The sequence below is a fragment of the Dermacentor variabilis genome, chromosome 3 (assembly GCF_050947875.1).
Source record: "Dermacentor variabilis isolate Ectoservices chromosome 3, ASM5094787v1, whole genome shotgun sequence".
Lineage (NCBI taxonomy): Eukaryota > Metazoa > Arthropoda > Arachnida > Ixodida > Ixodidae > Dermacentor > Dermacentor variabilis.
Window position 1 is genome coordinate 199,923,119 of NC_134570.1, and position 144,179 is coordinate 200,067,297.

The window sequence follows — 144,179 nt, forward strand, 5'->3', positions numbered from 1 at the left end:
CCCCGTGAAATCTGTGCGACAGTTTTCGACAATACGGCAAAACTACCGACAGCTGTTTTTATTGCATGTTCGAGCGAAAGCCAACCCCTCGCAAGACGCAAAGCAGACCCAGAAGGAGCGACAACTCCGTGCCCCCCAGTTATGAAAGAAAGCTGTGTCGTAGCTTTAATGGCGCAAGCATAGCGGCAATTCATAGACGCCGTGCGGCTGTCCAGTACGGGGACTAAGGAGCGGCTCACGGCAACATATGTTCGCACCTGGAAGCGCGACCTGCCTATGGCCACATCAAAATATTTCCTAATTGATGTCGTTCTTCGGCACTTACTGGTTCAGTGAGTTTACTACGTCAGTTGCATCTCGGAAAAATTGAGTAGCACGCGACTGGCCAAGAACAGTCGCTTCCTAGGCTACAGCTATCACTAGTAACCAGTCTCTTTGCGACCACCTTAGTTTGACAGTATTCATCGCCCGACGCAAGGGATACAGAAAGATGTGGCACGAGCCATATAGACATACCCGATGAAGACCCATCCGGACAGTCGATCTTTCATTATGTTAACCGGGAAGAATGCACTGTCAATTATACTACTCTGGAGGGCTTTGTTAAAACGCAACCTCCTTGGCCTATTCCCCGCCCGTTTCGAGCTATAGCAGCTGGCTCCCTAGCACAGCTGACCGGTTCCTGCTACAGTGCCGACCAGTACCGGATATTGTGCAAAGCGAGGGGACATAGGGTTGTCAGTGAAGGGCACAAGCATGGACGTTGGCTTCAGCTCAAACACAGCGTCGTCATACCATCGTCTTCCTTTCAGTGGCTTCATTCGACTGTCGTCAATCCTCAATTGTCTTACTGTCGTCATCCATGGTATCCGCACAATTTGCTTTTTTTTTATTGTCACTTGGATCTGCAAATTAGAGAAAACTATGTACTATATTACTATGTGATGCGTAGACTTGCTCTGATTGTTATTTATTGTCTCTTTGTAGACTGATATTACCCTAAGTGTTATAATTATTTGCGTTCACTTTCTTTCTTGTTGTTTTGTTATAATTATTTGCGTTCACTTTCTTTCTTGTTGTTTTCTTTCTGAAAATTATAGACTAGCAAGCCCTTGCATTAGCCAAACTTCAGATATTTCTCAGCGGACTAAGAAGAATAAGAAGAACGGTGGCTGGAACCGGAGAGTTATGCTAACTACATTATTCGCGGGGTCGGGTGGTAGGCCTCAGGACAGAAGTTCCTTTCTTAAATTGTTGTTACACATTTCACCGTAAGCTTCTCTAATGCCGGAAAGTGTTGCAATGCCGAACCATCGCGACCACCATCATCACTGTTGCTCCATGCCACACAAAAATACGATATGGTATTCAACGCTCTACAGTAAGTCTGTACAGGATCTCAATTCACACCCTAGGATAAACAAACAAATTCATCCGATGCGAAAAAAAAAATGGCAGCGCATATATCAATTGGAGACGATGGGCAATGGCAATGTGATTAGGCATATTTGTTATGATGGCTGTGTCTTTGGTAATGGATATGTTATATATATATATATATATATATATATATATATATATATATATATATATATATATATATATATATATATATATATATATATATATATATATTATTGTAAGTATGATGATGAATATTGTGACGCGTCTTAAGATTTTTTTAGATCACCCGCCGTGGTTCCTCATTGGCAATGGTGTTGGGTTGCTTAGCACGAGGTCGCGGGATCGAATCCCGGCCAGGGCGGCCGCATTTCGAAGGGGACGAAATGCAAAACACCCGTGTACTTAGATTTAGATTCAGGTTCAAGAACCCCAGTTAGTCAAAAGTGTTCCCTACTTCTCCACTACGTCGTGCCTCATAACCAGATCCTGGGTTTGGCACGTAAAACCCCATAATTAAAAAAATTAAATTGGGGAAATAGGAAACAGAGACAGTTTTGATTTGCACACGCGCGGAGTGTTTAATAAAGAGCCTGATGAGACGCATAATATGACAAGGCTCCTGTCTCCCACTTCCCTGTGGAGAAACTGCGCCATCGAGCATCGCCGCCATTAAGGCTGTGCTCAGCCCGTCTCCTGGCTACCGAGATTTCAACGTTGGCGCACTGGTGGGTATGAGCCACGTCCTGCCGCCGTGAAAGAGTTAATATAAACAACTCAAGAAGCAAAGCTCCTCATAGCGCCCACGCATTGAAATTAGCAACCGCAAGGGCACCGTCATGTTGCTGTCCTGCAGATGCGCGCAGGCGCTGTGGACGCGATGTGATTCAGGCGATACGCGCAATCAACGCGATCCCGAGCCTCCTTCAATATGGTGGCGCCACCTAGTTCTGTGGACTTCAAACGGACCTTTTTACGCCCCATAAACTTTACAAAAGTGTACAAATAACCATCTGATCTTCATGAAAAATATACGCAATGAACTTTCAGGATTGTTCTAGCGTACTTGCTAGGTGTAAATCTTAGTTTCGCATCATATATTTTGATGATATCTTGATCACAAAATTACAATAAAGATTAGAATGAGAAAATTAAAATCGTGGTATTTTTGCAGTTGCCACATTTTCACTCAACGTTTCCTCTAGATTCCGTTCAGTTGCTCAATCGCCACTGGGATCCTCTCTGAAGCTCCTGTCTTCACAAACTGGGTCATGTAGCACCGCCGCCGCGGTGAACTCTAGGCGGGGCTTCCAGTGAGCGAGTCTCGCCGGCGCTTGCGAACCCTGCCAATGGTTCCCCTCACTTGCGACGTCACCGGAAAAATTCTAAGAGATCGGTATAACGTCCGCATCCGAAATCCTTCACGCTTTCTTGGGTGACTAGGTATGGGGCATAGCTAGTGGCACATAGCCATCGACGAAGATATGGACGTATCGTATGGCCTTCCTACTTACGCAATGCCGGTGAATTTTTCAAACAATGCTGTCGCATTAAAGGTAGACTAGCGTCAGAAGAGACAACGATGTAGCTCGCACGAAAAGATGCCTTCAACAAAAATCTGCTGTCCTCAGACGGCCATGGGGCTGCGTTTGCATTCGGTTCGACGCCCCTGCTCTTCGCCTCCGGGGGCCTTAGTTAGCGCAATCGCTGATGATTTCCATTGACTCGTGTCCACCGTTTACTCTTTACATCGAACAACAACAACAAAAAAAGAGCACAGTGAAATTTTAGATTGCGCGCTTTCTCCTCATTGATTGCAGAGTTCTGCCAAATATTGCAACCACATCGGCGTCCCTACAACTGTGGCAACTGGCGCACTTGAGCCGCCCCCTTTGTTTTGGAAAGTATGATAAGCGCAGATGGCTACCTACTTTCAACCGTATGTCGCCAGGAGAAACGCCACCTGCGGCTTCACATTCCTCGCTTTCCTCACTTTAGAAACGTGTCGAGCGTAGAGTTGGAAACACTGAAAGCTGACTCTGAGACCGTAGCGTCGATAGCACAAGCTTCAGTTTAGAAAATGTGCCTTTTTTGTTTACATGAGCCCTGCGCTTGCGCGTGTAGAGAAATGTTCTGAGCCGAAGAGTTCTCACTTTGAGTATTATAATTTTTTACTTACGAGGACGACGACAATACAGGTTCTCTTTCAACTTGCGGTTTACTTACAAAATCAGATCTGCGATTTTTTGCATTGAAGGCATTTACAGTACCTAATTCTGCCAAGCCAAAATATTTTTTACTGTGAGTTAAGAAACTTCATTGCAGATCCGGCGAGGACGCGAACTCGTCGCGCACCCGGCTAGTCCCACGTCGAGACGGGCAGGTCTAGCCCACCGGCCCGCTCGCGGGCACGCCGAACAGCCATGATTTGCTTTTCTAGAGCGGAGCTACGCAGAAGCGAGTCCCACTCCTCCGTGATGAACGTGAGGTATGTTGACCCGCACTCCCAGAGCATGTGGAGGTCTGCCCGCAGCACGGCAGGCGTAGTCGCGATACACATCGGGGTAAGTGGAGAACGGACAGACATGGATATGTGCTGGCCTGTAGAACTCTAAGCGAAACTGCTTGCACCCTATTGAACTTGAGGTAAGGGGGTGGAAAGGCCCTTTTAGACATGTAGAAAAATTTAATAACCTCGTTGTGGGTAGCGGAAGCGTCCCTGTGACCGTAGAGAGGAGGGGAGCCAGCGCTCCGTATAGAGGAAGCGCGGTCGGTCAGGTCACGCGCAGCCTCGTGAGCAGACTCATTGAGGTTCGGGGGAGCACCCTCGACCGACCCTACGGGAGCGGGAAACCAGTGAATTGAATGACGTGTGAGAACACATGGACTCGAGCCGCTAAGAAGACGAGCAGCTTGCTTGGCGATGCAACCCTTCTGAAAATCCCTAACTGCAGTTTTGCAATCACTATAGATGTCGGACACACGACCATCTAGCAGGGCGAGGGCGATGGCGGCAGGCTCGGTGACTCCCAGGTCTGAAATGCGAACCGAGGCCGCTGGAATCTTGCCGCTGGAATCCACCACAACGACGGCATAGGTTTTCCCGTCGCTGTACTGCGCGGCGTCGACGAAGCTTGCTCTAATGTCGTGTTGTTTGATCTGTTTGAGGATGGCTGCTGCTCTGGCCTTGCGTCTGCCCTTGTTGTGGATGGGATGAACGTTTCGGGGCACAGGGACATATTTTTACTGTAACTCCTTCATCTTACTCGACTCACGCAAATTTTTGGCAAAATTATTCGTGGCGCTTAGTCGTGTGGAACAATTTCAGTGTTTATGCCATAGCTTTGCGTTTCAGCATAAAGCAATGTTTTGTTCAAGCATTGATTGTACTTGTCCCGCAATCGCACTGCACGTCGCAAAAAAAGTCACGGAACTAGATGCGGAAAAGTCAGGGAAGGATGTTTTTTGTTCGAATATAAATGTCACACGTATGATAATTATCTGCGGTGCACTGAAGTGCCTGCAACGCCAAGCGAAAGCAGTGGCCACACTGAATATCTTGTCTTTGTATCAGCCAGTAGCTTTTCCCACCTTGACATTCAACTCAAATCATAAACAACCCCATGTCATCTTGCAAAAGTTAGTCACACACTCAGACTCTATATCACAAGACATTGAGACGTACAAAGTTCTCCGCCCAGTGTATGAATATTCTTCGCTTGTTCCTTGTTTTCTACGCGTTTGTATTTGATGATGATGCAAAACCAGCTAGTACGCATTTCACCTCTAATGACAAAAGCCCACAGACGAGAGTTTGACTCAGCATTTCGCTTTTACCACTGAAAACTCTTGAAGTGTTACTTTGAAGCCTGACAGACTGAACGTTTGTCAATTAAAGTGATTGACCTTATCTCCATCAGAGAATGCACGCGATGAAAGCATGGAAGCTGGTCAGGAATTTAACTTAAATCTTTCTCCTTAGCTTTACAGTCTTAATGATGCTCCCATACCGGAAACAAGGCCCGCTTGGAAAGGAAGTGGGCTCTAGTACACACTGTGCTTAACGTGAGCTCGCTAAACGATAAGAACCGAAAGCGGATTTCCTCTGAGAGCCGGGGACATTATCGGTAATGTTCTGCACTGAAACTTGCTCATTATTTCTCCGATTTTGTAACGCGGCGTTGATACGCTCACACGAAGACCACTCGCATGCATTGTTACGAACTTTGATATTTTTGTGACAAGAGCTGAAGAAGTAAATTTGTGCCGGGAACGTTTTTTTGTTTCATTTTTATATCCGGGCGCTAGCTAAGCGTTTCCCTTCCGTTCCCTTGAGATTCGAGCTCAATTCCTGCGGGATGCTGTTGTTTTAGAGAGTATGTGTTGTCAAGAATTACTTTTTTAGCATTTAAGACAAACTCATATATGACGCTTCGACTTAACGACTGGCATGCAGCAAGGTAACTAGCAGACAGCGCTGCCACAATGCAAGGTCGGGTGCACATTTTGCTTTGTGCACTTTGAACTACTACCAAAATAAGCTGAACAAATTTTCTCTTATGATACATACACCACTTTTGCGTGAGGGGTACATTTTATTGCTTACACTTAAAAAAATTATACTTTCAATGGAATGGTTACAAAGCATGATTGTGCAAGTTGTACCGAAGAACGTCTGAGAGGTTTTCATTTAAGAAAGTTGCGGATATGAATAATAGCAGCTCTATGAATAATTAGCAAGCTTCTGAAACATTCACCTCTAGTAAAGTGATGTTTTCTTTGCCTAGAGTCGCATGGTTTTGCCGGGGTCGGCAGGTCGGTAGGCGGCACGATTTGAACATCGGCCCCACAGTGCAGAAGCTGCCTTCACCACTTCTCTCGTGCCAACACCAGCTAAGCTCAATGAGGCTGATGCCACGTGCTCATTAGGATGATGGATTTCATACTGTACCACATACCCACATCGCAGGATTGGCCAAGAGGCCTGATAGCACATATCATGATACGCTCTTAGTCTATACCGGCTTAAAACAACGCATATAACGTAGAAAGTAGATCAAAATTTTAACGCTTGGAAATGGCTCACTTCAAGCGGCCTACAACGCATGCGGCCTATTCTGTGCGGCTCTTGCATATTCAGCCCACATTTAAACGGCCCCATTCACTGCAGAGAAGGGCCGCTTGGGAAATGTAACGCATAACGCCAAGTCTGTATTTTCGATCAGACCTGTCCGGCTTACTAGGCGGCTCGGATTATGCGGCCCAACGAGAATTGTTCATGAAAGTATATGTTTTTTTTTTTATGGGCAGGTGCCGTACAGAGTCGCTTTGCACGAGGTTTCGTAGATATAGCTTAGAGCCACATCATAGAAAATTTCATCACACTATGTTCGAAGCACACATTACATAAACGTGGGCCCACTGGTAATGGAACCCGAGTACACCGCGTGACAACCGAGCGCTTCAACCGCCTCACCGCATCACTACGCTGACACGGAAGATTCGCATAGCTCTTTCTACATACACTTGTGCTTCTGAGGCTTCCGCTTTTTGTCAATTGGTCACCTTTCGCGATCGTGGGCGGCATACACATAATTCTTGTAACTATTGGCGATGCTTATGTGTCAGGATGCATTTAAGTATGTAGAAGTATAACGACTACCACTTTCAACATCAGTCCTTTGCGGGGGAAATGCTCAAAGGGGCAAGATTACGGAGCATGAGAGCTGCGCGAAAAAAAATGCTTCGCCTTAATCTTCAACGTTTTGTTTCTATTCGCTATGCTGCGGATTTTTCGCTGCAATCGCTGTTTAACCGGGTACTTGGTCATGTCTGAGAAACTTTCCACCTCGTTCACAAGGTTCAGTCAAATACGCCGCCATCATGTACATCTGCAAATGTAGGTAGCTGCACTTGCTTCGAAGCTGCACTGTCTCGACGATATAACGGCGATACAACTACACTATTCTGAGACGTCGAATAAGCAGGCGGTATTTTACCGGTCCGTCTGAATTTGTTTAACCTACGAAATAATTCTATTCGCTTCCGCTCGCCTCAACAAGGCTGCCCCATCTATAAGGATGACATACATCGCTTTTGTGAGTAGGAGAAAGATGTTCTCCAACCGTGCCTTTTATGCCGCTCCGTTGAAGCTATTGACTCAATGTATATTTTGAAGCAGCAGGGCGCGTCAGTATCTCCTTTTGTGAGTCTACCAAAGCTGTATTGCAAATATCAGAAGCTTCACTGCTTTGCATACGATAGCTTGTTTTCACGTACTTACCCGCCGGCCGCATGTGACGTGGCAACTAGCTGCCGTGGCCATAACCACAGTGTCGTCGATGTAAAAAGAAGGAAGGGAGGAAAAAAAATCAAGCCCTGGGTAGAAAGACATACAACCTCTCAGAACATGAATCGAGATAACCGCGCTGATCGTATGATGCCCTATCGTAGTAGCTAAAACAAGCCGTGCTTTTTTTATGAAACGTAGATTTAGATTTTTATTGCATCATTAAAAGTCACGAAAAATGACCTCTGGTGCCCCACCCCGCAGGAACATCAAGCTGCATAAGAGGTTCACTACCTGATATACTACTAGTGAGCGAGGTTCCTGGACTTTTTATTAGTATTGAAATGCAGTATATTTTTTATTACTATAAGTTTTTCCTTACTTACAGCGTGCAAATAAGCCTTCGTTTGTAGGGAGCAGAAAACTGGCGCTGCTTTCACCTTCGTTTTGGAGGAGTTGGCTTGGGTCAACTATCGACAGAACAAAGACGACGGGGGCCAGCCAGCCGTGCGTTTACTTAAGTAAATACACGGTAAAAATATAACAAATGTTTTTCCAAAAAAGTGAACTTATTGCACCAGGGATTTATGTTCAAAAGTGGTTGAAAAGGTCAAAACGTAGGTGGGTAGCAACAGTTACACTCACTCCTGTGAAAGAAAAAGGATTGCCGGCTTTCACAATTTGCGAGGCGCACTATCGCCATTCCTCTGACTGCTCAGGGTTGGTAGGGGAGGGACTCTTACTTTTTTAGAGGCTGCTCAGATAGAGAAATTCTGCTTTCTACATATCCACGCGCCATTGGAAGTAACAGTTGCAGAGGTAAACACTACCGAAGATGAGCTTTGCGTTGTGCAAAGACTGACAAAGAAGCTTAAGAACAAGTTAAGGACCACGCAAAAACCTATGAAAAAGAATGCTAGGCATAACGTTAAGAGAAGAAAGAGAGCGGTTTCCATCAGAGAGCAAACGGGTATAGCCGATATTGTAATTGACATTAGGAGAAAAAAAATGCTGCTGGGCCGTACATATAATCCGCAGGTTAGATAACCCATAGACCATTAAAGTTACATAGTGAATACCAAGAGAAGGGAAGCGTAGTCGAGGACGGCAGAAGAATGTGTGGGGCGGTGAAATTACTAAATTTGCGGGCGCTTGTTAAAATCGGTTGGCGCAGGATAGGGGTAGTTGGAGATCGCAGGGAGAGGCCTTCAGTCTGCAGTCGACATAAAATAGTATGATGATGATGACGACGATGGTGATGATGATAGTGATGATAAACCATGTCCATGAAAGTCACTTGTGAGTCCCTTTAAAGATTTGAACTTGTGGCACTGAAAATCCCGAAAGGTCTGTTGATTAGAGGGACGCAGTAATGGAGAGCTGCGGATTAATTGGGACCACCTGGGGTTAATCAAAGCGCACCAAAAGGGCGACACAAGCATTCTTGCATTTTCGTAGGAATTGCGAGGCCGAAGCGCCGGAGGCACCAGATTACCGCGGCAATAACTGCCGTCAATATAACGATTTATCTGTTTGAAAATTTATAAGGAGGCGCGATTTTGCCTACGTAACGAAGCTGACAACGGCTCCGTTCCTGGCCTTTCAAGTCGATGCCTCCAACGGAAACGGAACCTGGAATAAACACGATTTGCCCATTGTCGCGTGCTACGTTTGCATGATCAGCATCACCAGTGGACGCGCTGTAATAAGCGTGCACAACGCTATTGTGCTGTGTGTCATGCAAAGTAAAGTGTTCCAGGTAGTGGTGTCGTGGTGCAAGTCACAAGGACTGCATGGTTGCCTACTCAATTATCTCGAAGGAAAGATTGAATCAGGATTTAGCTATCGTGTACAATAGCTGAGTGCCTCTGCCTTCGTTATATTTGGTACATCAGCTGCACCTATGTACACAGGTATTAAAAGCATAAGTTTTTCTCTTGTGACCTGAGCTATGCTTTAAGAGAATGTCCACCTATCTGTATACGCAATCTGAAAGCATACTGTACATTGATGCAGACATGTTCATGCAGACTTAGACACAGAGCATATTTTTCAAAGGAGAATGATTTATTTACAATACCACAAAGTATTCAGCATAGTTTTACTGTAGGTTCCTAACGCACAAGCCTCTGACAGTAAAAAGTAAAAGACAAACTGCCAAACAAATACAAAAGCAGATAGGCAGTGTCCAAGCCTACACCTTGTAAAGTGTGAAGAAAGCATAACGCTTGAACTTGCACGAACTTGATGCGGGTATGACAAACAAAAGTTGGCCTCTCAGTTCGCCACTTTCTCGTTCATTGAAAAAAAGTTTTGTCTTGAACCAAACTCATGTAAAAAAGCATAGGTACAATCTCAGTAACAGACACCACTTACGTCCTGAACTTAGTGTCGGATCGCATTATCTGTAGATAGGGTAACTAATGAGAAACTTAGACATCGAATTGCTCGCAGCTAATGAAAAGATAGCTATTCATGATTAGCATGAGAAAAGAAAGAATGAAAGTGCTGCAAGAAAATGTACGTATGTGACGTGAACACTTGTGGAAGCCAATGAACATAATTTTTTTTTCGTCCTGCGGAGCACACCCTCTATATATGTCGCAGTGTTTGGATGATTGCAGGGAGATGCAAGTGAACTTCTTTATGTATACATAGTCAGTAGGAGAAATAAACCTCTTCATATATGTATGTCACATTGACAAAATTGATTCGTCATCCGAAACACGTCAGATATCTTTCGTATATGTTCAGAATTAGTTGTCCTGGTGACTTCTGGACATCTAGTCGATAGTCGCACCTGGAAGGAAAAAGAAATTCCACTCAACCTTACACAATTCCATAAAATGTTTCACATTGGCCCTGTTAGGGCTATGTTTTGTTCAATAGTTATTCATGGCCAATATAGTAGTGATCTTGCACTAAACATGTCTCAGTGTTAACCGTAAACATCTAAGGCTGCAAGATAACTATCTGAGAACGCTTATGTCACTGCCCTTATTGTGGTGTGGCTAGTAAACCAAACACGACTGTGCTTAATAGCACCTTGTTGGGGGAGAGAACAAGTGTTCAGACTGTGCTAAAAAACTTTGAGTTGCCCAGCTACTTGACATGCAGGCTGTTTCTAGAGTGCGCTGCATCGAATTGATGAGCGCACAACATTTTCATTTTGTTTTTAAATCTCGGCTCTCCTGTTTCCTTTCATTCCTTTATACCCTTTCCCCAGCACAGAGTAGGTCGCTTGTATTGATACTGGCCAACCTGCCTATCTTCCTATCTTTATTTCTCCTTCCTCCAAAAGCATGTGTCAGCATTATAAAACTGATCCCTTGGGATATGCGCGAAGATGACGATCGACAATCTAGTCAAGCCAGTCTAGTCAATCTATTCAAGCTAGCCAAACGCAACAAGGCTAACATGCGCCTGCGAAACGCTTTCAAGTCCGGCCCACACCAAGCTGCCGAGAGTTTTCTTAAGCAGATTGAAGACTAATAGAAGGAAGCTACCCACAACTTGTGCCAGTTTTCGTAGCAGAAAAAAATGCTAAAGAAGTTGTGAACTCGCCAACTCGCCCAGGTACCACCTCGCGAAAAAGAAAAGGTAGCCGTCATACCTCAAGTACACGCACCGAATGTCGCATAATTTGAATATTGTCGAGTGAGCTAATGTAGAGATTGTGTTTTCTGCCCCATGCAAGCTTTCAAGTATCTGCAGAATGACCAACCCTTTTTTATCGAGCCACCAGCCTAAACCCCAAATCACGAAAACAAATGCATCGATTGCCAGGGAGATGTCGCTTATGGAATTTTATTGTGATGGGGCAGAAAGTACGTGGGACGAACCTAGCAATGCGTGAATGATAGACCGAGGCAACATCGACACAATGTTAAGAATGGAAGAGAAGGCCACCTGGCAATTCACTGTAGAAATTGCAAGTGTAAGCGAAATTTTCACGGCTGCCATGAGCCATGACAAATGCGTTAGATTAGTAAGGGAAGTCAAAAGGATCATTGAGGCAAGTGCTTGGTGCCTGAGTGCTGAATGAATCTCATTATCGCAACGAGAAGTGCTTTACCTAAACGCGAAAGTACACAGATGATTTGTGATAGTGATAACTGTGATAAAATAGTCACGGTTTTCCCTGATTGAACATTGTTGGAAGTAAATAAGGAGCCCGGTGTGTGTATTTTTCAATTTGTTTGTCATCCTCGCGCTTTTCACATCAGATCATGCCCAACCAATGCGCTCGGCTTTTTTATCTTAACACTATAAAACTAGTTGGCGATGATTTACCCACAGAAAGCAGAGCATGCTGTATCACGCACTTCACTTGTGCACAACTCATAAGATATTGAAAACATCATGCGAATGGGGGTATCCAACCTTTCTAGTTACAGCACTGTGTTTGAAATTTTGTTGGCATTATTAGCACCAAGGTCCATCCCTACTTAATCTGAATACAATGAGTGCATGCTTAGTGTAAACAAGTATTCAAGCCATGGCAAGAGACGACACACATGCAATGCTCTGAGCAAGCAACTAAAGCGAGTAAATGGGCTCAGTTGGGTTCTCCACATTCTCCACAACACATTTCACGTATACTTGTCGTCTTCAAAATCAAATCAAGGTGCTTCGTCCTATGGTTATTTACAGTCATATTTCTTTACACATGAAGGTAATAATTAATTGGCCTACAATGTCCCCTGGCGCTCAGGGGCATTCATTTGTCCCTTAGACTTACTGACATTCAGTTGCGCTTCTCCGTTCATTTACACTCGCCTAAACTAAGTGACTTCTGAGTTTCTGCTTATTTCACTCTTGTGAAATCAGCAGAAATGAGTGAGAGGCACTTGAATTTGTGTCTATCTGTAATGATAAACGAGAAGAAAGGGGGTTAACTGAGGGGCCCGATTTTTATTAGTCATATCACAAGAAGCCAACAAACCCTGACACCAAGGACAACATAGGGGAAATTGGTTGTGCTTAATAAATGAAATAAGGAAACAATTAATTAATGGAAATGAAAGTGGAAGAAAAAAACAACTACCAGCAAGTGGGGAACGATACCACGACCTTTGCATTACGCGTGAGATGGCGACGGATGTGGAAAATTCTTTCTGCCGCAGGCATTGCGAGAACGTGACGCGCTAAGGCTTGTCAGTGCGGACGCTGGCTAACACTCTCAGGGTTCTACTAGGAAGCATAAATATCCAAGAAAGTGGATGGGGAAACGGCGCCGTGGTAGCTCAATTAGCATTGCACGCGTAATGCGAAGGTTGTGAGATCGTTCCCCACCTGCGGCAAGTTGTTTATTCATCCACTTTTATTTCCATTAATTTACCATTTCTTTATTTCATTTAGTAAGCTCAAGGAATTTCCTCTATGTTGTCCTTTGTGTCACTGTTTGTTGGCTTCTTATGATAGAGCTGTAATGATAGTACAGCGTGTGCAAGTGCTTGAATGCCATGCACATGCGAGCAATATTGCAAACACTTGTCTGTTTCTGCGTCCCACCCCACTTTTGTGCTTGCAAAATATCAGTTTTTTTCTTTGTGTGCTTCTTAATTAAGCATATGATATTTTCGCACTGCAATGAACAGAATTCTGGGCCTGAGTTTTGCTTACCGGTGCTGTGGCCCACTGTATAGTTGCACTGGAGAGCCGGCGGTTCGGCTTTCTTTAGTAGCGTTGCTATCAGTGTCGACTTCGCCAGCTTTAATCCTGTAAGCAAAAAATTTATTTAGGAGAGAATAAAAAAAATTGCTGAAATATAATCACCTGAAAAAGAAGGCTCATAAGAAGAGACTTATTAGGTCATATTTCGGGGCTAGTGGGTACCTTATAGCCAAAAATCAACACTACATAGCAATCACTAGACATAAGCAAAAAGTAAAACTTGTTTATATGTTTCTTTTTTGTTCTTTCATTGTTTTTTGCAATGCAGTGCTGCTTTCTGAAAACATTATGGAACGACGAAATTAAAGGAATCCATAGATTTTTCAGTGTGGAATTTAAGTTGAAACTGCTAGCTCGACGTGATATATCGCGCCGTTGAAATTTTGCCTGAGGCATACAACTCCGCCCCTTCTACAAGCAACGTGTCTACTACTCCTCTCCAAGAGATATATTGCGGAAAACTCCGCTTCTAGCGCAAACCGACACTTTTCCTATGCTGCTGCGTCGTCGGTGTTAAATGATGATTTTTGCGTCAAAGAAGCTACGGGCTAAATTGGGCTTTGAATTCCAGTGAACTCAATGCATTAAACAGGAAAGCCAGAAACCGACGCAAATCCACACATTACACCGAGGAAAGTGCGTAATACACCAGGAAACAGTTAAAAATAAAGCCGTCGTTCATCAAACTTAATTTACGAAACGAAAAGAATTCATTTCGCGATGTTAACAAAGGGGGTAAAAAAAGAGAAGTTTTCATGGTTATAAGGCTACATACGATTACTAGTACCACAATAAAACGTATGCCCTTGTGAAAATCGATGCATGAGATTTCCTTGAAAGGGCACCTGGCTACGCAAGCGAAAAATATTGCCAGCAATAATGCAATTTGAGGAAAACCAACCGGAACTGCGCCTGCAGTTAAAGGTAGTTCAAACGCCAAAACTTCAATGCGAGCGTCCGCATAGTACTAACGTTCTTAATCACTGAGATTCGTTATCAGTTCTCGCATAATAATAAAATGTAGAAATTAAGCATTTAGTATTATGGTAAGTAAAAATACACCGACCGAATCAACACTGGTTCGCAGCTTTGCAGCACACAGTCGAGGGCCCGGCGATCCAGCGCACATGAAACCTCACCGCTGCTGATTGTCACCCCGTGGTCGCACTCCCAAGAGTTGTCGAAGTTGCACTGGCTTTTGGAATGTCCGGTAACATCGGCGGAACTGGCGATCGCTGAGATTACCAAGAGCGTTCACCGATGCGGCCAGATGCTTTCACAACGCGAACACAGTCGCATAGCATCACCGGTACAAAGAGTGGAGGAAAACATCGCCTCGTCCGCCGGCTAACGCCATGTTTTTGCTCCCTCCCCGGTGGTGCAGTCTATCCTCCTCATCAACCATCAATGCTGCACACAGAGGCGACGACTTCTTTCTTAGTATATTCGCTCTCTCCTTTTGCCTATCGCTTTTATTTCTACCACACAGCTTCTCCCTCATCGCTCCTTGCACTTTTCTCTTTGTGACATGCCCTCAACACTTCCGCCCTTTATGGGCGCCAAATTTGCTGGGCGGCATATAAACGTTGCGTTTGCTCATTTCCGCATACAGCCGTCGTCAGCGGGTCGGCCGCGTTTTGTCACGCATGAGCTCTCTTGAAAGAAGGCTCATGTGCGGTGGTCTGGAATGAACCGAGAACGTACCGCTTATACGGAGTACGCTATGCACGACGTGGCTAAGGCTGTATCGACTACCTCTCTGACAGGATTGCTTCGTGTTACTCATGGTCATACTTTCCTCATTATGGTACATTTACACAACGAGTAATCGGTCGAAAAGCTTGTCCAAGTGTTGATATCGACATCATAATATCTGCCATACTGTGGCACCTATCCATAACAAGGCATCGGCGCGGAAACGGCTCGGCTCATCTAAAGTAAATAAGAACTGAATAAATACAAGCCAATGTAAGCATTTGTCGCACAAAAGCACACGTGCGCCTCAGTCTCCTTTAAGCCACAGGCGCAGGAATGAAATTGCCAAATTTATAGCATTTCGTTGGCCGCTTCACGAATTTTTTGTTCACATATATTGAAATATGCACAAATCACTTGCTTAGGATCCCCTCATTCACACTCGGGCTCATCAAAACTAAGTCAGCTGGACTCGCCCGTACCCACAATCACCGAACTTACACTCAAACAGGCTTCCGCTTAAACTGACTACTCGCACTCACTCGGACTCCATGAGATTCACGTGATTACGGATTGACGTGTAGTACCAGAATGATGGGCAAAGACTCCATCCGAACTATGAAATTACACACTTCATTCAAGCTCACGATAGTGTAGATCAGCCAATTCTCCTGCTTACTAACGCGATCACTGGGTTCAGAGCAAGTTCTGAGCTCCCTTGAAAATCACGTTCACACGAACTGCCGTGCGCTCAATTTCACGCTCGCCTGCTCACGTTCACATGTATTCGTAAAGAGACGTTGAAACTTACGGGCGTTTTATTGAACAGCACACATACAAACGTTCCCTTTCATCCTTGTGACACGCTTACATTATATAATATTTGGAGTTTTACGTGCCAAAACCACTTTCTGATTATGAGGCACGCCGTAGTGGAGGACTCCGGAAATTTTGACCACCTGGGGTTCTTTAACGTGCACCTAAATCTAAGCACATGGCTGTTTTCGCATTTCGCCCCCATCGAAATGCGGCCGCCGTGGCCGGGATTCGATCCCGCGACCTCGTACTCAGCAACGCTTACATTCTGGTGCACTCTTGCTCACTCCTACCGTCGCCTCAGACATTTTACACTTGAATATATATACCTACCATCAGCCTCAGACATTTTACACTTGAATATATATCGAAAGAATATGACTCCTCGGTGAGCATGTATACAGACGGATCGGTCTCGTCGTAGGCGTCTGGTGCGGCTTTCGTCGTGCCTGCGCATCAAGTCATTCGACGGTTTCGTCTGCATAACAAGACTACAACATCTACGGAACTAGTGACAATCAGAGCGGCCGTTGAATATATTTCGCGACAGCCTCCTCAAATATGGACAGTCTTCAGTGACGCAAAATCGGCTCTTCAACAACTTAGAGTGGTGTTGAAAGAAAGCGCTTACACAGTGTTGGCTCTTCAAACTGCCGAGCTCCACACTTTAGCGCAAGAAAACGGCCACCACATCACATTTCAGTGGATTCCCAGTCACTGTGGTATACAGGGCAACGAACTTGCCGACGCCGAAGTGAAGAAAGCACTCGAAGAACGAGAGTCACTGCTTTCAATTCCTTTTTCAAGGGCGGACGCCAACTGTCTCCTCTCCAGTGTCAACCGAAAATTGACATCAAAACACTGGGAGAATCCGGATAATCACCACAGACGACTCCAGAGATTGGACCCTACCATGGATTTTAGGCTACCACCGAAAATTCAACGAAAGTGTACCAGTCTTCTGCACAGACTAAGGCTGGGGGTAGCGTTTTCGCGCGGATACGCGCACCTCATGCGATGCACCGAGTCTCCACACTGTGAGGTGTGCAATGTGACTGAGACTATAGGTCATGTGCTTTGTGACTGCCCTAAGTACGTGGAAGAGCGTGAAAGGTTGGACAACGACCTTACGCGTCGCGACAGCGCACCGTTGTCGTAGGACGTTATTTTGGGCCCTTGGCCAGATGCTCAATCGAGTTTCAAGGCCATCCAGGCATTACTGAACTTTTTAAAAATTACGGGCCTGGATTGCAGACTTTGAGCATGCCAAATTGCTTGTCATATGTTCTACATCTTCCTTCTATCGTCATCGTCACCCATCATGCACCTCGATCATCCCTCTTGCTTTCCCTCTTCCCCTTCCCCCAATGCCGATTAGCTGGCTAGAGGAATGTACTTCAGGCCGACCTCTCAGCATTTCGTATCAATGAACTTCTCTCTCTCTCTCTCTCTCTGCTCACTCCTGTCCGAGGAAGTGCAGTCATGTGTACTTTCTCGGACCTACATCTTCCCTGTTCCATTGAACTTTAGTGAACCCCATTCACTCTATGTGTTTAGTCGCGTGTCAGCCTGAATGAGTCTAAGAGAGTACGAGTGGATGTGAAGCTAGTGATATCACATGAGTGGCGGCTTTTTCGAATCTGGGACTCTGAATGAGTTAGGGAGTCTGCGTCACATATGTTAACCTCTGTCTTTTCGTGTTTGCTAGAGGAATTTGAATCTGAATAGCAAGTGTTCGGCAATGAATCTCAGTGTGTATTCACGAGTGGTGTCCGTTAGATCTAGTAAGCTTGAACGAGAACGTATGAAGAATGGGATTATGTTCTTTCAACGAAAGTTTATAGATGTATACTGTCAGGTGGTCAATTCCGCAGCCAAGTTCTCGTGAAGGGTACATGAGCTACTAAACTGCTCTGTATACCATGGGCTCCCTACGCCTACGATGTGCAAGTCGTTCCTAGCGCACTTACAATGCGCGCGTCTCGTGCGCGCTTTCATTTACGTATTATTTTTTTGTCTAACGAAAGCCATCTCTAGTTATGCGAGCGCCAACCGTCCCCTCTCTCGTACACACGCACAGACGCAAGGATCTGTCCACACATCTCCAAATGCGTCGCGTTTAGACCGGTAATATGGCTTACCATCGACGATATTTGCTTTCAACTCTCTAGCGAAACTATTTGATTCATGTAAAGGGTGTCGAACAACAAAACAAGTACCTGTTCGGTTCTGTTTTGACGCACACCGACTTCTTCCTGTTCATTTCCAACTCGGCAACAGGTTAATGCGCTTTAAACTTTCACCTATCTCTCTCTCATCTTGCTACCCCCCCCCCCCCCCCCGTAGGACGATAAAACAAATAAAACTCACTGAGGCTAACTCAGAAAGCACATTTTTTTGCTTAGAGTTCAGTCGGACTCACACTCACAAATATTCTACTCAAATGTGATTATTCGGAATAAGACTCGCGAATTTGTTTGCATCTAACTGATTCGGAGTGAGTGGACTGATGAGTGAGTCTGCGGACGTGTGCTTGCCACATGTCTTCCGCTTTGACCACATGTCACATATAGGTAACATTATTGTATCAGAAAGAAATATATCCTTGTTTTTTACAGCTACAAGGCTGGCTGCAGAGAAATGGCTCCAAAAACGCTATATGTATATGGTGCACCAGTGCCATGGCCTATTTTAGAAGAAGCAGTACTTCGTTCGTAAGTCACTCAAACGTAGCTGGTGCATTCAAAAGACCAAATGGCGTGCCGCTGCATTATAAGAGTTAGTCTTGTGTGTTAACGCTGGCTTCTTAGCATCCGTAGAAGCCATTGGTACCTGTCAATACATATACAACAGTTCTAGCAGTTAAAAATCCAGATGTTCTTGACATGAGGATCGTATTGCGGCCATCAAAATTACTACAGTAAATAGCATGAGGCAGCAGACAGACATGTTTTAATAAATTAAGAATGATGTGATCGCATAAATTACGGCGTCGTCTTGTTCGCTAGCTTCTTCGTCTTTCAGTGAAGCACTCAATCATTCACAGAAGTGGTATTGTTTGTTGTGTTTAGGTACTCGTTGTAAACCGACGCGCTGAGCCCCATAGTACGACGTCTGTCATAGCTGAAGTCTTGCGATAAACGCCAACCGTCAATCGATCGCACTTTCAGAATCCACAGTAGAAACATCATGATGAAACAAAGAAGCAGGAAAGATGTACAGGAGTGGTCCAAAAGAAATTATCACTTTGCGGAAAATTTTAGGTTCCCCAAATGGCGACAATATTTCGCGCTTGTAGCTTACTGCAAGAAATGCATTGGTCGATTCGCATACGTCATGCCTCTATGCAGAAAGCCTTTACAGAATTATTGAGAGAGGAAGATACCCCTTACTGGACAGCTCTTGGTTTCGTACGTATTGCCCCCCTCTCCTAATCAACTATGTTGGAAGAATGTCTCTGTAAGTAAGGCCGAAGCGCTTCGCCATCGTCCAGGTAAACACAGTGCGAAAGGCAGGCAAATCGCAGCAGCGTTTAAATCATGTTTGGTCAACGTTTGCGACGCTTTTTTCAGATTAATTACAATGGTTCGCCAGGTTCTTAGGGTGCGCTTCGATATGCCATACATCGCACTTACACCTTTATCTGACCGTAGTTTCACTTTGCTTAAAGAATACAGAATGAATGCTAGTGTTCTCGTGACATGCCATCATAATGTTAGTTAATTTGGTAACGTGACGATTCGGGCACTATATGGAAGCTGCTTAGGAGAAACCAAATATTAGTGTAACCTATCAAGTCAAATTTATTGTTGGCGTTTCGGAACTCGCGGATTATAGGGAGTTTCTTTTTGCGAGCATTCCGAACAAAGGGCCCGTATGAGTTCTGAAACGTCAATAATAATTTCTCCGTCGTCACTTACCGAAACACTTCGTTCATGCAAAACATGTTACCAGACCAGATGTGCGTTCGTCAAACCCTTGACAATGTAAGCTACTGTCACTTGTGTTAAGAAGGATCACCATCCAAAGTTGTTCGACGCTCTTCTACGCGTGCAAAAGTGGCCCGGCTAAGTAATATTGCATGTTTGTCTTAAGAGAGCCCAGCGGCTAAGCAATCAGTGAAGTTTAACGCAAACGGTCTGGGCCTCTTGCTACTGCCGCCTTGAAAAGAACCGAGCTTTTGATTGGCAGTTGCAGTGTGTGCTGCCTCCCGAATGTGTAATAAAGAAATATATTGCGAGAAGGTTTACAGAGAGAGAGATGTGCGCCTGTCTTTACCTTCTGCAATCATCGTCTATCGAAACACAGTAAGCCCCGTCCCGCAATCCGTACTTGGGCGTGTGAACGCCACTGAGGCAAAAACTTTCTCACATGCTGGATCAAAAGTTCTGTAAACAAGGCAGAAGCATGTGTTGGCCAAGCACGGGACCAAGGATATTGCTTTTGTCACTCTTTCTTTCTGTATCTCGCAATTTCAGTGCTTACCACAACACAGATTTACCAAACAATTTGTATAAAAATACCTGCTGTTGAATGCATCCTTGGTTTCGAGCTTTTTTTCCCCATCAGATTGCTTTCACACGTGTCCACTTTCTCTCTATTTGAACGACAATCATTTCAGCATATTTTTTTGTACAATGGTAAGGTGCAGCATCTGTGAGAGGCAAACATTGAAGCGAACGTCTATCTGTTTGCTCTTTTTTTATTATGTTGTCTCCCTTATCGTTATATACGCCTTTTACAACACACCACGTACGTGTCCACACTTCCAGCCTTCTTTAAGAGATACGAATCACTCATTCGCGTATAGTTCGGTAAGTTGAGAATCAGTGAACATAACTTCTAGTATAATGGAATAGTATTATTGGTGACTGCAACTATTTCTCCGTTTCTTCGCACTGTCAGTCTGAATACAACAGTTATTCGTAAGTAGCATGCTTTGTTTATATTTGCTTCTGGGAAACTTTTTGAACATTTTCTGTTCGAACAGTTTTAACAAATACAAAGCTAATTGAGGGCGGCCCTAATTGTGGTAGCCTTGTGTTAGGAGCACAGTTTCAAAATGTAATAGCTCGTAAAATGCAGACGGATAAGCGTGTTTTTCACTGTCTTCATGCCTTCTCCTTTCGAAGTCTGTGTCATCGTGAGTGTGCCCAAGCGCGTTAGAAAGTATGAAATACAGGTAAGGGGGAAATGACAATGCATTTTTTCGCAAGTGCCCTATGTCATTGGCCTGCCGTGTTTAGCACAGTTGACTTCCATAAATGCAACGTTCACGCGACCAACGAAACTGCTTGCATTATTAGGCGTGTCAGATTAAACAACAGGCAGCCAAAATCCGCGAAAACACGCCATTGATTCACTTGGCTTTATTTGCCTGTAAATTAAAAGTCGGCACAATACAGTCTTACTATGCACCAAACTTTCTTAAAAGGGGAAAGGGGCCACTTTTACTCGAGATAGCTTGCCTCCCTAATGTGCACGCGCCCATGCCCTGTCTCTTGTCACAGTACGAGCGCGGAAACGCCTCATAAGTTAACTGGCAAGCCTTCAGGATTTTAGAAAGACCCACACCCCCTTGCTCCTTTCTTTCTTTTTTTTTTTTTTGCTTTAAACCTTGCCTCGAACTTATAGGTTTTTTCATGTAACCGCTTTCCTTTTCACTAGTTTTTCCAAAAATCATATGTTTTTTCTCTGCTTTTCGGTGCACGGCGCGTGCGCGCGCGTGTATAATTAAGGAACGCGCACTAGGCACCGTTATTATTCTCCTGTTGTAGACAAGCATGGCGGATGAAACGGTACGGCTCAGATTGCCACAGTAACGTAAGAAACACCTCTGAGAGGCAGCCGCTATGCTTATTAGGCGTCTACGTTTTCGTACTGTTAGAGGAAACGGCGCTCCGCGCCTGTATAATTATGAAACATGTGGGATGTCATTAGACAGTGGCCCTTTGCTTTGCTTGATATGTTTCACCGCAAAATTAAGGTATGCTTCTCTACAAAACAAAAGTGTCCTACAATAATGCTGACAAGTTCAAATTATCCGGCGAAGACCAATTTTCAGATCTAAGTAACTGAAGATGGGCCCCAAGGACGTACCTTCGGTCGGGATCAAACAACCCAGCTCCAGAATTGGTTATAACTTTTAGTAGTAACAATTGTGGCATCAGATCATTTCTCGAAGAAGGGTCTTTTCTCGAAGAGCAAATCTGTTTTATCAAGAACTATAGCAAAGTGAATAGTTCTCGGAAAATTTGCAAATAGGTACATCGCGCGAATCCACTTAATTTACCTTTGGATACGACGCATGTATCCGGTTGATTCACATATAGGAACGACAAACAGTAGCATCAACATTTCACAGTGTCACTGCGCGATGCTATCATCCACCTGCGGATGGGTATCGGTCCGGTTTAAATCGATCGGCGCTACTGCACTCCAAGAAAACTTTTATAACGCCACCCTTGCTAAGAGAACGATCAGCTATTTTACGAGCCAGTACGCTTTACGGGCGCTGCAAGCAGACCTCACAAAGTTTCATGAAATCAAGAAGAGAAAAGCTAGCACTCTTTGCATCTTCTGTTTGTGGCCTCCCGCTTGAAAAAAACCTGCTCGATGCCACTGCGCTGGAAAGTAAGCAAATAAATGCTGACATTGCAGGGAGCGCTCCTTGCTTTCAAGAAAACCAGGACCAATAAGAGTGCCAAAGCGGGCCGATCACGTGTCACACCATACTTTAGAGAGCGGCAAAGAAGGAAAATTGACAGTGTAGCATACGCTAAAGAGGATGAAGACGAAGATCTGCACACTGCCAAGACATTCGTTAACTTACTTGACACGCTCATTTGAGTACGTTGTTACTTCCTATGAGTTGTTTTCTCAAACCATAGGTCATGGGTACGAGGGCTGTAATTCACTCTTTCTTAGTTAACTGTGCCCTAATTAACTTCGCTTTAATTAACACCAATGGCCCTGAGTTTGATTACCAATGGTGGCACCACCAATTTTGGTCCCACCAAAGGCCGTGGGTTTGACTTCCTTAATTCCTTTGTACTAAAAACCCAAGGTAGTGGGCTGGGCTCCCAGGAATGGTTGTGCGTTCGACCATCAATGGTCCCAATATCAATTATCGTGACATTACAATTTTCTCAAACCAAAGTTCGAGGATTTGACTCCAGCCAAAGATCATGGGTTTGAGTGCGTTAATTATTTTTTCCCTAATTTAAAGAAAAGCTGGTGGGTTCGAGCGCAACCAAGGGCCGTGGGTTAGACCATCAATGGTGGCACCATGCATTTCGTTGCCATTGAAATTTGATCCTACCAAAGGTCATGGATTCGAGTGCCTTAATTAACCTTATAATAAGTTCGCTTTATCATGACAGGTCGTGTGTTCGACTCTCACCAATGGTCCTGGGTTTGACCAGTAATGGTGTCACCATCAATTTTGGCGCCATTTAATTTTGGTCCCACAAAAGGCCGACGATTCGACTCCAACCAAAAATCGTGGGTTAGACTCCCTCTAAAGGTCGCGGGTTCGAGTCCCGCTAATGGTCGTGGGTAGCTTCATTAATTTTGGTGTCACGGAATTTTGGTCCTACAACGACTGATGACGTAACGCCAGACATCAAATTTCTCGTCCGAGGAGCCGTCTAAGGCTGTCGCTTCGATAAACGGAAAGAAAAGTTGCAGCTCCAAGTAACTGTTCAGCTGGAGATGACACACCGAAAGTAAAAGAGCTTATCTTGCTGCCACGCTGTTTTTTTCTGGTATTAATATGAGCTGCAAGCTCTCCAGACTTGCACTGAGTAAATTTCGTAATTGCGTCGATTTGAAATACAATTTTTCTGCACTTTACAGCGCGTTTACTCCAACCCTCATATATGTATAACGTAAATACTGCATACAGGCACTTGATTTGGCTTCTTGCTTATGATAAAGTGAACTGTCAGCCAGCAATAGTTGCCATGGAAGCGAGTTTCTCCATCTAAAAATGCCTCACAGATGTTTCCACCGAACAGCGCAGAAAACGTTCATTGTTACGAGTCGACAAAGCAGCATGAAACATTGAGGGTGCGTAAACGTTACCGAGCGATAGATATGACGAAGTTCATTGGCACCTGTACTTATATATACTTTTTTCCGGGGACAGCTCTTCACCCGCCTACTTATGGCTCAATGCAAGACGTGCCTGCATAAGGTAGAACTCACTCGAATGTTATCGATCGTTCCATCCGCTGTCTGTTGTCACAGGACGTTGTGTATTCGGTTGCATGCCCGACGCGAATTGTGTAGTACCTTCTGGAAGGCATGCGGGTACCAGGGATGACGTTGGAAGTTTCGGCGAGTCATACACATTAGCAAACGCGCTTGAGCCGCAGTCAGCTTTTAGAAGATCGCCGACTGTGCTCACCGCTATCATTGTGCTTTGAGTGGAACCTGTCTTCCTGAGCACAGATTCACCCAATAAAGAGTCAATATCGTGATTCCCACTTTTGCCTACTGCGTTCTTCTACGTCACAACAACGTGACATATGGTGGAGGTGCACCGGCGTTAATGTACAAGAAGCCACCACAGAGCCGTGACCCAAGCCCAAACTGCGAAGACAACACCAACGTAGCTGCGGACCAGTGGCCTAGCCGCAAGCTACAAAACCTGTCCCCAGAGTACGGACATTTTCCTGAGAAGACCAGGAAGTGCATAGCCATGACAACGTTCACCATCACAGCTACAGCACCACCCGCACCCACTGTGTTGCCACAGCCCAAGGAGCCACCGACCTTCCGCTGGTCACCAGTCGAAGGTAGGAAAGCTGCCTGGAAATGTATGAAAGGCTCGCTACGTTTAATAACTGGTACTACGACGACAAACTACGCCATGTCTATTTTTGTTTGGAAGACGCCGCTCAAACGTAGTCTGAGAATCGAGAGACAACCCTGACGACATGGGGCCCTTCTCGCAGCACCTTCTTGAACACCTTCAAGAGCGTCGTCTGCAAAGAAAGAGCCAGAGCTTTTTTAGGAATACATGTCCTGGCTAACCTCCCTATCTTTGCGTCTATTGCTGCTTCCTCCTCTTCCTCCTCCTCTATGAAGAACTTCTCACTGAGAATATCGCTGTCCTCGTGGAAGAGATTATCCATCTTTTCAAGCACGACAGCCAAGACGGATAATCTCTTCGCGGAAGAGATTATCCGTCGTCCATCGCCCGACGCAGCCATGACCCGACACCACGACCTAATTGTCACGCAAGACAGAAAAGCACCAACCTGCGTATACTGCATAAGAAGGCCCTCAAAATCGTACAGCTGGAGGCCACCCGATAACACCGACTTGAATCTGAACGTGAAGAATTACCGTTCATAACTGAGATTATCCTGGGACCTTGGTTATCTCCCAACTGTGCTCGAAAAACATAGTTCTCGGCATGGGCTACCTCAATCAACACGACTTAACTGTCGACTTGAAGACCAAGTCTATAACGCTATTCGAAGGTGAAGGGATACCACCGTAGATACCTCGTAGTCGCAATGCCTTTAGCATTCTCGATCATGCCAACATCCCGCCTTGCTCCAGCATCATTATTTTAGTCAACACGCGCACACGTAGAAGGTGACGTCGAGGATGACCAACATCTATGCTCGACTGTGAAATTTGCTTCGCATGGGGAATCGTTGGATTGCACGGAGGAAAAGTTAATGTACTGCTGAAAAACTTCATTCAAGAGTCTACACACCTGAAGAAGGGCGCGAAGATTGCTTGTATGGAAGAAGTTAGGGCAGTAAGCGTTAGGTTGTCCCTCTCGAATTCAGTCGAACCTGCAAAAACAGGCTTCGATATTAATCAGAGTCTACCCAGCCATAAGCAACCAAAGCTCTACAGTCTCCTCCACCAATAACGAGGATGTTTTTCGTCGCCATAAATGATGTGACATACCCTAGTTGCTAAGCAAACATAATAACGAAGAATGCAATCGATCATTCCGCCAGAGCCCTTAACGAGTTGCGACGCATGGACGTGAAGCTACAAAGCAACAAGTCGACAAAGTGCTACGCGATGACATCATCCAGTCATCTGAAATACGGTGGGCATCTCCTGCAGTCTTGGAGAAGGAAAATTATGGAAATCTTCGCTTCTACATCAATCACCGTCGCGTAAACAAAATCACGCGGAACGACGTGTACCCCTCCACTGGATATACAAAGCGTTGAACCTGCTCTTTAACGCATAATATTTTTCGTCGATCGATCTCAAGACGGGCTACCGGCAAATCGAAGCTGATGAGAGGAGAAGAGTAAACCGGCTTTCTCATGCCAGATGGCCTCTATGAATTCAAGGAATGCCATTTGGTCTTTTCTCGGCACGCGCCATGCTAAAGCGTGTAATGGACATGGCATTGGCTCGCTTGAAGTGGCAGACCTGTTTAATCTACATTGATGACGTCGTCGCCTATGCCTCAAACATCAACGACCTCGTCAAGCGCCTTGTGTCAGTATGAGAGGCCATCCAGTAATCGGGACAGACGATGAAGTCGGAGAAATGCCGCTTCGCTTGCGAAAAACATCTCTTCCACGGCCACGCCACCAGCAAGTCAGGAGTTCTTCTTGATCTGCACAACAGATAAAACATTCGCAGCACCTCGACAAGAACACATAGAGTTTCCATAGAGTTTCCTACAACACATCGAGTTTTCCAACTTATTCAACTTATTTAGCAATTTGATAACTGAATGTAGCAGTACATATACTGAAAGTTCTTCCAATCAGCCTATCTGCCTATGGATGACCACGCAAATTTTGGACACACGTAAAACAAAAGAATACTGGTATAACAAATGGCGGCACAATAGGAGTAATGTTTACTGCTTAGGTGAGTACAGGAGATTTCGCAACAAAGCGGTGTCCATGATGAAGGACCGAAAGAAATATTTTAGTTCGCAACCTGTGAGGCAAGCGGCCGGTGGTTCGAAACAACTGTGGCGATTAGTAAATGAGGTTACGGGTACAAAGGTCAAAAGTGTGTTCATCCTCCCTCTGTCGATGCAGACACTGTTGAAGACTTCAACACGTATTTTACAACAGTAAGTACAGCAATAGCCGCTCAGATGCCACAGTTAAATAGTGATACTCTGCCGCTCCAAATGTAGTAAAGAAATTCATATATCCTATGTGAGATAGAACTCAACGATATCATTTCTAACATGTTAAATATACCTAACAATAAAGTGTCAGCGTCGGACGGCATTTCTGTAAGGTTGCTTAAGGAAAATATTGATATCCTAGGCTCAGCTTTGGGTCACCTGATCAATCATTCTCGAGACAAGCAAGATATCCAAATTGCCTAAATATTGGGAAAGTCATTCTAATGTATAATAAAGGTGATTCGTCTGACCCCTCAAATTTGAGGCCCAATTCTGTTTTAAGCATAATTAATACTGTTTTTGAAAATAATACATCGTATCAGATGAGAAAATTCCTTGATAAGTAGAATGTAACCTGTTATCCGCAACGCTGCTTTCTACCGCCTTTCTCAACAACGACTACAGCCAGCACGTTATCACAAAAGAAAAATACGGCTTTACAATGAAATAAACTAGTATCTAACATATTTTAGTAGCCGTCATTGCATATTATTAGGAAAAAATTAAAAAATAATAATTATGGTGGTTTTACCTGCCAGAACCACTTTTTGCTTACGAGGCATTTCGTAGTGGAGGACTGCGGAAATTTCGACCACCTGGGATCACCTAAATCAAAGTGCACGGATGTTTTCGCATTTCGCCCCCATGAAAATGCTGCCGCCATGTAGGTATTCAATCCCGCGGCCTTGGGCTAAGCAGCCCAATACCATAGCCACTGAGCAACCACGGCGGCTTATTATTGGAAAAACGAAAGCATTGTAGGTATCGAGGCAATGTTTTCAACTTCCTATCAAGTTATATGAATGATCTGTCTCAGGTAGTGAAAATCACTAACATAACTACTTCCAAAGAAAATATCGTTAATAGAGTCCCACAGAGCTCCTTATTACGTCCCCTTCTTTTTTCTTTGCACATAAATTACCTCCGACAAATAATTCACTCTGTAGAAATATTGGTATGCGCAGATGATTCATTATGAAAGAAAAGGTGAGGTGTGCAGACAGGACAAAAGAGAAGAGAAGTGAACTGAGTTGTGTCCTGTCTGCGTGCCTCACCTTTTCTTGCATAATGAATCCTTACCAACTAGCTGAGCTTTATCTCGTTCTACGCAGATGATACTTGCAATATAGTAACAGCTGATTATACTGCAAAACTTAGTCATAAGGTAAAGCAAGTGTTAAAGGGAATCTCGGACTAATTTTTAGGCAACAAATTAACAATTATTAGAAAGGAAACAAAATACATCGTTTTTCAACCACGCTTCAAAATAGTAGATGCTAAACCTTTAAACGTACATATAAATAACATTTTATTCGAACAGACAAGTTGTTATAAATACCTTTAGGTAAATTTTGATAAAAACCTGCAATGGAAAGTTCATGTAAACAGCGTCTGCTCTAGATAATGATCTGGTTACTACGGCATAACTCTAGCCCGCGAGCACTTTGACACCTCAGTATTACGACCAATCAATTTTGATTTCATTGATAGTCACTTAAGGTATTCCATTGACTCGTAGGGATGGGCGTATAAAACCATTTTAAACAGATTATGAAGCTCTAAAAAAGCGCAATTAAAATTATGGCTCATTCTAGTAATACAATCACACGACTCCATTATTCAACCAATGTCAAATATTAACATTCGATTACTTACGTCAGCGGAGCCTTTTACTGTTTGTCTATAGAGTTGTTATATTCAACCACCTATTCCACTCATTCGTATTTCACTCGTGATCCTGTTATGCAAGAAATGTAACTGCAGGTCATTTTAATCTCGCACCCTGTAGCAATGTATAAGGAGAGCGTGTTCTACAGCTCACAAGCATTAGAACCTGGAACAAAGTTCCAGCGGGAATAATTAATTCCTCGAACTTTGCGAACACCCTGAAACCATACTTTCTTTCTTTGTGAAAGACAGAGTAATTATGAATTCATTGATAGATCTGTACAAAGGAAAACAATTATATCTTATTGCCTAGTTGCTGCTTACTTTATGTAATTAGTGTGACGTGATTGTGTTGTTTATTATGTATTGCAATGTCATATTGCTCTGGTTTCGCTCATTATGTACGTATTGAAATTAAAAAATATACATATTTTATCAACCAGTTCACTGCTAATTGATAAGTGTTTCGCCTTTTTTCTGGGATACGTAAAAGATATTCATATCATAGTGCACAATGAATTTGAGATAACTATTCTCCTGTATTTGAATTGTGCCCCTTACATTCTTCTTGTGTACTTTGATATGTTTTACTTCTTGTTCTATTGATTTTCATTTTGTTGACTTGGGAGATTACAATCAAGAACCTTGTATATACAATTACTATTGCTCTTTCTTTATTCGTTGATGTGCTAGAATTTCGTTTTTATTTATTTATCGCGCCTTCAACTTGCCTTCGGCTACACGTCAGATAAGTGTTTGTTACTTGCGTTTGATAATATGGAAAGAAACAATTCATTCGTTCAAGACAGTGCGCAGTTTCTTGGTCTGTGTGTCTACTATAGACGCTTTTTTGGGGGCTTCTCTCGCATCGCCGCGCTTATGACTCTTCTCACGCAGTTATAATTTAAATGGTATTCACTTCAAGTCGAGGCATTTGCGGAATTCAAATAACGCCTGCAGTCATCCACAGTGCTCGCGTACTTTGGACGAAGACGGCTATAACGAAATCAGCGCTAACGCAAGCAGCCTAGGCTTCGGTACTGTCACAGTCCAGAGGGAACACGGACATAAAATGCAATATTAACACGTGTACTTCTTCATCTTTATTGGGTGACCACGCTTCACCGCCTAAATAATGTTATCGCAGAGCGCAGGACACGCTTGCATCTATCGGAAGTTTCTGGAAAGTTATCGACGGTCCTACCCGCTATCTATTGTCACTGAACCTTGTGTTATCTTATTTCATCGTGCGACGCGAATGATGTAGAACCTTCTGGAAGACACGCGGGTCCCAGCAATTACTCTGGAACCTTCAATGACTGATGTATAAAAGCCGACGCGCTTGATCCGCTGATCAGATTTTTGACGATTGCCGAGTGTGTTCGCCGCTATCGTTGTTCGTTGAATGTAGCCTGCATTGGAGGGCACAAGTTCTCCCAATGAAACGCTAGTGTCGTTAACCACAGTTTCCTATCTTCTTCACCGTCACTACATGAGAATATCTTATGCTCGCCGGTCGCTATAGACAGCGCAATCGAATTAAATAACAACGAAAAAAGAATGTTTTGCCATAATTCGGGGCACCATGAAATTCGCTCTTACCTACATAGAAGGGAGTTCAACGTCGTAAGCGACCATCACGCGATGGGCTGGCTAGTCAATTTAAAAGACCCTTCAGGATACCTAGCATGGTGTAGCCTCCGACTGCGAAAATTCGACATCGATGTGATATACAAGTACGGACAAAAACATTCTGATGTCGCCTGCCTCTCTCGCACTCCTATTGATCCGCCGCCACAAGACAACCAGGACGACGATTCTTTCCTAGGAAAAATAAGTTCCGTTGACTTCGCTGAACAGCAACGAGCCACCCCTGAGCTAAGATGCCTTGTGGTGTTCTTGGAAGGGAAGACTAACTTTGTCGTAAGGGTATTTAAGAGCTGGTTGTTCTTCTCGTAAAGAAAAAAAAATTTCGTCAGACAGCGCCAAATGCCTTGTGGTTTGCGTTCAGAACTGCGGCCAAAAGTTCTGTATGCCCTTCATGATGACCCAATAAGAGGCGATCTCGCGTTTTCCCGTACGCTCGCGAGGGTTCAGGAGAAGCATTACTGGCCACGCTTGAACGCCGATGTCGCCCATTATGTCAAGACGTACCGAAACTGTCAGCGACGCAAGGCTCCACCGTTAATGCCAGCGGGATTGCTACAGCCGAACGATCCTCCTTGCCGACCATTTCAGCAGATCCCTATCGACTTGCTGTGGTGCTTTCTGATGTCAAGATCCGGAAACAAGTGGGTTGTCGTGGGCACCGACTCCAATACTCGCTAAGTAGAGATGACAGCCCTGCCAAAAGGTAATGAGGTGGAATAGCAAATTCTTCGTCGAAAACATCCTGCTGCGACATGGTACGTCAGAAGTTCTCGTTAACGACAGAGGGATAACTTTTGACAGCATAGCTTATTCAAGCTATCCTACAATATAACGAGGCTAATCAACGCAAGATAACCGCCTAGCATCCGCAGATTAACGGAACGCCGACATGTTAGGGATGTATTTTGATGTCGAACACAAGATGTGGGATGCCGTCCTTCTGTATATACTGTACGTAACCGTCGCTTCCGACACGGCAGTGCGAGAGTCACGCAGCGCCGAAACCCGATACCCGGACTCGTGCGTGACTCGAGAAAATACCAACCTCGCCAATCATTTGGTGCTGTGCGGTGCCGTCGAGCGGGCGTCCGACCACGACCGACCACGCGTACAACACGTTGAATAGCAGCAATTTATATATAAAAGATACAGTGTCGCAATTTTCCGCATATCTCTCTGTGTTATCTCGCACTTTGTGGCACTGTGTGAAACTTCACTGCCTTCGTGATCGGGCCAGAGCGGGTGCACAGATAACCTGGGCGGCGTTGCATGCTGCGTTGAATCCCACTTTTGCAACAATGGTCTCGCAAAGCAGTGGGTTTGGCTATCGTAGTTGCGCTCTGCTGCGAGGTTCCGCCATAGAGAAAGAGAAGGTGAAACTTTATTGAGAGAAATGTATAGTCACGCACTACTCCGGGGAAAACGACGACGCTTCATCTGGAGACAGAAGAGATCACGGATAAGCACAGTATGGCTACTTTGACAACCTTTTTGTGTTTTTTCCGCAAGATAGCTGATTTCAGGGTAATTACGGGAATCGACACGGAGAACTTAATATCCTGCTTCGCCATATTTGCGTAGAAAGTTTGCCGAATGTCGTCGGAAAACTGAGAGTTCTAGTAAATTAGATATATAAATTTAAAAATTTTGCCCCCCGAAACAAGGATAGGATTATGAAGCACGCCATAAAAGAGGACTCGGGAATAATTCCGACTACCTCTGGTTCTTTAACGGGAACCGAATGGGCGGTAAAAAAAAGATTTGTTGCATTCAAGAACCCTCAAAATGCGATCGCCACGGCAGGTATGGAAGCTGTGATGTCATACGCCCTATCACAACGCCATCGCTACTGGGCTACTTCGGAGGGTCTGAAAGGGTCACCAACATTCATACATACTTATAGTGTTCACGCAAAATATAAAGCTTGTGGTACGCTTTCGCCCTCTCCCGTAACGCACACACGTCTTGTACCAGTCGTGAGCCCTATATAAGCGTAATACGGAAATTCTCGCGATGTGCTCGGCTAACTTACAGCGACACCATTCTAAGACTCGCAGAAAATGGCCGGCCCGTCAAAGGTAACATGCTGGAAACGTATAAAACTGCATAATTTACCGGCACCCAATAAAGTTTGAATAACGCTACTTTAAACACATGGTTTGGCAAGTAATAAGGCTGTAATTCTGCGAATTCGCACAAGTGTTTTCTTTTTTGCGTTGTCTGGCTGGGAAGGGCAGTATGGCAAACCTGTTCCTCCTCCAGCTTCGAACTGCTGTTTTGAATGCTGCAAAGTTCAGCTCGAGGAAGCTTTGTTTTTTTCCTTGTGAGGGGGGGGGGGGGGGGAGTTGAGGAAGGGAGGTAGTGCGTAAAAGAGTACTGCCCAGTAGATTAAAGAAAAAGTGGTCCCCCGCAGATGCTCCTCAGAAGCAAAGGCTCAGAGGCACAGGTCTACTTTGTATTAAGCTACCTCGCGTAAGATGAGAAAGAGCTTTGTAGGCTGATGCCAAAGTGCATAGCATTGACAGGTAGCGAGTGCTGTCATAGTTGAAGCCGCCCGACAAAACTCATTGTTTAAACACTTTTCTCTTAGCAGTAATGTAGTCGGGGGCTCGGATTAATTTTAACGCTTCCTTGGTGCTTCTATTAAGTTACTAAAAATTGCGGCCGGGTGCCTGCTTTTATTCAAAAGTCTTTCCATCATAAAACCACGTTCGCTCTAGTTGTGGCTGACCCCTGCTACTCGCAAGTTAGTAATAGTTAGTTAGATGACGGGGATGGTGTTGCAGTAGGCGGGGTTTGCCCCCTGGCGTGCTTGGGCTCTTTTCACTCTCTGAGAGCAACATCATTTACGCTGTTAGTACGGTTGTCTCACCTACTGCCAATAAATAACTTCAATATACACTCTAAGAAAAATCCCGGGGAAAACGGGAGTAACTGCGCCGTTAGTCCTAAAAAGGGCGCTTTCGTCCCTCAAAGGACTAACTGCATGAATGTGCGGGCCGTGTGCAAATTTCGGAGAGTAAGTGTTTAGTCCCTGCTCGGAAAGAGAGCAATGGGAGGACGAACGGCAACAGTTACTCCCCAGGCACTTCGCTGTTTTCGTCCGTGTCATGGAGCGATGCGGCGAAAATGGTATTGTCTATAAATCGTGAATGGTTCGAAGTTCGTGCATTGTCTATTGAACTACATGCAAAGCAGTACCTTGCCTCTTCGTGAGAAAATTACGTGAAACTTAAAACTGGAATGTGAAGAGGCATGCCCTTCGTGCGCACCCCATAAGTGAGCGATACACATTAAACGCGCAAGTCACTGATAGACGGCTAGATTTTCTTGGTCTATAGTACCTAAGTTCCTTCCGTTCCAAGGAGTTTGCGAACTGAAGCGATGTGTAGCTCAAACGGCACGCGCTAAGCGACAGAGAAATTGCCCTTCTCTGTCGTCTTCGGTGCCCCGTTTGAGCTCGCTACACGTATACATGGCGTAGTGCCTCAGTTTAAATCACCCTAAAAATACTCGGGCTGATTTCCTTTCGCAGTCGCTTATGGTTGCAAGTACACTCAACGTTAGACTCTGACTGCATAGCTTGCACAAAATACAGTCACTTTTATATTGCCGCACTTGCGTTCCCATGCTTAACCTTGTCGAAATAGCCCGTCTTGCCAAGCAAGCGGCGTGGTGAAGTGGTTAGAGTATCTGACTTGTGAGCGAGAGGACTTGAGTTCGAATCCTGCTGTCGGGCGCGTTTTTTTTTTTCAGCTCATTAATTTTTTTATTAGGGTATAAATGCCTAATTTAATTAATTACACCTTTGCGGAGCATCGGAACGAATTACAGTTACTCCCTTGAGGACCATCGGGCAGGGGCAACTGTTAGTCCCCGAAGGAGTAAGCGCATGGGGAGTAACAGTTCATCCCATGTCAGTTCGTCCCCAAAAGGACTAATGGTTGTGGCAAATCAGTTAGTCCCCAAAAGGACTAACCTCCCTACCCCTTTTAGTCCTTTTTTTCTTAGAGTGTAGAAGTTCATATATACTGAAGGCTACAGGGTTCGTGATAGTGGATTTTTTTATTGCGGGGGCAAATATCTTCGGCACAATTTCGCAAAAACTGCGGGTTTCCTGAACCAAACTTTTAGAAATTTTTATTGTAAGCACGTGGTAACAATGCCAGATAATTGAAATGCATTTTTACTCTATTTTGACATTGTAAAAATATCGTTATACATACATTTATATTTTTAGCTTCATTATGCGTTTTATTAGATTTTTTTTTTCTTAGAACAACGTGACATAGAATCGATGACAGCTGTAACGGTGCGATGCGATGAGACTCGATATATATATATATATATATATATATATATATATATATATATATATATATATATATATATATATATATATATATATATATATATATATATATATATATCACCGCCCGCATACGTTACGGAAGAGAGTAAATATGCAATGCAGTAACAAGACAATTCAGCTGCTTAACAGAAGAAAAAGCTCAGTGCCCTTCAACTCTCTGAAGAAGGATGACCAGCGAAACTGTGTATGTGGGCCCCTTAATAGCGAACTTCACCTCTGCCGCGGGTCGGCCCTCAATTGCAATCTTCGGGATCGGCCCACGTATGGGGAGTGCTTAACGCCTGATTCGCTTCAGCCGCGGGTCGGCCCGGTATTGGACTATCTTCGGTATCGGTCCACGTATGGGGAGCTTTTTCTTTACGACGCAAAAATCTCCTTAGACGGTAGAGGTATACAGGTACGCTGTAAAAATATTGTTTAACCACAGCCTAACTGCATCTATACCCGTCAGTTCGGCGATACAGGCCGGTCTAATGGAGGACGGTAAGTGCACTTTGGTTAGGTCAAGTTACGCTCAATACGGCTTATTGTGCTGCTGTGCAGCACAAAACAACACGGCCTGCAAAACAGATCCCTAGAAGTCCCCCCCCTCGTCTCGCGTTATGCGAAGGTTATTACTGATCCCCCACGCAATGTTACTGCTACTATTTTGTTACTTTCTACCTTCCCATTTCATGTCGTTGCTTTCGATGTTTAGGCGGCCACTCTTCTGCTATGGCCCCGACCCATAATTTGTACACGTCTGTCGTGGCAGCCGGCGACGCCGTCGAAGCCAATCCATAACGCAGCAACAATGAAGGGCGCGAAACTGGAGACTAACGTCGCGTTCGCCATTAGGCCCGGCCTGGACGCTGCCCTTTCGGAGGCATGCATGATATCGCGCCAAAAGGCACGAAATCCCAGCGCTTGCTCCCGTGTGGCGAGGAGGCGACAAACGACGTCAGCCTTTGGGGGCATCGGAAGCACGCCTCTATTGATCTGCCGCTTTGTTTTGAAAGCGCAGCCTTTGCATAGCCGCACGTTTTTATTATACTCAACTTGCAGTGATTATTTCTCATGCTTTGTCGCCACTTTTTACATCCTTCAGCGCCCGCCCTCCTTGTACACTGCTGGAGGAATACCGCTTTCTTGGTGCTTTTACTGAAACGCGACATGGGCCCACTTTGCTGCCCAGTTGAAGAATATGATTTTATTAAGCACTGTATGTTACAAGCACTACACAAATTTATACTGCAAGCACTGGTTGATATATGAGCAAATTTGGAAGCACAATAAAATGACAGTATTCATAAATAACAGTTGCTTCAAGTTCGCCCATATTTATTCTTATGCGCACAATATACTCTGTAATCCCTATTAAAATCGTACGCATTAGTATTCCATTACCGCTTGTATATGGATGTGTCAGTTAATTTTATTTGTATTTATTTCAGTGTACAGATAGAAAGTTACGCAAGATGGTATGGATCCCTCATTCTAGGCCTGATTGAGATCCCTCACAAACAAGAATATGCGACATGAAGACGGGCAATTCAATACTAAGATGATCTGCAAAAAATAGAGCGTAAAGGTATCGCTTCACTACGTAGAATTTAGATTCCGCGGTGTAGGGAAATGTGAAACGCAACCTAGGGTTTCGTTTGCTGCAATAATACAATGACAACTTAGCCCGCATGCAACTTAGCCGTTTAAAATTAAGTTCGCTCTTCGGCTCCATTCCTTCGTTATCACCCACCCCTCACCACCGTAAGACGCTTACAGGAACAACGTTTTATATTGGCTTCGTCAATTTTCTTTTTTTTTTTTGCTTTTGGCTTTGAAGACAGGGCGCAGAATGCGGTTGTTCTTGCGATGAGGGTTAGGACCCCCCCCCCCCCCCCCCCACCATTCCTCCGGACATCAGCCGTCACCCGCAGGGTGTAAGGATTGCTGGGAAAGCAAGCATCACGGTCATTAGGCCTCTCGGTTCATCTGACAGCTCTTCAACGGCGGTGAGCTCGAACAGGGACTGCACTGTTGTTTCATGGCATTTATAGATGTGGCTCCAGAGGACTTCAACAAGAAATTAGCCGATTCCAAGAAAAGAGCGAGGTCAAGCCAGATTTATAATTGCTTAGTGACCAACTATGTCAATGGCGAACCTGAATGCTATGAACAAGTAGTTTTACGGTGGAGCTGTTATACGCTAGCTCCTGGCGGTTTGTGTGAGTAGGCAAAAAGATGGCGGCCACCCCAGAGCTAAAAGAGCTAAAGCGTAAAGCAAAAGGCTATCATTGGATATGCACCAGCTGCGTTTAACCGGGAGAAGTGTCAAAACATATTGTTATAAAAAAATATCGTAATAAAAAAGTAAAAACGCAATAGACAGTTTAGTATGGATTGCGGTTTAACGCCACGGCCCCTATAGGCAAACCACGTAACCTTGTCTCAGGTCCCTTCCACCCGTGCAATGGGTAGGGTGCGTGCGGTGATGACTGCGGAAGAACAGTGCGCCTACGAAGAACAGCGTCGTGAACAGAAAAGGGAATGTGTGCAGCTACCACGGGCGGCGCGTAATACGGAACGAAGATTGTGCCGCAAACGCCAAGCGTATGTATCTTTGCTTGGATCACACCTACCAACTCCACTACCGTCGTAATAGTGCAGTATTTAAACATAGACTTGCCTCGGTCAGATGGAAAGTGGTTCTTGCCATTTCTCTTGGATAGCTTCGGCATTCAATGTTACACAAACGTCAGTGTGCCCACGACGCGTCATCGGTGAAGTATAAACCTCACATTGGTCAAGAATATTTCCAGTGTGTCGCCACAGAGCCACTGGCAATATATCATTGCTATCATAAAGCGATAGAAACCTTAGTTACCAAAAAAAAAAGTTTTTAAGATCAAAAAAGAGAAGGTTCAAAATCGAAAAGGCATTGAGTAGGCCTTTTAATAAAATAACAAATAATCTTTAAAAAAGGTAATTGTTGTATGCGTCTTTTATTTTTAATCAATATATTTATTACCAACATATTGCCATCTGCAGTAGTGGTGAGAGTGCAAAAGAAGAGACCGGAAGGCCAAGAAGGAAGTGCACGTGCTACACCTGCCCGCTCGATAGCCTGGTCCCGTCGGTGTTTTTCAGAAGCCAGCTGGGGGGGGGGGGGGTTCTCCATCCATTAAACGTCGCCAGTCCTTCTTGGAGCACGTGACAAAGTAGTGTAGGTGCGGGGTATTTCTCACTTATGCCGCAGACCTCTCCTAGGAGCAGAATCACCAGCGCAGTGCCAATAGAGACTCCCGTCGATCAGGCCAGCCGCAGGATCAGGGTGACTGCTTCCAGAAGACAACACAGCGATTCCAAACACCTCAATTGGTAGGGATAGCGCGATGATGACCCGGTACACACTGCAGCATCCACGAGTTCCAAAGTCGTTGCATGGCAACGTGTTCGAAGATGTCGAAGATTGGATGGCCGACTTTGAGCGCGTGGCCGAGTACAACGAATAGAACGGCACCACTAAACTCAGAAACGCCCACTCTTGCCTGGAGAACGGTGCGCGTACGTAGTTCCAAAACCGTGGAAAGCCACTGACACCATGGCCTTAGCGAAAAGCTGCTCAGCCGGTATTTTGGCCCATACAAAGGGCTGCACCGCATTAGTGACGTGAGCTATGAAGTTGTTCCGGACAGTTCCGCTCACAGACGGCGTAGAAAACAACCTAGTCCTGAGATCGTTCACGTCGTCAACATGAAGCCATATGTTGCTCAATCCTGATAAATTTTTCTTCATTTATTTATTTTTTATATTTGTGCTCAGTTTTGCCACTAATGCAGTCACCTCTGTTTCTTTAGACTCTGCACGTCACGCTTCACCTCTGTTGTACTTGTGTCTTTCCTGTGGCGGTCACTGTGTTCATTGCGCCAGCATCTGCCTCGACAGCGTTTTTGTTTCCTTTACACCGCTTCTTAGCCATCGAGAAAATCCTCTTTTCAAAGAAGGGGGGAAATGCCACCTGCAGTAATGGGGACAGTACAAAGAAGAGACAGGAAGGCCAAGATGGAAGAAGTGCGCGTGCTACCACAGCCGCTCGATAGCCTTGTATCGTCGCCGTTGTTTTTTAAAAGCCAGCTGTCCCCGTTAAACGTCGCCAGTCCTTCTTGGAGACACGTGACAATATTTATCACCGTATAGGCAGTTCCACTGGTAATCGACCTGCACAGAGGGGAATGGTTCTGATTTTTTCTCCCTGTGTGTTTTTAAGGCGTGGCGCGCGCGTGGATGCGTACAAGTGATCCGCATCAATGCTTGTAAAAAAGATGCTGACTGTTGATGCGAATTCCGAGGCCACAGTTGGAACTGGGAAAACTACCAGTATTCTTGGCAACATCCGTACTGCGTGCTTTCATGGCGCGTGGAAGCGCCACTACTGATCTGAGTCATTTCAGTCGTTGAAGTGATCTGCCGAAGCTGCGGACTTCAACAGTGCACATTCTTTATGTAGACCAATTCGGCGAGCCTCCATTCGACCAACCGGTTTACGAATCGGATTGTTTGCCTGCATACGTGATAGTTGGACACATAAGGCGTTCTGTTCCACTTTATGTGGCAGGACCTCTTGAGATCATCAGTTGATCGGAAACATGATTGCCGTGTTCAGAAATTAATTAACGTGCTAGCGATGTAGTGGTAACCACAAGCTTGAGATATCTTATGTAGAGGACTCGAAGCGCCATTCGCGCTGGAACACACGAGGCAACCTCTAAAGATTGCTCAATAACCGCAGAGCAAAGCCGCATTCTGAAGAAGATGGTGCGAAAGAGTGGTACTCACAAGGAGGCTGCCAAATTCGTTCGGGAAGGAAAGGTCATTGAATGATTGATATAAAACCAACGTGGCTGATCACGCAAACTGGGGAATTCTACATGAAAATCATTTCGTGCTATCTCTCACGAACTATTAAAGAGTGAATGAAGGGGCTGAGATTATCATCAGGTTATAGCCGACGTTGCTGCTGCTTTCATAGAAAGTTACGCTGCACTTGGAGTTTTGTCTATTTTGTCTTTCGAGAAGAATACCACTGGTCAGCAATGGGATTAGGTCACTCAACCAACTCATTTAATTACTGCCAATAATTCTTCCATTGAGGCTATGATTGTGTAATACATCCCTGATATTTCTCTAAACAACTAAGTTTAATAAATAGAGGGAAACATGCTTAAATAGTTACCAGCCGCGCGAGAGAATTCTGGGAGTCTTTGTCCTGAACGACACGGCACGTGGCTTAATGACACGTGGCTACAGAAGGCAGCAATACACCTGTGCAACCAGCTTGTAGAATTGCCTGTACTACGTACAGCTAAATAAGATGTCCAAAAAGCGCGCGTTCACTTTATTTTTCCTATTGCGATTGCAATGAGTGCATCTTGTGGGTTTGTACTCCATCGCAAACGATGAACAAGACTTAGAACAGTAAAGAGGCTGTCTGCGGATATATAATGCGTAATATTGATAACGGTGAATTAAGAATGGTAGAAACCACCCAGCGATGAATGCAAAAGTTAAGCGGGCGTTTCCCGGTAAATGTGCTGAAATATGTTGATGGGAGTTCCTATTGGTTAGCTTAGTCAGTAAATCGCGTGAAGCGCGTAGGTGTTTCTGCACAATACCACGGCGCAGTGAACTCACGTAGTAGTCCGCAGCCTGCATGCGACAAAGTGAAACACACGCTGATATCTCTCCCTGGACCAACTGCGCAAAAAAACTGAGGCAAGTATGGCGAGCGCACAATGATGTCGGCGGGCTGGCTACATGTTACTGTGATGTCCATAAATGAAAGAACGCACAGTATAAATGAGAGATCATCGTGCGATTAGGTGTAGGCGGTCCCTAATGTTCACGGCAAACAAAGAGTGAAAAAAAGAGATAGCGATAGAAGAGAGAAAAGGAAGGGATGCTAACAAAACGCAAGTGCGGTTTGCTATCCTATGTTGAGGAAAGGGGTTCGTGAGGCGAAAGAAAAGCGGGGAGAGAGAAAGAGCACTAGTTGTGCCCACATGTGAAGATACCCAACAAATCTACATACGCTTGCAGACTTATCGACTAGAAATTTTGCGGGAATGCTATGCCTTCCCGCGACAACCACACGATTCTTTGTTTACGAAAAACCATGATGCCAACTGAAGGACTGCAAGCATTGGATTCCGGTACTTGTAAGGCGCTCATGTGTGCAAGCTCCACCACTGGTACAGCTGGTGTCGCCGTCAGCGTGACGCGCTATGAGAGATCACGTGGACCCAGCGGGTGCTTGGGCTGCTTCAGAAGAGCCGAAGGGAGCTGAAATAAAACAATTAAAGTCGCACCAGCTCTTCCATTCTGATTAAGTGGGGAGATTTTCCCGCTTCGGGTGAAAATGAGTAGTGGCTGCCTTTTAAGGTGTTTAAAATGGTAGGCTGTTGGTCGGTGCGGCAGTGCCGGACGTACATAACGGATCCCGGTGTCAGCCTTCACACGTGCCTATAGGACTGGAAGCTACGTGAAGCTTGGATCACGAAGCTTAGAACCGACAAGCAGCCATCGACTTCAACTCGGGTGTGCTACAAGCACTTCCGCAAGTAAGGTTTCTGATATGGCGTCGGGGATGCGATGTTCGGTGAGCAGCAGAAGTGTGCACTGAGACTCTCGCCCACGCGCGCTGCCCGGCTAATGTCATGAAGCTTGTTGATGATGGATACGGGTAATTTCACCGGAATTGAAATCGAACGATAGAAAGCACTTTAAAAAAGGCATGGCGTGTACTCATAGTTGTCTAGCAACAAGCAAATTAACTTACTAGATTAAGAAAAAGAAGAAGCGGGTAATTACTCCCTGAGAAGACCGATAAAATTACACTGCGACGAAACTTGAGAAATACTGATATGGAGACGTCCAAGAGTTTGAAAAAAGGAACGATGACATGGAAACGTCCAAGACTTTGAAAAAAGAAAGATTGAATCGTCGCGACGCCACAAGTCGACCGTCATAGGCGTCGAAGTCCCTGTTATAACGAAATTATTTGCGAAGAGCTCTGATAGCGCCAAAGCAACAATGGTTGCTCGTGTACTTTCAAATGCTGATATGCTGCGGCCTAAAACGACACGACACTGTACGAAAATGTGCTGGCAGCGAAAGCGAAACATTGCGCGCGGACAGGCCTGCAGATGCAAAGTCGGTCACCGCGAACCGGTGCGATCACCACAGTGAGGCTTCATTTTTCTATGCTCCATTTGGGTCATACAAACAGCTCACTACAAGAACATATTTTACATATTTTGCTCACAGCAATTCCTAACCTTTAACACAAGAAGCCGGTTCGGGTGACTCCATCCATCGTGGCGACCGCGCGCGTAGGCGGTAATTGACTGTACGTATTTGCAGTGAGACCGTGTCTTTCAACCATCCTGTTATTCGTTTGCCCAAGATTATTATTTTGACAGTAAAACTTCCTTACTTTCGAGAGTACTTACAGAAATGTCCAGGGAGGCTCCCTCGTTATCTCTTTAATTATTGACGCCAGATAGCCGAACCTATGAGGAGCGCGCCGCGTTTCTTACGCCTCGTTTGAAACGCCCTGTACTACGCAAGCGAGCCGTTTCCGACAGATAGTGACTGCGTAAAGCGTCACCGCCAATAGCGAAGGGTGTCTGCCGCAAGCATGCGAAGAACATCAGGCACTATCTGCAGCATGATGGCGGCTAAAGGTGGACAACCTTGTGATGTTCCCACCTCATGAGGTAGACCTCAACCTCAATTTGACATTCACCTCACAAAGGGAGGGGAGGTAGAGGTGAGAATACTGGCTTGTAGAAGTTTAGTGAGGGAGGTAAACATTCCTGACCTCAACCCCAAGCGTGGGTTCGAAGTTTAGTGAAATCGGAAGTTCAGTGGGATATAGTTTTGAGGTGACTCTTCTTCCCAGCTGCTCATATCACGTCAGCTCCTCCTGAGCGAATGAGTCCGCGGTATTATTTCGACTTTCTCGTTATGTAAATTTTTGCAACATTAAAAATGTGGCTACATGTAAGTATCAGCCCCGAGATGTTTGAATGGCGTCCGATCACGTGTAATGTCAGATGGGCTACGCCACTGCCACTCAGCGCGCGTGCTCGCTACGTGAAGGACGCTCGACGCAGCTGCGGAACTCTCTTGCTCTACTTTTTTTTAACGCTCGTTTGTGAGTTTTCAAGTTTACCCTATTGAATATGGTGCACTTGAATACGCGATTCACCGGGAGATCAAGCAGCTGGAGTCGCCAGATGGAAAGCATTCCGGACCACGCTTAGGGTGTATCACTGCTCCAGTTCTGCGCCAGCCATCGGGCTGTAACAGGCGTGTATTGCGTGAATACCTTACAAACACTTTCCTCCTTGGTTTTAAAGGCCCTTATAAATAGGCTCGTGCGCCACCGATGGCGGCCCCGCGAAAAACTCTCCGGTGACGTCAGTCGGGGGACCCGCCTTTGTCTTCTGCTGCGCTCCTGCTTTGGAATAGCTTCATCTTGATCTGTTTTCTTCCTAAGCACGGGACTGTCCAACTTATGGTCTCTATTTTTCTCTTTAGTTTTGGCTGTCTAAATGACTGCCTTAGGAAGACAACGAACAATGTTTACTTTAGGTATCTTCTATGTTACCAGCCGCTGTAGTAGCCCATTGCCTGTTATGTCACGCTGCTAAGCGCGAGATCGCCAATTCTACCCCGGCCCCGGCGGCCGCAGTTTGATGGGAGAGGGCGGGGGGAATGCGAAAATGCTCGCTTATGCTCTAATTTAGGCGCACGGTAAAGAACCACAGACGGCTAAAATGAATCCGGAGTCCTTCATTACGGCGTGTCTCATATCAAACCATAGCTAGCGCATTTAAAATCAGAGAGCTTGAATTATTTTTAAATAAAAGAATTTAGTATCGCCACAGACCTCATGGGCAGCGACAAGATCCCGTGACTTGGTCATAAAACATCGCGCCGAGCGAGTAAATGGAACTCTGAGCAGCCTTTGATATAAAGCACGATTGCAGAACCCGTTCACAAAATTTCGCGTCGGCTAAGTGGCATTGCAGCCGAATGAAAATTGTACATTTCACTCACTATTTCAGTCTCTGGGTGTTTCATACTTGAAAATTTTTCTCACAAAAAACAACAACAAAATTTTCAGAGACAGGTGCTTTATCTCGAACATTAGCTGCACCAGGCTATATAACGTTTCGTAATCGTATAGCATGCTTTACACTATTTTCTTGCAAGTAATCTCCTTATCACATTCTAATGCAACGATATTGTTCCTCTAGGTTAGCATAAGACTATTTCTCTTCAGCGCAGTTTCGGACTACCGGAGACCACTCGGAAGACATCAGTTAATCGGCGTGGAAATAAAGATATTGTTAGGAAGAATCTAAACACTGGAACGCCTGTGAACATTTAATTATGCCTTTGTACGTCTAACTTGCCCCCCCTCCCCTCCCTCTTGTCTAGCTACTGTGTTTAGGCTCAATCTACTTATTCGGTTATCTGCCAGCCAGCCTGAACTTCCCAAGTTCTTTGTTTTAGTTTAAACACGTATGACGCGTTTACGGAACAAAGTATAAAAACGGTGATCCAAGCAAAGGTTGTCGCCTGTTCTGATAGTGCTCATCCTCATCGCTGGAAAAACCTCACTCGGGAATTGTTCTGGCTGCCCATGGCAGGAGCAACGAGAGAAAGGCTTACGCTGAGCTGACTATCTGGCGGGGGCGAGCTGTTTCCCGATGGAGGAAATTAAGTTTAATTAAAGGTATCTTGTGAAGATTAGCACAGGAGCACAAGACTAAGCAATCTTGTTTCGCCCTCTAATTTTGTCCGCCCTTGTATCAGACGATACAGACCGAATTTTGGATGAACGCTGCTAAAACAGGGCATACATTAACACACCACAGCGACCACCTCGTTTGATGAAAGCGGCATCAAGCATATTTCGTGTTATGCTGAACGCGCTGGCCAGCGACAAAATTTGAACTTCAGTGGCCAACGGAGCGGGAGTCTGAAGACGCCGCACGCTCTAGAGAGACAAACAGAGTATAACGTCGCAGATGCAGTAGCTGAAGGAGAAATGCTGTAGTTCATCTTCGAAAATGGGTCGAAAACCATTATGAGTGCACTGCGACAACCGTACAGCAATGACCTCTAATCAATACAATACACGCACGTGTACACACTTACACCTATAGCAGATGACGCCAGGAGCAATCGACATTCGTTGCGATGGTGGTTCCGCTCGATTTCGCGTGAAATAGCTTCCAGGAAGATTCTGCATATAGTGTTCTAGAAATATGCAGACTCGCATTTCGAAAACTCGAGCAGAGCAGGTCGGCCGACAGCGTCATGTTGCCTTAACTTTGCAAGCGCATGCGCGACGCAGGAGCGGAGTCGCCCCTATGACTTCACACGCGACAGCTCACCACTAAAAAATCGAAGGGCTAATTGCTTGCCTGCCTTTTATATTGATCGATTAACTTGCGCATGTCTGCAAGTGTGGCTCGGCCGTCTCTGTGCTGTAATAAATCCAATGTTTGTGTCGAGCGTCGCCCGAAGCTTCAAGTGCATTAGTAAACCGTTTGATTCATTCATCTTTCCTTTTTCGACACAAGAATGATTGTCCCGCTCTTTAAATCGAAAGGGACGATTTAGAAAAGTTATCAGCAATTTACTGCAATCAGATAAATTTAATACAAGAAACCTTCCTATACACATGAACGCCTCCGTTGACATCTCAAAGCAACCATGACCCAAGAGAAGTGGATACTTGGTTTGGTGCGAGCTGACACGTAATTATTTCCTTGCATCACTCAAATATTAGGGCGCATGCCTGAGACGGGTCACCGGAGGAGAAATCCGATGTACGGCGTTATGGCATTAAAATTGATCAGGAATTGAAACCTCCTCCTTGGATGGGAGATGAACCCACTACCTGTGGTGGTAAGTAAGGAGAATTAAGACTTATGACTTTGCTGCGACTTGAACCCAGAAACTTTGGTGTTAATTAGGGCGAGTTAGGCCATCAATTTCTTAATAAAAAATGCATGAAGCCAAGGCGAAGAAGCGTCAGCACGGAATGTGCTGTTACTTGAGGGAAATTTAATTAAGAAGCACTTGAATAAGGTAGAGTCAATTAGGGCGCTCGAACCTATGGCCTTCGGCGGGACTCGAATCCATTTAGAAATATGGGCGAATCAGCCATATCTCCAAGTGTGATTCAAATGGTCTTTGGGAAGGTCGAGAGTCGAACCCATGACCTTTGGTGTTAAAGCGAAGTTGATTAAGGCATTACAACCCCTGACCATTGGTTGGAGTCGAACCCACTAGCTGTGTAGTTATTTAAGCCAAAGTTAATGAATATATAATTAGGATATCATTAATAAAGGCACTCGCACCCGCAACGTTTGGTGGGAGTCAAACCACTTAGGGTTGAAGTGGGAGGCAAGACACCAAGGCAACCAGTAGGCAAGCTCTTCCAAGTAACAAAGCACCTAATAAAGAAACTACAAAGAATGAAAGGGTTCAATTCAAGAGGTAAGATAGAATTCGCGGAAATGTCAAAACTGACCAACAAGGCGAAAATAAGGATATTTACTCAGGTAAATATAGCCAGGAATAGGGGCATCATTTACGCCAATACAAATGCCTGATTTCTGCAGAAACACGCCATCTCTCTAGCTAATCAGTGTCTACTTTAAGTACATTGAAGGAATTTCTAGAAAAGCTCTCATGGAAACACCGTATCTGTCAATAAAAGCCGACTGTTGCACTTGTTCTTTAATGCATTCATTTACGGTGAATAAGTTTGACAGCTGCTTAGAGAAAGCCTTAGGTGACTGCGTTATCGAGATATTCCGTTACGTTGATGATTACCTGATTTTCTGCAATAGGGAAAAATTCGATTCCGCTGCTACCTCAGTAAGTGAGCAATTTCAACTTTATGGAGGAGGATGATTATGGAGGATTTACCAAGCAATTTCCTCATCGACGCGTAATTCAGTTTCTAGACATTCCCTTGGTCTTCGAATAAAATCACGTTGTTGGAAGTGCTCCCCAAGATCTTCGAAGGCGTTGTCAAATTTTAAATCCAAGCATTCCAAAGTAGTAAAAAACGGAATCGCCATGTCGTACTTTAAGTCTTCTCTTACCAGATCCTGCATGCACAAAATCAGCGCCAGTTTTAATGCACAGGTCCGGCGCCTATTAGAAGCAGGTTAACTTAACGTAGCAGTGGCCAGAATAGCTGAACGCCTAAAGAAGTCGATTTCGAAGGCGATGGACGTGATTACAGAAAGCAGTAATAGCAAAAACAGAGTAGTGGCTATTCAGTACATTCATTCAGTATCGCACAGGCTGAAAAAGGTTGCAAGTAGGTATGATGTTATTGTTGCTTTCACTGCTCCCAATAAGCTAGGTAAGATATGCCCTGCCGTGCAGAGGAACACGGAGCAGGTAAAAGGCAAAAAAGAACAGATGTTTGTCCCGTGAAGCATAATAAGAGCAACAGTTTTACTGACTGTCGTATGGGTGTGGTTTACAGTGCTCCCTTTAGCTGTGGCCAGTTCTACGTAGTACAAACGGGGCGGTGTATCAATTAGAGGCTAATGGAACATAAAAGGTCGCTAACTGGTGAAGCGCCTTCTAATCTTTCCTTAGACTGCCAACATTGTAACTACATGGCATAATTAGATGAATGTACGATATTGTACAGGCACAAGAATGAAGATACGCGTCTTATGGTAGAGGCATGCACGCAATCCTGCACGCACTACTCCCACTTCTGAGAACTCTTGTGCCATACAGTTGTGCCATAGAACCCTGCGATTCGCGTATGTTGGTGCCGCGTGCTTTTTTTTTTTTTGTGTGTGTGTGTGTGTGTGTGTGTGTGTGTGTGTGTGTGTGTGTGTGTGTGTGTGTGTGTGTGTGTGTGTGTGCGTGCGCGCACGAATTATAGCGCACTATCGCGGACTTTGCCTAACCAAACATGCGCGCTCCTCGCGCTTGCCACCGACGAACGTCGAGTGCTACAGACATCGACGTACCGCTAACCTGGTCCACGTACGTAGACCGTCGCCTTGGTCTTCGGCAATGCGAAGCCGCAGAGACGGGGTCCGCAGAAATCATCTACAAATGGCTCGCCAAGCGCGCCTCTGCCGCGGCAGCGGCTGTCGCGCCACCTTGCAACATCCCTGTCACTCCCAGTGGTGCTGTTAGCCAGCCGGAGCCTCTCACCCCGGCCCTCTTGCAAGTTTTACCCTCCTCACTTCCCCAGTCGGCTTGGCCTGCTGGTTCTCCCGAACCAACTTCCGTGGAACTCCCCGTGAGCTCCGATGAGGAAGATATGGATTTGTCTTCCTCTCGGAAACGCGGCCGCGACAGCGATGACGAGGGGGACGACCCAAAGCAGTTGATGTGTTCCACTACCCTCCCACAGAGCAAGAAGTACTCAGCGCCTATCCCACCTTGCCCCACAACTGAGGACCGGGCTGCCGCTTCCACCGCATCTGCAACGAGTACTGCAGTGCCCAATCCTGTCATTCCTGACAGCGTCTGCACACCCGGAGATACTGTGATTGCCCAGGCAACGGATTCGCTTGTAGACACTCCTGACAAGTCTACCACAGGGGCCAAGGCAATCTCGGAGGTTCCCCAAAAACCTCCACTACTGGCTACCCTCGGAAAGACACCTGCTGCAAAGGTGACAAGCGGCAAGCCACAGAGCGCAGCTGCCTTCCTGAAGGATCCGCCAGCTCCTCCGACAAAGCGGCTTGCCTCAAGAAAGAAGAAAGGCAAGGGGAAGCGACGGACAACTCCAAGTAGCCTGCAGCCTCCAGCGACTGCGACCACCTCGGGCCCAGCGGCTTCTCCGCAGCAACAGGCGCCACTGAAGGGCGCTCCCACCAGCCCCCAGATCGCACTCTCCCCGGCACCCGAGAGCGGCGAATCAGTGGAGGACGCGTTCACCACGGTCCTCTCTAGGAACGCCCAGCGTCACGCCAGGGCTCTACAACAAGCCGCCACCGTACCAATTAACCCAGCGGTAGTCGGGACGGCCCTCTTCCGCCCATATGTCCCGGGAGGGGCCTTCGAACGAGTATCCCGGCTTGCGATTGCCGCTCTGCTCTCTGCGCTACGAGGTGTGTCCGCCATCCGTGTTAAAACACGAAGAAACATCATGGCCGTGGACGCAACCTCGCAGGCCTGCCTGGAGGAGCTGCTCGCCACCACCGAGCTCCGAGGCATTCCCGTTGCTGCTCGTCCACCAGCTGTCCGTGGAAACAGCACGGGCTTTATACACGGTATTGACGGCGAGTCTACCGACGCAGAGCTGGCTGGGGCGATCGAGTCTAGTGTCCCTGTTCCGTCTGCTACCCCGTCCGCCAACAAGGTGACGCTCCGCTTTAGCAGCCTAGTCCCTCCCGAGCACGTGTTCATATACAAGCTCCAGTTCCGGGTGAGGCCTGGAAGACCGCGTCCACTGCAATGCCAGCAATGTGGCCGATATGGGCACGTGGCTGCAACTTGCGACAGACCTACCAGCTGCCTTCGCTGTGGGAGGTCGCACGAGCAGGGAGAAAGCTACCAAAATGCCGCCCATTGCAATTATTGTGGTGGAAATCACCCTGCTAATACTCCTGCCTGCCCCAGGTGGCAGGAAGAACGCAGGGTGGCAACCATCATGGCGACCGCCCCTACTCCCCTCTCTCGTCGTGCCGTCCGTGCCTCTGTTCGGGAAGAGACACACCAGGCGAAGACCTCTACACAAGTCTCGTATGCACAGGCCCTAACCGGCCACTCACGAAAGTACCAGTTGGTGATGCTCCCTCCTGGCCAGCCACCCAAAGCAGCCCCACAGAGCCTCGAGCCGTACCATCTGAAGCCGCCACCACAACCACGGAGGCACCCGCCACACCACCACCGCAGGCCTGTCCAGACCCCGGCGACCAGCTTATCTCGAGCCTGCAGCTAGCACTAAAGGCCATCGAAGAGATGCTGCCTGCTGATAGCCCACTCCAAGCCCTCTGCCTCCAGGCGGGAGGCGTGCCATCCACCCAACACCATCATGGCTAGCAACCCACCGAGGTCCCGTCGCCGCCGCCCGAGGGTGCTCCAATGGAATGTAAACTCGCTGCGGCGACGGCACGGCGAGCTGTGTGAGCACCTCCTGAAGTGCGACTTCGACGTACTCGCACTGCAGGAGGTATACGCTGTAGCCGAGAACCTACGTCTCCCCAGCTACACGAGCTACTCGGGCGCCACCCCCTGTGCCACACGCAGTTGCACTGCGGCACCCTGCCTAGATAGAGCTCACAGGCCAGGGAAGCCACGCATGGCAATCTACGTCCGCAGCACCCTGGCGCACGTTTTTCTACCTGCTGCCGACATCGCGGATGGCCCATTGGAGTCATGCGCCGTCACGGTACGCCTTGGCAGCCAGGACACGGCTGTGGAGAGCTTCTACATCCGTGCAGGAAAGTTGTGGGATCCCTCCAACATCGTCCGGCTGGCTGTCCGCCTCGGTGGGCATGCAGTCCTGTGCGGTGACTTCAACGCACACCACACGGATTGGGGAAGCCACAGCTGCACCCGCCGAGGCAAGGGCGTCACAGACGCCATCAGCCAACCTAGCCTGCTGATCTTGAACACCGGAGAGCCCACCTACGTCCGCCGTCGCACTCGCACGGCCATCGACCTCTTCCCTCACCACTGAGCAGTGCTCCTACTCCTGGGCCACAACTCCGGACACATGGGGGTCTGACCACTTCCCTATTGTGATGAGCCCCGGGTCTGGGCGAAGGCCTAGGTCAAGAACTTACCACGTCACAGACTGGTCCCTGTTCCGGAAGCACTGCAGCAAGATTGACGATGGCCGCGACTTCCTGAACGCCATCGCGGATTGTGCTCAGGCTGCCACCGTTCAGTGCTCTGCCCAACCAGATACCCCCCTCCGGACCTTCACCTGCTCAACCTCTGTGCCTCCAGGCGCCTTATGGAGCGCAGAGCAATCGGGACGGGCAAGACAGAGCATTGGACCGAGTACAGGCGCGCGGATGCCCGATGCAGACGCCAGGCCCGGCAAAGGAGGAGCCGGAGCTGGAGGAGCCTCTGCTCTGCCATCGAGGACAGGTACAGGGGACCCATGGTTTGGAGATTGCTAAAATTTCTTACCGGCAGAAGAGCAAACCTACAACCTGTCCTCGCCGCGGCCATCACGCTGGGCATCAGCGAAGAGGCCCTTGCAGAGCTCCTTGTCGACCAGTTCGCGATGGCTGTACCACGCACTACTGCCATCCTGCCGGTAGGACAGCCTTCCGTCAGCATGCCTAGCTGCCTGCACAACCACCACCCGGAGTGGACATCGAGCCCGGTAATGGCTATCTGCCAAGACCCGCTAACGCTGCACGAGCTTCAAGTGGCCTTGAAGAGGAAGAAGCGTCGCATCGCACCAGGAGCCGACGGAGGGACGACCCAAATGGTCCTCAACCTGGCCGCTAGCGAGCAGCAGCGCCTGCTCGAATGCTACAACAACATCTGGTGGTCAGGGCAGGTGCCGGAGTCATGGCGCACAGCCATCGTGGACCCCCTCCTGAAGCCCGGAAAGCCAGCTGGAAACGTGAGCTCCTACCGGCCTGTCTCCCTCACCTCCGCCACTTGCAAGGTGATGGAGGCCATTGCTCGGGTCCCGCTAGACTGGGTGGCCCGTGCCCATGGCTTCCTGGCCGACGGCCAGACGGGGTTCCGGCGGCGCCATTGCACCGCGGACTCCATCGCGGATGTGGTCTCAACACTGCAAGAGCCCAAGGCCTGTGGTGACACCATACTCCTAGTGCTTATCGACAATCAATCCGGGGGCCTTCGACGGCCTGCCCCATACAGTCGTACAGCAGGCCCTGGACCTACTTGGCATCAACGGGAACCTGCGATGGTTCATCTCGTCGTTCCTGAAAGAACGCACCCTCAGTGGGCCGATCGAGGAGCTCCCCTCGGCCGGTGGCAGCGGGCGTCCCACAAGGGTCAGTGGTGAGCCCTTTCCTGTTCAACTTGTACCTAGCCCGCCTTCCTGCTGCGCCACCGATCGACCCTCACTACCCCGTGAATGCCTCCATCTACGCGGACGACATCGCCCTGTGGGTGCGAAGTCCACCACACAGCCAGCGTAGCACGCGCTCGGCCCTGCAAAGAGCTCTCGACACCGCCGATGCTTACCTGAGCAGCATTGGCCTTTCCATCTCGGGAAGGAAGACGGATGCCATGCTGCTCCATCCAAGAGCAGCCGCCCTCCGCACAGCTGCCCGGCTGCACCTGGAAGGCGTCCAATTACCCTGGAGCACGGCAGTGACGTACCTAAGGCTGCGCATTGATCACCGGCTGTCCTGGCTGCCTGCTGCCATGACCCTGCATGTCAAGGTCCTCCGGGTCCACAAGGCAGTCTCCCAGTTTCTTGCCCGAGGACAGGGCTGCATCACTTGGTGGGCTTTGCGGCTATACGATGCAGCAGCCACCTCACGCCTGTGGTGCGCCCTCCCACTCGTGGCACTACCCGTCTCAAGAAGCTGGAGCTGCAGCATCGGGCCGCGATTAGGCTATGTCTGGGCGCTCCTCGCAGGTCCCAAGTCGCTGCAACCTTGGCCGAGGCAGGAGCATGTCCCCTGTCACTCCTCCTTTTGCAACAGGGGCTACGCCGTGTTAAGCGCCTCCTCCATAGCCCAGACGGCTGGGCCCTGCTGTCCCGGCTGCGCTCGCGGCCCCATTCACAGATGGGCAGACTCTGTGAGCTGTACGAGGAGGTGATTGGGAAGCCTCCAGCGAACAACGCACAGCTGCCTCCTCCTCAGAGACCACCCTTACCCATCACCACAGAGCTGTCTGGCGTTTCCAAACGGTGCTCCCCGACTTGTGCCCTTCAGCAGACGGCTGCCTCTCTCCTGCATGAGGACCATGGAGGACACCTGCAGATCTACGTTGACGGTTTAGTGATGCCGCACACAGGCTCGTCGACTGTGGCCTGTGTGGTGCCCTCCTTGCGGAAAAGCAGGCAGTGTCGCCTCCCCGACCATACGACGTCAACAGCGGCAAAGTAGCAGGCCTCCACCTGGCTGTGGACTTACTCGCGTAGGAGCTGCCAGCGACCCCAGTGACCATCTACTGCGACTCCAAGGCGGCACTTCTCAGCCTGCAGACGCCAGAAAGGGCCAGCCTTGGGGTCGCCCTGCTCTCGACAAGGCTGATGGCGCTCCAGGAGGTGGGCTGCTCAGTGTCCCTGCACTGGTTTTCAGCCCACGTAGGTGTACTGGGCAACGAGGAAGCTGATGCACTGGCAAAGCGTGCCCACCACTGCGTGGTCCGGCCCAGCCTTGCAGTGACAGCCAATGATTTCACAAGCCACAGGCTTCGTCGCCATCTGCTGGCCTGCCGTCCGGACAAGCGGATATCCTTGGGCCGCCCTCCGCGACCACTTCTACAGCGCGGCCTCGCACGCAGGGAGACTCTCTCCTTCTGCGACTAAGGATTGGCTGCTGCTGGATGGGTGCTCGCCGCCACCGGCACGGCGTCACCGCCTCTCCAGCCTGCGCCTCTCGTGGGGAGCCCGAGACCGTGAAACACCTCCTGCTGGCCTACCCTGCTTACCTGCAGCAGCGTGGCAGCTTCCTGCAGGATTTCCGACGCCTGGGGCTTCCTTCTGCACGGAAGGAAGATATCCCCTTCCCTGGTCGCAACGAGCTACCAGCCCTCCTAAGTGTCGTCGAGTAGCTCGACTCGTCGGGGCTCTCGGCGAGACTATACGATTTCCTGCAAAGACGGACAGCCTCACGGCTATCCAAACCACTCCAGGCTACTTGGTCTGCCCCAACCAACTAGCTCCTCTTGGATCACCCCCCCTGGCCTTTCACCAGAATACCATTCCTGCCGACCCACTAGACCCTTCCCGACGGACTGCTCAGCCGCTGCCATGGAGAAACTTTAACCCCCTACTCTCCTATCTCGTTTGCTCCCACTATCTCCCCACCCCTGTTGACGCTGAGCCGTGCTCCTACAAGGGCTGCACAAAATAGCGTCAACCTTTCCTTTTCTCTTCAAGAACCACTTCTCTCTCTCTCTCGGTCTGATGAACTCTTACTGCTACCTGTACGCTATCATCCACTATCTGTAAATATTTCAAAGCTTTTCGTTTTTTCTTTGTCTGTGGAAAGAGTCCGTCTTTCGTCCTCCACCCCGAAGTCACAACAGAACATATTAGACCTAACTCTCACCACGCAACCTGCTTGAACTTCTTCTCTGAAATATTTACCGGCAATCAGTGACCATTGTATAATCCATTTCAGCTTGCGGGCACAGGTTTCTTCTAAGGAACAAATTAAGGTTATTCAGGATTGTAGCAAAGCATACATCCATGCTATAAACTGGGATTTACATGTTTTTGTGGACTATTACTTCTCTGGTTTCGAGCAGCGATCCATTGAAGACAACTCGCTGCTCCGCAAAGACCAAACTGTTGTTTTTGGTTGATTAACTTGTGCCACAAACAAAAGTTACATCAAATTGACGCTAGCCATGGTTCAATAATTCTTTAAAAGAATTACGCAACAACAAGAAGCGGGTATTCAGGCGCGCAAGTGTCACGCAAGGCCGATTGTTTGACGCCTTACATCAAGGAAAACCGAGAGCATTGTGCTGCAGTAATAAATGCCAAGAAGACATCTTTCGATAGAACACTTACATCGTTATTTTCCTCCAATCCTCGCAAGTTTTGGAGCGTTATCAATGGCACAAAAATTCTGTCTGGCACACCAGTGGCATCAAATAAGTTCTGCGCAACGCTGAACCAAAACTAGCAACATATTTTCGGAAAGATGTCCCCACTCTATATACGCCATTTCCAAGCTTTGCTTTCCTACCAATGGACCTCTTCGAGATCAACGCAGTTGCCGTTGAGAGACTGATTGATAATTTGAGAATGTCTTCATGTACAGGTCCTGATGACATTTTATCAAAAATACAGAAATGTAAGAAATATGTTAACCACTGATTCTATTAAATTTTTTCCAACAGTCATTATAAATGTAGGCGCTGCCCTCGGACTGGAAGGTAGGGAAGGTGGTTGCCGTGCATAAATCAGGTGATGTGCATGCTCACGATTTTTATTAACTTGCATTCCTGACAAAATATCAGAGCCCGTAATATACTCGCACATTGTAGATTTCCTTGAGTGCAATAGTTTTTTCAGTAATTCCCAATACGGGTACCTCAAAACCTGTTCATGCGAAAGGCGGCTGCTAACTTTCACCAACGACCTGTTCATAATACAGACCTGGGATTTGAAACACATAGGGTATTAATTGATTTTGCAAAGGCTTTCGATTCTGTTTCACATGATTTACTGACCTTCAAACTTAGTCACCTTAATATAGATGCCAATGTCTTAGCATGGATAAAAGAATTTCTATCTAGCCGTACCCAGTATGTGACAGCGAACAACTTATGTTTCTACCGCGGTATCATCTGGCGTCCCGCAAAGGTCAGTTTTTGGTCCTCTGCTCTTTTAATGTGCATTAAGGGCATTCCTTCCTGCGTTTCAACTTCAACCATACGGCTCTTCGCAAATGGCTGTGTAATGTACCAAGAAAGTGCTAATAATACAGATTCCCTTAAACTATAATGTGACCTCGGCAGTATTTTCGATTGGTACACTAATTGGCTTATGGCACTTAACCCAAGCAAATGTAAACGCATGCTTATCTGTAGACATTTTTTTTTACTCAAACTGCGCCTAAATACGTCCTTAATAAAGTTCTTTACCTCCCGCTGACTGTCATAAATACCTCGGCATTCACATCGTCTAATCTGTCCTGGGACATTCATATTGAATATTTGACTTGCAACGCGAACCACATGCTTAGCTATTTGCGTCGAAATTTTTTCACTGCACCATCCCCCGTAAAGTTATGCTTTACAAAGCACTCGTCCGCTGAATATTAGGGTACGCATGCACCATGTGGGAGGCCAGTCAAACATCTGTCATCCTTTCCCTCGAAGCAGTGCAAAATCGCGCCGCGCGTTTCATGTTGTCTAATTACTCCCGTCATTCTAGCATCAGGTCCACGAAAAGAATATTGAACTTTCCGGGCCTTTCCTACCGCCGCAAACGCTCCCGCCTGACTCTTTTTCATAAAATCTACCAACGCAGTCAAGTATGAAATCCGCTCTTTTTCCACCACGTTGCAAGGTTTCAAGGGCCCATCACCTATTCAATGTAAGCGTATCATCGTACCGCACAAGCCTTTATCACGTTTTTTTCGTTCCAAGAACAACCACCGAATGGAACCGCCTTCCCTCCTCCATCGCTGCCATTGCAGATACAGAACGATTCAATATCGCCTTGAAAAATGCCTTGTAACGTTTTTTTTTCTCGTTTCACTGCACAAGGTTTTGTCTATACCGCTCCTTTCTGTAGTGCATTTGGGCCCTAAAGGTATTCACAATAAATAAATAAATAAATAAATAAATAAATAAATAAATAAATAAATAAATAAATAAATCTTGGAACTATAATCGTGTGTTTTAGAACCACGTATTGTTTTTCTCTTTTTTCTTGATTTGTTGTTTCTTGCGTTCATTTGATGTTTGTTGGTGATGTAGTTATGCCATTATTTGTTTATATATGTCGATGCCGCAATCGCGGCAGTGCTATATGGTATGACTCAGCGAAACTCAGCCCAGTGTACTCTTTAGGGGAACGTGTTAAGCCGCTCATCTCAAACATGCAGAATAGGCGACGTGACGCAAAAGTATGCCAGCAATTTCTCGGCTCCTTCTCTGCACGGTAGTTGACCGTGCGTCAAGCGCTCGAATCGAACCCATGAATGGAGGAGCACTGACACCATCGCCAAAGGGTGGGGGGAGGGGGGAGAGGAACGCTGCACGCGCTTTTCTAAGGTCTGAATACCTACGACAAAGGACCCACTATGGCAAACGCCTTCTACACGGTCTATGACCTGCGCTGAGATTATTAGGAGAGTTGCCCAATGGAAGAACAGCCCAGTCATCGAAAATTCATATAGGCCAGCGCAGTGCCATCGCGACATTCTACAAGAATGCTCCTTTTGCGGATTGCTTGTTAATGGCCATTGCGCGTGTCACTTCAGGTATTCTATGAGAGCGGGCCTGCGGAAAAATTACACGGAATCGTGACGACGGTAATTAGAGGCATGATTAGAAATAGTTTTAGGAATCAGCTTTCCTAAAGTCGGACAACTCTGCTATTGAGATGGGCTCAGTCCAGTAGGTGTTTAAAATTTGTTTGCGACCGTACTGGTTAGGCGAATGTTGAGGCGGGCCTGCAGTTGCCACCTCCTCTTTTCATCGTTTACTGAAGTGGAATTAAAGACTGTCCGGAACTCATTCCTTTAAGTCTACGCTTTAATCACTGAACTTTAGATCCATAAGACTCCGTAAGATGCAATCCCAATCAGGGCCGTAACTTCTTGGCGGTCGAACAGTGAGATTCGATAAATCGCATGTAGAGACCGGTATCCTAGTCTCCATCTAAGGAAAAATGGAAGAGAAAGGTGCTGTCTTCTTCCGTGTTTTTCATCAGTGTTGTGCAAACTCTGCATTTTGTTGTGTAAATATTTCGCTGCAAGCTATCTCCAAGTCTGTTACCTCCAACTTGGCCCCTGCTTCAATAGATCAGATCAACTTGAAGGAGAAAGAAGAAACCTTACTGGAACGACGTTGCTGATGACTTGACGATGAGGAAAAGAAAATAAAGCGTTAATGAGCATACAGACAATGACGTCACCGCCAGGGCGTCGTGAGGATATCGCACGTTCCCAGCTCCGAATGAAATAGCTAGGCAACGCGGGATGTGCGCGTGTCCGGTGGGCTATGCTCAAGCCACCCACCTGACAACCATCTGTGGATATGCGGTCCGAGCTATGAATGCTTGTTAGATTTAATCTAACCAAAGCAACTATTCATGCATATGTGGTATAAAGGTTATAAATAGGGATAAGGTGTGTCAGAAAGGATGGCCAACGTTTCGAAAGGGGGACCTATCTTCGTCAAATGAGCCTTTGACGAAAATAGGTCCTCCTATCAAAACAATGGGCAGACTTTCTGAAGCACCTAATTCCTGTTCATAACATTCATACCACAGTGCGCTACACTATCTGTCAGGTCCGTTCTTCATTTTGGATATTCAATGACTGTCCGGAACTCACTCCTTTCAGTCTGCGCTTTAATCACTGAACTTTTTAGATACATAAGACTCCGTAAGATGCAATCCTAATCAGGGCCGTAACTTCTTGGTGGTCGAACAGTGAGATCCGGTAAGTCGCATGTGGAGACCACGCACAAAACATTTTTTGCCGCCGGACAAGCTTCCGAATGAAAAAAAATGTGCAGGGCAATCACAGGAGACCTTAACTATGAAGGCCAGCCAGGGTATTAAAGAAAATCCTAAACAATAGTGTGCGCAGCTCAAATTTTACTGGAAACCAAATACCAGTGTAATTGAATATTTACTCCACTAGTTCTGGAGATGCTGCATACAAGATGGTTTCAATATCAACGATGTAGAATATCAACGCTATGCGGCGACTTCAATCGACTAGACGGCTGTAAATTGCCCATTAGGATCACTCGATTCTCAGCCCTAAAGGAACCAAACAGAATATACCTCTAGAAGGTTGCCATTCCGCTAGCCAGATTAATTCGCTATATGTGCTTAAAGAAGTAAAGCATGTTAAGCATGTGTTCTGTAATAAAGAAATACTCGCCATTGTCGCGGGCTGGAACTCCACATACCCGTGCCTTCTCCTCCACCCTCTTCCCCAAAAAACAAAGAAAACAATCTCCACAAAACTTAGCACTTTTTCTCCAAAGAGTGTAGCATCTATCAGTAAATGCCAACGCGCACTTTCAATGTTTTAATGCAGAACAATTGAGCAATGCAAGAAGTTAATCAAATGTCTTGCCAAACTATGAATAACGGTACGACAAATGCGACGCTATTAATGCCTAATTCTTTCACGAGTGCCCCCCCCCCAAAAATACGTCCGCCCCGTGACGCCTTATATCTGCAAAATAAATGCGTAACTGGTCAAGTGAACACATGCAATCGTTATAATAGTGGGATATGAGATGATAGCGCTAGAAAAAGACGTATTCTGACCGAGATTCGCACCACGAACCTCCGCGCAGCAGACAGATGTCTTCGTGAGCCCCACCCAAAGAAAATTGTCCTGGCGCCGTTGCTGCGTCACTGTCGCAACAAAAACGGAAAGTGAAGTCAACACGTGCAATCCTTATAATAATGTTATAGTAAAAGATTATTGAGCATTGAAAACAGAACAAATACAAACAAAAACTGGTTACGACGCTGTCGCTCGTGAAGGTCGTAACAAAAAAAGGAAAACAAAGAACTAGACACAAGTAATCGTTATTATAATGTAGTAGTAGATGATGGGTAGCATGAAAAAAAAAAGAAAAGAAAAGCTGTTGAGGTCGCCGTCGCTGCGTTAAGGCCGTAACAAAAAAAGCAAAATAAGAAAATAAAGCTGCAGCATGACAAAAACAAGTTGTCACGAGGTTTCGGGTTAGAATGATACGACATACCTCCAAAATAAATGCATAGTCAGTGAAGTTAACTGATGTAATCGTTATAATAGTTTATTAATAGATTATTGGCAGCGATGGGTTGACATGCATAAGCTAGCTATGTAAGTAAGGAAACGCTATGTAGCACCTGATCCAAAGAATGCTATTCTTTAGTAGACAATTCCTAGAATTTCTGTAGAATTTTTGTGCACTCGCTGCTTATCTGCGAAACACAGTAGAAGGACCCCCAATGGTGGCTTTCAGTTGCATCTTTACGGAGAGATTCATTCGAAAAATTTAAATTACATGGCCATGCGATGATGGATGTCTGTAAATAAAACCGCGTTGACATTACTGCTCTCATTGATAGCAGCATTTTTCATTTCATTTCATTTTTATTTCCTTAAGGACCCCCTGCAGGGGGTTTTACATAAGGGGTGGGGTTAACGTGAGAAAGTAAAACATTTTTTTTCATGGTGACAGGTGGGATGTAACTTTTTCCAGGAAGGTTGATGGACAGGTGATAGCTGCAATTTCATGGGGAAGGTCGTTCCAGTCGCTTGCTGTTCAAAGGAAGAATGACTTGTAAAATGTAGTCGTACGGGCACGTTGGCGTGAGACTTTCAGCGGATGACCAATTCGGCGAGACGTGCGTGATGGCGGTGCGCAGATGTGTGGCTGCTGTTTGAGCTGGGAATAATAAAATTTGTGAAATAGGCACAGGCTAGAAATACGGCGACGGAGGGAAAGACTGCATAATTGGGACAGTAGCTTGAGAGATGAAACACTAATATAGGATGAGTATGAACGGTGAATGAAACGGGCGGCTCTGTTTTGCACAGCTTCTAATGAGTCGATGAGGTAAGCTTGCTGTGGATTCCAGATGGCGGATGCATACTCAAGTTTTGGCCTGATTAATGATTTATAAGCAAGTAGCTTTACATTTTGAGGGGCGTCGTGAAGATGACGTTTAAGAAAGCCTAGTTTTTTATTCGCAGATGATATTAGCTTTGTTACGTGCGCGCGCCATGATAAGTCATTGCTGATAGTGATACCGAGGTAAGTATGGCACGGAACGAGTTCGACAAGAGAATCGGAAATCTTGTAAGTAAATAAATGCGGGTTGTGACGACGATAGAAAGACATGAGTTTGCACTTATTGGGATTAAGCGTCATCAACCAGTGATTGCACCATGATTTAATGCGGTTAAGATTGTTCTTGATCAGCTGTATTAGTAATTGGGGCATAAATAACGCAATCGTCGGCGAACAGACGGACATGACATGATAAATTTTGTGGTAGATCATTAATATAAATTAAGAATAGGAGGGGGCCAAGAACAGTTCCCTGAGGAACGCCCGATGTCACTGGTAGACGGTTATAAGAGTAGTTGTTAATAGTAACAGACTGTGAACGATGTGTGAGGAATTCTTTTAACAATGCAATAATTTCTCGATGCAAGTTTAGTCTTGAAAGTTTTAAGAGTAGACGTTGATGAGGTACGTTATCGAATGCTTTGGCAAAGTCTAAAAAGATGGCGTCAGTTTGTAAGTTAGCATCAAGGTTGAAATGAAGATCGTGAAGAAACATGGCAAGCTGTGTCTCACATGATAAGCCTTTTCTAAATCCATGTTGGGATGGAGTGAAAAAATTTGTAGAGTCTAGATGCTGCATTATCTGCGAGTAGATGACGTGTTCCATTAGTTTACAAGGGATGCTAGTTAGGGAAATGGGGCGATAGTTGAGTGGAGGGTCTCTGTTACCTGATTTGAAAACAGGAACGACCTTCCCCATCTTCCAGTCTTCTGGGATGATACCTGTGGCGATATTTGTGATACCTGTATTTGGGTATAGTACAAAAAGCCTCGTTGGGACAAATTTTGCAGCTTGGTGAGAAAGCGGTACGTGACAGCTCTATACATTGTCTTGTCATTTCAGGCATGTCCTTTTTCCTCTATTTTCAACTACGCGCTTGCCGAGTTGCGCTCTAATTACGTAGAAATGGCTGAGAAACTGTTTCAATTCTTTTGAAGCTATATTTGAGACAGATAGTTCTTTTTTTCATTATTCTTTAGGACGGATTTTCTCTCCCACGTGCTATTCCGCTGCCCATCTTTCTCAAAATTGGCTCATTGCAATGACTTCGTCTTTGTCCTCACGTTGGCTGAAAGAAGAATATTCATCTTTGCGGCAGGGCAATACTCTCATTTCAAGGGGCCTTTTGAACGCGGCAGCCAAAAGCGAGCGTACATAAGGTTTCCTCATGCGCTTTCAATTCTCAAGAGCAGCCCCGGCTTCGGGGAAACGTGCTACCCTTCACGCGAAAAGCGAACGGAACGTATACATACTCGCGCTTTTCTATAAAAACCATCCAGCCCGCGGTAGCGCAATCGTGAGAGCTCAGCTACGAATTAATGTGTTCTGTGAAAGCGCGGGCTGGGGTGCATGGAGATGAGCAAATACCTAGTCGGAGTTTTTATGAGCGGCTAGACGGAAGCGCGGTCGATTCGCGAAAAGAGGCGCTCTGCACCGCTGTGGTGAGTGCCGTCGCTCAATGGATATGACAGCCTGCTCTTTCGCACCACCTAGTTGGTGCGAGTTCCCGCTTGGCTTGTGCGTCTGAATAAGAAAAAGCATGCAAGAACGGTCCTGCCCTTAAATGAACTCTAGTGTACATTCCCCAGCGGTTGCTTTGGCTTGACGACCCCGGAGTCAGCAGCTCTTAGATATAAACCATTGCTCGTATAACGGCAGTCATACAATTTTTAATGCGAAGCATTCTGAACGATTTCAGCTGAGTTTTCAGTAACTGATATATGGTATCTGGCCGCTTTCACGGCAAACTAGAAATTTCGATATGTGCCGCTGACATCAACAAACCTGGTATTTATGCGCTGTTTACTTATTTTAAATAAAGGGCCCCTACATGTGAATCACTTGTGTCGCTGGGCTGAAATAAGCTTATTCATTTCAGAATACATCGTGACAGATTTACGTCTGATTTAGCCAAACTTCTAATCGTGCGAGGGTCCGCTCGGGTCTGATGCCGCTCCAATCGGATTCCTTCCAAGACCATTTGCATGCGCACGTTGCACTGTCTCCGCACTGCGAGTCTGCGGATTTCTAACCGCGCACATAACCACTGCCACCAGCTCTGCGCGAGCGGGTATTTGCCCATACAGATTGCCACTAGGCGTCGTGGGCCAGTGCCACGAAAGAAGTTACGAATGGGACACGCACTCTGCCAGATCTGGGCTCTAAAAAAGATTAAGTGGAGACAGATGACGCAGGCTTTATAATATACATTCCATCTCGTCCAGCTGTCTGTTTTGCTGACGCTGCGCACGTCTTCAAATGGCATTTGGTCACTAAACTGGTGGAGTTGCGGGGTACGGTTCATCCGATGTCGCAAACAGCTCCTGGTAGCAGAAGCAACAGCCAGCACACCTGTCCACCAGGCCAGCATTCCAATCCGAGCGTTGCTTCTGGAGCGTGATCTTTCCAAAACAACGTCGGCGCCCCATGGACTGGTATGGAAGGACCTATTTCTGGAGGAATGTCAACGTCTCCACAGATTGTTATGCAAGACACGGCCACTACGGCAACTCAGTACCTGCTTAAAAATCTACAAGTGTCAAAATTGTTCCACTTAGATATCTTCGAAAACTGGTTGGATCTGTTTAAGACCCGACGTGGTTGCTCAGTGGCTAAGGTGTTGGGCTACTGAGCACGAGGTCGCGGGATCGAATCCCGGCCGCGGCGGCCGCAATTCGATGAGGGCGAAATGCGAAAACACCCGTGTACTTAGATTTAGGTGCATGTTAAAGAACCCCAGGTGGTCGAAATTTCTGGAGTCCCCCACTACGGCGTGCCTCATAATCAGAAAGTGGTTTTGGCACGTTAAACCCCAGAATTTAATTTTTTAAGCTTGTTTCACAGATAAACAAGTGGAATGACGCGGCGAAGTTGAGCAATCTGTGCTTCAGCCTTGGGGAAGGTGCTGATACTTGAAACGAGAACCGAGAAGGGCTCATGAAATCTTACATAAGTTTCTGCGTTTCTTGCTGGAAACCTACAACAATGCTAATAGCTGCGAACGAGCCGATCGGTTGTTCCACTCCCGCATCGAGTTGCTGAATAAGTGCATGACGTCATACGTCTAGGTTATGACGTGCCTCTTTCGTCGGGTGTACCCTACCATGCCTGAGGAAAACTACTTGCGCCATTTAATGCATGGAGTTAAAGAAAAAAATAGTTCATGGCCTTGTTCGAAGCCCGCCGCAGTCGTTAGCTCAATTCTTGATCGAAGCCACCCCTATGGAGAAGATGCTACAGCACCGCTCAACTCCTTATGACAGGAAAGCGAACGCTACTTCGCCGATCGAACCGATTGCCTATGGAGACATTTACCTTCTTCGGGACCTTATCTGCTCTGTGGCGCGTGATGAGGTCGAACGACTATGCTGGCTGTTTCAGCTCACGCTGGGTTACACTTCTGCTCTCGTGAGAAGTGATGTTCAGCAAGAGCTACCAGGCGCCGTTCCAAACAGCAATATGTCGCTTGTGGCAACGCAGCTTTAGCGTCATTGTTTGCGAAAGTTTGTGGGGTGAACCACCGTCCTCGCTCCGACACCTTTTGTCCCGCCATGTCTGATGCCACGTCATACGGAGCCGCCCTCATACGTGAAGCCGATTCAACGTATGGCAGATCGGCGCCCACTCCAGAGGAAATCTGACGTCTGAAGTACCCTGGACCCTCTCTTATCACTGCCCGTCATGTATACCACCAGTGCCCATACCACCGCCTCGCACTGCGAGTTTCTGCCGTCGATTCACGAAAGCCTAGATGACGCGAAAGGTCTAAGGTCATTGAGGAAGAATTGAACCAGGACAGAATGCCACCGTTTCCGCGGCCACAGTCGCGCTTACCGTTTCCAAGGCGATCTTTCCCAGCTCCTCGACGCACTGCAATGACAGTGCAGGGAGGGTCACCAAGCCCTCACCGGGAAAAATAAGAGCGGCGACATTCCGAGGAGAGGTCACTGAAGATCCTCCTTCTGAAGAGCTGGCATCGATGCGAGTACGGTCTCTTCAGAGCGATTCAAAGGCGACAGTAGCTGAACTCAGTGATATTCTCCTTGGACATACATGTTAGGCTCGACGGTGACGCCGTTAGTGCGTTGTTGGACGCGGGCGGCGACCACTTATTTTTGTGCGGGAAACTAGCGGGGGAACTTGGAAAAGTTGTCCTGTCTTGGTCTGGAACGCAAATTCGTACTGGTATTCTGCAGCACCGTTGGGCATGTCTCCGGTCAGAGTGCAAATTCGTGTGCGCTATGTTTCCGGCCAGCTGCCTTGCACTCCGCAATTTTTCTTCAGGCTTCGTCTTGGAGGCCAACTTTCTGCGATTGTATGGAGCCATTATAGGCCTCCGGGAACGCACACTCACCTCAACAGAAGGAGCAGCGAAAGGCATCGACAATTGCCGTCGTAACACTCGGCGGTTTTCCGCCGACAGTGTCACGTTACCACCACGCACAACTGTTCCAGGAGCGGTCATGTGTGGCCATCTACGTGACGACGAAGCTGTTTAGGAGGTTAATTTTTATCTTAAGCTGACCCATGGTATATGTGCAGCCCGCAGTCTCGCCATGCTTCGAGGTGGGCGTTGTGCGCTTCTTGTAGACGAATTTCAACCAGGAACTACGGCACCTATTGCGTCGTACTGCTATCGCTTTCACTGAGCCCATAACACACGTTGCTGAATACTTTGGGTCGAGGACAATGGACAGCCAAGCCCTGTTCACTCAGCAAGAGCGGCGGGAACTCAGAGCTTTCTAAAGAAAAGCCGCAAGCGCTGCCCGAATGGCTGCTTCGATTTAAGGAGTGAATCGCCTCTACTTCTAAGGTAAGCCAGACGCCCACCGCGATACACTGAATGGTCACGTATGACGGTTCTCGTCCTATACGCGAACTGTATTACCGTGTTTCGGCGAAAGAGCACAAAGTGATAATGCACAAGTAAAAACAAATACGTGATGATGACGTCATACAAGCGTCCTAAAGCTCTTCACTAGTGCTGAGGATTGGGCGAGTTGGTACTGCATTCCAGAACAGGTACAGCGCAACATACCAAGGAAGAAACAAGCTGACAGTTCTAGTTCTAGCGAAGCTTTCCTTTGCTCTTCCTCCGACTTTCCCACTGCTGCTGCTGCTGTCGGCTGCTGCCGCGCACACGGCGTCGAGGGGTGGTTCAGAGCCGGTATGTAAATCATAGCGCGAGTAAGAGAGAAAAAGGCAACCGAAGAAACTCGTCTTCACCCCACCACAACGAATTTCACACAATGCCCTGTAGAGCTCCCTGGCCGTCTCCACATTAGCCACTTGATAGCTATAATTATCCGTGACTCCCTCAGAAGCACTGCAGAAACTGTGGCGCTTCCCTTTCTACTAACGTGCGAGGCCAGAAAGCGACGCAGATGGAACTGCAGGGAGGAGAAGAGGAGAAGAAGGAGAGGGAGGAGAAGAGGCAGTTTCCATATAAGAGAGGGGGGAAGTGACGCATGAAGGCAAGGAAATCTCTCTGCTATAGGACGTTTCATCGGGCGAGGAGGAAAGTCCGGCAACACGCGCCTTTCCTCCTTTCCGGATTGGGCGAATCGGCGTTGTTAGGCACCGTATGCGTGTGCTGGCTGGTTGAACGTGAACAGTTTATTGTTTTAGCGCATCCTGTGGAATATTGATGCGATATCAGCTAACTTAGTATAGCGGATATAAAACTAAACTGGGCAAGTTAGAATTACCTGAATGAAGGCGAGCAACGCATCCTGACCGCTCAGTTTCAAGTGACAGCTTATTGGGAAATATTACTTTTTATATACATCTACCAGCACATGCGCCTTGAATGCGGAGGAAGGACCATGAGAAATCATGATATTAGACTAGTTAGCGCGATATATACACATACAAGAGAAGGACGAAATGCGTTAAAAGTGCAACGAATCCAGTGTGACAAGCGACTATCAGCAGTCAGCGTACTCAAAAACGTAAACCTCTTCAGAGTGACTGAAACAAGTTGGCCTTGCTTCTGTCATGCTACAACCTTCCCTTATGGTGCACGTCAGTTATATTTGTAGTGAAGTCATGTACGAATTCTGCTTTGCACTCACTTTTACAGAATTGAATTACCAAGTTTCTGCAACGCAGTAAGCCTTTCCGTGTGTACTTTTGCTCCCTCAGGGAATCATTGGTACAGCTGCACACATACACGTAACCACACTCCTCATGTGGTGTGAGCAAGCATAGTGAACAGGATGCGTATGCAAAAGCTGTCTCCTCTGTAAAGCACGCTAACAATTCGTGCCCTGAGCAACACTGTCGCCTACAGCACCTGCTCGCGGGTTGCCTCATGAAACTGGTGAAGTTGCTAGCCGTGTTTATCACATTTTGACTTAGTAAATTAAAGACTGCCACTGAATTGTGAAAATGTGTGCCAGACGCGCTGAGCACAGAGAATACAGCCACTTGTGAAGTCTTTCTGCCTCATCTTTATGACAGTTCATGAAGCTTCAGTGCCTTTGGCAATGTTGACTGCTATCCCGTTGCTCATGCGGCGGAGTTTGTCTGCTGCAACTAGCTTATGTCCACTTACGTAAGCGCATTTTAAAGTTATTTCATAGTGGATGCACTTATTTAAATGTTTTATTGACCTAAAGCTAAGTACAATAACAAGAACAACTTTCAAGTGAAAACCTTGCTCTTTAAACAAATTTGACCTCTGCTGCTCGTACAATTCTTATTAAATTCCCACAAATATTCCGAATAACGGCAGTTTTATCATCTATAACGCTTGAAATGTAGTTTCAAACAAGGATTGCAAGTAAACTGCACAGATTAAAGCTTTATCGCATCGTATCGACAACATGCTTCTTACTGCTACAAATTAAAAACATTAAAATTTATGAAATAAGAAAAATTGAAATGAAACATCAACAACGTACTGACATGTTTACCGAGGACAGCTGGAACACCATCTGCAGGCCTCTCATAAAGCACATAAATAGAGACAAAACGATCATTTATTAAATATTTTCAACGCACGTAAGCGTAACGTACATACTTGAAGCTTTGAGTACCCGTCACCCATATCACGGACCAAGACATGTCAAAAGGCAAAATTTCTGCCGTTTTAGTTCCATACGCGGCAACGAGAAAACTTTGTATTCCTTTCATATGACGAGACTAAGCAAGCCAGAAGCGATAACTTCTCATTTTTCATTTATAGACTGCAGCGTTTCTGCTTTATAGGCACGTGTGTTTCCGAGACAAGGCAAACGTGCAGCAAAATAGTTATTTCAATAACAAGGTCAAACGATTCTGTAGGAATCAAGCAAAGTATCCTTATGCTAGAACTTATGAAAAGTCTCACCATGCGCCGTGACACCTACGAATCACACGTAAAGTCATTTCTCGGGAAACAACCGCAACTGCTTGCTGTGCGCCACCTTTGCTTCGCAGCCACTTGTCTTCTTCGTCACGAAATGTGGGCTCTTTTATATTGTCGTTATTAGTGAGGCGCCATCTCGTAACATTTCCTGTAACAGTATTAGCTCCTACAAAATATGATGGTACTGCCAGATATTCCTGCAACCATAATAATTACAAACACTCCGAAAATTTTCTCCAGACTGACCCTAATATTCGTACCCACTTGTTCAAAATATAACTTTTTTAGTTATGTGGTCTTTCCATAAAACCGTGAAAACAATGATATAACGTTGTTACGTGTTTCAACCTGCATCACCAACTTCGTTGTAAAAATATGCATGGATAGTTTCGCTTCAACGTCCTCACATTCTCCGCTGTGAGAAATGGTTTTTTTTTTTACTGTTATCTCGGTGAAATCCACTTAGGCACTATAATAGGTATATCCTTTTAGGAGTCCCGCAAAAAATGAAATGATCACGTGAGAACGCTGTAAAATACAACAGAGTTTACAACAACAATAAATGTCACGTTAAATCTGTGTGCCATTCCGTCCTTGCGGTTTGATCATGACTTAAATAATAAAATGCTACTCGTTTGTGTTATTAAAGGTACTGTAGGGTAATAAAGTGACACCCGCAGCCGCCTAACAAAAGTATTACTGTGTTGACTTTCCGCATATATTTGTCATTTCCATGGAACGAAAGGTCATGAACTGATATTTATGACGACTGGTCTGCAATGAATGCCGGCAATGTCACCTCGCACTGAAGTCTTCTTTGCGTAAGAAATAACAAAGATACCAATGAACAGAAACTTCTACAATGTCAACACATATAAATGCTGAAGGATTCCCTCAATTCAAGGCGGACTTTTCCGCCATGCCGTTATGCCTCCGACAGCCAACCGTTACGGGAACAGAGTATTGCTTCTTTTACGACATTGCCGGCGCCACACTGGGTTATGGCGGCCTATATACGTGCGGTCTGAACTAAACGCTGGGAGCGGTTAAGTAATAACGAACGGATATGCAGACACCAAGGCAGAAGTTGGCTGCACTATGAGCAGCGTCCTTTCGTGAATAATTATATGCGAAGAAGAGTGCTTATAGCTCATTCCAGACGCTGTAGTGCCTAATGGAAAGGAAATCACATGTGGCTACCTCTGGCGCGCTTCAATGACCACAGCATGGCCATTGACGGACTAAATTAATCCTCGTGCTCTCTTTGGTATCGCCTGCCTCAAACCTCTAATTCATTTTCTTGCATTCGCGCTATTAAAGTGAAGCATTCATAAGGCTACTTCCTTGTGGTTTTTGTATAAGCACATAAACACACAACTTTATCGCTGAACAGACTTCTGATTGTTTACTAGCAGAGTAGTCCCAGTAAGCGGACCGCTGTACATGGTAATTAAACAATTAAACACGAGATAAATCCTGTGCATATGTTGTGGGCCAACAGGTACAAGTAGAACACACACGCCTTTTAACAGAAATGGACATCATCATCATCATCTTCATCAGCCTGGTTACGCCCACTGCAGGGCAAAGGCCTCTCCCATACTTCTGCAACTACCCCGGTCATGTACTAATTGTGGCCATGTTGTCCCTGCAAACTTCTTAATCTCATCCGCCCACCTAACTTTCTGCCGCCCTCTGCTACGCTTCCCTTCCCTTGGAATCCATTCCGTAACTCTTAATGACCATCGGTTATCTTCCCTCCTCATTACGTGTCCTGCCCATGCCATTTCTTTTTCTTGATTTCAACTAAGATATCACAAACTCGCGTTTGTCCCCTCACCCAATCTGCTTTTTTCTTATCCCTTAACGTTACACCTATAATTCTTCTTTCCATAGCTCGTTGCGTCGTCCTCAATTTAAATAGAACCCTTTTCGTAAGCCTCCAGGTTTCTGCCCCGTACGTGAGTACTGGTAAGACACACCTATTATAAACTTTTCTTTTGAGGGATAATGTCAACCTGCTGTTCATGATCTGAGAATGCCTGCGAAACGCACCCCAGCCCACTCTTACTCTTCTGGTTATTTCAGTCTCATGATCCGGATCCGCAGTCACTACCTGTCCTAAGTAGATGTATTCCCTCACCACTTCCAGTACCTCACTACCTATCGTAAACTGCTGTTCTCTTCCAAAATTGTTAAACATTACTTTAGTTTTCTGCAGATTAATTCTTAGACCCACCCTTCGGCTTTGCCTCTCCAAGTCAGTGAGCATATGAGCATTTGTGCATGATATTCAGCGTATTTCTCCATGTTCTTAAATTTCTCGTGTTCGGACTGACCTTTTCTTGGGCCATTAGGTAAGTGCCACTGAATATGCTGCCACCTTTAGCCAGTCCTCTAGAATAAGTATGTGCCATTTTGACAGAAGTGGTTAAAGCGACAACAAGGTCAAAGCAGGAGCCAGCGTTTCAACAAGTGGACTTGTCTTCTTCAAGGCGACATATGCTTTCCGCGCCGCAGTAAATATTGTTGGGGTTCTTCTAAAGAGGAGAGGGCTTAAGGCGGGTGCGTGCGGCAACGAGTGAAGGTGGGCGAGCGGCGAGGCTGTCGAATTGAGAATAACGGAGTGCTGTGCACATGGCCACGGACACTGCCGCCTGTCAATCACGTGTCAAAGCTCGCGTGTCAGCCGGCGTGTCCATGGCGTGCACAGCAGCCTTCTATTGTGGTCGTGGGCTATCGTATCTCTGAAATAGATAATAGAAGGAGCAGCAGAAACCGGTGCTCGGGAAAATAAAATAAAATAAATAATCAATGAAAACAAAATAATAAAATAAATAGCAAAAAACGGAAAGAAGAAGAAAAAAGGAAAAAAAAAACGCTCCGAAACCAAACTAAGTGTTGTTTCCTGTAGCTTAAAATTTAGCATAGCGAACAAATTCTAAAGCCCGCCTTGAAACGTTTATGCCGATTGGTTGCAATGTCTTGAACTTATGGATAAGGTATGATTCTCTGTATTTTCTTTCTCATAAGAATGGAAATTTGACTGTAAGATCTAGAGTTTAAGTGTGAGAAATTTATGACCTGGTTGGTTGAAATGCTCGGCGACGACTTTGGGAAGTTTTCTAGCTGTGTCCGCGCGATGTCCGTCTAATCTGACGTTAATTGATTGTCCCGTTTTACCGACATATTGTTTCTTACATAAGGAACATTCAAGCATTTAAATCAAATCCGAACTTGTACAAGTAAAGCAAGATTTCACTTCGTGCGTAAAACTATTTGTGGTACTTTTAATTTTAATGTCACTTTGAAGGTACCTACGGGTGTTGCAGCTGGGGCACCTGGGGGAATGCTGTTTGCTGAATTTTGCGTGCACTGATATGTCTTTAAAGTTGCTGCTGCGGATATAAGTAACCCTTGGTACATCCGCGAACGCTTTTATCAGACGCTCATTGCTTGATAATACTGACTGGTATTTTTGTAGGACGATGTTTATGTTTGGGAGTGCATAAGAATATCTTATTATAAAAGCCGGGGGTCTGTCAGATTCTCTTGTAGGCTGTTTCTTTGCTAATTCCGACTGTCTCTGCAATCTTGACGCGATATCATAAGCTCTATGGAGAGGAATTTATGGATAGTTTCTTTCTGCTAGCGTTGTTTTAAGGTCATTTAGGCGGTGGATATAATCGTGTTCATTGCTGCGGATTCTTCTTCTTCGTTTCGCTTGTTCGACAAAAATTTCTTGCCTGCACTGTCGCGGATAATGACTTTTGTAGTCTAAATATTAATGGCCATCCATAGCCTTCTGGCAAAATGTCGTTCTCAGTTTTCGGTTTACACAATACCCTAGACGAGATAATAGAAGCGCACAACGTCGCGCAGTACAAGCGTTTGTCAAAAAGCAGAACCGGACGACACATCCTCGAGAAGCTGGGCATCAGCTACTACACACAGCAGGGTGAAAAGGTTGCGATACCCACACCGATTCGCGAGCGCATCGCCGTTTCGCCGTTGCCCAAGAACATGCACCCGACGCATCACGCCGGCCGGCGCAACAGGCGCGCGCGAGATTTACAAAAGAAATACGGCAGCAACAAAGAAACTGTCTACGTAGATGCGGCCCGTTACGAGCGGCAACGTGGTTTCGCGGTCGCAATCACGGACCACAGCGGAACTTGCGTCGCGAGCGCGACGATACGCACGGAAGAGACGGAGGCGGCCGAGGAAGCAGCGATAGCCCTCGCGGTGGCCACCACGGATGCCGAGGTGATAATAAGCGACTCGCAGGCAGCGATACGCAACTACGCTAGCGGCCGGATCTCCCGGGAAGCGGCCCGCATTCTCCAAATTCAACAGGGCAATATTTGCCGCAAAAACGACAGTTCCCTCGTATGGACCCCCGCCCACACGGACCCTCCGCTCCCGGGAAACGAGACGGCCCACGCCACGGCTCGAGGACTTACATGCCGAGCCGCGGCGCCCGCCGGCAATCCCGACGTCTCGCCCACCGCGAGAGCGATGCGGGAGTGGACGTGGGGGGATCGCATGACCACTTTCAGAGACATCACGCAACACTACAGATTGAACAGATGTAAATACCCACCACCGCGCGCCAAACTAAACAAGAAACAGGCGGTTGCCTGGAGGCAATTGCAGACACACACATATCCTAACCCGGCGATCCTTCACCTCTGCTACCCCGACATTTATCCGTCCGACGACTGTAAAGCGTGCGGAGCCAGAGCGACGCTGCAGCACATGCTGTGGGCATGCGCCGGTAGCCAGCAGCAGGAGTTCCCGACGAACGGGATAGAAAGGGCAGTCTCGAACCGAGGGGCGCGTTGGGAGGCGGCCCTGCTCAGCCACGACCTCGCCGATCAACTGTGGGCCGTCCGGCACGCCGAGGAAGTCGCCCGAGTCCAAGGACTCGAGGCCGTCACCTAGGCTGGGGTGCTTATGGCCCCACCCCGCCCAAATCGCCGGACATTTTCAATAAAGTTTTCACTACTACTGAAGGCGATTGAAGAAGCTAATTAAGTCAGTTAACGCACTTGTGCCGTGCTCCCATATGGGAGGCCGAACTGGTAGCTCGAACGTAGCCTTTTCTGCTTCTTCTGCTGCGGCTGCTCCCAGAAGCCTATATGCCTGATGGCACTAGTCCCGTCTCTTTTTCTTCCGTCGCGCGGCCCCATGAGTACTGTCCACTACAAGCTCCTTTCACAGCACTCCTTGGAATCAACCCATGTCGTGGCTCAAACTGAACGGCCAGAACACAGGGCCATTCTACGCTGATAAGCATTGAGCATCGAATGACAGCGGCTGACTAGGATATTTTGGCATGATATATTTTTATACCTCAAGCACTTCTTATAAAGTGTCAAAGGTAAAATAAATTGCGGCATTGCGAACACGGCCCTGGCAAAAGTGTTCATGGAGCAGAATTTATGCTCTATGTTCATATCCTGCCGCATGGCTGAAGCATATATACTGCCATTCTACACCGAGCACTTCACCGACGTTGAAACGTAGCATTAAATGCATCATTTTTCAGCATTGCCAGTAAATTTTTGTTGTGCCGTAAACCAGTTAAAGTTAAACCAGTTAAAGTAAACCAGTTAAAGTGCTCGTACATACCAAGCTATGAATGCCGCTCTAGTCGCTGCTTCAGCTTCGCCGTTTGATGCGTAATGCAAGCATTGAATGAATTTTTTCTATTTAGCAACTATAATTCCCTAGGTAGCAGCATAACGAGAATTTCGAGCGTGAGCATGCACACAAAGGAGTTCTTAATTGAAATAATAGGGTAAGTGGAAGAGCCTATCGTGTCTACTTCAGCAAGCGTGTCCTTGTTTTCTTTAATCAAGGTTCTTGTTGAAAGTTCCTCTCAATAAAATGGGTGGCTCTTTGTATCCAATTTTCGCCTAATGAGCTTTTTTATTCATAAGGCAACAGCAACACGAAACCACTGGTCTCGTGAATTATATTTTTTCAAGAGGCCTGAGTATGCAGCTATGTGCAGGGCTTGCAATGATGCTAGAAATGTCTAGTATGGGCTGGCGTGTGACAAGAAGTTAATATTTCACGCTAAAAGCTTTCCTCGCTTCAACTCATACTTTTAATTAGCGCTCTCTTTATAATTCCGTCACTGACGTGCATTTCTTTGATTATAGTGCCCGCGGTAAAACGATATTGCGATTGAACCTGAAAATCCTGCGTGAGTCTCTCGATTTCTTCGTTTTTCAATCAAAGTATGCAACATGCTGTCTCAGACGACATAGTTACGAAATAGATCATTTTGAAGCTATTCGTTTTGTATTATAACTAGAGATTGTTCCTATCAAGAAAACATGGCTTTACCTGGCCATATTAGACCATGATATGTTGCCACCGGGTTATGTGATTGCGCGCAGAGATAGGGGAACGAGAGGCGGGGTCGTCGAACTGTCTTAAAGAGACAACTACCCTGCTCTATTGTGCCGAATAACATAAATTGAGGCCGTGTTATGCAAGCTGCTTCTGCATAAAGGTTGCGTACTTGTTGCAGCAGTCTACAGACTATATAATGCTGAGACAAGGAATCTGGAACCTCTGCTGGATTATATCCCTACCACATGACAGGTGGCATGCTTATGATGTCTGGTGATCTTAATCTGCCTGAAATAGAATGCTCGTCCATGAAAGTACGAGTCGCTGCGAGTGATGTCATTCTGAATATGTTGCTTAGCTTTAACCCCATGTAACTGTTGCACATGCCCACCAGTGTCCACTTCCGATTTGGATGTAGTGTCTGTTAGGGAACATTTCGCGAATGATCAGATGTGCCCTGAAATCGTAGGCGGCATATCCGATCATGAATTAGTTACACGCACACTGCCTCTACCCGGTCGTGTTCGACACCATGGTCCTTGAAAACTCGTTCTTTCAATATGCAGAGCCGACGATGCGGCAATAATGACATTTCTCACTCACGAATTTCATGATTTTTCTTATCTTTGATTGGAAAAAAGCATAACGACAGATTATTTATTTTTGCAATTTAAAGTACGCGCCATGCATTGTATCGACAACTTCGTCCTGACATTGCGGAAGTTACAAGCAAGCACAATCTCTGAGTTATGGGCGAAAGCCTAGCGGTAACTTCAACAGTTTGCAGCAGGTTAAAAGTGGTCCCCGGAAAAATGATAAACAATTGATGAACAGTGTGCCCGCGTCTATAAGGTCTATAAATCATACAGAAGTGATCTATAAATGATAAACAATTGCTGGACAATGTGCGCGTGTCTATTAGGTGAGAGGGACTGAACTACAGGTGAAAATCACCATGGGCATAAGCATGAGAATGAATCAAAAGAGGCGAGACGTCTTTTTTGACGTGTGGAAGCGCAGCTGAAAACGGCTTGGATAATAAGGTTTGTGGAGCAATGAACTTGCGGCAATCACGAATAGTTGACAGTCGTAATCTTACAAGAGGTATGCAAAAAATACGCTATGGACATGCTTTCCAGGCACAAGTCAGCCTAGGGAATATTTCTCGGCACTCACTCGTGGCAAAATCAGCGAGAGGATAGAACCAAAGCAATCCTCTGGCAGATTCCGCCGCTTCTAGTCATAACAGTGCAGGCTTGCGACAAACGTGGGCGCCACGAACCGCTGAATGAACTCCGGGTGGTCTACAAAGTACCAGCAAGCTTTCCTCTAGCTGACTCTGCTGGCATTCGTAATGGGACTAAACTATATATCTAGTGAGGACAAACCTCTCGGAAAAGTTTTTCCGAATGATTCTTCTGACTGCCAGCAGAATATCATATATTCACGATACCTTATTGGTCAGGGCCTTACTTATTCTTAGAAAAGGAAATTTGCGCGGAGTCAAAGGCATCCAGTTCCCATTCATATATGCCCATTTGCCATGCCAGCAGAGTAGGCACAAACAACATCTGTGCTGCAGTTGAGGTTTTTCTCTATGCAAGCCACACGCATCCCACAATTTAAGACTAGTATCTCGGATTATTGGCGTTCAGTATACGAAAATGAAGGTAGCTCAATACATGCATTCATTATAACAGTGCTCTCAGGGTTGCCCACATTTCACGACAGCGATGTTTGAACATGCAGAATTTAAGCTGTTCTTTAGATTATTTTCACTCATACTAAAGCTTTATTAACTGCAGAATAAGCTTTCGAAATAAACGGATAATATAGTGCAGGAAAGGCCTGTTTGGTAATTTGTCTTTGTAGAGGCACTTAATAAACACCACTGGCAATGCCTGTGCAAGATTCACTTCAAAGCGTACGTGCATAATGGATGCTTTTACTACTAGCGCTGCTTGTAACATACCATAGATACATATCACGATTTGTACCTCGTGAGTATACTTGGTCACTGCAAGAACACGAGCGCTTGGATGGCTCGCACGGGACATTGTCAAAACCGCTCATCAGAGCTGGCAAAACAGTTCGCACGCAGTGGCACAAGACGAATGCCGGCAATACAATGCATTAAAACATCGCTATTCATTGTATTAATTCTGAATCTTGTAGGGCAGTGATGTTTACCAGACAACACAAACATACACGTACACACTTCGCTGCAATGAACGGCGCACACTGAACGAATACACATCACATACGCTAGATCCTGCGATCAGACACCTTTCATCTGAGCGTAAACAAAACGTGTATCGTAGTTTGAATGCATGTGCATGTGGCCTTAGATTTTGCCGTTGAGTGTGGGAATCGGCCTACGTTGAGCTAAGCTTTGAGAACGGAAGGCTTATTTACACTATGTACAGGACTTAGAAATACGTAAAATAACAGTAAACAGTAATCATCGGCTGGCAGCCACTCGGACGATGCGGCTCGCGGTAAGAAGCACGTCTCTGAACGATTCTCCCTTTCCGATGGTTCGCTGGCTTATAACCCCTTCAGCCCATCGGGGTCACTTCACTTTCAACCAGTCGTTGAACCCGTCGAGGTGTCATCATTTTCGGGCAGTCGGCGAGCCCTTACAGTTGTCCTCTTGTTCCTCCAATGCGGACTGGGCACACCGCTCCAATGGCCGCATCCAGCCCACGCTGCCTCCGCGCCTGTTCGCTCCCGAACGGCCTTTCATAGCTGCAAAGCAACTTTTTACGGCACTAAGGTCAACCATCTCGGCACGTGCCACCCTACATGTACACTTTCGGGGAATGGCCACACGGGGGAGGGGGGAGGTTAGGGGGAGGAGACAGAAGCTTCTCTCGCGACACACTATGACAAGCTAACCAGCCTGCATGGCGGGTCTGGTAACACGGTCCGCGCGCACTTCCGTCGCACAACTGGAAAACGTCGACGAGGGCTTGCGCTCGGAGAACTTGACCAATGCTGAGAAATGGTTCGTACCTAACAGCTGTGGATAATTCGTTTGCAATGTGCACGTGAAGCCCTGAACAAAAACGCACGAAATCGACGGCTTCCTATATTGCCTTCCCGACGCTGGCCTAAGCACAACAAACTTCAGCACTCTGCCTGTTTCCGTAGGCGCACGCACGCACTGATGACGTCAGGAAGGGTACGCCGGCTTGCTGCCTTCGATGACATAGTATTAAGAGGAAGCTTTAGTTCAGGCCCAAATGCGGGGCTGCCTATTCAAATACATGGGAAACGCAAAAACACTTTTCTGAGATAACTGCTGGACCAATTTGAACAAAATTTGCTGCATATGAGAGAGAAAGTTAAGTTCTAATAACTGCTTGAAGCGGAATTTCGATTGAGGATCTCAACTTTATTAAAGGAACTTTCAAAAATTCGGAAGTTCGAGAAAATAGAAGCATGAAGTTTACAAATTAATAGCTATTCACTAAAACAAATATCGCGATTCTGTCAACGGCATTTATTAGATCACACAGAGCGCATAAATTCGACATGTCAATTTATATATTGCATGAAATTGTTACGTTGGATACAAGGGTTTTGCAAAATCTGCATTTACACTTTACTAAATTTTTTAGATTCATGTGGGACCAGGGGCGTAGCCAGGTGGGGGGGGGGGTTATGGGGCTTCAGCCCTCCCCCCTCCTCCAAAATATTTTCATGTTGTCAATGCACCGCCGAGCAAAGCAACCCCCGGCGCCGGAGATCATTCTGGATTTTGTCTAGAATGTGTTCTTCATGCTCGAAAAGACATTTCACCGCGAAAATTTGCAAACTCGGGCTGGATTTCGTGGCAACGTACATGCTCTGTGAGTCACATAACGCAAGCAGCCCCATCCGAGCACAAAGTTTCAATGGCGTTTTGATGACAAACGGGCCCACCGCGGCATCTCGCGGAAACCGCGCAATCTGCAGAGCGCATGGATATCAATTCCTAACTTTATGGGTATAAATCTCATAAACTTTTGATGTGGAAGGTGCATTGACATTTCCAAAGTGGTGCTTTAGATTTTCAAGTGCGGAACTTCGTGGGTCTAATGCTGGTATAAACATTTGACGCCAAAGCTGCATTGACTTTTCTGAAGTCTTGCATTGGAATATACAACGGGACAAGCCAAATCAACACACTATTAGACAAGTTGACAAAGCACGCAGCGAGATCCGAGGAGACGAAGTGTAGATGTGGTTGATTTGTGCCGTCATGTCACATAATAAAATATCAAATTTTTTTTTTCACCTATACGCCAACGCATCCATGTTAAGACACTAAAGCCAGCCAAGGTAACTACGTTCTCATTTATTTTTTCTACATTGACCGTCTTCAATTTTTTTGGTCTTGCTACCCTACCCGCGGGTTGCCAGAGCCAGCCAGAGCACATACGTTTTTCTCGTGTTGTCCTGAACACCCCGCGGTGCACTTCGGTGCGTGTTCGGTTTGCTCTGGCCGAGTGGATTTTCGCCTGGTAGAGTTTTAGACGCTTTCTGGCTAGCAGACGAGAAAAAGAAACAATGCTCGCTCGCCGCCATCACTATGGGGACTCAACGGATTGCATAACGTTCGCTTGAGGGCAACCTCTCCGGAAATTCTTGGCTCGCCGGAGTAGGATACCGAGAAGTATGCGTATGGTTCTCTGTAAACCAAGCGTCTGAAGTTTATTTCGATATTCCTTCGGTAGCCACATTAGGTGCGCAAAGTAGGCATTCAATTGGGGCCAACATATTTTCCTTGGAGTTCTTTTAATTTCGGTGCCCCCGCCCCACAAAAGGAAAAAAAAACAATCCATTGTTGCGGTGCAGCGAATTGTTGCATGGTGAAAGTTCGATTCTGTTACTTCTTCCTTTGCGGAAATTAATTAATGGGCCACGGTACGCTTCAGTTGCCGGATACTCTTATTATACTATTGCTATAGCAATTATATGGACCCTCCAAGCGCATTCCTGCTGTCACAGTCGCCCTCATGTTTCGTATAAAGTCCAAGGGGGATAACATCGTTACCCAGCGCCACATGCTGTATGTGTGAGTGACAGCGTACGGGAAGGGAGGGTGGCTGGAATATGTGAGCCGACGATGGTGACTCAGTCTTGTGTGCGCAAAGGAGAAAAGCGGAGAGCAAGCTAGTACTCCTCCAACGCGCGCGATACATCGGGGGGAGTGGCTGGAATGGGGGCGTTATCTAGGGTTCTGTGAATCTGTGATTTCGCAACATGTTTATTTGCTTCGTTTGACGCATTATACACCGTGGCTTTTTCTTAGATACGTACATTTATTGGAGACTTATACGTATATTTAAATATCTTGTTGGGAGATTTTTTGTGTACGTGCAGTGAACTTTGTTTCCAGTGACACTTTTTTGCCCTTTATCAAGCTCTATCTTCGCATTTGTATATTCCATTGTATCTTCGCATTTTTAATGTACAAGGGCAAGTCAAATGATGGCGAGCCTACCCAGCCCACACAATAATGGTTCCGTTTATTATCTGCGAGGCATGCGCGTAGTACACAGAAATTTCTGGCTACACCACTCTGTGTGACATATAATTTTTTTCCGCTTTAGACGTACTGTTAGATGCTGTGTACAGAATTGTGGTGTCATTTCTTAATACTGAGTTACGGAGTCGTAAATTCATAGTTTCATTTTCTGATCATTTGCGAAATTCGCCAATGTGATAAAAAATTTACAACCTTAATAGAAAATTCTAAACCAGCAGTCACCAGATTTCAAGTTTTTCTTTTAACTGCAACAAACCTCGTCAAGCTTGGTGCAGTGGTTACCGAGAAAAACGAATTCTCCTCTTACATGTTTTTAAATAGGAGCACCCTAGCTAAAGCTTCCTCCTAACGCGATAGCTTTAAGGAACCTGTGTGGCAGAAAATCCAGCGTTCCGCTTCGGACGTGGAATCGGAAAAAAAAAGATTTTCAAACCACGTATACCCAGACCTTCCATATGATGCAAAGTATTTACGGAAGTATTTGAATTTCTCAAGCTAAAATAAGTAGAAAAATCGCAAAATATGGCTTGCACACAACCCACAGGCATGATAGATCTCGGGTTGTAGTTTGACTATATGAGAAAACTTAATTATCTTTTGCGAAAATTCAAAGAAACCCTTTCACACACACAAAGCGGCCGCGGCGTTCAGAGACCAGCCGCGGCGTCCGCCATTTTTCGCGCGCCGGCGCAATGGGCGCTTTGGGGGCCACGGAGTGGCGCGCCCGGCTGCTTGCGTTAACCCGAGTTGGCTCTCGCTCCGCTGCATCGCAGCCCACGCAAGAGCGCGCAGCTCTACCACAAAGCTCGCCTTCGTGCATAGCGTTCGCCGCAAGCGTTTCCAGGTAAACATTACGGTTACATACGCTCCAATTGCCGAGAAGCGTGAGAAGCACTCAGGGTTATTTGAATGCTAACACGTTCCACTCTTAAAGGCGAAGCTTATGTCCTCCAAATATTAAAGCAAAAGCTATACTGGCCGTGAACTTGCGATTTCGCCGTGGCCGTGCTCCGAGGAGGCACATCACGTCACACCACGTTCCTTGTCGTTGGGTTCGCCTGCGCTCGCATCGCCAGCTGCGTCGTATGCCTGATAACATGTCGGAGGATTGAAAAGGTGAACTTGCGTGCGCCGCAACCACAGTTGAGGCAGGAGTATGGACGGCGACAATTCTGATAAGCAGGAGGAGGCCTGAAGTCTACATCGGAACGAGATGAAGAGAAAACGAATCGCCCAAGAAACAGACGAACAGCGTGCCGAACGACTGGCTAAACGCCGCAACATAGGGAGATAACCAGACTAACCTGGACCAGCAATCAAGATTAACCAAGGCTAACCATGCTATGCCTTAGCTTTCGCTACGTATATCCTGGCATAGCCGGGCTAAGCCACTGCCAAATTTTTATTCACAAGAACGAAATAAGCAGTTTCGGATGCCGCTTCATCATATACCACGCAACCCCACTTCCATTGGCTTTGAGCTAGTGGCGTGTTTGCAATAAAGACATCATACTAGAGCAGGCTTGGAGCAGCCAATGAGAGGCGGGCACGCGTGCCGGTCCCTGGCGGATCGAAAAGCTGCGTATCTTTTATGCGATAGCAATTACATTGATACTTCATGCAAGTTTTCGACTTCAGCGTTGGCGGCGGCCTCGTTGTGCGGCTCCGCATATATTTAGATATACGTATGCCATATGATGTGCTCTATATGAGGTTTACATTATTCTGATTGTTTTAACAGTTTTGGTTCATCATCATCGGCCTGGTTACGCCCACTGCACGGCAAAGGCGTCTCCCATACTTCTCCAAATACCCCGGTCATGTACTAATTGTGGCCATGTTGTCCCTGCAAACTTCTTAATCTTATCCGCCCACCTAGCTTTCTGCCGCCCTCTGCTACGCTTCCCTTCCCTTGGAATACATTCCGTAACTCTTAATGACCATCGGTTATCTTCCCTCCTCATTACATGTCCTGCCCATGCCCATTTCTTTTTCTTTATTTCAGCTAAGATATCATTACCTCGCGTTTGTTCCCTAACCCAATCTGCTCTTTTCTTATCCCTTAACGTTACACCTATAATTCTTTTTTCCATAGCTCCTTGCGTCGTCCTCAATTTAAGTAGAACCCTTTTCGTAAACCTCCAGGTTTATACCCCGTACGTGAGTACTGGTAAGACACCTCTTATAAACTTTTCTCTTGAGGGATAATAGCAATCTGCTGTTCATGATTGAGAATGCCTGCCAAACGCACCCCAGCCCATTCTTATTCTTCTGATTATTTCAGTCTCATGATCCGGATCTGCAGTCACTATCTGTCCTAAGTAAATGTATTCCCTTACCACTTCCAGCGCCTCACTAACTATCATAAACTGCTGTTCTCTTCCGAGACTGTTAAACATTACCTCAGTTTTCTGCAGATTAATTTTTAGACCCAGCCTTCGGCTTTGCCTCTCCAGGTCAGTGAGCATGCATTGCAGTTGGTTCCCTGAGTTACTAAGCAAGGCAATATCATCAGCGAATCGCAAGTTACTAAGGTATTCTCCATTAATTATTCTCCCCAATTCTTCCCAATCCAGGTCTCTGAATACCTCCTGTGCGCACGCTGTGAATAGCATTGGAGAGATCGTATCTCCCTGCCTGACGCCTTTCTTTATTGGGATTTTGTTGCTTTCTTTATGAAGGACTACGGTGGCTGTGGAGCCGCTATAGATATCTTTCAGTATTTTTACATACGGCTCGTCTACACCCTGATTCCGCAATGCCTCCATGACTGCTTGGTTTCGACTGAATCAAACACTTTCTCGTAATTAATGAAAGCTACATATAAAGCTTGGTTATACTCCGCACATTTTTCTATCACCTGATTGATAGTGTGAATATGGTCTATTGTTGAGTAGCCTTTACGGAATGCTGCCTGGTCCTTTGGTTGACGGAAGTCTAAGGTGTTCCTGATTCTATTTGCAATTACCTTAGTAAATACTTTGTAGGCAACAGACAGTAAGCTGATCGGTCTGTAATTTTTCAAGTCTTTGGCGTCCCCTTTCTTTTGGATTACGATTATGTTAGCGTTTTTCCAAGATTCCGGTACGCTCGAAGTAATGACGCATTGTGTATACAGGATGGCCAGTTTTTTTAGAACAATGTGCCCACCATCCTTCAACAAATCTGCTGTTAGCTGATCCTCCCCAGCTGCCTTCCCCCTTTGCATAGCTCCTAAGGCTTTCTTTACTTCTTCCGGCGTTACCTGTAGGATTTCGAATTCCTCTAGGCTATTTTCTCTTCCATTATCGTCGTGGGTGCCACTGGTACTGTATATATCTCTATAGAACTCCTCAGCCACTTGAACTATCTCATCCATATTAGTAATAATATTGCCGGCTTTGTCTCTTAATGCATGCATCTGATTCTTGCCAATTGCTAGTTTCTTCTTCACTGCTTTTAGGCTTCCTCCGTTCCTGAGAGCATGTTCGATTCTATCCATATTATACTTTCTTATGTCAGCTGTCTTACGCTTGTTGATTAACTACGAAAGTTCTGCCAGTTCTATTCTAGCTGTAGGGTTAGAGGCTTTCATACATTGGCGTTTCTTGATTAGATCTTTCGTCTCCTGCGATAGCTTACTGATATCCGGTCTAGCGGAGTTACCACCGACTTCTATTGCACACTCCTTAATGATGCCCACAAGATTGTCATTCATTTCTTCAACACTAAGGTCCTCTTCCTGAGTTAAAGCCGAATACCTGTTCTGTAGCTTGATCTGGAATTCCTCTGTTTTCCCTCTTACCGCTAACTCATTTATCGGCTTCTTATGTACCAGTTTCTTCCGTTCCCTCCTCAGGTCTAGGCTAATTCGAGTTCTTGCCATCCTATGGTCACTGCAGCGCACCTTGCTGAGCACCTCCACATCTTGTATGATACCAGGGTTAGCGCAGAGTATGAAGTTTATTTCATTTCTAGTCTCGCCGTTCGGGCTCCTCCACGCCCACTTTCGGCAATTCCGCTGCCGGAAGCAGGTGTTCATTATCCGCATATTATTCTGTTCCGCAATCTCTACTAATAGCTCTCCCCTGCTATTCCTAGTGCCTATGCCATATTCCCCAACTGCCTTGTCTCCAGCCTGCTTCGTGCCTACCTCGGCATTGAAGTCGCCCATCAGTATAGTGTATTTTGTCTTGACTTTACCCATCGCCGATTCCACGTCTTCATAGAAGCTTTAGACTTCCTGGTCATCGTGACTGGATGTAGGGGCGTAGACCTGTACAACCTTCTTTTTGTACCTCTTATTAAGTTTCACAACAAGACCTGCCACCCTCTCGTTAATGCTATAGAATTGCTGTATGTTACCAGCTATATTCTTATTAATCAGGAATCCGACTCCTAGTTCTCGTCTCTCCGCTCAACCACGGTAGCACAGGACGTGCCCACTTTTTAGCACTGTATATGCTTCTTTTGGCCTCCTAACTTCACTGAGCCCTATTATATCCCATTTACTGCCCTCTAATTCCTCCAATAGCACTGCTAGACTCGCCTCACTATATAACGTTCTAGCGTTAAACATTGCCAGGTTCAAATTCCAATGGCGGCCTGTCCGGTTTTGGTTATCAATGTTTAATTAAGATTCCTACACGATGTGCTAACCAACCCCTAGGTACAATAATAGACTATGCATTATCAAGTTTGACATATCCACCAGACGCACGTGTTCTAATGGCCGACACAACTGATCACTTTCCTTCATTTTTAATCTTTCACTATACTCATGTCTCCGAAAAAATAATGTACACGAAGTTTACACTACGCAAAAAAATCATTGCTTGATGCTTGAAGCCATGTCGAATCTTGACGGGTCCCCCATCTTTTCAACAAATTATCCACAAAAAGCATTTGCACTGTTTATGTCTATGCTTAAGTACTGTTTGGATCATCATTCCCATCAAGTTAAGTGCAAAAAGAAATTCGCTTCCCCTCAGAACTCATGGGCAACAGATAATCTCCTAGCTTTAATGCGCAAGAAAGGATAATCTTTACTAGAAAACCAAGCGACAACCATTTAACAAGAATTTAGCCATTCGGTACAAGACGTCTTCTAACAAGCTTTCTGCCAAATTGAAAATAGATAAAAAAAGTAAGAAAGAAAAATTTTGGAGTACGGTAATAACGCAAAAAAATTCAAATTGCTAACCCCTTCTTAAACAGGGCAAATAATCGCAAAACTATCACACAAATTGCATACCAGGGTAACGTGCAGAAGACCGCCAAAGAAACAGCTGATGCGGTTGCTGATTTCTTCTCTAGCAGCGAACTGCAGAGACCTGTGCATGACAATTCCGTGCCTCAAGGCCTGCCACAGTATTTCTTTTTATTGCCAATTACATCTCATAAAGTTCTAAACTTTATAAAAAACACGAAAATAACCAGTGCGGGCATCAATAAATTACACCATTCCCATATAAAATTAATTTCCTCCTAATAACTAATGTCCTTGCAGACATAATCATGTTCATGTTTAAATCAGGCAGTTTCCCACAGGAACATAACAAGGCAAGATCACCCCAATTTTTAAGAAAAGTGACCGCCCTTGAATTTTCAATTATTGCCCTATCTGTGTATTACCTCTTTTAGCAAGGTAACTGAAAACTTGTAGAAAAGCCCTTAAATAATTACAATAAAAATTTAACATTGTTTCACCATTCCAGTACGGCTTTCGCTCGGGTTGCTGGACGGAATTTGTTCTTGTTGCTCTAACCGATCTTCTAAAGCTCGCTGTCGATGAAGGCAATTATGCACCTTCAGTATTAGTAGATTTAACCGAAGCGTTTTATAAAATAAATAATCACATCTTATTTCGTAACGTTCAATTATTAGGAATTAGCGGCCCAGCACTTTTCTTACTACAATAATTACTTAACTGACAGAATGCAGGCAGTAACTATTTCAGGCATTCATTCTAAAACCATGTTCACCAATACTCGCGTGCCCCAGGGTTCCATATTGGCTACGCTTTTATTTTTATTATACGTCAGTGATCTGCATAACTGCCTCTCTTCTTCGAAATGCATAGTTTATGCAGATGATATTACTATCGTTAACTCCGATAAATGTTTTACAACCTTAGTATCTATGCCTAATGACGATTTAGACAGCCGGCTGAGCTGGTGCCATACTAAGCAGCTACAGATAAACTCGTCGAAAACAAAATTTATTGTATTCACTTCCAACCAACGAACACTTCACTCCATTCCTCTTATTTTTCTTGATGGAAGTCTTATTCCTGCAAGCTTTTCATGTAATTATCTTGGTATAGAAGTAGACATAAATCCTAAATTTATTAACACTTACTTATTCAATTTATTGAAGTAAAACAGAGCACTACCTACGGCATTAGACTACTTATAAAAGCACGAAACATATTTAACCATCAAGTATTACTATCATTATAATTTTAATTTATTCATTCCCACATTACCCACTGCGTTACTTGCTGGGAAAACACTTACGCAACCCATTTAAACACATTGCAAATCGTACAGAATGAGGCTATTAGGATAATTGCATTTAGCCCACATAAACACAACGCCTCATACCTTTAACGAACTAATCACATTCTTTCAGTCACACAACTCGTTAAATATAACGTAGGTACCTTCTTGTTCTGTCAAATCAATTACACACGATGCGATAACTTGATACCACAATATTCTCTAACAAATACTAATATCAGCAGGTTTGCAATAAAAAGGAACGTCATCTTACACAATATACGTAATAATGATGGCAAGCACAGCGTCTATTTTTCGTCTATCGCTTTCTCGAACACACTACCACTACGTAAAAACACTTAAAATTCGCGAATTCAAGAAAAAAACTAAAAGATTCCATTCTCTCAAATACTGGTGCCTAGTTCATACTCACAACAATTTTTTCAGGGTGCCTTTATTTCATTTTCATTTTCATAACATTAGGTTTCTGTTTCTGATTTACATATAACTTCGAGTTATAAAATTATACTGTGTTAGTCACGTCTCTTACGCTGTTACTTTATTAGTTGTTAACGAGATTATGTTACAGTGCATCCTTTCATGGCATTAATGCACTTGTAGTTCTTCAATCATGCTATTCATTCTAAAACTTGTAATTCTTCAATGTTAACGATTTGTTGAAACTGCTGTAATTTGTGTTTTATTACGTTTACTTTGTAAAGGAGGTCCCATTGCGGTCTTTGACTTGGGACCTCCTTCTTTATATTACCATCTTGTAATCTTTCTAATCATCTCAATAAAAAGCGATTCTGATTCTCATTCAAGTTGCCACTCATTTCTGTCGCTAAAGTTGCATATATAAGGTCCCGAATTCTTGACAAAATTATTCCTCAGTATTTAGAGAATGGGAGACCACAAACAAACATAACGAAACAAAACACAGATGGCGCATAACTTTTATCTTAATTTTTCGAAGAAATTTTCAAAAGCAATTCAATATCAAAGCTCAAACATGAAAGTAATGTAATTCCACCGGCGCAGCTCCAATTAGGCTGCACTAGTACTATCTCTAGAATCATCCTGCGAGGGAGAATTGAAAGATACCCGATGCAAAAAATTCGTCGTAAGTGGCTACAAGTCCACCTACATTGCAACGGCGCCAAACAAAACCAGGAAAACAGCGGTCGATGGCCATTGTCGAGCCCGAATCACGCGGAAAATGTTTACAAAGAGAAGCAGGGAGAGGCCTCGCCCGTAGGAGAGAGGGATAGGATTGTAACTGCCGGCGACTCAAACCCCGGGCGCTATAACGTAAAGCTATTCCAAACTTTTCTATTCCAATTCTGCAATCAGCCCTCCGCGATTGGTCAAACACTTTTTGCACCACATCGCCTGCATGTCACGTGACGTCACGAAAACCGCGATAGCTCCCCATCTTACATGACGTGTACACACTGATTATGCATAATTGGACCAAACAAAAGAAAAGTTTACATTTATGATTCGACTCCTTTTCGCCATTTGTCCCCGGCTTTTGGTCAAAAGTTTTCTGGCTAGACCCACTTCGCGACGTCAAAATACCGCGAAATATCACCGCGTCAAGGTGACATGTACGCGTTAAAGATGCATTATTATGCCGAAAAAAAGCGAATTTTCTTCTGAATAGCAGTAGGCTGCCCCGTTTTGAAAGGAATAAAATATTTCTGCCACTGATCGCTCAGGCACTGGCTGCTCGCACTTGCTGGAGAGCTTGGCTTCATTTGCGTAGAATAAAACTTTCTGCGTGGCAGTGTAAGGTTTTTGAACACTTTCGGCACGTTCACGGCCTCACTCTGCGAACTCTTTTTTGCTGAGGATCCGTTTTAGTGCCATTCTTAACTTTCCGTTGCATACCACCACGATTTTCGACTAGCCATCGCGAAAGCTATACGTAAGGGAAAGCGGACCAATCGCAAACGCCGGCAACAGCCTCTTCATCCGGTTATCGATTTTCATTGCAGTGTTTCGGCCCCATCGAACCCCTCTCCACTCAAGCGTGCTCCTAACCTGTTGTCAGCCAATTACACAAGACAAGTGGCTCAGTGTAGGCAATGTTATTCATTTTTAATGACAATAAAACTGACCTCCTATAAAGAGGAGCGTTTTGATTGGTCTCTTTAGACAAACCTGCGCGTCACCGCCCGATGTTTGCGTCGGCGATTACGCACATTTGACGGCAAAAGATTGCAATAAAAACAAATTGTAATAGTTTTACGCTATATGGCCTCTGGCTAGGTATTCAGGGGCAATTGTGGAGAGGGTAAAAGACTTCAAAACAGCGGTGGTAGGGACATTTTCAGGGCGGACATGAGATTAGTTGTGGAGCGAGCAAAACAAAAGTTCGCGCAAAATTCCCACGGACGCGACCTTGACGTGTTAGCATGTAGGCTAAATATCGCGCTAAACAGAAAATGGGCGGGCGCTTGGAGAAGGGGATAGGCGCGCGAGATATCTGCTCAGGTGCAGATCGCTGTGTGAACGGTGCTGAAGCTAGCTCTAGGTACAGTCCCATTTAGTCACGTACAATGTTGTACGCGCAGGCGTAATCTCGACAAACAAAAAGGAAAAGGCCCGACTCATTTCCGAGGCCTACCTAATCAATAAATGGGGTGATAGGTGCGTAAGCCAGGCATCGCTCGCACTACACAACAAAGAAAAAGCTTTTTTAGGCACACATAATTGTTAAAATTATAGGACTTCTTCCTTTATCGCTGCATTTCTTGCTTTGCTTTTTGTTTAAGCACGATGGATACGTGCTTAAAGGCAACACATTCTTAGTCGTGAGTCAGCGCTCGTGTTTATATATTCCTCGTCCGTGTTTTTTAGTGTGAGCCGTGTGTAATAGTTATGATGATGTACCGACTCGCCCAACTAGCTACCGTACGTACAAACAACCATTGTGGCTGGTAATGAGGCTATATTGACAATGAGCCGAGAAAAACATTCCGAGGTGGTAGAAGTAAAGAGGCAAGTGCGAAGGTACGCTGGTTTCCAACGAGACGGGATCCATTTTAATCACATTCCTGTACGGGAAGTGGGCTGGCGACTTGCTAGTCACGCGGTTGCTTGTTTAGGCAGCCCACCAGCACTGAGGACGCAAGTGAAGGCAGTAATGTAGTAGGTCCCTCAGGGAAACCTCAGAGCAGCGTCGCTGGGAATAACAAAAAAAGTAGGAAAACAAGAAAGAGAGTTCGCCATGCAATAAGGTACATAAACATGCAAGGCGGCTGAGGAAATAAAAGTGGGTAGAGATTGATTAGCAGTTAAATAGAGAACAAGCATGGGTGTATGCGGTTACAGAAACGCATCTTAAGGACTTGGAAGAGTCGCCAATGATTGGGAAATATGTTTGGGAAGGGGGCAACAGAACTAAGCGGAAAGAAACGGAGAGGAAGTTGGAATGCTCATTCATTAGGGAGCCAAGTGGAAAAGAGTAAATTCAAAATGTCAGGAGCAGCTTTGGTTGTCAAGCACAATGAGTGGAAAGAAATCTTGGCTAGGCGTAACCTATTCGGGGACCATAAGTAACTGCACAGAAAGGAATCAAGAGTTAGTCGAATGCCTAAGTGCTGTTAATAAGGGTTTTGGGAATGACACCGTAACTATCCTATTTTGTGACATGAATTTCCACATAGAGGATCTAGATGGCTAGACCGACAACAATGGGAAATGGTAGATCTTTGTCAGCAACATAACATAGTTATCGGGAATACAGTGGATAAGTGTGATGGGCAGACAACGGGGTAAATGGGAAACCAGCAATCGACGATTGATTGCTCTTTGATGACAGAATTCATTTCTTTTAACTTGAGAGAAATGCTCATTGACAAAGAAGGGTATAGCAGGGACCACAAACGTATCATTTTGAAGATAGGATATATAGTTGGGAAAGAGAGCAAGCACCGATTAATGGGCGGTCCAAATAGTAGTGGAAGAACACGGCAGATGGCCAAGCAAAGATTGGAAATATAGTAAGCATCTAAGTAAAATTACGACAGAAATACGCAAACGAAAGTGACATGCTCGTCTGTAGGAAAAAAGAAACCGGAAAGCTGGATGAACAGGCAGACAGAAAGCATGACGAGCGAACAGGAAAGCAAAGAAAGCTCAGTTGCCACAGGAACAAGTTGCGAGAGAATGGGAAATATACATGCAGAAAGAATTCATGGTTGAAATAGGGGTTCAAGCAAAGATAAAAGGTGAAAGTGAACATTGGCTGTCAGAAATACTTGAAAAAATAAAGGCGCACGTGGAATATTTTGGAACCGCCTAAACCTCTTTGCAAGAAGTTTTGAACGCTACCGCATTTACTGGATGAAGATGGAAAGAACCTGAACGAGGACGCAGCCTGAAATTACTTTCTCGAAATAACAGCCGAACCTTTCTAAGGCAATGATGAGTTTCTACTTGAAAAAAAGAGAGCCTCAAAGAGAACAAGATGGCAAAGGAGCTGGTGCTGACAAATTTGATGTCAAATAAGTTCGGTGAGAAAATTTCTAAGCGAACAGCCACAGGGTTAGACGACGTTGCCGCTAGGCTCATTAATGAACTAGGACCATGAAGTAAGGAAGCACTGTTGAAAGCCGCAGAAAAAAACATTGAAATATATTGAAAAGACAGTTGGCGACAAAGTAGAATGAATGTATTTTATAAAGCTAAGGGGGCAAAGACAGAATTCATTCATAACCGTTGACCATTACATTACTATTATACAGGTTAGCAATGCCGGCGATTAAATTAAAGCTGCCAGCATGGGCGGAGGAGAATGGCATACTTTAGAACTTTGGCTTTAGAAGCGGCAGACATCTGAATGATCACTTATTTGTTAGAAAGGCGACCGTTATGTTAGGCTTCTTTAGACATTACAAAAGCGTATGAGAACGCAGACCGCAACATTTTGTGGGATGTTCTGGAAGGGGAATGCTTAGGTGACGATTGCATAGAGCTTTTGCGGGAGATTTACCTGCGAGCGAGGCGAAAACTGATATCAAGGGACTGAGGCAGGGGCACGCTTTATCCCCACTGATGTATATTATGTGCATGGTGAGGATGGTGACTTCGCCAGAGGGAATATTGGGTTCAATTTCTCATACAAACAGGTGTTTACAGTAGTAGAGCAGGAGCTTCCAGGTTGGTTTTATGCAGGCAAAATTGTGTTGCTAGATAACAAGCAAAGTGATATGAAACCTCTGGCTAATATCTGTGCACTGGAAGGCGACAATTTAGGTCTGAAATTTAGCGCGAAAAGTCTGGTGTCATGAAATTCAGTGAGAACCGTGGACAGACAATGTCAGTACAGGGCCAGGAAATACCTCTGCTAAAAAAATATAAATGTCTTCGTTTGTGAATAAATGAGAAAAAGAAAACCGCAGCTGGAACATTTTAGATCCACATAAGCTTATTACTAAAAATGTATGGAACGCTATAACAACATAACCGAGACGAAGATGGAAACACACTCGAATATTATGAGGCATTAGGTTACATCCGAAAAGCTAAAGCCGAATCATTCCGAGGCAATGATTGAGTGGCTTTTGAAAAAAGAAGAGCATGATAGAGAACCAGATGAAAGGGGATATGATGCTAAGAAATTTCACCTAGAAGGAAGCCGAAGAAAAAAGTTACTTAGTGGACCACATGGTTAGACGTGGTTTCCGTTAGGATAATTGACTAACTAGTACAAAAATTAAGGAAGCTCTGTTGAAAGCAGTAGAAAAATACTTACAAGATAGGCGAATACCGGGCAGAGAGAGTGTGATTGTAAAGAGGAAGAAGAGCTTTTTTTTCAGACCCTTAGGTAGTATGACTCAGCGCCATGGGGAAGGGGAGGAGCCAAAAAAGAAGCAACAAAAAAGAGAAAAGCCCACCATCGTTACATATGGCGCATTCGCAATTTACATGACAGCCCCGTGTCCTCCGGAACGGAAGACGGTGCCGGCCAGGACACCGCCGCTGGGATGCCGAGACTGCTGGGACTCCCAAGCGTCGTAATGAGACGTAGAGAGAACCCTTCTATTTGGAGAACGCTGAGCAGGAAAAAAGATGGTCGATTGTTTTGTCCTCTCCGTACGCTGAGCAGGTCGGGGATGAAGCCAGGTATTTGATGTACCTTTGGGATGCCTTCCAGGAATAGCCAATCCAGAGGCACAGCAGGAGGGACTGCTCCTGCATTGTGAGGTCGCGATGAGGAAGTGGACGGGGAGGGCGACCGCTGTAACGGCCTTGCATAGCCTAAGGCCGTTACAGTGGTGCTGAGTGGTACAGTGGCATGGTGTGCTGCCTTTGTCAGGGTATCAGCCTCTCGCTGCCCTGGACGCCGACGTGAGAGGGAAGCCACTTTATCGACAGCTTCCAGACACCCGAAACACGGGCGCGAAGCTTTTCTGCCAGCAGGGCAGCGCCAAGGTCGGTGGTCTACATTCGATGACGAGCAAGGAGTGCCACTCGCGAGTCGCACAGGATGACAACCGGAGAATCCGGGGGGTCCTCTGCCAGCATGTCTGCAGCCAGATGGAGGCCAGCCACCTCTGCAGCGGTGGAGCTTGCCGCGAAAGACAGCTGGCACATACCTGAGCTCCGAAGGGCAAGGATCACTCAGGAGGCAGTGGCAGATGCGGAGCCTGCACTGACGGAGCCGTCAATGCAGACTCCGCATCTCACTTCAACAAGAACGCTGACGCCTAGCACGAGGCGCAGGATGGGGATCGCCTTTTCGTGAGGCCGTCCTGCGTTGCAGAGACCTCCAAAGGCCGATGGTGCGGAGGAGGTGGCGGGATGGCAAGCGTGGGAGGACGGCTGACAACATCATCGTACAGCTGACACAAGCTGCCCATGCGCGAGTGAGGTTGGCTCCACAACCTCGAAAGCAGGGCTGCGCTTCTCGGAGAGCGATGTAGAGTGTCAAGGTAATAGAGCCCACGTTGTAAAAATAACAGGGATATCGGCCAAGTCTCGGCCTCGGCTAGGGTGGTAGCGATGTGCGAGGTCCCTGGCAGGCCAAGAATCATCCAGGTGGCTTTTCGGTCCGGGAACTCCAGGTGGTCTACGCGAACCCGTGGGAGGGCCACGAGAGGGAGTGCATAAAGAAACCTTGACGTAACCGCGGCGGCATATAGACGGACAGCCCATAGCGGGGTGCATCTTCTGCCGAGGAGCAGCAGACGGCCAACCGCTTTTTTGGACCTTCTGCTCTTCAGCGATGAGCGCCTTGGCCGCGGGCACCAGCGAGAGCCGGTGGTTCATCTGCAGGCCCAAGTAGGTCACAACCCACTTTCATGTTAGGCGGTTGCCACCCAGCACCATCAGGACTGCTCGTCAACGTATGATCACGCTGGGCTCGATGAGAATGGTTTTGAGGGGCCGATAGGGAGAGTCCCACTGTCTGAAAGTAGGAAATAACTTTGCGCAGGGCTTGCTGCAAGCAGGAGTGAACGGCTGACAGGCTTCTAGTGGGGCCCCGAGTCCACAAAGCTACATCATCAGCTTATACGGTGATGTAGACGCGATGTCAAGGTATACTCGGATGGCAGAAGCATGACAAGCTAGCGCCAAGTTGAAAAGTAAAGAGCTTAAGATGGATCGCTGCGGCACTTCGGAACATTCTGCCAGTGGGGAGCTCACAGTCTTTCCCACGCTTACGCAATGTGAGAGCCATGTGAGAAAGGCCGTGGCGAAACGCCAGAGACATACTGTAACGCCATGATCGTGCAGAGAGCGCTCAATGACTGGGTAAGGCAAGTCATCGAAGGCGCTTGCCACATGAAGAAGCACACGGAGTGCCACTTCACGAGAGCGTCTTGCGTGTGCAAAGGTTGATACGACGTCCGCGATGGAGTCAGCACTGCACCAGTGACGACGGAACCCAGTCTGCTGTTCCAGTTAGAAGTCAAGAGCTCGTGACATCCGTTCGAGACGCGCCAATGCTACAGACCCCAACACCTTACGAGCCCCTGAGGTGAGGGACATAGGCCTGTAGGAGGTGAACGCCTCGGCAGACTTTCTCGGTTTCAAGACTGGCACAACGACAGCCATCAGCCACGCCTCTGGAAGGCAGCCAGACCACCAGATGTCGTTCAAGCAGTACAGCAGCCGGTTCATCTCCAGGTGAGCCAGGTTCCGTAGCATTTGGAATGTGATAACATCCAACCCCGGTGCACTGCGTTGCTTCGTGCGGCCCAGAGCACCCAATAGCTCTAGGCGAGTGATCGGCTGGTCGCACAGGGCTGCAATCTGCTCCGCTGTCCAGGAAAGATGGTGGCTCAGCACGCAGCAGGAAGTCCTGGTATGGGGTCTGCTATGGTCCACCGGTAGAACAACAGTCGGCCGGGACGGGCATGAGAAGAGGACCGTTAATTGCTCTGCCAGGTCCATCCCGCCAATCGCCAAGGTGACCGCGACGGCCAGAATTGGTCGGTGTATCATGGGCTCTTGCAGGAACGATCGTAGAAGTTACCACGGCTTCGAACCATGACGAGCACCCGAGATGGCTGAGCGGCCACTCCGCCAACTCTACCGATGCCTCAAGTTGGCCTGGCGTCGGCATGCGACGTCTATCCGCGAGGAGGCAGTCCAGTGCTCAGGTCGCTTGGTCCGCAGGATGGGCATTCTGCTTGGAGTCGTGTGGCCCATATATTAAGCAGCCGCAGGTGCGGTAGAGGCTGGGCTGTCTCTATGGTTGCCCGGACGGTAACCGCTGCAAATACCAGTCAGCTGGTGACAACAATGAATGAATGAATTCAATTTATAAAGGGAAAAAGATAGAATTCTGTTATATAGACCGTTCACCATTACATCGGTGATATATAGGTTAGCAGTGCAGGCGATTAAATTAAAACTGCAATTAAATGGTTTCAGAATCGGTAGGCGCCTGCATGATAATTTATTTGTTCTTTGTGTATTGAAAGATACAGAGTAAAAAGTAGACCGTTATTCGTGCCTTCTTTGTGCATTCTAGGAGCTTGTGACAACGTAGACCACAAGATTTTATAGGACATTCTGGAAGGCGAAGGCCTAGGTGACGATTGTACACAGCTTTTGAGAGAAATTTACCTAGAAAATACCATTTGCGTTGATTGGGAAGAATAAGGAGCGAGGAATAAGTTGATATTGTAATGAAGCAGACGTGCCCCTGTGTATGTGCCGACTGACGAGGAAGACGAAGGACCGTGCCGTGATCGTGAGTGAGCCCCGTGCTACGGACGGCCCTTGCAGTGCCTTACCTAGCGTTCCACAACATTGTGAACAAATCGACTGAGTCAGGGGTGCTCCTTTTCCCCATTGCTGTTTATGATGTACATGGTGAGGATGGAGAGCGTGCAAGAAGGATGTAATATCGGGTTTAATCTCTCATACAGACAGGCGGGTACATTGGTAAAGCAATAGCTTCCAGCTTTATTTTATGCGGACTGCATTGTGTTGCCAGCTTACAAGCAAAGGGATTTGCAACATCTGGTTAATATCTGTGTACAGGAGGTCGAGAATTTAGGATTGAAATTACACATTAAAAAATCAGGTTTCATGGTATTCGATGAAAACAGTGAAGAGGCCATGCAAATACTGGACCAAGAAATACCTCGTGTAAGAAAATACCAATGTCTTGGTATATGCATAAACGAAACTAATAGATGTATGAAAACAGAGGGAAAACTAACAGCAAATCAGAAGAGAAAAGCAGCAATATGCAACACAGAGCTCCTTGAGGTTACAATAGATACGAAGTGCTCTGAGGTACGTGGAAAGGTGTAATTGTTTCAGTACTTATCTTTGGAAATGCGGTCGTTTGCTTGACCTCAGGGGTAGAATCAGGACTGGATGGCACCCAAAGGTCAGTGGGACGCCTTGCCTTGGGCGCTCATGGGAAGACTACAAATGAAGCTGTCCAGGGTGATATGGGCTGGACTACTTTTGAAGAGAGGGAAGCTCACAGTAAAATTGATTATGAAGAACGACTGAGGAATATGGAAGAAAGTAAATGGGCTGGGAGAGTGTTGAGGTATCTGTACAGGAAAAACATTGATTCACCGTGGACGAAAAGAACTAGGAAGCTTACCAGCAAGTACGCGGCCTGTAGGGTGGACAACACCGCAAAAAAGAACGTCAAGCGAAGTCGGAGGGGCTGAGACGATCTCATCGGTGGCGGCAATGGAAAGAAAAGCTGTGCTATGAGTAAATCCCTCAGAGGAAAAAAAACGAAATCAGGAAAGAAATATTTTTTGATAACTCAAACAAACCTCTTTACTTTTCGAAGCGAGATCAGGTTGCCTCAGAACGCGTACTTATAAAGCGAGGTACAACTAGGCAAAAAAATGTGCTTGCAGCGGTTAAGCAATGGATATTATAGTACACTTATTATTAGAATGTGAACATATGTGTCCAGCGGTCGGTTTAGGCTCATCTGGCCTCCTTGAGGCCCATGGATTCTGCGATAACAGGGGCAAAGTAAACAGCTCAGCAAAACAGAGCAGTAAGGGGTGATTTGAAGTTTGGTGGCAGCAAAATATTGAGATCACGAACGACGGAAGCATACAAAAATCAAATTACCATACTGGTTAAGAAAATTTCGTACTAGGAACTCTGTCGGCTTCGATTTTTGTTTTGAAAGATAGCTAGGACATTAGGAAATACAATAACAAGGACTTTGTCGTGTAACCGACCACCCCTTTCCAAACGGCAAGTTCATAGTGCCCTGCATCCATCCATCCATCCATCCACCCTCAGCAGCGGCGGGGCTGACGTTACGGGGGTAAGAAAGAAAAAGACACAGAAAACTCGCCTTCCGGCATCCGAGGCTGTAGGGTGACGAGGAAGTGAACCCTTTTTGCGAACCAAAGGGATTAGAATTGTTCTACGTACATTGCACATGCTGCCTCCGGACCATGATGCCTTTAATGCGTCCGTCGCACTCGCTAGTATAGTTACCAACTGCGCTTAACAAAAAGCGCGGTATAATTTGCAGGCGCCAGCGCCTGTCTGTATGTGTGTGCGTGTGCGTGCTCGCGTGCGTGTGTGTACTCATGTTTCGGCTCTTCATGCACTCACGCGAAGCCTCACTGTATGTCAGTTCCAACCCATTAACTCACATGCATTTTGTTTCTCGTTTTTTTTTCACTATGTGTACGTCATCCGGAACAGAGCACTTGCGTGCCGTGAGGAATGATGGAAGGTTTCAGCGAGTTTTGACGCTAAAGCACGGAGCGCGTAAACCGGCGGTGTCTTGAAATCGCTTCTCACCTGTGACAAGCTATCCTTTCCTCCACTTTCTTTGCTCTTTGAGTGAGTACTCATATAATTTAACAAATATGACAACTAGTGTCCCCTTGTGCTCTCTTTCAATTCATTCTGTGTTACATCGCATAGTTCTGAAAAACCTGCAATCGAGCTCCTCAAACACTTTATGCTGCTCGTACTTAGAGTGGTGACTTTAATCGTGGGTGTAGCGATTCCTAGCTGTCATTAAAGTGGTTGTAGCAGGTAGGCTTGTTATAGGCGCGAGCTTCATTTATCTGCATCATCAGGTGCGTGCGCAAATCCTGCAGCACATCTTTTATGAGAGCAAAGCCGCGGACCGTCTTGTGCACGAAAACTCGCGCACCTATTGGCAGCTGTTTCGCCCGTGAATTGCTGTCGAGAGGTATGCTGTATTTCGATTTTTTGCGCTTCTTCTGTTTATTACTATTATTTCGTTTCATGTCATTCTTTCGCCATCGTGGTCGATGTGCTCTTATGCGGAGGGAGGAAACATGGAGCATGGATAATTTGTGAGCGCGTGCCTCAGATTGTGTTGCAGGGCACATGTCGCCTCATTCACAGACATGTACGCGACGTTTCTAGTTAAAATGACAGCTATTTTAATAAAGAAAACTACAGACGCTACTCTGAATGCTGCTTGTACCGGCAGTTTCTGCACTTTTGCTGAGGCAGTTTCTGCGATGAAGTAGAGTCAGCAAACTTATAATTAAAAATTTATTTTGCCAGCTTTTAAAATGTCACCATGACGACATACGTTCGTATGACAAGCATGAAGACAAGCGTACTTGAAGACAACTCCATTTTGTGTGGCGCAACCAAAGAGTTTATTTTCGCTGATATTCCTCATCAAATTTGGCGCTGAGCAGACTACTTAGAAATAAGAGGTGGGAGTCTTGACAAAAAATTATTCCCCATGCGGCGCAGCCAGTTGCGAAAAAAGGGTATATCCAGGCTTGCTTTTGCAGTGGGGAAAGTAAGAGGGCGACTGAGGTCAGCTCCGCCCGACTTGTAGAATGATACGCGCTATACGAAATCTATAGAGTTGCAGCAGACGAGGTTAGCCTAGCATGCTTCGCCAGCAACTCTTACGCCTGATCCTCTTCATGCATTGCTAGCAAGGGTTTGTCACTAAACGTTCACCCACTTCGTGTCCAGAAGGAAGGCAGTCAAAACTTGGAGAACTCACTTCACGATTACAGCGAACCCTTTAGACGGCTCAAATGCTCCTGCATGGAACACGTGTCTCTCGCAGGTTTTTACGTAGCATCTTTCTTTCCGCCTCAAACTTCGGGCATAACCAGATTAAGAGCCCCACATCATCGATATCTCTACGGCCATGGCTTTGTGCCTTACGTTGTGACCTGAATCTATGCCAAAGCATCCAATATACCTCTCTCATTATTCCCGTATCTTCGCGAGTAAACCACCGCTCTTCCTCAAAATGCGATTTTCCGTGATTGAATAAAGGTTGAGCTTGAATGCTGATACCTGCCGTGTCGTCGGGAAGTTACCCACCCTCTAAGGATGTACGATGTAAGAAAAATCGGTAGATTTTTCGAGTATTAGAATCACGATGTCAGGTTTGTGACGGCAGTCAACAGGGTTGGAGAAATACTCCTGTGTAGAGATTAGTTGGCCAATACGCATATAGTTATGGTCTATTTTGAAAAAAAAAAAACTCCTACGGAGCATTTTACAATATCATGCAAGAGAAGAAAGCCCTAGAGAGAATTTAGCGCACCACACTTAGCGCACCACACAGGGAAATTTGGAAAACCTTATGTACTGCAAAAAAAATTCTTACAAGTTGTAGAAAACGTTTCAAAATATGTTCATACACAATAATTTTTTATAATATACAATAGAATGCCAATTGCCAACATGTGCGATTATTGGCTCTGCATAGCATACAAACAATAAATAAAAAATGGAGTCAGCTTCCTAAGAACACTAGCGGAGCTAAAAATCAACGTTACAACATATAAGTTAAGGAACAGATACTTTTGGAAAGTAGAAACAGTTATAACGACATACGGACAACATGTTCTTCGCAACAATCTGTCAAGGCTACCGAATAGATTACACAACGAAACCAATGGATTGGAAAATACGTCTTTTAAAGCTCTGTATAATTATTTCTGCCTCCACTAGACTGTTTCCCGGGCTGTCGCAAACTTTTCTTTATTGAAACTAACCAGTCTTATTGTATAGATCATATATTTGGTTTTTGTTTTGTTTAGTTTGAATCAGGAATGTTATTGTTGCGGCTTGTGTTTTGATTACATCTTTTGCACCCTCGCGTTTCGAACAGTTGTGATACCGTTATGCCTATCATTGCTTTTTTGTCCTTATTGGTTGGAGATGTTTTTTTTCTATGCCATGTTGTTAAAGCACATTTTCTTTTCAATTGCTTCGGATGGTTCGCGATGCTCAATTTTGTATAAATAGCATTTTTAAGCAATGATGTACTGCCTTTGTATTTGCTGACGCCGCGCAAACGTCACTGCAGAGGACTGAGGCTTGGTCAACTGTCCATGTGGCAGCTTTTTCTGCATGCCCCTGCCGTCATGTACTGATGTACTAATGCAAATAAACATCATTGTCATTGTCATAATTAAAAAATGAAACGAACAAAGCTTATTTGTCCGAGTACGAATGAAGTAATTAGGTTTTCATGGTAGGGATCCCAAGGAGATGAAGCGTATTCAAGCTTGAACGTTCTAATTTCCTATAGATTAAACATTTATTGCAAATTGTGGTTTCGAGAACATCCGACGTATGTACCCGCACATTCCAGTGGTATTATTAGGGGCGCTTTCGATGTGAAACACCGGAGATAGGTTGCACTTGGAGGCCGTTATTCATGGGGGCCGTTGTTTAGGCAATAGGGTAAAGGAGAGTCATAACTTCTAGAGATAATCATTAGTTTACGTATGTTAATATTTAGGTGCATTCACCACGTACAGCAACAATTATGGCATTTTGGTCACATTGACAGTCCCCTCACAACCCTTACGTGATTTTATTGCAAATCTATTAAAATCCATTTTAATCCATGTTCATCCACTCTATTCTATTTAATTCAACTTAATACACCTTAATCCTCCTTACTCCAGTTTACTTCATCTTCAGTCACTTCACCTTAATTTATTTTACTCTACCTTACATCACCCTACAAAGGCACTAATTTACTTTGTTTACAGGAGCCTGACTGGGAAATGTGATGTCTATTCGAGGATTTCTTGACGTGTTACATTTTGACATGCGCACATTTTATCAGGGACTCGGTTATTGAGATGATCTAGCAGATTTACGTAGCTTCCTGAAAGAAGGTGAATTAGGCTCCACCATTTTCGTATATTATTTCTAGCATGTATGGCAATTTGAAAGAAATAAAGTTTATTTTAATAGATTTCAAAGCTCCTACATAAGCATCGCACGCAGTTTTATAAGCCGCTCAGCAGCATCAGGTGGCGTAATCCTGGGAGATTAATGAAGCCGTTCCTACGGATGGATAAACGTTTAGTATGGGCGTTCTACCATTCTGCTTGCTTATTTGGGATGATAATGCGGGTAGGAATGTGTTTCGAGATCAGTTCATCTATTCTTGCAGCAGACCGGCCCTCTTTAGACTGAAGAGGGAGATCTTCAAGACTATGCAAAAAATCTGCCCATGAAAGCTGATAACTGGCTATTAAGCGCTTCGAATTGAGATTTCTAGTAGTTGCGAAATATTTTGCTTTCATTTCGTATAAGCAATTGCACGTTATTATAACAAGCAAGTACACTGTGATCGCCCACAGCAGGAAAAAGGCACCACAGAAACTAAGTTGTGCGGGATACTTAATACGAGTTCAAGCGAACTAGTAGTTAATCGCCTGGCTTGGGTGACCCATTTACACAAACCAAAAACAGAACACATATCAGTAAATTCCTTAGCTCGTGTCAGGCTGTGAGGTGGGTTAGTACCCGATATTATGTTAACAAAGTTACAATCACTCAGAAAAATTGAAGGTGTCGAAGGAAAACGTGAGGAAACAACAATAATAGAATCGCAAAGCATGCTTAAAAGTTTAGGAAGAGAAGGTGTGACCTTTAGCATAGCCCTACAATTACTACAGGGAACCTGTGTATGGCTAGCCGGTTCATCCGTCCGTCCGTCTGCCACCTGTACGCCGGAAGCTCCTCCGGCGCAACCGCAAGCGCATGCGCGAAAAGAAAAAGACCAAGAGAGGCAGCGATTGGCTGCGCCAGTAGTGACCTCAGTTCTCTCGGTCGCAGCTGAATGCGCGCGCAGCATTGTCTCTCCGGCTCCGAAATTGGCAGGCCACGCGTCAGATCTACTCCTGAGGAGCAGGCAGCTTTCGGTAAGCAACGCCGCGAGTACAACAGGGAAGGAGCTCGTCTACGCTGTGCCGATGCTGCAGCCGAGCACGAGAGCAGGCTGGTGCAGCCGAATGCAAGCAGCAACTGCACACCGAAAATCTGGCAGCCTACGAAGCCATCTCCTAATCAATCCTCGTGATTAAGCCAGTCATAAACCTAGGGGCCACACGTTCCAGCTTCGCTGGTTAACCATCTGTACGGACTGCTTGGGCGGTGTTTTGTTTATAAATGACACTTTGTTAATGATGTCCATACTTATTCGATGTCCTAACTAATTTCTATGCATGACAACAGAATTTTCATCGAGAGGGTCAAGAGTACGCCACCCCCTCGACGCGTTGTGGGATGACATTTATAGATAGCAAAGCTATCCACGCCTTCGCATATATCATTATCAGTTGTACGAACAGGAAACGCTCTTTCGGTGAACGCAATGACATGGGCGCCGGAAGGGTGTACCGCGGTTGATAGGCAGTCAGGTTTACTAAGAATGCACCGGTCGCTAGAATAGGATGGACACGTGTGATGGTTAGGATAGTGACAATAGGTCATTGTGCCTCTCTCTTCTGTATTGCGAGCAATACGTTGCAGAATCGTGCACGTTGAGTACGTTGGTTGCATGTGAAAGTGATTCTTTAACAATGCCAAGGTTTGCATGTAAATGTAGCATTTGTTATTGAGCAACAGGTTATCGTAGCGATGCTTGTAGGGGCAGAGTTAACTTGACTGTTGCCAAACTCGATGAGTTTTTTGTCGAGCAAGCCGGGTAGCTGATTAAATGCTTTTGTTAAACAGATTTTTTTATTAGCTGGCCTCGAAATAACAGGACTTCCTTGATCTTAAAATTAGCGCATTTTGCAATGATCAGGCGGCACTTGCTGTGCAAAAAAGAGCCCGACCTGTGAGCCCTCTGCACAGTATTAGATGAATATGAACATAATACAAACTTTATTTCAAATGCTGGCCTAGCTTCAGTATCTTGCCACGACTATTTAGAATAAGGAAAGCCATAGAAGATGAAGTTATCAGCCAGTGAGTGATCCTCTCAATCGTCAATGCGTGATCGGAATGCAAAATTGCAGGTTTGGATGTTTAGCACGGAAGAACAGATTTCAGGTAGCTTGTTGTTAACTTTTCCGACAATCTCAGATTTTTTTTCGAGGTATGGTATGGTAGGGGGGGGGGGGGAAACACTTCATTTATGTCCTGAGTAATCAGTCCACCACTCATGCGGGCCGCTCCAGATGGTTTTAGATACCAGTATTTTTTATGGCTTTTTCACCTTGCCTAATTGATTTTAAGACAGTAGCCAACTTTTTTGGACCTTTGAAATGTAGAAAGAACGCGTACACGTATTTAACTTACACGGTTTTTGGGGTTTCGCTATATCCGTACGGCAGCAAAAGCAAGCGCATCCAGTATAATGACAGAACTTCACACACCGTACGAGGCCCCCAGAAGATCAGTAAAAAAGCTCGTCTGATGTTCAAGAAAGACGAGGAAATGGTTCACACAACTACATATTGAATAGCAGCTAAAGAACAGACGACCACGCGTTCTTGTCGTGCCCAGTCGTATCCATGACTCGTACCTTGTCTGTAACAGTTACTAGACCACCATAAAATAAACGAGATCATGTGAAGGTCCATGCAGCATTTTCTTGTAAAGTGTTGCACCGTAAATCCACATGCTATAAACAGTTCACATCAAACGGTAAATACACCAACCAAAGTCGTATTCGCAAATGTCCCATATGCGAGCAACATATCATCATACGTATAAATTACAGCACTCTATCTATTCCGAACTATGTCCTTTTGTTTTATCTCCGTGTATTAGGCCAACAAATATGTAAGTCGATATGCGAGGGCATTTCGGACTGGCGGAAGTTTTAGCGTGATCACAAGCAAACTTCTAGAAATGTCCATTTTGCAAGAAAAAAGTACTTTGCCGATAATCTGACGGCGAGCACATAAAATATCCACCGTCCAATGTCGGCGCGTGCACGACAAGAATTCACAAAACTAGAACAAACTGCGATGAGACAACTGCGATGGGCACAAAACAAGGATTAAGAGAGCGAACCATCATTAGCATATAACAAGGTCCAATCCTCTGAGGGGTAATAGCCTAGGAGCATTAATTTTCCTTTAGCAACTGTGCCTGCTTCCTTCTCCCTCTGGCACCGCTTCTCTTGCCTGCGTCTCGACCATACCACCGTCATCTGAGAAGCTCCTTTAGAGCCTCTTTAGCAAGGAGTCTTGATTAGCCTTCGGTAAGCAGTATTTTCGCTAACATGTGTGCACATGGCGTACTCGTTTTCGTGTCCCTACTTTGATTGTTTTTTTCGTCCAATTACCTATAGGATAACAAGTAAAGGAATGGGGAAATTTGACATTCAATCGCTAGCCTTCAAGAAAGCACGCAATATCTTCGCACCTTACTTAACCTAAGTAAGCGGGAATTGTGGAAGAGCAAGCTTGAATAAACGAAAACAAGCAGTACTCAGCAATATAAATGTATGTATATATATATATGTGTGTGTACAAAGAAACAGAGACAGAGTGAGTGACGCATGATGATATCACCAGCGTTGAATAAAACTCATGGTCCCACTGGTATCGAGTGTGGCGAGAATGTCAAGTAGAAAGGCACACCATTTATAAAGCACACAAGGCAAAACCGGCAAACGTCACAAAGACTCACCGTACCATTAGGCTGTTTCTTGCTTTTCCTTGCTATTTCACGTGGCTCAGCTTTTTCCGTCTGAAAAGGCCAACACCTCTCGTGGGGGGCCTGGAATGAACACCGGCCACGCACTGCGCCCAGTGGATCGTTGGCTAATTGCCCGTTACTTGGAACGCAGAATGGGCGGGGGTGCGCCGTTCATCGGCGATGGCCGGCGAACCCAGCTTTACGCGTCGCGTTCCGCCACTTCGTGTCAACGAACGGCCCCGAGATTGCGGTGTCGCCTTATTCACTGGCAAATTGCGCCGGAACGCTCAGGAAGAAAGAGAGTGTGCGCCTAGCGATCGCTTCGCTACTTGCTCCACCGGTTACAAGGAATCGGGCTCTCGATTACCTCCGCCGACCCGCTTCTCAGACTCCACGAATTCACTCTTCCGAAACAGCTCATATAAATCAGCTACGAAGAACTGAAGCGCAAGAAAACTGAATGGCGTGAGCTTCTCTAGTAACGGGTGGTGCAGAAAAGAGCAAAGGCCGACGAAAAATAACCAACCATGCAGAGTGTGTCAGTCTTGTAGCGCATTTAATGGAAGGTAGGGACAACGGTGGGCTCAAGTGGCAGCTGGAACGGGGCTCCACAGCCGCCGGGAAGACATAAACCTGCTCGGGATCTAGGAAAACCAAGTACCACCACCCAGCCGGAAGCTGTTCTCGAAAAGCGTGGAGTGTTGGTTTCGCGCGAAGAAATCTGGCCCCAAATTAAGCCAGGTTATTAAGTAATTAGAGTATACGCCAGAACAACAGCTCGACAATACCCGGAATTTTCTCTATCACGTAGCGTTTCTCGAGTACCAGACAAAGATTATGTACTTTTTCCCGGACGTTTCTAACCGCAACTTGGGCGGATCACAAACCCAAAAGATCAGTCCAGCTCTCACTGGAATATATATATATATATATATATATATATATATATATATATATATATATATATATATATATATATATATATATAACGTAATACAAGGGACGTCGTCGCGCAGAGCTCAGCTCTGCGTCCTTTCCTCCAGCCGTAATTACTCAGTCCTGCTGGCGTTATCATCAGTCTTCGTTCCTGTAATCAGCTTTCGGGTTCAAGAACCGCCATACGCGTAGCATTCACCTTCTTTCTGACTCAACATAAAAGGACGACTGGGATCAGAAATCAGCAGTATCGTGATGAGGTTACAAAACCAGGCACAGCTACGCTGGGCGTAGGCTTCAATGAATTTATCTTAAACCAAACGATACTGACAAAAAAAAACAGCGGATTTTCTATATCTGTGCCGACTCAAGCTCGCTCACGTGCGAGCAAAGCCATACGTTCTTCTGGCAAGAAAATACCACTTTCGCAGACGTCGCAGCATCAAAGCTGTTTACGTAACGTCTTATATTCTGCTTTCCGGCCAGGCAGTTTCAGCAAGACGATGAAGGGAAGGAGGTGACTGAATACATTTCTCTTTGTGTGGCATATCACAAAGGTTAGGAGTGAAAATAGAAATGGGTGAATGAAAGCAAAGCCAGGGTCTTTATCGGAATGGACGCATTTAGGATGGCGGTGTGCCACTTGTCAGGTAGTCATTTTTCTTACTGTTCTCGTGACATATGCCTAAGTCTGTATACATAAATGTATCCACACCAAAACAAATTTTTTCTTAGCAGTGCACCCGTATTTCGGTGTCTTCCCTGTTTCCGCGTTATATACAACTCAAGCATGGACAGCCGGGTAGACAGCTGCCGGACTGATTTTATTTTTTCAGGAGGACGGCAAAATCGGACATCATAGAGTGAAGAAAAGCTATCTTATAATGAAACATGGAGGTAAATCATTCTTTTAGTTTTATTTCAAATCAAAATTGGAATGATCTAGTCTAGCTGGTTGGAAATCAATCCCGTGGGTAAACTCAGTCTTGAGAAAGTGCTGCATAAATAAATTTTCATGAAGGCCAAAAAATTTAGACGTGCTAGCGGGTCGGCATGCTATATTACGCGTATTTATACCTGGTTTTTGAGCCAACGCTTTAACAAAATCCTTAAAATTGTGGCGACGGCAAGCGGGGACCCAGGCCACGCGGCCGGCCCCCAAAAGATGACGTAACCCCCGTCCATAGCGCACGCACAAGCACGCGTTTTACTGCAGGCTCAAATACACGTTTTACCAATGCAATCTTAAAATTGCCTTTGGCAAATGGGCCAATTCTAGTCGATGAGCTGGTCTACTCGAAAAGGTGGTTATTACCTGAACAAAAAATTGAAATCTGTTATCGACTAAGTAACAAAAACTCACAAAGGTTTAAACTAAGTACCTTATGGCACGTATTGTAATTTCCAAATTCTAGCGGGGCAGTTTGCAAGGCGGATCCACTTGGAAGGAATTCTCAGGATGACTCCAGTTTCGAGATATTATTACCCGAACTTTGCGGGGAAATGCACTGGCGTTTAAGTTACTCTAATGTTTCAATGCATGAAAAGACGTTTTGATAGGAAGGTAAGTCATATTACGGGGTATTTTTACCGTAACTTTGACGGGGCCTAACTCGTAAATGGTGTTTTACAGACAATTCTTTTCAAGTGATATGCCTTGCAGCCTCACAAGGTAGAAATCCTAAATTGCAATGTGTGCTTTACGGTAATTTGTTCAAAACCGAATTAGTGAACTCAGGCAATAGCCGATTAGACATTTCAATTTTCTTTACAAGTAATGTCCGCCTCTTCGAGTATACAAGCCTAGAATAGACTAGAATGGACTAGAATCTCCCACGGGTGTTTTGTATACATTTTTGAAATGTTCGCTTAAACACCCTGCATGGTGGGGCGAGAGAAATTTATTCAGACAAAACAAGACAACTCACTAGCGCACATACAAACGGATACGCGAAAAGCACGTGCAATTGAGATAAGAAAATTTGTTGACTACAGAGAAATAGAAATGGCTTTATTGTACGAAAAAAAAAGCATTGATGTTCCGCAGTCTATGGACATTACGCATTGTATTCAATGAGCGATTGGAAGTATCTACACCAACTAGCTATATATACAATCTACGACAGCGTTGCTTTAGTGTAAAAACCAGTGTAAAGTCATCAGGGATTCCCTTCTCACTCGCCACACGATGATTCGAGACGTGCCTTCTATAAAGACGGTACCATGTTAACCTCTGTATTTTGGATTGGAGAAATAACTGCATCAATACTTGCCATACTCTTTTGCAGAAAAAAATGCAGGCGTGGGAATATGAATTCACCAATGGATAATGGTAGAGGACAAGTGGTTGCAAATTTTGCTTGTATAATGTTGATTTATTTTATGACCATGCTATGATTATGGATTCCAAATCTTTTGGCGCCAACAATAAAAATACTTCTCATCTCTGCTCATGCCCGAGACGTGAAGCAACGGTAAAAAGGTTAATAAAACTTGACAAAATTTGGAAAGGCCTATTTTATCACCCTCTTCGGGAACTCGTATTGTTTTAACCGCCTTCTATTCGCGAGAAATGAAAAAATGTTTTTCGTGATTTGCTGAAATTTAGAAATAAATATTTGGCTGCCCCTTCAGCATATGGTATCCCAACTTTTGGTGTTTCGTTAGATCCATGTTTCTGTTTTCAGTCTTATTTTCACAAAAGATTCAAGATTCCTCATTTATGGAGAGATGACGTAAGCAGTTGATAATCTGTGCTTCGACATGCCTTGCGATTACTTCATCATTTACTAAAATGGATATAAAATAATTAGTCAGCACATTTTCACGTCCCCTTTTTTGAGGTTGGAAGGGCGACATTTTTCTGTCTATTTATTTATTTATTTATTCATATACCCTAAAGGCCCATTCGGGCATTACATAGGGGGGGGGAGCCAGTTACAATTACAAACGTGTAAAAATGATCATTGGTAAGATACAGTGACGTAATTACATATAGAAAGAATACCATATGCAAGTAAGTACTCAACACAGAAATATACACCCATTGAAGAAAATCTTCAACTTATTAACAAAAACATCATGGTTAATGGCAAATACAATATCCCTCAGTAGTTTATTCCAAAGATTTATTGCGAAATGTAAAGGTGAATGACGACACAGATTAGTGCGAACAAAATAGGGCTGCGCTTTAAATGGGTGATCAAAATGCTGAAAAATACTATGAGCTGCATTGACGTAAGATTCGCTGAACAGGGATATACTATGATAAAGCGCGTGAAAATGTGATAACAATGTTATTAGTTGGTAGTTTTCAGGAGAGGGCAATGAAAGTGATTCCTTGATATCCATAACGCTGTAGTTTCGCAATTATTTCTTTGTGATATATCTTGCAGTTTAATTTTGTATTGCTTTGAGTTGATCGATCAGATGGGTTTGAAGCGGATTCCAAATAATGGATGCGTGCTCTACGTTTGAACGAACAAGCGTAGTGTATGTTAAGAACTTAGTAGCGGAGTTCGCTAAGTATAGGTTGCGTTTAATTAAGCCGAGTGTTTTGGATTCCTTAGTGGTTATGGTATTAATGTGCTCGTTCCAACTTCGAAATTTCCAACGTTCCAAACTCCGTGACATTTAAATGTGGGTGCTTTCTCAACGGATTTTCTGAATTGTGTAGTAGCTCAATTCCGGGTTATGTGCTCTCGTAAAGGTCATGGCCTTAGCTTTCGAAATGTTAATTTCCATTTGCCCCTGGCAACGCCAAAATGCGTGTTTGTCGCGGTCTACCTGTATTGAGTTCTCGTTTTCGGCGTTACTAATTCATCTGTATGTGATACAGTAGTCTGCGAATAACTTGATAGTACAAGATAAAGTGTTTCCTATGTCATTAATATAGATCAGAAACAATATTGGACCCAGGACCGAACCCCGTGGTACACCGGATTTTACATGCGAAAGTGAAAATGAGTACCCGTTCACGTAGACTAATAGACTTTGGTTGGTTAAAAACTTAGCTATGCAATTTATAATCCTACTGTTTATGCTAGGATTCGTTAGCTTCACGAATAAGCGGATGTGCAGAACTTTCTAAAATGCTTTTGCAAAATCAATAAATGTTGCATCTATTTTTAGTCCACCATGAATGCCTTCGTGGAGGTCAGTTACTAATTCGAATAATTGAGTTTCACAGGAACGACCACGAAGGAAACCATGCTGTTTGCTAGACAAGAAATTGTGATCTGTTGTAAATTTCTTGACGGTGGATGATATGATGAGCTTTAGTAATTTACAACATATGCTAGTGAAATGGGCCGGTAGTTTGAGACTAAGGAGGGATTATCAGATTTAAACATGGGAATCACGCCTGTACTCCTCCAGGCGCCAGGCACGCATCCTGTATCAAATTGTTGAAAAATAACAGCCAAGATGCGTGAGAAAGCTGGTTTTGTAAACTTTAGCAATTTTGCACAGATGTGATCTGGTCCGGGTGCCGAATTAGCTAGTAGACGATCTATAGCGGCTTCTACACCTTCGCAAGTGACTATGAGGCCATTCATTGAAATATTTAAGCTGAAAAAGTTCAGATCTGCTGGCACTGGTTCTTCTGATGTGAAAACTGAACAGAAAAAAGCGTTTACTTCTTCCGCAACATCGAACTGCAGAAGAGGTTCACCGTGTTTCGTTATCGACACAAGTGATGATGACGATGATTTGGGATTTACTACTTCCCAAAATTTTTACAGTGTTTTTTAAACATTTGTGATAAGGCGTAGTTGTAAAACTTTTCCTCCGCTACTTCAATTTCTGCTTTGCAAAGTCTGGCCAGTTCGAGGTAGCGTTCCCAGTCGTCGGCAGAGGTATAATACTTTGCCTTTCAGTACATTCTTTTCTTCTCAATAATGCAACGCTTAATAATTGTTGCAAACCACGTGTTCTTATCTGCAGATGTGATAGTAATTCTTAGAATATATCTTTCATTTAGTTCAGTGAGCGTCCTTTGAAAGATATGTCAATTTTCGTGTGTATCACACTCGGAAAAGTTCATTAAAATCTGCCTAGGAAACGTTATTACGTCATTATTTAGTGCTCGCACATCCCCTCTGTTGTAATCGTATATGGTTTTCTCTGCATTACAAGGTTTTTCATATTTTATGGTATACTCGCAGTCAGTAGAAGATCTAGAACTGAAACACCACGCGTGAAACATGATACCATTTGGCTCAAACCAAACAGACAGAACATCAAGAAACTACCTACATTCATGCCTTCTTGCGCCCTAGACGGGTTTACATGCCGGCCAGTCAATTGTGTGATAGCTAAAGTCACCTGCAAGTATTATTTCCGATGATGCTTAAAGAATAATGCTTAAAGAATCTTGAAGACATTCAACATAGTCAGCGGAAGAACTGGGTGGTCGATAGCAAACCCCGATAACGCAAGTTACAGACGGCGATAAATGGAGTGCGATCCACAATATTTCCAGGACGGGAAAAGTGGCAGCAAGATGCTCACTGAACTTCTTATTTACAGCAATTATGACGCCACCGCCTCGACATGTGGTTCTGTCTTTTCTAATCAAGGAAAAACTATTCGAAAGCCATAGTTCGCTGTCAAGTACATTGGAGCACAGCCACGTTCCGGTACCGAGAACTATGTCCGCGGAACAACATCCAATAAATGCTTGCAGATGCTCTTGTTTGTTTAATAGATTTCGGAAATTTGATACTATAATTGGCAAGGTGTTATTCTCATGGATTTTTTCAGGTTCATTCCTTTGTTCTAAGTGTCTGGTGCTGTGAGAGTACTACCACCTTATTCGTCGAGGAGTCAAACGAATAGTGCCCATTGGCAAGAACAAGTTTATCAAAAACTAGCTTGAATTTTTCATTGGGGTGGCGGTTAGTCCGTGCGAAATCGCAGGTTTATTTCTGACCTGCCGCAAGCGCGGTGAAAAGTCTTCTACCCACACACGAACAGATTCAAGGTCTTTAAGCTTGAATGCATTCCTCAGGATATTGTTTTTATCCTTAAGGTATAAAAACTTCACTTTTATAGGGCGCTTATATCTCGGCTCTTCCTGTCCCTATCTGTGAGTCCTTTCAATACCACTAGGCTGGATGTCGAACGTTTTTGTTATCAACTCTTTAATTAGTTTTTCTGTGTCATTCAATTTCTCAGTTATTTCCTCGAGAACGCCCTGGGATATAAGATTATTCTGCGGGATTCGGTTGTTCAGATCATTCCCGACAAAATTGGCTTGTTCAATTTGTTTCAGTTCAATGGTTGGAACCTGATCCCGAGTTTCCTGCACATGCATGCCCACTGTGGATACATCTTTGTGAACGCTGTCTACCGTTTCTAGGCGTTGCTCAATTTGTGACAACCGTTTTTTGACATCTGTAATCTTTGACTGGATGTCCTTGAGTTTGACGTATACGTCTTTCTGAGATTTTTCATTAGCCGCAAAAAGTTCTTTGAGAAGATTCATAATTTCATCTACCTTGTCACGACGTGGGTCTGTTTCGACGTCCCGTGCACACATGATCAGGTGCGAGACACAGAATAAAACTGTGAACAATCATACCCCAGCCTTCCATGTCCGGCACACCGATGCTGGCCGTAGCCACACGAGTGAGTGCGATTTAGTGACTCTACTAAGCGCGACGAAACAGCCGATCCTGGCGCGGTACGTGCATTGATCAATACCCACCTCTGTCCAAAAATGTTACGCAATTTCAATTGGGGTTTCCAGTCAAATAGGGATCACGAAATGCGCCAAAGCACCGGAGACTCACCTACAATCAGCGAAGGCAAGAGTTTTAGCGCTGTGAAAGTGGCCGCCAATTCCGTTTGACGTTTGCCACTGTAGCTTCTTATACTTGACTTCAAAGCGCTGCTATGCGTGCCGGCATCACCTGCGTGGGATCGCGCGACGACGGCTCCCACGACGCAAGGTGATATGAGTCCAGGATACGAAGCAACAGCTTTTGTGCTTAATGGGCGGCAGTTGGCCGGTGCTTGCGCAATCAGCCGGTTGTAGCAGCAACTGACGGGCGTTTCACAGGGTCACACGCAGGTTTCCTACAATGAGAGAAAGCAAGAGCTTTAGCGCTGTGAAACTGGCCACAAATCCTTCTGGCTTCTAGGATTTACATCATTACAAAACTTTTTAAGTACATTTCTAAAACCGTTAGGCAGTGTGCTTGTAAAATAGCAATCCCTCTTGCCATTTTTTCTGATTTCTTGAAATTCATTGCAAGTGTGAGGCAATGGTAGCTTTTGAGGTTCGGTTTCTGTTATTTTACTGCATTTTAATTGGTAAATTTCGTGACTTATTCATGTATTTTGTTTTTGTTTTCTTTATGTTGGTAAGAATATACGTTTAGATACAAAAAGATGATTTCTTGAAGCTTCTGTCCCAACAATTCAATGTTTCAATCAGCCCCGCTAGCAAGGTTTTCAAAGATACTAAATTCACATAACAGTTGATGACAATACTATTGTATCATCAGCATTTCTAAATCATGAACGGTAAGAAGTGATTTGGCAGGTTTAATTTAGGGTTGAACTGGGACATAATACAACGGTATTCTGTGGTCAGTTACACTATCGTGTGCTTGAACTTTAGGATGGTGAAGGAAAGTAGTCGGCAAGAATACCAAGTATAGTAGTTTGTAGAATGGGGTTTCATACGATTTCATTATATTAAAGTTTGAGAAAGACCAAATCTACCTCAGTTTAAAAGATGACGCCAGAAGATGTCGAGCTATGTTGCATCGTGTGCCAATCCGAGAAGTAAATATTTGCGACCACTACAAGTCTCCCACCGACGTCTTGACAGCGCCTGTATGTGTAAATAATTGCTAAAATGCGAATATTTATTGAAGCACTTCGATATACGCAGCCAACAATAGTTGGGCTAAGAGTGAAATGATTTTCCCAAACGACACCTTCCTTCAGAAACAACGGCTTGCAAAGCCGTGTCGTTGCCATGAGGCGTCAAGAATGGTCTGGGAACTTGGGGTAGCCGGTCATTTGTGGCCAACCTTGCATGTACGCTTCAAGCAACGATGCGCATCCGGGGTCCGTTGCCTGCTGTGAAGGCACTTGACAATGTCATCTGATAGCGCATATTGAACGACTCCTTCTTTGTGAGCCGAAATGTCAGCTTCCAGCAATTCTCAGATAGACGGTCCGGTATTCATCATTCTGGCCCAAAAAAGGCTCTCTGCAGTAGCAATGGCTTTACCTGGGTGCGCGTAAGCGTGAAGAAGTACACATCAGACGCGTCCTGACCTTTTGGATTCTTGGTCAAAGACAATCAAGGCGAACGTGACAGAAATTCTGATGACACAACAGAAACATTCTGTCGCGAAGACCAAGAGTGCTGAAGTCACAACAGATACGTTTTGTCGCGACAACAAGAGTTCTGAAGTCGTAACGAAAGCTTTCTATCGTAGCAGCGGTTCTCACATTACGACAGAAATTCTGTCGTCGCAGCAGAAAGATTCTGCCGCGACGACGAAGAGTTCTGAAGTCGCAACAGCTTTCTGTCGTGACAGTGACTCTGACGTTACGACAGCAATTCTGACATCGCCCCAGAAACATTCGGTCGCGACGGCCAAGAGTTCTGAAGTCGCAACAGAAACCTTCTGTCGCGACAACAAGAGTTTATGTAGTCGCAACAACAACTTTCTATCGAAACAGCGATTCTGACGTCGCAACAGGAACTCTCTGTTAGAACTACACATTTTATGTCATGGCGTTAGAAATGTGCCACTTTCTGACGCAGCGACATAAGTTCTGACGCCGCAACAGAAGCGCTTTCCGTCACGGTGCTTTAAAATTGTATGTCAGTTTCACATAGGTTGTGCGCACTGTACGTTTCTCTTCGGCGGTATTCAATCGTGCTTCTCTGAAGCCAGCAATGCTGATAGCACCGACACCGGTATTAAAATCAACGTGGTCAATAGTTATAATTGTGCCGTGATGACGAGGTACCAGAAACACCCTACCTGCCTCCTCAAAATCGGCCGCTGATCAAGGTCATACCGTCTGCGGGAATGGCTGCGTATCCGTTTTGATTTATTTGGTAAGATGTGGCGCACAGGCCTGTGGACTTACATGTTCCGTTACACTGACAAACTAGGTAATTCCCAGAAATATTGCATAAGCTTTTGCGAAGCGGGGTTGTTCCCCAAAGTTGCTTGAAAAGCTGGCTAGCTTGGGTCTCATTATTCTGGTAAAGCGCGGCCGTGAGAAGTCACTATGCTTTGAGAATGAACACTGATCCACGAATGTTTATGTAGCCATTTTGCATTGAACATACGAATTATATGTGCGCTCAATAGTGTAAAGAGCGAGAGTCTGTAGAACTTAGCAGTGACAACCCTAACAGTGTCCAAGGTCACTGTTGTCTATTTCTGAATTTTTTATGTAATATGTATATCGTACAGCAAAATCCATGTTCTAGCACTCCACAATACCTGGCGATAGTAACAACACTTTTGCTCTGCTAGAGATACGCTAGTTGACGTGCTGGAGTGAAAGCGCATCTTGGCTCCTAAAATGCAAATTAATCATCAGCGCAGACAGAGATTCTTACTGTTGAAATAGCCAAAATGTACAGTTAGAGACATATAGACGTCCAAAGGGAACAAGACCACAGATTTACCTGTTGCCAAGGGCGATGAAACAAAGAAAGCTTTAGGTGAGCAAAATGGCTACCGCCTTCACCCTCCCCTTATGTGTAGCGACACTCAACGTACGTGGGCTGAGAAATATAAGGCGACAGTAGCAGTTACTACACGTGCTTAGTCAGTATCAAATTGTTGCTGGGGCCGTGCAAGGGACAAAGATATCATCTGCTGGTGATGTCAACCTTGCGCTGCAAACTTTTCAACCAGATTACGAGGTATGTATTAGCCAAGCATGTGGTGCTTCCGCTGGATGCTTTTTGTTAGTCAGAAAGCAGTTAAATCATTTTTCATTGTCGCTATGTGTTGAGGGGGAAGGCCGCCTTATAAGCTGTGATTTCACTTTTCGTTTCCTTAATTGGCGGTTTATTTGCGTTTAAGCTACCTCAAAAGTAAGGGACAGGAAGGCTATCTCCCTCACTTGCTCCACTCCTAGATACTGACATAGATTTGGTGTTGTTGGCGCACTTCAACTGGGTTGGTCATTCCAGAGATCACTCATACCTAACTAATTGTTATGACGCAAGTGCTACTTTCCTGCATCAGTTAATGGAAGATCACAATCTGATAGACGTGGGAGCCTACACAGCTTCTTGGGTGCGGTTTACGCACTTTCAAGGCGTCTTTCATGCTCTATTTGATCGTGTGTACGTTTCGACGAATCTGTAGTCTCACATTCACAACTACGCCATGCAGCCTGTATTTTTCACAGACCACTGTTTAGTAGCTGTTTCCTGGGGTCCCCGAAAGTTTCGCAAGTTTGCTCCAAACTGAACTGTGGAAACTTAATACACAACTTTTAGGAGAGGTAAGTTTTGTAAACAAAGTGAAAGTATTATTGCGAGAAATAGCACAATGTCAACAGCGTCCATTGTTTGCTCAATGGGAATTTTTCAAAGATAGAGTAAAAAATGAGGCGATTGCCATTTCATGTGAGCTGTCTCAAGGAAAAAACGCTGAAAAGCATTACCTTCATGATTTACTTCACAAACTGCACGCTTTCGAAAGCCAGGAACCTGCGTTGTATCATGATGAGATAGATACAGTTCGCGCACAAATACAGAAATATTAGACGGATGTGTACAAAGGAGCAATGACGCGTTCACGCACAACTCGCTTCACAGATAAGCAGCCCACAAAAAGGGCTTTCGGTGATGAAAAGCGATACGCTCTTTCCAAGCAAATATTGGAAATTGAATCTGGTGGTTCCGCATACACAGAAACGTCACAAATATTAACAAAATTTTAAGCTCATTATAAAAATATTTTCACTGGAGTTAAACCTCAGAATGAAAACGAAGAAAAGGATGATCAGTTTATTTCGCTTATGCCACACTTACAAGAAGGTGATCAACTCAGCGTTGATGGGCCAATAACTCGAGAAGAAATTAATTTTGCGTCGAAACGCTGAATAAAAACAAGAAGCCTGGCCCTGATGGTCATATTGCTGAATGTTATATAAAATTTCATGGATTCCTGAGTCCTTTCCTTGAGAAGCTTTTCGAGGAAGCCTATAAATATGGGGAGCTTCCTCCATCTTTCTATCACGGCCACACAACCTTAATACCAAGGAGCACTGATATTGACGTAATCAAGAGAGCAAACGGATATAGGCCGATATCGTTACGTAACGTCGATTACAAAATACTTGCAAAAGTGCTGACAAATTGGTTGCAGATCTTCATTAGTAAATTACTAGGTGACCATCAAACATGCGGAATTCGAGGCCGCTCTATACAGACAGTTCTTACCGCACGTTAAGTACTTGAGTTCATAGAGGGTAGTAGGGATCAAGTAGCTCTTCTCCAGATTGACTTCGCCAAAGCCTTTGATAAGGTTCAGCACGATTTTTTGTTGCAATTACTGCGACATCTTCAGTTAGGGGGTGCAATATACAATGGTATAACACTTTGTTATAAACATTGCTTCACACAGGTAATTGTGAACCGTGCCCTCTCAAATATAATAAAGGTAATGTCATCCGTTCGTCAGCGTTGTCCGCTGTCACCTTTACTTTTCGCCATATACTTACAACCGCTTTGCTTAAGTGTGCTTTGCGACCCTAGCATTAAAGGATACAGGTATACAGATGAGGAAATTAAGGGCTAGCTTATGCAGATGACACTGCCTTCTTTTGCGTCACTAAGCCAAGCATTACCGAGGCAATAAACGCTACCCTGCGTTTCTGTGAGACTGCTGGAAGGAGTGCAAATTCGGACAAAAGTAGAGGTTTTTGGCTAGGCACGTGGGCGCTCATCCCCTCTGTATTCGCGACTGTTCATTGGAATCAGTCTCCGTTGCGATATCATGGTGTGCCTCTCGATAACTTCCGCAATAGTGGACCTCATGAACGTCCACGATATCCACTATCCGTCGAAACGTGACAACCTGGCAGGGACGTCATCTCTCCATTTTTGCGAGAGCTAAGGCATGCAATACATTTCTCGCTTCTAAGCTTTCTTATGTTCTCTGGGTCTTGCTCTGCTCACGTGTCTATTTTCAAGCATTTCATAGAATATTTGCATGTTTTATTTCGCATTCATCATGTCAAGCCATGAGAAGGGACTACCCTGAGAAGGGACTACCCTTTTCTTCCGCTTGAGAAGGGAGGCCTGAGTCTTGTCCATTTGTTTGTGCGACAATTGGTCATGCGCTTATTTTACCTTAAAAATGTCCGTCATCCATTCCTTCTAGCAGTTAATGAAGCACGTCCTGCGTCACACCTCCCTTTTCTTTTTGTCACGACAAACTTTGCTTAAGAACCACCGTTATGGGGCTTCTTAAAGGAACTTGTCGACGCTATTTCATTCTTAAAAGCCAGATTCACCCTTGAATATTTTGGCCGTTAATCACATGTCGCTAAATGTAGCGTTTATACGTAACCTTTTCCCTGAAATTCTGTATCAAAAACCGTATCTGTCTCTATTTGGTCATGATGTTCTTTGCCGTGTCCATATAATTTGCATTACGCCAGCAGCGAAAACATTTTTCCTAAAGCTGGGCACCTCCACCCTGCCAGTTAAATCGTGGCTTCAGGAGAAAGGACTGTATATATCCTGGAATACGAATCGTAGACTCTGCAATCAGCCCGAGACAATAGAACATTGCTTTAAACTTTGTCGGGACGCATTTCATTTTTTGGGACATTTTACAAAGAACTATCAATAAAGACTTTCCGTTCACATACTATGGTAACCGGTTCCTTCCTTTCAAGAAGGCCACCTGTAATACACCATATGATTTGTTTATGTTATTAGGACTTTATTCATTATGGAGGAGTCGAATGAACGGCAGACATGCCAAGCCAGCTCGCTAGACAAGGTCTATCTTCCGAGAAGAGACTGCTTAAGTGCGCAGTGTGGTTCCTACCTTTGATCCCGTACCTGAATGGATTTCGCGCCCGTACGCTTGTGTTTCGTGGCCAGAATTTTGAACTTTCATTGGACTGCCTACCATGTGTGCATTTGTTTCTCATGTATGTTGAAATGTAATGTAACAATATTGGTTTAACACTACTCATAATTCCACGCAATAAGGAAAAGAAAAATTCGGCATGGTGCACTGGTAAGATGCTGGGCTCGGGGTCCTCAGGTCCCAACTTCGAATGCTCGGCGGGAAATTTCTTTACTTTTTTTTTTATTTTTGTACTAACAAATTCACATAGGCTTAAAGAGTGCTCTGTCAATTTTTAATCAAATATGGATCAAGAACTACAGAGCTTTCGACTACAGGATGTCACACTACAGACAACAGAACGACAGAAACAACGTTCCAAAATGCAACAGACTGAAATTTCCTGTTGTGTTTTTAAGTGGGATGCCTTGCTCGAATTCTTTGCCTCAATATATCGAGAAGCCGAAACAGCTCAAGAGCTGCGCTCAAATTTCGCATTAGGAAGTAGCGCAATCGTCGGCAATTTCTTCATTGTTCACTGTACTCTTGTTGCAGTCGGCCGAGCTCTTTACAAATGCGGTTGTCCTGTTCCAATTTATCTTGTTGTACTCGAGAATCTTCGCCATGTAGTTCAGCGCGACGTCTAGACCATGCCGGAGCTACGAGAACTTCCTATGCAAAATGTTTGGTGAGGATATAAAGATTTAAGGTAACCTTCTGTAGCCGCACCACACTTACGGTGTAATAAATGTGGTGAGGTTATAACACTCTCTGGAAAGATTTATCTGCTATAATCAGCAATCAGCCTCTAGTTTAAACAAAATCTTGGTTTTCTGGAAGCTTCCTGACTTCCCTCACCTTTGGTAGTTGATGAAGCTTCTGTCTAACAAACTAGTTCAGTTGATTTAAGTCAACGCAGATTGTTATTGCTCCAGATTGCTTCATTACATGAAGAATAAGCCCACACTATTCTGTCGGTTGTTTGATCGCATGTATCATTCCTTCTCGTCCTATTCTGCCTAGTTCTCACTTGACCTTTTGCTTTATGGGCAGAACACACGGGTCGCATTAGGCTTTAAGCGTATCCTCGGTTCTCCATACATAGAACCTGCACTTTGGAATATAGCGGGATACCTGCTTTTGATGTTATCAGCACTGTCGAATTCAGGTAGACAGCAACCTTTTATTAGGACGTTGATACCTGGAAGCCCCTACAGGGGCGCGCGCAAGTTGTCCATGCAGTGAAAAGTTTTTGGGGTAAGGTTTTCTTTGCAAGATTGTGGAAGCGCGACTGAACAAGGACGTAGAATGAAACAGATACACCTCTGCGTATCTGTTTCAGTACTATATTCAACTATAGATTTTACTTTCGCACGCATGGATAAGTAGAGAATTTCTTCGGATTTACTGCTCCAACATGAGCTTCTAGGTGCTACTTCTTCTAGGCTGACTTGCTGTTTCTTTGCAATTTCGCTTGTGCACTTTTCAAGAAGCGGTGTTAATCGTAAACTTAGAATCCGTCTGTAGTTCTTTAAAAAGAGGCTGGTCCCGTAGTCGCACTACGAAGTGGTCCCTTACTGGACGTTTCTTCATGTCTTTCAGCCAGGATCTGTCTACTGGCTTCTTAAGCCCAGTTGCTAACTGGCCTGCTGTTTCTCCCATGGGCTAAGAACGTAGATTAAAGAGAAAACTCTCGTTAACTATTCCAGTGTGGATCAAATAGCTGTTTAACGTTGACTTTACAAAGCTGAAGTCCTCGATTTCTTGGTCTATTACGTTAAACCACCAAACACCATCCCAATAATTTCTACGCATTGTATTGAAAAGAGTCGTTACTTGAACTTAATCTTTCTTCTCGTGTAATGCAGATCCGAAGCTGCAGTAAAATTCTCGCATCTAGAAAGACAGTCCACAGCGTTCTGGAAGTCTAAGGGCCATGAAGGCTTGATTCTTGCCATTCTCAAGCGTTGCTTGACGGATGTCAACGGAACGACCCGCTCCTGTGGAAGCAGCTGCTAGCCGTGCGCTTTTTTACGGGGCTGATGCGGCGTAATGATTGATCCAACTTCTGACAGCATGACCCACAGGCAGACGCTCGATCGCGGCATCCTCACCAAGAATGCTGCTCTTCAATGCTATGTCATGAAATATATCCAGTCACAACAGTCTGGATTACTTCTGTGAGCACTGGATGAGGGAAATAAAACCATAGCGCTTATCTCAGCGCGTGTGATTGGCACAATCGCGTACATTGCCTGTCAGGATGATGTCATTGGGAGGTCATTTCGAGAGATCAAATATCCATGTCCGCTTCATATTTTGGTTATGTCTGGCTTTACAGCGAAGATGTTTATTGCAAGCCGATTCGTCCGTCTGTCCGTCTGTCGCATGTACGCCGAAAATTCCTCCAGCGCAACTCTATTCCCATTCGCAAAAACAAAAAGAAAGTGAGGCGCGCGATTGCCTGCGCCAGTAGTGACGCCGCTGCTCTCTGTCGCAGCCGAGCGCGCGCACAGCTGTTCATCTCCAGCTCCGAAATGGGTTGGCCACGTTTCATACGTACTCCTTAGCAGCAGGCAGCTTTCGATCAGCAACGCCACGAATAGAACCGGGAACAAACTTGTATGTATCGTGCCGATACTGCAGCCCTGACATAAGAACAGACTTGTTCAGCTGAGTACAAGCAGCAACTGCACGCTGAGGATCTGGCAGCCTGCCAAGCTGTCGCTTATTCAACTGTCGGGATTAGCCTAGTGATAAAAACCGCCGCTGGGCGTTTCAGCTTCGCTGGTTTACCATAAGTACGAAGTGCTTGGGTGGTTATTTTTTATGTAATGCGGAAATATTCAAACTGCCAGGAACGAAAATTTTATTCCCGAAAAGCGTTCCCAGTCAGCCAAAAAAATATTTGAATGTGGCGGCGCGACCGCCCACCTATTATTGAATTATTCTCTCCTACTTCAGGGCCGAATTAAATGCAAACTAAAAACGTCCTCTCGAAACACTCCTGATTATGTCTATAAGCTTCACAGTAAACTAGTTCAATGCGATTTTACGCTGCCCACAAAGAAAAAACGGGAAAAAAAAACTCCAAACGTGGCCCAAATCATAAAAATCTTGTAACTTCAATATATCTTGGCGCATTTTCTATTTCACACAAGTACTTGAAAAAATTGTCAAATATAAAACATCGTCCTTGCAACACTCGTGCAAAAAATATTGTCTTCCTACAGAAACACAGAAGAAAGAAACTAGCTAAATAATTTTCTTTCAAAAATTCATTTTCAAGAAAGAAAATGAATCTCCGATTATAACTTTTGAAAAATTTTGAATGCAAGGCCGCTTAAGTCGGGCAAAGCATAGAAGCAATAATGTTTCCTCATTTGCTTTATCACAACATAGAAAGGGTCAAAGGGGCCCATGTTGAGCGTGCTGGCTTTAGGGTTGCGATGAGTGATTTCAGTTTGGTAAGATTTACGCTCTATTTAAAAAATAAAAGCAAATGGTTACGACAAATGAAGAAAGGTTTACCTGCGTTTTTCTATTGTGGCGAGAACAGAGACCGTGTTTTCTGCATAGTTTTCTGGGGTGAAAGAGAGAACAAACTAGACACTAGTTGTGGTGCTCGAAAAAATTTATGGCGTGTCCTTTGCAGTTAGCATTTAAAAGGTGTAATCACCATCACATGGCTAGCGGCAATTCTCGCAACGGAAAGTGCATGTGCGCTTGCCTTATCGCCGGCACACCATCCACGCATTCCATGACTCAATTCCCGGCACACGCAGGACTGAGTTCCACTCCACGGAGCTCCGCTGACGATACTCCTCGATGGCTGCAGCAAGCGTAGGAGGCAAAGCGACGGTCTCGAGATCGTGGCTAAGTTGGGAGACCATCTCATGTGCCGACTGAATGTAGGGGGTACTTCCACACCTCAGGTTGTGCAGGGAAGCTTGGTGACCAAGCAGTCCACCCACACCATTACAGGCATTCTTTGCATGCCCCGTAGCGGAAGGTATCCATCTCGCTGTCGTGTACACGGAGTGGTACAACTTACACAGTTGGCACTTATCTTTGAAATGGCATCATCGTTGACGTATGTTACGTGAGAGTATATGGGTGCTATTTGATCTAACATTTCGTGCCCCCTAACTAGGGCATAGCAGGCATGTGCTGCGTCGTGATGCATGTCCTCGCTTATGACAGCAAAGATGTGTGTGGCTTTCCTTGTCGTCGTGGCACAGGTGAAAATAGAGATTTGTTTCTTGTGCAAATAGTAGGATGGTGTTTCATTTGAATGAAGGACAGTCCAGTTTTCCGTCAGATAAAAATACCGAACAGTACTTGCGCACTGCTTGCACTTCTTTGCCTCACGAATAGCCACGGCGTATGTATTGGTGAGGAATACGTTTGGTCACCTGTTTGCCGAGCACTTTCACGAAATTTGAGGTGACGACGTCTTCTTTGTAAATTAAATGCTTTCACAAATAGAAAATTTGACCTCGTCCTGTTCGGACATTTTCAGACTGACCAAAGTGAGGCTTTCACTCCATGGGCAGCGCTCGCATTCACCTAACATGCAGTGTGTGGTTAGGGGGCCGCAACGGCACAACAATTACGCGCCTTCCAAAGAGATTGCCATGCCGGCTACGCTCTCAAGCGTGGAGAGGCACAAAGGCTGGCATTAAGGCAATGAACGAAAACGAAAACCCCTTGTTTGGGTGCGAGCAGCACCCATTTTGGACGCCGGCTGTAAAACTTGAAGAGGGCGATGGCACTTTCGGCGTAAGCTGCTTTGAAAACCTGCGCCGTCTTGCGAATAGAAGACGTCGCAAACCGCCTTGACACATAACCCCTCTGGCTTTCGTGATGATGACTGACTCAACGACGTTCTCGCTCAGGCTCTGAAAGTGCACCCAAGTTCACCCTCGGTGCAGTAGTCGAGCGCAGCTTGTATATCTGAAGGCGTTAATCTTGACATCGTGTACGGATGAGAATCCGAGCGCATTTCATGCTTCTCGCGCCAATTTCGGGCTTCTCTGAGCGCGTACGTTGTGACAACTGGGATTGCTTCATAAATGCATTTGTTTTTGGCTTCTGGGGACACCATGGTTAAGCTAGAGACGGAGGCGCTCTCGATAGGACCTTGAAGTCGCGTACGCTTGCTTCAAGCTGTTTAACTACAACATACGCACGACATTCTATCACAGACGGTTCAGGTGTACTGAGGCTTCCGTGTGCAGCGCTTAATGCTGAGGGCATCTCCGCCACCACGACGCTATATATCTCGGCCAGTTTTCTCTTACGTAAGATTGTCTCCAGAGTTTCTGAATGGAAGATGGTGGCTTCGATGCTGAAACAGCTCAACAAGGGTGACTGTACCCATTTAATTCGTCAATCACTTTTTCTTCCCGGAGGAACGCCTCATCCGCTTCATCGCGGATGTCACTGCGGGAAGATAGGATTTGCCTTAGGCGCGTAACGCAGCCCTGGCCTACCTCGCCGGTGTCGCGTATATCCTCAGCCTCCGGCAGTAGCTTTCGCTGCGATGCAACTTGCGAAGCGTCTATGCATCGAACTCGTTCTTTTTTTTTGAGGAATCTTCTTTTTTGTGAAGGCTTCAATAATCGGCACCGAATACTCGGATGGAGCTATGAGCTGCATGCATTGCGTGTAGTGTATAGCCATCCCAAGCCGAAACGTTTATAATGAACAGCACCGCAGCCTTTTTGTCGCTTTTGCTGCGTCGCTGCCGTGGCTCAGCCTCCAGGATCTTTCACGATTTCATGTTTTACGAACAAGGCCATCTTAAGCTTTTCAATGTGAAAGCCTCTGGGCCTCGCTCGTTATCGAAGGACAAAGTCTGTCTGGCGCCACAAGTGACATCTCCTGTTCTCGACGTGGTAAAGCGCTTCAGCAAGGTGCTCACAAAATATAGTAAATTGGGAAACTTCGGGCAGCCTTAGGCTTACGCATGCCGCACTGCACTTTTTCGGATAGCTGAAACGCTTGGGTGAAGGTCTAGGTAAGGCAGGTAGACGTTACCTGTGAGTGACGCGGAAAACGTGTGATGACGGAAAACGAAATAACCGGCTCGGGGAACCACTCAGATAAGGTTTTAGAAAGGCAGCGTGAGTCGCCGGCATCACCATTCTCGCTCCGCATTCTCCATTGCATACGGGGAATGGGGAGCAGGCCGTGGAGTAGTACCCGTGGAATGGCGCACCTGCTGATTGATTATGGAAACGCTCCGTCGCTCACGGATTATCCTGCCTTGGCGCCGCTTACAAAGGCTTTACTCCGTACGCAAGGCGGCTTTTGGCTAAGTCAGCCACAACAGCGCTGTCTCGCATACTTCTGACAAGCGAATAATGGAGGCGTAAGTACAATGCCCCAAATGTTGTAGGCTACAAACTCAGTCCGCCTTAGCACAGTACGCCTTAGCGCCACACGCGCACACGCTAGACACAAATAAATCCGCCAATATATTTTTCTTGAAAACAAGCTGCCAGAGGGAACTTCTGAAGCAGCAAAGACATTAGAACTCGATTTGCGTACAATGGAAGCTAATAGAGAACCAGCAAAGTTACTGAAGCCAGCAAGCTCAACGTGGGCCACTTTGGCGCATTACATTTTGTGAATAATCAAGTGAACAAACATATTGCTACGGAACAGCCGCCACAGTGTGGCTGCACTGAGGACGACGAAGACGACGTGTGTGCCGGTTTTGATATAGTGTCGCCATTTTGGCCTCCGTGAGCCTACCTGTAAATAAATTGTAAATAGTATTCGGCTTCATCTTCACGTAACATTAATTTGGTGGAGGTGGACGTTCCCCGTAGCCGTCATGGAGCTTCGCAGCGGTCGCAACGGCGGCAATGCAACTTCTGCTCCTGCTGACGGCATTCATGTACGCAAGCGCCTCCGCCTGCTGCCCCGACCTACGTCGCCGTTTCCCCACCTCGGGATCCTGGTGTTTTCAACGGAGTCGGCAGTCCTGATGTTGACGACTGGCTCCGCTTATACGAACGTGTCAGCACCAGTCACAGGTGGGATCCGACTGTTATGCTTGCCAACGTACTTTTCTACCTCGACGGAGCTCCATTGACGTGGTTCCAGACACACGAAGAGAAGATCTCGAGTTGGGATCTCTTCAAAGACAAGCTACGAGACCTTTTTTGCAATCCGTTTGGTCGATAAGTCAACGCCAAGAAAGCCCTTGCCACACGTGTACAGACGTCGACCGAGTCCGTGTCGTACATTCTCGACGCGCTGGCCCTTTGTGCCAAGGCTGACCCGAACATGACTGAGGAAGATAAGGTTAATCACGTCCTCAAAGGCATTGCTGACAACGCCTTCAATTTACTGGTGTTTACGAACGTCACCAGCATCGATACCATCCCCAAGGAGTGCCGCCGTCTCGAGCATGCTAAAAGCCGCCGGGTATCCCAGCACATCACGCGACTTCCCAACACAGCTGCTACGTCATCCTGTGACGACCTCTTCCACCAGCCGTCGCGATGTGACAACTTGACCCGTATCACTCGTCGTGAGGTCGAAGCGGCACAACTGGCGGCCCCTTCATTCCCGTTACCTTATCATTCTCCGGTGACAATCTCCTTGATCCAGGCCGTCGTCCGTCAAGAGTTGTCCAACGTCGGCGTGCAATCCATTCGTTCCGTACGCTCGGAACTTTTGTCTCCACGCACGTCCCCACCGCGCTCTTCTTACACCTCTTATGGACAGCGCAACCCCCGAATGGCGAACCGTGGACGACAAGCCGATTTGTTTTAACTGCCGACGCATTGGACATGTCGCTCGCCACTGCCGCAGGCGCTGGACTTCTCGGACGCGCTATTATCCTGATTACCCGCCCCCCTCGCCCCTCTAGCGCATCCTTTCCCTTCACCCCTTCTATGCCCGCTCCATCATCTGACCCTGCGACACCTTTCACACGACCCCGCTACTCCCGCTCGCCTTCTCTCTCCCGCCGCCAATCTCGCTCGCCGCCGTCACGCCGTGCTCCTTCTCCGACCTACTCGCCGCACCCCCGACCGGAAAACTAGACAGTGCAGCTTCTGGAGGTGAAGCTGCATTGACGACATTGGCAGGAAATCCTCGCTTCACATTACCCACGAACAAGAATCTTTTGGACGTTCTCGTCGACAATGTTCCTGTGTGCGCGTTGATTGACACCGGGGCGCATGTGTCCACTATGAGTGCTGCTCTTCGCCGTCGGCTCAAGAAAGTTCTGATGCCTGCCCCGAACCGAGTTGTACAAGTCGCCGACGGAGGGGCTGTCGCTATTGTTGGCATGTGTTCTGCCCAACTCACCATTGCTGAGAGACACACCGTCGTTCTCTTCACCGTCATCGAGCATTTCCCTCACGAACTCATTCTCGGTCTGGATTTTCTTGCCCATCATTCTGCTCTCATTGACTGTTCGGCCGGCTCACTTCACTTTGACTTGCCTCTGCTTGCCGACCCTGTGGACCAGCCTCCAAGCCATCTGAGCTGCATAGATTTTATTCGCCTACCACCTCACTCTGTGACACACGTCGACTTGTTTTCCTCTCCAGCTGTACCTGACGGCAATTACGTGGCTGCACCAATTCCGGCCGTTATGCTTACACATGGTGTTACCGTGCCGCACACTGGGCTGAAAATTACTGGCAACCGCACCTGCCTTCCGCTTCGCAATTTCGCGCTAACCGCGAAAGTTCTGCCTCAGGGTATCTCCTTGGCTATAATTCGCGCTTTGCAGGATGATGAGGTCGAGCCCTTCACAGTGGAAGATCGTTACAGCTCAGCCCATACCGTGACGCCATCGCACGGTACGGACGTCGACATTAAGAAGATGGTCTCCTCTGACCTTACACCTGCTCAAGCTGAAGCTCTTTGCCGCGTTCTTGAAGGCTATCGCGACATTTTTTACTTTGACAATAGACCCTTAGGTCAAACGTCCGTCGTGACCCATCGCATAAATACTGGCAATGCGAACCCTATTCACCGACGTCCATACCGTATTTCTGCGTCGGAATGAGCTGTTATCCAACAGGTCGTCACAAAGATGCTTGCAAAGGACCTTGTCGAGCCTTCCTGTAGTCCCTGGCCATCTCCCGTCGTACTTGTCAAAAAGAAGGATGGAACGTGGCGCTTTTCTGTAGATTATCGCCACGTGAACAAAATCACAATAAAGGACGTGGACCCTTGCCACGTATTGATGAAGCTCTAGACTGCCTGTACGGTGCCACCGATTTTTCTTCTATCGACTTACGGTCCGGCTACTGGCAGATATCCGTCGATGACATGGTCCGAGAGCAGACTGCATTTGTTACCCCTGACGGTCTTTATTAGTTCAAGGCGATGCCTTTCGGTCTCTGTAGCGCGCCCGCCACCTTCGAACGAATGATGGACTCTTTGCTTCAGGGGTTCAAGTGGTCCACCTGTTTGTGCTATCTGGACGGCGTCATCGTTTATTCGCCTACATTCGACACGCATCTAGACCGCCTTTCAGCCATTCTTGGCGTGTTCCGCCGCGCCGGTCTCCAGTTGAACTCGTCAAAATGTCATTTCGCTCGCCGCCAAATCGCCGTCCTTGGACACCTCGTAGACGCCAGAGGCGTGCGACCTGATCCGGACAAAATTCGCGCCGTTACGAATTTTCCTGTTTCGAAGTCTACCAAGGACGTTCGTAGTTTCGTAGGGCTGTGCTCTTATTTCCGACGCTTTGTGAAGGATTTTTCGACCATCGCACGTCCCCTTACCGACCTCTTGAAGAAAAACGCCCCTTTTTCTCGGGGCCCTGACTATGCCGAATTTTTCTCGCAGCTGACTACTCTCCTTACAGCGCCTCCAATTTTGACCTACTTTGACCAGTCTGCATCAACGGAAGTTCGAACTGATGCCAGTGGTCACGGCATAGGAGCAGCGTTAGCACAGCGCCAGCGTGGACATGATCGCGTTATAGCCTATGCCAGCCGACTTCTATCACCCGCAGAGCGCAATTATTGAATCACAGAGCGCGAGTGCCTCGCTCTTGTGTGGGCTGTTGCGAAATTTCGTTCATACTTGTACGGACGCCCCTTGTGTGTCATCACTGATAACCACGCTCTCTGCTGGCTATCCTCGCTCAAGGACCCCACGGGACGACTCGCTCGCTGGGCGCTACGCCTGCAAGAAGATACCTCCTCCGTGGTATATAAGACGGGACGCTTGCACCAGGATGCCGATTGTTTGTCCCGCTATCCCGTCGACAAACCGGCTGATGCGGACGCCATCGCTTGCGTTTTCTCTGTGTCCCAGTTGCTTCAAATCGGCAACCATCAACGGCGCGATCCTTCATTACGCGCTCTCATCGACCGTCTGGAGTCAACTCCTGGCGACGCCTCTCTCCGGATGTTTCTCCTTAAGGAAGGGATATCCGATCCACATGGCCTTGATCTTCGGCTCGTCATTCCATCGCACCTGCGTTCGACTGTCCTCCAGCAACTTCACGATGCTCCCTTCGCTGGACACTTGGGCGTCTCGCGCACATACGACCGTGTACGCCGTCGATTCTTTTTGGCCGGGTCTCGGCCGCTCCATGCGGCGCTACGTTGCCGCTATTGAGCCCTGTCAGCGCCGGAAGAAGCCCTCCACACCTCCAGCTGGATGTCTCCAGCCGATCGACATCCCACCCGAACCCTTTTTCCGTATTGGTCTAGACCTTCTTGGACCATTTCCTCTCTCGGGCTCCGGAAATAAATGGGTCGCCGTCGCTACCGATTATGCTGCGGGGTACGCAATCACCAGAGCCCTCCCGACAAGTTGCGCTACTGGCTTTGCTGACTTTCCGCTTTATGACATCATTTTAGTGCACGGTGCTCTACGCCAAGTACTCACTGACCGTGGCCGCAGCTTTGTGTCGGCAGTCGTCGAGGACATTCTCCGCTCCTGCTCGACAAAGCACAAGTTCAGCACGTCCTACTACCCCCAGACCAACGGCCTCACGGAGCGCCTCAACCGGACCATCACCGACATGCTTTCGAAGTACGTTCTGACCGAACACCGCGACTGGGATCTTGACTTACCATATGTGACGTTCGCGTAGAATTCATCGCGTTAGGACACCGGCTATTCAACATTCTATCTCCTATATGGCCGAGAACCCGTGTTGCCCTTGGACACTTTGCTGCCCTCGGCCACACGTTCCACCAATGAATACGTCCGCGATGCGATCGCACACGCCGACCATGCGTACCAGCTCGCCCGCACCCGTCTCGAGGCCTCACAGGAGCATCAGAGATGCCTCTATGATTTCCACCATCGTGACGTTCACTTTTCTCCGGGTTCTCTGGTGCTTCTCTGGTCACCCGTTCGACGTGTGGGCCTTTGCGAAAAGCCGCTGTCGCGCTACACTGGCCCTTACCGTGTTGTACGACAAGTGGCCGATGTCACGTATGAAATCATCCCCGCCGATCTCTCAACGTCATCATAAGCTGCAAGTGACATCGTTCTCGTGGCAAGACTAAAACCATATCACACACCTTTCACCGCGGATGTGTAGATTAAGCACCGGGGCGGTGCTTCTACAGCCGGGGGGTGATGCTACGGAACAGCCCCCACATTGTGGCTGCACTGAGGACGACGAAGACGACGTGTGTGCCGGTTTTGATGTAGCGTAGCCATTTTCGCCTCCGTGAGCTTACCTGTAAATAAATTGTAAATAATATTCGGCTTCAGCTTCACGTAGCAATGTTGTCACTGCGATGTTTTGTCCAGGGTAAGCGTACGTTGATGCAAAAATTTTTTCAAAAGTCGGAACTAGAGGTTTTTTTTTCTCTTATTCCTCGAAAATGAGTTTTTTTACTTGTTTATGTAACTGTTTTTCTTATCGTCTGTTTTATGAGGGAACATAATATCTGGCATAAATATTGCACAAGGAAAGTTCTACGTTTGAACAAATTTTACAAGTTTCTTTCGGAAATAGAAAACGCCCAAGACGCATAAAACTTCCGATTGGGCGATATTTTGAATTTATTTGCATATTTTTGCGGACAGCATAAAAACGCATGAAACAAATTTACTGTGAATCTTAATACTACGAGCAAGGAAGTTTTCAAGACAACTTTATTGGTTTGTATATAATTCGGCCGTGAAACAGGAAAATATTGCGGCAAGCAATAATCGGACGCTCACACCGCCACCATTAAATATTTCTTGGCTTGCTGAAAAAGCTTTTGGGGATAAAATGTTTGGTTCCATACAGTTTCAATATGGCTACATGGCATATAAAAACCGGGCAAAAGAAGAAGATCAAGAGGACATGCATCTCTGGGGTTAAATAGAAAACCTTACCTCAGAACGATTTTTACGATGACTGTCGATGGTAGTACGAATAGCATTTGAAGAGTTAAGAGCAGCAGTGCTTATGAAGAGAACGACTATGCCTCACAAGCACAGGTAGAAACGTTCTGTCGCGTTTAGGCTACTATGCCTCACAAGCACAGGTAGAAACGTTCTGTCGCGTTTAGGCTACCCATCGCGACCGCAGTACTCCAAGGAACAAACGACCCCAATGCCGGATCCAATACGCGAGCGCATAGTGGTTTCCCCAATCCCACGCAACATGAACAAAACTTATCACGCAGCGAGAAGACAAGCGAGAGCTAAACATCTTCAGAAAACCTTCGGCAGTAATCAAGACGTAATGTATAATGATGCAGCTAGATTTAGCAAAGGACATGTAAGAGTGGCAGTTCAACCCACACGCCACGGAACGCTTCACAGATCAGCCTCGATACGCACTAGGTGCACTGCAACAGCGGAAGCAGCGGCGATTGCTCTCGCTATCGCATACAAGGAAAAGCAAAACAGCTCGGCTTTAATAATGTCCGAATGTCCGACTCACAAGTGGCATTTAGAATGTATCTACAAGGCAGCATACCACAAGTCGCCCTTAAGATCATAGGCGACACATTGAAAGAAGATCATGCAATTTTATGGTGTCCTGACCACGAGGGTATCTCGGGAAACGAACAGGCACACACTCTAGCTCGAGGCTTTACTAACCGAGCTGGAGATACCCACAACGATGAAAAAGACGATCGCCTACTGGTCCGCGATATACTGGAGCACCAGCGAAGAACCCGGCAACAGTACGCCCCACCACACAAACTACTCAATGTAGAGGAGGCGCAGAAATATAGAAGAATACAGACGCATACTTACCCACGTTTCGGTAGATACCATAAAATAAACCCAACCTTGTACACTAACTCTTGCCCGTAGTGCGGGTCATGGTCTTCATTGCCTCACGTAACATGGGAGGGCGCCAAAACACCTCATGCCATTATTTCACCTTTGGTACTCACCTTGCTAAGGGAGCCCTGGGAGGCCATCCTCGCTCTTGCTGACCTCGAGGCCCAGAAGGGCCTCTTGGACGAAGCTGGGCGGGTCGCGATGGCCACTGGAGTCTTGGAATAGGGACGCACCCTGCACCGCACCCTTCCGCCATTTTTTTGTTTGCCTCATCAATAACTGTTTATTCCTCCTCCTCTAATAGCATTCGGGCAACGTTGCTAACGCCGCATTTATGATCTCAAGTATCTGTGGCAGCTGTAGTTGTCCTTCTTAGTCTTCCATTGCTTCCTGTATATGGAGGAAATGCAGCGTTCCCTCATGTTGCTATGGTACTCGATTGCCCAGGTGGCCCATGAGCATAGCGGCATGACCACTGTACGACGCCATTGCACCGACGACAATCGAATGACGAAGAAGGAATGATGCCCATGCAGCAACAAAGGCCTTATGACGACAGCAACTTGACGACAATGAGATGACGATGCTTAAATTATGACAACGATATTACGACGACAGAGGGGGGACAACGACGGGGCAACAATCGGATGGCAAAGATGGCCTGACGAGGACGGTATGGCGACAACCAGATGATAACGCTCGAATGACGACTATGGCATGACCTCGGCGGCGTGACAACGAATGCTTAATAGCTAGTGTCTGAACACGACGGGATGGTGACGATGGGGTGACAACACCGGCTTCACCACGATTTAATGATGACCACATAATTACGACAGAACGACGCAGAAGCATTCACGACAATGGAATTAGCGTGACGGCGTCACGAGAATGAATGCATGACCGCGACTGTTTGACGGCCACACAACAACTACGTTCGCATGACAGCGGAAGGAGGACAATAGGATAAAGGCGAGTCCACAATGAAAACGCTGTAAAGGGGATTGTATCACAAAGCCTGTATGACAATGGCGTGACGATGGCGGGTTAACAACTATATTGCAACGCCGACGGCGTGACGAGAGTGATTGACAAAGCTGGGATGACGACTATAGAACGCTCATGACGTCATCACGACCACGAGCATATACCTACTGGCTGAAGCTGGTAGACAACACGTGTCACTAGTTCAGCGGAAAACGCTATTCCATATAGACACATACACTGAAAACGCCTGAGGTAGGCGAAGAATGCTAATCGCAATAAAACACCCCTGTACCATGCAATGGTTGCATTTTGAAGTTCCCCAGTTGCTCCAAATTTTTCCGGAGTTCCCTACGATGACGTGACTAATAATTAGACCGCGTTTTCGGCCCGTGAATTATCAGAAGAAAAAAGCGCTGCTCTTACAAAAAATCTATTAATCCTTCCGACCATATTTTTTTTCAAACGCACGGATGACGTACACAAAGGCTTCTTGTGGCGCAATTTCTAAAATAAAATAACCAACACAGGTGTTTGGAAAGCATAAAATTGTGGCAATGATATATTGATCTATTTTCCTAATCTTTTCATTGCTTTTAGCCCGTCTTTCGAGCTGCGCGCCCCCTATGTTATCGCAACTTGCGTCGCTCATGCACTGCGCGCAATAGGAAAGTGGCTACATCGATTCAAAGCAATCATTGCATTACATCGACCTATACTTTTGTGATCAAAGATAATGACAATGCATGAACCATTCTGCATTTGTCGTACATACATTATGTTATGTTTACATCGAACAGTCCACGTTAAGCGAAAAATAGAAAGACGATATAGTCCCTGAAGTACTGAAGAATTATCGTACCGCTTCCACGAGATCTTTGTATGGGGCTCTTTTATCATCGTTGTTATACTATAATGAGAAAAGTGCTACGGTCTGCTGAAGCTTGCGGACGACAAACGACGATAGCAACGTTCATTTTCATGCAACTTGGGCAATATGTTGACGTAGGGGTCATAAAATAGGCTAATGTGCCTAGGTAACGCTGTTTGATGCAATTTTGATGTGTGCGAGGTCACTAGAACGCATTATATTAAAAAATACTGCTGCTTTTTTCATGCACTAGTATATGGACGGCAAATAAGCTGCAAGTGAATTTCTCTTTTGATGGTCGCATTAGAAATTTATTGTAAACAAACCAACCCTCACGCTCGTTTTGTAGTTTATGTTGATGGTAGAGCCTGTCTCTGCGTTGCTGTCTTGAAGCCACGTAACAAATAGGGCATAAAAAAAGCCGGAGGATTTATATTCACTTTCGTGCGAGCAAAAAAGTGCACACAATGTTTTGTGAAATGTTACCATAAGATTAGCCATACGACTGAACCGACTTGGCGCGATTGAACAGCACCAAATCCACCAAGTGAGCCTATTTGTTACATACATGCATACATACATACATGCATACATACATACATGCATACATGCATGCATACATGCATGCATGCATGCATACATGCATACATGCATACATACATGCATGCATGCATACATGCATGCATGCATACATGCATGCATACATGCATGCATACATACATACATACATACATACATACATACATGCATACATGCATACATACACACACACATACACACACACATACACACACACATACACACATACACACATACACACACACACACACACACACACATACACACACACATACATACACACACACACACATACACACACACATACATACACATACATACATACATACATACACACACACACACACACACACACACACACACACACACACATACATACATACATACACACACACACACACACACACACACACACACACATACATACATACATACATACATACATACATACATACATACATACATACATACATACATACATACATACATACATACATATTGTCACGTGGTGGTGACGTTGAATAACACAGTAGCAATACTGTGAACAACAAAACTAACTTTTATTGGGCGAACCTGTGCCCACAAAACAGGCTACACTTATAGCACGATAGCGGCGAACACGCTCGGCGATCGTCGAAAATCTGATCAGCGGGTCAAGCGCGTCGGCTTTTATACAGCAGTCATCGAACGTTCCAGACTAATCGTTGGGACCCGCATGCCTTCTACAAAGTTCTACACCATTCGTGTCAACCGATGAAATCAGATAACACAAGGTTCGGCGACAACAGACAGCGGATAGAAGCATCGATAACTTTCCAGAAACTTCGGATACGTGCAGGCGCGTCCAGCGCGGTGCGATAACATTTCTTAGGCGGCTCTACATGTCGCCCGATAAAGACAAGTACACGTGTCAATACCCACCTCTTAAAAAGCATCGACCCGATGCAGCAAACAAACGAAAGTAATAAATAAGCACTCGTAGCAAAGAAAAAAAAACATTATAAGGAAAGTTCGTTAGCGTCCGTACAACGGTTTAAGACGCACCACGTGGACCACTTCAGGTCGTGCGCGACGTCGCTGTGAATGCGAAATGTCGTCTGGCACGACCTCATAGTCCAGTGCGCCAATACGTCGGATGACCTTGTAGGGTCCGAAATAGCGTCGCAATAGTTTCTCACTCAGTCCTCGTCGGCGTATCGGGGTCCATACCCAAACACGGTCCCCGGGCTGGTACTCGACGAAGCGTTGTCGGAGGTTGTAGTGTCGGCTGTCGGTACGCTGCTGGTTTTTGATCCGCAGACGGGCGAGCTGTCGGGCTTCTTCGGCGCGCTGTAGATAGGTAGTGACGTCAAGATTCTCTTCGTCAGTTACGTGCGGCAGCATGGCGTCGAGCGTCGTCGTCGGGTTCCTGCCGTAAACCAACTTGAACGGCGTGATCTGTGTTGTTTCTTGCACCGCCGTGTTGTAAGCGAATGTTACGTATGGCAGGACGGCATCCCAGGTCTTGTTTTCGACGTCGACGTACATTGCTAGCATGTCGGCGAGGGTCTTCTTTAGCCGCTCCGTAAGATCATTCGTCTGTGGGTGGTAGGCAGTTGTCCTCCTGTGCCTTGTCTGAATGTATTGCAGAATGGCCTGGGTGAGCTCCGCTGTAAAGGCCGTTCCTCTGTCGGTGAAGAGGACTTCTGGGGCCCCATGTCGCAGCAGGATCTTTTCGACAAAGAATTTCGCTACATCGGCGGCGCTACCTTTCGGCAGTGCTTTAGTTTCAGCGAAGCGGGTGAGGTAGTCCGTCGCCACGACGATCCACTTATTTCCGGTTATTCACGTCGGAAAGGGTCCCAGCAAGTCCATCACGATCTGCTGGAATGGTCGGCAAGGAGGCTCGATTGGCTGTAGTAATCCGGCTGGCCTTGTCGGCGGCGTCTTGCGTCGCTGACAGTCTCTGCGTGTTCTGACATAACGGGCGACGTCGGCGGTCAGGCGCGGCCAATAATACCTTTCCTGTATCCTCGACAGCGTCCGGGAGAATCCAGGGTGCCCAGCGGTTGGATCGTTGTGTAAGGCGTGCAGTACTTCTGGACGCAGCGCTGACGGTACAACAAGAAGGTAGCTGGCGCGGACTGGTGAGAAATTCTTCTTCACAAGCAGGTTGTTTTGTAGCGTGAATGAAGACAACCCGCGCCTAAATGCCCTAGGGACAACGTCGGTGTGCCCTTCCAAATACTCGATGAGGTTTTTCAACTCCGGGTCTGCTCGCTGCTGTTCAGCGAAGTCTTCTGCGCTTAAAATGAAGAGGAAGACGTCGTCATCTTCGTCATCTTGCGGCGGCGAGTCAATGGGGGCGCGTGATAGGCAATCGGCATCAGAGTGTTTTCGTCGGGACTTATAGGTTACAGTGATATCATATTCTTGCAGTCTTAGGCTCCACCGCGCCAGCCGTCCTGAAGGATCCTTTAAATTCGCTAGCCAACACAAAGCGTGATGGTCACTGATGACTTGAATGGCCGGCCATATAGGTACGGGCGAAATTTCGCTATAGCACATACGATGGCGAAGCATTCTTGTTCGGTTGTAGAATAATTGCCTTCCGCTTTTGACAACGACCGGCTAGCGTAAGCTATCACGTGTTCATGACCATCTTTTCGCTGGACTAGCACGGCGCCTAGGCCTAGGCTACTAGCGTCAGTGTGGATTTCGGTATCGGCGTGCTCGTCGAAGTGCGCAAGTACAGGCGGCGACTGCATGCGTCATTTTTGTTCTTGAAATGCGTCAGCCTGAGGCGTTTCCCACTTGAACTCGACGTCACATTTAGTTAGCTGTGTCAGCGGCTCAGCGATACGTGAAAAGTCCTTGACAAATCGCCTGTAGTAGGCACACATGCCAAGAAATCTACGCACTGCCTTCTTGTCGATGGGCTGCGGGAACTTTGCAATGGCAGCTGTCTTCTGCGGGTCGGGGCGAACTCCAGACTTGCTGATGACGTGGCCTAGGAACAGAAGCTCATCGTAAGCGAAGCGGCACTTTTCTGGCTTCAGAGTGAGCCCTGATGACTTGATGGCCTCTAGTACTGTCGCAAGCCGCCTAAGGTGATCGTCGAAATTTTCGGCGAAGACGACGACATCATCCAAGTAAACAAGACAGGTCTGCCACTTCAATCCTGCTAACACCGTGTCCATGACGCGCTGGAATGTTGCAGGCGCCGAGCAGAGTCCGAATGGCATGACCTTGAATTCGTAGAGGCCGTCTGGCGTGATGAAGGCGGTCTTTTCGCGATCTCTCTCGTCGACTTCTATTTGCCAGTAGCCAGACTTGAGATCCATCGACAAGAAGCATTTTGCGTTGCAGAGCCGATCTAATGCGTCGTCTATCCGCGGTAGGGGGTATACATCCTTCTTTGTGATTTTGTTCAGTCGACGATAATCGATGAAGAAACGTTAGGTGCCGTCCTTTTTCTTCACCAAGACAACAGGGGATGCCCACGGGCTTTTCGACGGCTGAATGATGTCGTCGCGCAGCATTTCGTCGACTTGTTGTCTTATAGCTTCACGTTCTCGCGGCGAAACTCGGTAAGGGCTCTGGCGGAGCGGTCGAGCACTCTCCTCGGTTATTATGCGATGCTTGGCGACTGGTGTTTGTCGAATCCTCGATAGTTTGCATTATACGGCCCCAGATTGCATGAGCTTCGGTGACAAAGTAACCATTTATTACATTCGAGAAACTTCCAACCGATGAGGGCACGTCCCGCACTGGGCGATAACATCTGTTTGAAGTTTGAAGTTTATTGAATACATGGTGCAGATACAAAAATATTGATATTTAGTACAGAAAAAGGTCCCATAGTGTAAACACTGTAGGGGGACCTTTTATAATGTTAAATAAGCTAATACTACTTGGCAGCAAAAAGGCAGCGAGGAAAAAAAAATACGAAAATGCAAATACAAATGCAACTACATAATGATGCAAAAGAATAATACAATGGAAAATATAAAACTGTAGGGATGAGGCTTAAGCAGAAGTAAGAAACGAGGCAAACAGTATTAGAAACGACAGAACTGAAGTTGTGTTTTAAAAGACATATTCAATAAACGGAGCTATAGGTTAAACATGAGATTGCGAAGCTGATGTTTGAATGATGATATAGAAAAGGCACATTTAATGTTAAAAGGCAATGAATTCCAAAGTTTGATTAAAACAAATGCTACTCTTTGTGAACCATAGTTAGTTCGTACCTTAGGGAGTATAAAATTGTTATTGGAGGAAAAGCGCGTAATATTTGAGTTAGTAAGGTGTCGGATAAGAACAAATTTGAGAAGGTTATGGTCTTTAACTGTTTGGTAAGCAAATGTGCAGACATTAAATTTGGTTAGATTGTCAATATTCAGTATGTGCAGTTCCCGGTACAGATCAGTGACATGTGAACGTCGGTTGCTCCAGGTGAGAATGCGAATGGCTTGATTCTGTACGTGTTGGAGGGAAGAAAGGTGGCAATGATATGTTTGACCCCAGGAAGCAATACAATAATTTAGATGACTGTGAATGAATGCATAGTATAAGGTTACCAAAGTAGTCAAGTCAAAGTAACATCTAGCTTTTAGTAATACCCTAATACCATAGGAAGTTTTCCGCTGTAGCTCATTAATATGCAAATTAAATTTTAAGCGGGAATCAAGTTTGATACCAAGGAAGGAACATTGATCTGACAGATGAATAGGATGTGTATTTATAAAGAGGGGCATAACTTGCGCGTTATTTATTGACCTGGAATAGAAAATTAAGAACTTACTTTTCGAGGGATTTATCAAAAGCTTATTTTTAGCACACCATGCGCTAACGTTAGTAAGTTCAGCGTTAAGGGTTGTTGAAATGTTGCTTAGAGAATTACTCGAACATAAGACAGTCGTGTCGTCAGCATATAAGATGCATTCTGATAATGCGGTTAGGCACTGTGGAATGTCATTAATGTATAGTAAAAATAAAAGTGGGCCTAGAATTGAGCCTTGCGGAACGCCGATGTTAATAATTTTTTTTGTGGAATAAATGCCGGAGATGGATACTAATTGCTCACGATCAGATAAGTAACTACGGAAAAGATTGAGAGAGTTTCCAATAATGCCATAAGATGCAAGTTTAGAAAAAAGAATGTCATGATCTAGTGTATCAAAAGCTTTAGTAAAATCTAGAAAAACAGAACCAACGAAGTTACCATTGTCAATTTCTAGTTTACATTTTTCCGTGAAGTAAATGAGGGCTAGGTTAGTCGAATACCCTTGTCTAAACCTAAATTGTTTCGGATGAAGTAGATTAAATTTCGTCAGGTAGCTAGACAGGCGAACATGTATTATTTTTTCAATTACTTTGCTAAAAAAGGGGAGAACTGATATCGGTCTATAATGAGAAATTAAGCATCTGTCACCTTTTTTAAATACCGGGATTACCCTACTCATTTTTAACTCATGGGGAAATACGCCGGTTTCAAAAATTAGATTGATTATGTAGGTGAGCACATCCGCAATATGATCAACAATCATTTTCACGTGGTTAGCAGAAATATTATCGATACCTGCGCTAGAGGACTTTATACTAATAATTGTTCTTCTTACCTCATCCGTGGTAACAGGAAAAAGAAAAAATGAGTGACCACAATGATCAAGTTCGTCATGCGTACTGGCTGGAACGGGTATGGGAGAGGAGTAGTAGTCACTAAATGCATTGGCGATATCTAGTAGGTTAGATATAACAGATCCTTCATGATTAATGTTGGCTATAGGCGGGTTAATGGTTTTATTGAGAAAGGAATTGATCAAGCGCCATTGTTTTTTAATATCTGAACCAGTACAATTAATTTCGTTTTGATAATAGCGCTTTTTGGCATTCTTCATTAGTGTGTTAAGTGTGTTGCAATATTGCTTGTAACGGCCAAGTAGATGCACATTAAATGGCTGTCTTTTTGTTTTTTATATAGGTTATCTTTCTTACGCAGGCTATTAAGTAATCCTTTTGTTAACCATGGGTTTCTAGGGGAAGAATAACGTTTATGGCACTGTACACATGTTGTCGATGAAGATACGCAATTGGATATTGTAGAAATGAAAGCGGTGTATGCTGATTCAGCATTATTCATTGAAGTGACACAAGACCAATCGGAATTAGATACCATTTCTATGAATTTGTCGCGATCAAACTTCTTTTTAACAAAGCTTACACTATTTGTGCGAGGACTGTTCTCAAAGAAAAGTGCAACTGGGAAATGATCAGTAATATTGCTTTGAAGAATGAATGCGGAGGGAGGATGAAGAAGGTTCGAAAGAGCATGGTCAATAAGTGTTCCTAAACCAGTATTAGTGCAACGGGTGGGAAGGGAGAGTAGAGATTCAAGACCATAACCTTGGAAACAGCTGATATACTGAGTTAGATAAGAGGAGGAAGCATCAAGTAAATTAATGTTAATGTCACCCAAGATGACAACGGACCTTTTTTCTTTTGAAAGAAGGTCAAGAATAGTGTCAAGGGCTTCACAAAAAGCAGGAATTGGCGAATGTGGTGATCGATAGATGGTACCAAAGACAATATGACTATCATTGCCCATTACAGAATGATCAACCTCAATCCACACGGACTCACAATCACAGATATTTAAGTGAAGGTCAAGCCTACGCTTGTATCTAATGTCGGACCGAATAAACATAGCTGAGCCACCATGTTGTGATGAAATGCGATTGCATTATTCTGAATTGTATGATGGAAAACCATAAAGATTTTTGTCAAAATCACTCAGCCATGTCTCAGAAACACATATAATTGAGAAAGAATGAAGACAAGAAGACAATAGACTCTGAAAATCGCAGAAATGTTTTCGAAGGCTACGTGAATTAAAATGGATCGCTGAATGATAGTTATCTGAAAAATAGGATTGAATATCGTTAACCGAAATGTACGACATGCAATCAGATCAGGATAAGAGGAATCAAGAAAAAAAAGGAAAAGATTTGTCAGTTTAACTGAATATCGCAAGGTCCGCGTCAGTCCTTATGCGAAACACTTTGCTGTCAGTAGATTGCCTCGCCTTGATGACGCAGTCATCGGTCCACAAAAAAAGCCACTTTTTTTTTCTTTCTTCAGTTGCAAGGCCTTGCTGAATAATTGCTTATTCTGTGGAGTGAGGTGGTCATTTACGAAAAAAGCTTTACCTCGTGCTTTGCCGAATCCAATGTCGCTAGTGTTAAGGCGTGCCTTTCGCGCTTTGCTGATGAACTTGGTTTTCAAGGCTCGAGAGTGGAATCGGACAAGCAAGTGCTTTGTCTCAGAAGCGGACGGAACACGATGAATGACGTCAATATCTTTAACAGAGATAGGACATTCTATTTTAGAGGCAATAGTTTGAAGAATCGTCATGCAGTCTTCACCCTGGGTAACCGGAACGCCTTTGATTTCTAAGTTGTTTTTTCGCGAGTATTGTTCTAGATCACCAATTCGTCTTTCCAAAGACTCGTTATGCGCAATCAGGGATTTGTTCATTGCAGTTAGTTCATCCTTTTCTGATTTGAGGGATTCAACAGTTCTGTTCAGAAAATCAAGACTGCCTGTTAGTCCCTCTATCTGGTCCTTTAGGCCTTTAATGATCAAGGAAGGGTGGGAATCTAGCTTGGTTACTACAGTTGTCGTTATCTTGTCAAGCAGGTTATCAAGTCTCTCTTTAAAGGTATTTTCTAGCTGTTCCACGCGTTTGGACAGTTCGGCGACAGTTGGCATGGTTAAATGATAACACCGGAAGCAGCAGCAGCAGCAGTGGCACTAAATAATGAACTAAATGAATACCAATATATAGACAGGGGAAAATGTGCACGAACCTGTGAAGTCGAGGCGAAACAATCAAGCATGCATACACTGCTACACCACCACTGCTGCTGCTGCTGAATGAAGTTGGGTGGTCCGTAGGACGTTTATATAGGCAAGCTGCTGGCCACCAGGCGCAGGCGCAGATCCGAGGGCTGCGGTGAGCTGTCAGAATCACGCCGGGAGCCCGATGATGCACGCAGCTGGCGATTGGGCCGGTTACTTGCACGATCAGGGTCGCGAGTAGGTGCTGAAGATTTCTTTAGGCAGGCCGATAGCGTAAACCTGTGAAGTCGAGGCGAAACAATCAAGCATGCATACACTGCTACACCACCACTGCTGCTGCTGCTGAATGAAGTTGGGTGGTCCGTAGGACGTTTATATAGGCAAGCTGCTGGCCACCAGGCGCAGGCGCAGATCCGAGGGCTGCGGTGAGCTGTCAGAATCACGCCAGGAGCCTGATGACGCACGCAGCTGGCGATTGGGCCGGTTACTTGCACGATCAGGGTCGCGAGTAGGTGCTGAAGATTTCTTTAGGCAGGCCGATAGCGTAAACCTGTGAAGTCGAGGCGAAACAATCAAGCATGCATACACTGCTACACCACCACTGCTGCTGCTGCTGAATGAAGTTGGGTGGTCCGTAGGACGTTTATATAGGCAAGCTGCTGGCCACCAGGCGCAGGCGCAGATCCGAGGGCTGCGGTGAGCTGTCAGAATTACGCCGGGAGCCCGATGACGCACGCAGCTGGCGATTGGGCCGGTTACTTGCACGATCAGGGTCGCGAGTAGGTGCTGAAGATTTCTTTAGGCAGGCCGATAGCGTAAACCTGTGAAGTCGAGGCGAACAATCAAGCATGCATACACTGCTACACCACCACTGCTGCTGCTGCTGAATGACGTCGAAAAGCAGCCTTTGTATCGTTGGAGCATACTTCTGAGCTGCTGTTGCTTACTCACAGGGAGACTTGGATTAATGTCGTAGTCTGGTTCGGGAACCATGGTCGTCGGGGTAGATGCGGCGGAATCCGAGACGAGAAACGCATTACTGGTTTCCAGAATTTCCTCGATGTACGCGATCGTCGTGCCCTTGTTGATGTGCTTGAACTCCTGGCTGAAGTTTGTCAGCAACACTTCAGTTTTCCCTCCATGCAGTCGAGCGATCCCTCTCGCGACGCAAATTTCACGGTCTAGCAGTAGACGTTGGTCACCCTCGATGACGCCTTCTACGTCGGCAGGCGTTTTGGTGCCTACGGATATGACAATGCTGGAGCGAGGCGGGATGCTGACTTGACTTTCGAGCACACTAAAGGCATGGTGACTACTAGTGCTCTCCGGCGGTATCGCTCGATCTTCCGACAGCGTTATGGACTTCGACTTCAGGTCAATAATTGCGCCGTGTTGGTTCAGGAAGTCCATGCCGAGAATGATGTCTCGCGAACACTGTTGAAGGATAACGAAGGTGGCAGGGTAAGTCCGGTCATGAACGGTAATTCTTGCCGTGCAGATTCCAGTCGGCGTAATGAGGTGTCCTCCAGCGGTCCGAATTTGGGGACCCTCCCATGCAGTCTTAACCTTCTTCAACTGGGCGGCGATGTGTCCACTCATTACGGAGTAATCGGCCCCTGTGTCGACTAAGGCAGTGAATGCATGGCCGTCGAGAAGTACGTCGAGGTCGGTAGTTCTTTGTCTGGCGTTGCAATTGGGTCTTGGCGTCGGATCACGGCTGCGTCGTGTTGAACTCAAGCTGGAACGTCGCGTCGTCAAGTCGTCTTTCATCGGAGTAGTCTTGGCTTCCCGACTTCTTTGGGACGGCGGCGTGTCGTCATTAGGTCGTCGAGATGGTTTCTTCGTCGTATTCGTCGGCGGCGGAGGATCTTCGTCAGTTCGACGAACAGCAACCGCACCTCCATCGTTTGCTGCTTTTAGTTTTCCGGATATGGGCTCGCAGAGCGGCCCCGGGCTGGGCAGGTGTATGGTCGGCGCTGCGGCGACAGGTAGCGGCCTGGTGACGGCGAACGGGACGGTCGTCTAGGGCTCCATTGAGTAGCGGCGAGGTAGTCGGCGATGTCACGTGGGCGCTCTCCAAGCTGTGGACGCGGCGCG